Source organism: Tamandua tetradactyla, chromosome 1 (assembly GCF_023851605.1).
Source record: "Tamandua tetradactyla isolate mTamTet1 chromosome 1, mTamTet1.pri, whole genome shotgun sequence".
Taxonomy (NCBI): domain Eukaryota; kingdom Metazoa; phylum Chordata; class Mammalia; order Pilosa; family Myrmecophagidae; genus Tamandua; species Tamandua tetradactyla.
This window is the reverse complement of record NC_135327.1, coordinates 182,525,786-182,669,214: the sequence shown is the minus strand read 5'-3', so window position 1 is coordinate 182,669,214 and position 143,429 is coordinate 182,525,786. Positions and strand designations below refer to the sequence as shown.

The following is a 143,429-nucleotide window of genomic DNA, read 5'->3' as shown; positions in this document are numbered from 1 at the left end:
TTTTTCTCTGTGGTTTTGTCTGTTAGATTTTTGGATGTCTTATCCTCTAGCTAGCTGATTCTTTCTCATGCCTGTTCAAATCTACTTTTGTATGCTTTATTAGTTTGCTAATGCTGCTGGGAAGCAATATACCAGAAATGGAACAACTTTTAAAAAGGGAATTTAATAAGTTGCAAGTTTACAGTTTTAAGGCTATAAATATGTCCTAACTAAGGCATCCAGAGAAAGATACCTTGTCTCAAGGATGGATGATCTGGGAAGACATGTGGTTGGCATCTGCTGGTCCTTGTTCCTGGTTTCATTGCTTCCAACTTCTGATGCCAGTGGTTTCCTATCTAAGCATCTGTGGGCTTCACTTAGCTGCTCTGGGACAAAACTCTAGATTTCATCTCTTAGCTTAGCATCTGCTGGAGCTGGAGATTTCTTCTCTTCAGGTTCTGGCTATTTCTGTGAGCTCTTTTTCTTAACACCCAGGCTACTTCTGTCTCAATCTCCAAATATCTACATCGGCTCTTCCAAATGTCTGTATCGGCATCTGCTCTGCTCTGAATTTTTTTCAATATGTTTTCTATTTTAAAGGACCCCAGGAAACTAATCAAGACCCACCCTGAATGGGCAGAGTCATATCCTTCTAATCAAAAGGGTATATACACAATTGGGCAAGCCACATTTTCAGAGAGGTAAACACATCAAAAAGTCACACCTATGACTGGAAGTGCCATCTCCATGGAGATAATCTAATCAAGGGGGTTTCCACCTTACAGTATTGAATCAGGATTAAAGGTCATGGTTTTGCTGGGGTACATGACACTTTGAAATTGGCACATTCCACCCTCTGGGGACCCCCTAAGGACATATTCTTTACATACAGAAAGCACATTCACTCCATCACAATATCACAAAAGCCTTAAACTGTGTCAGTAACAATATATGCATATATATATATATACTGTACCACATCAAAAATAGGACAAAATTTCATCAAAGTCAGCTACAGGCATGGTCTGTCCTAAGGCAAAAAAAAATTCTCCATTGGGTCTGGACCTGTGACACTCAGAAAAAATTATCTGCTGCTAGTATACAAAAGAGGGGCAGTCATAGGGAGAAATTGCCATAGTGAAAAATCAAAAAGTAAGCAGGGGTCACTTGACCCAAACATTTCCAAAAACCTGCAGGGCAAACTCCATTAGAGTTTGAAGTCTGAGTGTCATTTATCCTCAGAGCTTTACAAAGAGGCAGTCCTGCCCTTTCCAAGGGCCTGTGCAGTGACCTAGCTCTCAAATGCTGAGGAGAATTTTCTAACACTGGGGAATATTGTGGGAACCACCTTGCTCTCCATTCCACCTTCTTCAAGCATCTAGATGGTTACTGGGATCTCTGCCATCTGTGGGGCATATGCCCTACCCTCCAGAACAACAGGTGGCAGCCAGGCTTCTCCCAATACCCAAGGAATGTGCTCCAACCTCTTGGTGGCTGGAGCCCTATAACTCTTCCAGAATATCTAGGCAGAAGGCTCACCCTCTGCCTTCGAGGCAAATTCAGCCTCTCCACATGTATGTGTGGGTCTGCCCTCCTGGCCTGAGATTTCCTGGCCCCAGATCTTAGCTTCCATGGCTCTGCCTCTGTAGTTGTTTTTCTTTCAATCTGTCCCTTTTCTGTCCCTTTTAGTCCAGATTTGCAGTGGGTTCATTCATACAGATCTTGCAAAAAAAAAAAAAAATTACTGATTTTCCATGTAGAAAACAAGGAGCAAAACTGTCAGACAATAGAACTTTCCACAAATCCATGCTGGATAACTCCATCTCTAATCCTGGCTTTTTCTGAAATGTCTGACTGGTTCCATGTTTGGTTAAATCTTTATGTGGGGCACTATACTCTGAGGTCTCACTTTCTGGAAACCCAGAATTTTCCAGACCATTAATTTTGAGGATGAAGTGAATCCCAGAGTCCCCTACTCTGCCATCTTGTTTCAAGATCTCTCCCTTCATTTACTTTTCAACAGAAATAATTTTTCTTGGCCAAAATGTGTAATTTTTCTCAGACTAGGCCCACCTTTGGTTTATGATGTGCCAAGTTCTAGCTCTCACTACTTGCCTTCTCATCTCCAGCACTGAAAGCACCAGTGGCTGAATTAAAATATTTATTTAATTTAAATCAGCAATATTCAACACAATTGTTAATATTAAAAACTAATTTTTAAAAACAATTTTTATGTCTGAAATAAAAATTGACTTTTAATCTGGTGTGGTTTCTCATTCTAGCAAGATAATTATTAATGTACAGCTGTGTTCATAGAAAATACATGTCCCTAAAAGTAGGGAACTGAAAACCAGACAAGAAAGCACATGAGCTGGTTTTTATGACTCCCCAACAAGATTAGGTCTTATTTTGTGAATTATGGGCTATTTTCATGTTTGTGTGTGATAGGCACTGTGGCCTTAAAACAACACAAGATGGAGAATTAGGGCCATTTAAATCCTGAACTTTGAGGGGGTTTAATCTCAATGAAAACCTTAAGTAGAAAAAGTTACACTCAAACAGGGAGGTAACAAGGAAACTCATATCTCTACCTGAATGAAAGAAGTTTCTCATGATAATGTAAAACCCTAAGCAAGCCTGGATTTCCATTGATTTCAGACTTGAATTCATACTACCTTCACCCTCAAGAAACCTCCAAGCTGAGGAATTAGCATGAAGATTGCCTTGGGCTGGTGACACCCGTGGAGTTTTTACTAGCAACCAATGTGAAACTGCTCTTGGGGGGTTCAGGGTGGGGGGATGTTCCCATAAGCTATTCTATAAGAGATCCTCATAGGGTCAGGGAAGCATTCAAACAGTGAGTTCCCTATAAAAAATGGGAGAGAAAAAAATGTTGAAATGCAGCTATGGAACAGGCTAGTTGGAAGTTTTAAAAGAGCCAAATATAATTTCTAGAAATGAAAAATCAAAAGCTCAGTGGGCATGTTGGATAACACATTAGAAACAGCTGAAGAGACAGTTAGTTGAACTAGAGGATATATCTGAGGAAAGTATCCCAGAATACATTTATGGAGAGATGGAAAATATAGATGAGAAGGTAGGAGATACCAAATTAGAAGACAAGTAGACAAAGATGTAACATATATGTATAATATGGATTATTAACCACTTTGGCGTCAATGATACTTTCTCAGAATCATGTTTTTAAAAATACATAAATTACAAAGGATAATTATACTGAATTATGTATTTTTAAATGAAGCTAAATGAGTTATAAATTATATATGCTAAAATGCATCCATTTTAAGTGTGTAGTTCAGTGAGTTTGGGCAATTATGTTAATACCCATGGCTTATGTAATCCAGGCTCTCTTGGAAACCTTCTAAGTTACCCCCTCCTCTGGCCCAAGAAACTGATTTGCTTTGTCACAGTCCATTAGGGCATATTTGTATGCTATTCTTAAAATGCTATATGGGGTGTTGTGGAGTAGTTCAGTGGTAGAATTCTCACCTACCATGCAGGAGACCCAAATTTGATCCCTGCCCATGCACTTCCCAAACAAGCAAAGAAACCAACAAAAATAAACAAAAAAATTCAGCAAATGGTGCTGCAATAATGGGATACTCACATGGAAAAAGAATAAAATGTGACCCTGCCACACAGCATACAAAAAAAAAATGCTATACAGCAATTCATATGAAAAGTACTTTGAATTTTTGTATGTTAGTTTTGGATCCAACTTCCTTATTGAATTCCCTTACTGTTTTCATGAGTTTTATAGATAATCATTTCATCTGCAAATAACGTTAATTTTAGCTCTTGCTTTCCAAATGGTGTACAAATTTTTGTTTCCTAACTGCCTTGGCTAATACCCTCAGAGCAATATTAAATAATAGTGATCATAGTCAATATCCTTACTTCTCCGACTTTAATGGAAATCATTCTGTTTTCCTCATTCATTGTGAAGCTAGTTTTGTGATGTGTTTATTGTGTGCACCAATCTGTTTCTATCAAATTAAGAACAGTTTAATGTTATCAAATATTTTTTCAGCATCGGTGGAAGTGATCATTTAATTTTTCTGTTTTGATTTTTTAGCATATTATACAGTAAAAGATGTGTTAAATCAAATAATCTTTAGATTTCTGTAATAAACTTCCCTTAGTTATCATGTTTTATACTATTGTGTTTTGGAATGTATTTGCAAAACTTTCACATTAAAGCTTCACATCAATTTTAAAATGTATTTGATCTGAATTTTTCTCATTTGAATGGTGGTTTATTGGATTTTAATATTAGTGTCATGCTAACTTCATTAAAGCAATCTAGGTGTGTTTATTTTCTAAGTTCTCGAGTGGCTTAAATACCATTGGTATGTTTGGTAGAGAAAGCAGGGAAGCAATCACAGTCTACCAGAGTCATGTCAATGAATTGAGGGCAGACTTAAAGAGGCTTTCATTAGCATGGATTGAAATAGATCAAATATGTCTCAATGCATGAGTTAGTTCATAATGGTTCTTTTAAAAAATACTCATTTTTGTCACCTCTGAAGAATACTAGAGAACCAAATCACTGTTTTGAGAAATGATAAATAAAAGGTAAGAATCAAGCATGTATCTTCCCTTTCTTATATAATCTGTAACTCACATTAACTACAGTTGATAAAGGAAAAATTTTCACTATGTAATTATTCCAGATAATAACTGAAAAAGGAATGGAAGGACTAAAATCTCATAATTTTGAAATTACTAATGAATGAATGGATCTAGGATATGGTCATAGCTGCTACTATCACAAAAAAGACAACCAGGCATCATATAACTCCTGGTATACTGCACTGCCAATGACATATTCTTGCCTCAAACTCCAACTTGATCTGATCATCCTCTAAATCTAACTTCCAGTTACCTACAGAGGAACAAGGCAACATGTTAAATGACACTGTGGAGCGTAAGGAGCAAAATCCAGACATGGAAAACTCTATAGGACAAATACATAATTTCCTCAACAAGAAAATGGCAAGGAAGAAAATGGAGGAAATCTATAGATTGAAAGAAATGTAAGACATATCAACCTATTGTAATTGCAATCTAGGGAATGATTTTTACAACCTGGTTTGAGCACACACACAGGGAGAGAGAAAGAAAAAGGTGGGAAAGAGAGAAAAGAGGGAAAGCATTAATTTGAACACTAGCTGGATTGATATTAAAAAGTTATAATTTTGGTGCCTGCCCATGCAAAAAAATTATAATTTTTAGGTATGATGATGATATGGTTGTGATTTTTTAAGAGTCCTGAGCTTGGGGTATGTGCATATTCAAATACAAGGATAAAAAATTATGCCTGGGATTTGCTTCAAAATAATCTATGGGAGCTGTTTGGAAGTGTATAGGGGCATAGATGAAAAATCGTTTACTATTCTTAGCAGTTAAATCCAGTTAGGGGATACTTGGGGATTTATTATGCTATTCTCTCTATTTGTGTGTGTTTGAAATATCCACAATAAGAACATTAATTTCTTCTCATATTTATTGTAAGAAGTTACAATAAATAAATCTTATAATTTATAATTACATCAATTTATATAAAAGATTGAAAGTGTTCCCCTTTGAAAGAGTCTGAATTTGATGTGTTTTGAGGAGTGGTAACTCCATATAGAGTTCCCATATACCTGTCCCCAGTTTTAACATTTTATATTAGTGTGGTAACTTTGATACAATTGATGAGAGAATATTATTGTAATGTACTATTACCTATAGTCCATAGTTTACATTAGGGTTCACTGTTTGTGTTGTAAAGTTCCATGGTTGTCGTTGTTATTTTTTAATTTTTGTTCTAGGCACATATTTATTACCTCAAATTTTCCCTCCTTAACCACATTCATATATATAATATGTTATATATTATAATATATATTAAATATGATTAATTAGCATATATAGTAAATGTATAAATATTTATAAACATAATTTTATATATAAATATAATTAATTAAAATGTATATAATTAACTAGCTAATTAATTATATTTACAATATTGTTACCATCACCACAATACGTTATCAAAATGTTTCCATCACCCCAAGCAGACATTCTGTGCCAATAACTCCCCATTCCTTAGCCCCACCCAGGCCCCAAGTAACATGTATTCTAGTTTCTGACTCTTCTAATTAATTTAAGAATTATTCATTAAGAATAATGAATTTACTTATTCTAATTACTTCACATCAGTGAGATCATACAATATTTGCCCTTTTGTATCTAGTTTATTTCACTCAACATGATGTCTTCAAGGTTCACCCATGTTGTGGCATGTATCAAAACTTCATTCCTTTTCACAACTGAATAATATTCCATTGTGCATATCTACTACATTTTCTCTTTTAACTTTTTTTATTGTATACTATAACATATATACAAAGCAGAGAAATAAAAAAGCAATAGTTTTCAAAGGACTATTTGTGGAGATTCAGAGAGAGCAGAACGATGTAGCCATGAGATGCAGAGAGTCCATGAGCCAGCAACCTCCGGAGATGAAGAAGGAAAACACCTCCTGGGGAGTTTCATGAGACCGGAGGCCAGGAGAGAAAGCTAGCGGATGACGCCGTATTCGCCATGTGCCCTTCCAGCCAATAGAGAAGCCCTGACTGTGTTCGCCATGTGCCCTCTCACTTCAGAGAGAAACCCTGAACTTCATCAGCCTTCTTGAACCAAGGTATCTTTCCCTGGATGCCTTTGATTGGACATTTCTTTAGACTTGTTTTAATTGGGACATTTTCTCGGCCTTGGAACTGTAAACTAGCAACTCATTAAATTCCCCTTTTAAAAAGCCATTCCATTTCTGGTATATTGCATTCCAGCTGCTAGCAAACTAGAACAGGTTTTGGTACCCTAGAGTGGGGTGCTGCTGCTGAAGTTTGCAAATACCAAACATGTTGGAATCGCTTTTTAAATGGATAAGGGGAAGATTCTTAAAGAGTTGTGAGAAGCTTGATAGAGAAGGCCTAGAATTCTTTGGAGAGACTGTTGGTAGAAATGTGGACTCTAAAGACACTTCTGATAAAGTCTTAGACAGAAGTGAGACATGTGTCATTACAGACTGGAAGGAAGGCGATCCTTGTTTTAAAATGGTAGATAATCTGACAAAATTGACTAGTGGCTTTGGCTGGAAGGCAGATTTTAAAAGCCATGAACTTGGATATTTAGCAGAGGAGATCTCCAAATTAAATGTCCAAAGTGCAGCCTGGTTTCTCCTTGCAGCTTATAGTGAAATGCGACAGGAAAGAGATAAGGTGAAAATGGAACTCTTGAGTACAAAGAAACCAGAAATTGAGGTCCTGGAAAATTCTGGACCCAGAGAATAGTGCTCCATGTGAGAATTTAACCAAATGTGAAAACTGTCAGCCATTTCAGAGAAAGTCAGGATCAGACATGGAGTTGTCCAGGAAGGATTTGTGGAAACTCCTTATGTCTGATGGGCATGATCCAAGGCTACTGCATAGAAAGCCAATGAGAGTGCTGTGGGACCTGTATAAACAGAGCCACTGTCAGTCTGGACTGGAGGGTTCAGAGAAGGGACACATTGGAGGAAAAATAACTTCAGAGGCAAAACCATGGGGGCTGAGGTCTGAAGTCAAGAAGCCTCGGGCCAGGAGAAGGGACCCACCCAAGCCCATGAAGAGGGTGAGTTTGCCCCAAAGGCAGAGGATGGGCCTTCCACCTCATTGCAGTGGAAGAGTCATGCCACCTCAGGCCTTGGAAAGGGTGAAGCCCATTCCTTGGGGTTTGGGGAGAGCCTGGCTGCCATCACATGGAGGGGATGAGTGTGTGTCTCGGAGATGGCAGAGAGCCCGGGTGCAGCCCCAATGCTTGGAGAGGGTGGAGTCGAGAAAAAGGTGGTCTTCCCAAAGTTCCCCAAGGTTGTATTCAGAGAGAGGCAGGCCTCTGTGTAGGCCCTTGGAAAGGGTGGGACTGCCACTTTCTAAAGCCCCAAGGATAAATGATTCTCAGACTTTGAAATTTAATGGACTTTGCCCTGCAGGTTTTCGAAACTGTATGGGTCCGGTGACCCCTGTGTTCCTTCCTCCCTATGGAAATGTGTATATGTATCCTATGAATGTTTCTCCTTTGTATGTTGGCAGCAAATAATTTGTTATGAGTTTTCAAAGGTCCAGAGCAAATGGAGAGAATTTTTCCCTAGGACAGACCATGCCTGTAACTGACTTGATGAGATTTTATACTGTCTCTAATTTTGTACTTCATTGTATTGTTACTGAAAAGTTTAAGGTTTCTGATATTATTTGAAATTAATGTATTTTGTATATGGGAAAAACATGTCTTTTTTAGGGGCCAGAGAGTGGAATGTGCTGGTTTGAAAGGAAGTATGCCCCCTAAGAAAATCCATGTTTTAATATAAATCCCATTTCATAAAGGTAGAATAATCCCTATTCAATACAGTATATTTGAAATTGTAATGAGATCATCTCCCTGGTTGAGTGGTTTAGTCAAGAATGGTTGTTAAACTGGATTAGGGGATGACATGTCTCCACCCGTTTGGGTGGGTCTTGATTGGTTTATTGGAGTACTATAAAAGAGGAAATATTTTGGAGAATTAGAGATTCAGAGAGAGCAGAACGATGTAGCCATGAGATGCAGAGAGTCCACGAGCCAGCAACCTTTGGAGATAAAGAAGGAAAACGCCTTCCGGGGAGCTTCATGAAACTGGAAGCCAGGAGAGAAAGCTAGCAGATGAGGCCATATTCGCCATGTGCCCTTCCAGCTGAGAGAGAAGCCCTGACTGTGTTAGCTATGTGCCCTCTCACTTGAGAGAAACCCTGAACTTCATCAGCCTTCTTGAACCAAGGTATCTTTCCCTGGATGCCTTTGATTGGACATTTCTATAGACTTGTTTTAATTGGGACATTTTCTTGGCCTTAGAACTGTAAACTAGCAATTCATTAAATTCCCCCTTTTAAAAGCCAAACAAACAAAAAACAAACCAAAAAAAAGGACTCTTTGTTTTGTCATGGGCTACCATATGATCCTCTCAAATTTTTCTTTCTTGCTACTCCAGAATATAGGAGGCTAGAGGGCTTGAATACTTTTTTATCATCACAATTGACTTTTTCCCTTCTTTTTTTGTGACCAATAACATATATACAAAAAAGCTATAAATTTCCAAGCACAGCACCACAATTAGTTGTAGAACATATTTCAGACTTTGACATGGGTTACAATTTCACAATTTTAGGTTTTTACTTCTAGCTGCTCTAAAATACTGGAGACTAAAAGAGATATCAATTTAATGATTCAGCATTCATATTCATTTCTTAAGTCCTATCTTCTATGTATAATTCCACTATCAACTTTGATCTTTCCATACCTCTCATTGGGGTTGTTTGGGCTATGGCAATTCTAAATTTTTGATATTGGAAGGGTCTGTCACTAATATGGGGTAGGGAGATGGAACTATCTGATGTTCTGTAGAGGCTGGGGTAGGTTTCAGGACTTGTCTGGACCAGGGACCCATCTAGAGGTCATAGGTTATGGCAAGTTACTCTAGTGCCTGGAACCCCTGTGGAATCTTATAAATTGCCCTAGGTGTTCTTTAGGATTGGCTGGAATGGTCCTGGTTGGGGGTTGGCAGGTTATGATAGGTAGCAAGTTATACCTGAAGCTTGTGTAAGAGCAACCTCCAGAGTAGCCTCTTGACTCTATTTGAACTCTCTCTGATACTTTATTAATTACCCTTCTTTTCCCCTATTTGGTCAGAATGGAATTGTTGATCCCATGATGCCCCATCTGGATTCATCCCTGGTAGTCCTCTCCCAAGTCGCCAGGGAGACTTTCACCCCTGGATGTCATGTCCCACGTAAGGGGGAGGGCAATGATTTCACTTGCAGAGTTGGGCTTAGAGAGACTGAGGCCACATCTGAGCAACAACAGAGGCCCTCCAGAAGTAACTCTTAGGCATTCCTATAGGTAGTCTAAGTTTCTATGCTAACTACATAAGCTTCCCAAGAGTAAGCCTCATGATCAAGGGCATGGCCTATTGATTTGGGTGTCCCTAAAGTTTGACACAGCATGAGGTGATTCCCTGATGGTAGGGTTTAATAGTTCCATATTCTTTCTCCCTTCCCTCAGGGGACTTTGCCCATACTTTTTGTTTACCTGGTTAATATACTCTAGGACGTTTCCAGACATTACAAAAATCCATACAAGATTAAAGGACCTCTTTCTCATTCTGTGCTCTCTGTGTTTCAGTTGTTCAAATGAGCTATACAGATAGGTTGAATTAGATTATGCACTACAGAAAATTTCAGTTCCAGGTCAAATAAACCTTTCTTCCACTGGTCTCAAAGAGTATGTGTGTTTCCAAAATACAGACACTGTCTTCCTTACCCCTATGTTCTGAATTACTTTAACCCCAACCTGTTCAGCTTTGTTCTTATCTCTAAATATTAGGTTATATATATGAAAGAGCCTCTCAAAATTCAGAAATAATGATCATCACTCCAGACTTAATGTGTCTGCTCTAAAGGCTTACAATCTAGGTCCCTGTTTTCTTATAAAGGTGACCATACCATTGTTGTTTTTTTGTTTCTGGCTTATTTTGTTTCACCGAATGTCCCACATGTTCATTCACATCGTTGCATGCCTCACGACATTGTTCCTTTTTGTAGCATCACAGCCTTCATCCATAAGTATACACCATCGTTCACCATTCTACTTCTCCATCAGTGCATCCTTCAGCCACCTGCATTCATCAGGCATCATGTAGAGTGCCCAAAGCCCACAGCCCATCAACATTCTCAAATTTAGATAATTTCATTGTTCCCAAGAGATAGAAAACCAATAAACACACCCTCACCAAATAGGAGATCTAGACCTCCTCTTGACTCTTGTCCCTCACCCTGTTATTTACCTCTGCTGCTGCTGTATATCTACCACATTTTCTTTAGCCATTCATCTGTTCATGAACACTGGACATCTTTTGGCAATTGTGAATAATGCCACTATGAACATCAGTGTGTACATATCTGTCTGAGTACCTGCTTTCAATTTATAGGGTATATACCTAGAAATGAGATTGCCAGATCATGTGGTAAATGTACACTTAACAATTTCAGAAACTGTCAAACTGTTTTCCATAGTACCTGACCATTTTACATTCCACAAACAATGAACAAATGTTCTTATTTCTCCACATCCTCTCCAACATTGATTTTTCATTTTTGTAATAGTGACATGATTTCTCACTGTGGTTTTGGTTTGCATTTCCCCAATTGCAAATGGTGTTGAACATTTTTTCATGTACATGTTGGACATTTGCATATTGTTCTAGTTTGCTAGCTGCCGGAATGCGAAATACCAGAAACAGAATGGCTTTTATCAAGGGGAATTTAATGAGTTGCTAGTTTACAGTTCTAAGGCCAAGAAAATGTCCCAATTAAAACAAGTCTATAGAAATGTCCAATCAAAGGCATCCAGGGAAAGATACCTTGATTTAAGAAGGCCGATGAAGTTCAGGGTTTCTCTCTCAAGTGAGAAGGCACATGGCGAACACAGTCAGGGCTTCTCTCTCAGCTGGAAGGGCACATGGCGAATATGGCCTCATCTGCTAGCTTTCTCTCCTGGCTTCCAGTTTCATGAAGCTCCTCGGGAGGCATTTTCCTTCTTCATCTCCAAAGGTTGCTGGCTCGTGGACTCTCTGCATCTCATGGCTACATCGTTCTGCTCTCTCTGAATCTCTAATTCTCCAAAATATTTCCTCTTTTATAGTACTCCAATAAACCAATCAAGACCCACCCAAACTGGTGGAGACATGTCATCACCTAATCCAATTTAACAACCACACTTGACTAAATCACATCACCCAGGGAGATGATCTCATTACAGTTTCAAACATACAGTATTGAATAGGGATTATTCTATCTTTATGAAATGGGATTTATATTAAAACATGGCTTTTCTTAGGGGGCATACTTCCTTTCAAACCAGCACACACATCTTTGGAGAAATGTGTTTTAAAATTCTCTGCTAATTTCTTTGATTGAGTTGTTTGTCTTTTTGTTGTTCAGATCTGAGATTTCTTTATAAATTATGGATATTAAATTCTTATTTTTGTGGTATCCTAATATTTCACCTTTTTTTAAGTTGTCATTACTTTTTTTATTATTAATTAAAGAAAAAAAGAAATTAACCCAACATTTAGAAATCATTCCATTCTACATATGCAATCAGAAATTCTTAACATCATCACATAGATGCATGATCATCTTTTCTTAGTACATTTGCATCGATTTAGAAGAAGAACTAGCAAAACAACAGAAAAAGATATAGAATGTTAATATAGAGAAAAAAATAAAAATAATAATAGTACAAAAAAAAGACAAACAAACAAACAGACAGACAAAAGAAAAAAAACCTATAGCTCAGTGCAGCTTCATTCAGTGTTTTAACATGATTACTTTACAATTAGGTATTATTATGCTGTCCATTTTTGAGTTTTTGTGTCTAGTCCTGTTGCACAGTCTGTACCCCTTCAGCTCCAATTACCCATTATCTTACCCTGTTTCTAACTCCTGCTGGACTCTGTTACCAATGACATATTCCAAGTTTATTCTCGAATGTCGGTTCACATCAGTGGGGCCATACAGTATTTGTCCTTTAGCTTTTGGCTAGACTCACTCAGCATAATGTTCTCTAGGTCCATCCATGTTATTACATGCTTCATAAGTTTATTCTGTCTTAAAGCTGCATAATATTCCATCGTATGTATATACCACAGTTTGTTTAGCCACTCGTCTGTTGATGGACATTTTGGCTGTTTCCATCTCTTTGCAATTGTAAATAACGCTGCTATAAACATTGGTGTGCAAATGTCCGTTTGTGTCTTTGCCCTTAAGTCCTTTGAGTAGATACCCAGCAATGGCATTGCTGGGTCATATGGCAATTCTATATTCAGTTTTTTGTTCTGGAATGTTTGATAGAATTCACATGTGAAGCCGTCTGGTCCTGGACTTTTCTTTTTAGGAAGTTTTTGAATGACTAATTCAATTTCTTTACTTGTGATTGGTTTGTTGAGGTCATCTATTTCTTCTTTAGTCAAAGTTGGTTGTTCATGTCTTTCCAGGAACCCGTCCATTTCATCTAAATTGTTGTGTTTATTAGCGTAAAGTTGTTCATAGTATCCTGTTATTACCTCCTTTATTTCTGTGAGGTCAGTAGTTATGTCTCCTCTTCCATTTCTGATCTTATTTATTTGCATCCTCTCTCTTCTTCTTTTTGTCAATCTTGCTAAGGGCCCATCAATCTTATTGATTTTCTCTATTGTTTTCATGTTTTCAATTTCATTTATTTCTGCTGTAAGCTTTGTTATTTCTTTCCTTTTGCTTGCTTTGGGATTAGTTTGCTATTCTTTTTCCAGTTCTTCCAAGTGGACAGTTAATTCCTGCATTTTTGCCTTTTCTTCTTTTCTGATATAGGCATTTAGGGCAATAAATTTCCCTCTTAGCACTGCCTTTGTTGCATCCCATAAGTTTTGATATGTTGTGTTTTCGTTTCCATTCGCCTCGAGGTATTTACTAATTTCTCTTGCAATTTCTTCCTTGACCCACTCGTTGTTTAAGAGTGTGTTGTTGAGTGAGGAATACACTGCAAACACTGAAAAGGGAAATAGACACATATACCATAATAGTTGGAGACTTCAATTCACCACTCTCATCAATGGACAGAACATCTACACAGAGGATCAATAAAGAAATAGAGAACCTGAATATTACTATAAATGAACTTGACTTAACAGACATTTATAGGACATTACATCCCACAACAGCAGGATACACCTTTTTTTCAAGTGCTCATGGATCATTCTCAAAGATAGACCATATGCTGGGTCACAAAGCAAGTCTTAACAAATTTAAAAATATTGAAATCATACACAACACTTTCTCGGATCATAAAGGAATGAAGTTGGAAATCAATAATAGGCGGAGTGCCAGAAAATTCATAAATACATGGAGGCTCAACAACACACTCTTAAACAACAAGTGGGTCAAAGAAGAAATTGCAAGAGAAATTAGTAAATACCTAGAGGCAAATGAAAATGAAGACACAACATATCAAAACTTATGGGACGCAGCAAAGGCAGTGCTAAGAGGGAAATTTATTGCCCTAAATGCCTTTATCAGAAAAGAAGAAAAGGCAAAAATGCAGGAATTAACTGTCCACTTGGAAGAACTGGAGAAAGAACAGCAAACTAATCCCAAAGCAAGCAAAAGGAAAGAAATAACAAAGATTAGAGCAGAAATAAATGAAATTGAAAACATGAAAACAATAGAGAAAATCAATAAGACCAGAAGTTGGTTCTATGAGAAAATCAACAAGATTGATGGGCCCTTAGCAAATTGACAAAAAGAAGAAGAGAGAGGATGCAAATAAATAAGATTAGAAATGAAAGAGGAGACATAACTACTGACCTCACAGAAATAAAGGAGGTAATAACAGGATACTATGAACAACTTTACGCTAATAAATACAACAATTTAGAAGAAATGGACAGGTTCCTGGAAAGACATGAACAACCAACTTTGACTCAAGAAGAAATAGATGACCTCAACAAACCAATCACAAGTAAAGAGATTGAATTAGTTATTCAAAAGCTTCCTAAAAAGAAAAGTCCAGGACCAGATGGCTTCACATGTGAATTCTACCAAACGTTCCAGAAAGAATTAGTACCAATTCTCTTCAAACTCTTCAAAAAAATCGAAGTGGAGGGAAAACTACCTAATTCATTCTATGAAGCCAACATCACCCTCATACCAAAACCAGGCAAAGATATTACAAAAAAAGAAAACTACAGACCAATCTCTCTAATGAATACAGATGCAAAAATCCTCAATAAAATTCTAGCAAATCGTATCCAACAACACATTAAAAGAATTATACATCATGACCAAGTAGGATTCATCCCAGGTATGCAAGGATGGTTCAACATAAGAAAATCAATTAATGTAATACACCATATCAACAAATCAAAGCAGAAAAATCACATGATCATCTCAATTGATGCAGAGAAGGCATTTGACAAGATTCAACATCCTTTCCTGCTGAAAACACTTCAAAAGATAGGAATACAAGGGAACTTCCTTAAAATGATAGAGGGAATATATGAAAAACCCACAGCTAATATCATCCTCAATGGGGAAAAATTGAAAACTTTCCCCCTAAGATCAGGAACAAGACAAGGATGTCCACTATCACCACTATTATTCAACATTGTGTTGGAAGTTCTAGCCAGAGCAATTAGACAAGAAAAAGAAATACAAGGCATCAAAATTGGAAAGGAAGAAGTAAAACTATCACTGTTTGCAGACGATATGATACTATATGTAGAAAACCCAGAAAAATCCACAACAAAATTACTAGAGCTAATAAATGAGTACAGCAAAGTAGCAGGCTACAAGATCAACATTCAAAAATCTGTAGCTTTTCTATACACTAGTAATGAACAAGCTGAGGCAGAAATCAAGAAACGAATCCCATTTACAATCGCAACTAAAAGAATAAAATACCTAGGAATAAATTTAACCAAAGAGACAAAAAACCTATATAAAGAAAACTACAAAAAACTGTTAAAAGAAATCACAGAAGACCTAAATAGATGGAAGGGCATACCGTGTTCATGGATTGGAAGACTAAATATAGTTAAGATGTCAATCCTACCTAAATTGATTTACAGATTCAATGCAATACCAATCAAAATCCCAACAACTTATTTTTCAGAAATAGAAAAACCAATAAGCAAATTTATCTGGAAGGGCAGGGTACCCCGAATTGCTAAAAACATCTTGAGGAAAAAAAACGAAGCTGGAGGTCTCGTGCTGCCTGACTTTAAGGCATATTATGAAGCCACAGTGGTCAAAACAGCATGGTATTGGCATAAAGATAGATATATTGACCAATGGAATCGAATAGAGTGCTCAGATATAGACCCTCTCATCTATGGACATTTGATCTTTGATAAGGCAGTCAAGCCAACTCACCTGGGACAGAACAGTCTCTTCAATAAATGGTGCCTAGAGAACTGGATATCCATATGCAAAAGAATGAAAGAAGACCCATCTCTCACACCCTATACAAAAGTTAACTCAAAATGGATCAAAGATCTAAACATTAGGTCTAAGACCATAAAACAGTTAGAGGAAAATGTTGGGAGATATCTTATGGATCTCACAACTGGAGGTGGTTTTATGGACCTTAAACCTAAAGCAAGAACACTGAAGAAGGAAATAAATAAATGGGAGCTCCTCAAAATTAAACACTTTTGTGCATCAGAGAACTTCATCAAGAAAGTAGAAAGACAGCCTACACAATGGGAGACAATATTTGGAAATGACATATCAGATAAAGGTCTAGTATCCAGAATTTATAAAGAGATTATTCAACTCAACAACAAAAAGACAGCCAACCCAATTACAAAATGGGAAAAAGACTTAAACAGACACCTACCAGAAGAAGAAATACGGATGGCCAAGAGGCACATGAAGAGATGCTCAATGTCCCTGGCCATTAGAGAAATGCAAATCAAAACCACAATGAGATATCATCTCACACCCACCAGAATGGCCATTATCAACAAAACAGAAAATGACAAGTGCTGGAGAGGATGCGGAGAAAGAGGCACACTTATTCACTGTTGGTGGGAATGTCAAAGGGTGCAACCACTGTGGAAGGCAGTTTGGCGGTTCCTCAAAAAGCTGAATATAGAATTGCCATACGACCCAGCAATACCATTGCTAGGTATCTACTCAAAGGACTTAAGGGCAAAGACACAAACGGACATTTGCACACCAATGTTTATAGCAGCGTCATTTACAATTGCAAAGAGATGGAAACAGCCAAAATCTCCATCAACAGAAGAGTGGCTAAACAAACTGTGGTATATACATACGATGGAATATCATGCAGCTTTAAGACAAGATAAACTTATGAACCATGTAATAACATGGATGGACCTAGAGAATATTATGCTGAGTGAATCCAGCCAAAAACTAAAGGACAAATACTGTATGGTCCCACTGTTGTGAACGGACATTCGAGAATAAACTTGAAATATGTCATTGGTAACAGAGTTCAGCAGGAGTTAGAAACAGGGTAAGACAATGGGTAATTGAAGCTGAAGGGATACAGACTGTGCAACAGGACTAGATACAAAAACTCAAAAATGGACAGCACAATAATACCTAATTGTAAAGTAATCATGTTAAAATACTGAATGAAGCTGCATCTGAGCTATAGGGTTTTTTTTGTTTTTGTTTGCTTGTTGGTTTGTTTGTTGTTGTTGTTTTTTACTATTACTACTACTTTTATTTCTTTTCTTTATATTAACATTTTATATCTTTTTCTGTTGTGTTGCTAGTTCCTCTAAACCGATGCAAATGTACTAAGAAACAATGATCATGCATCTATGTGATGATGTTAAGAATTACTGAGTGCATATGTAGAATGGTATGATTTCTAAATGTAGTGTTAATTTCTTTTTTTTTCTTTCCATTAATAAAAAAATAAAAAAATAAAAAATAAAAAAAAAAAAAGAGTGTGTTGTTGAGCCTCTACGTATTTGTGAATTTTCGGGCACTCCACCTATTATTGATTTCCAACTTCATTCCTTTATGATCCAAGAAAGTGTTGTGTATGATTTCAATCTTTTTAAATTTGTTGAGACTTGCTTTGTGACACAGCATATGGTCTATCTTTGAGAATCATCCATGAGCACTTGAGAAAAAGGTGTATCCTGCTGTTGTGGGATGTAATGTCCTATAAATGTCTGTTAAGTCTAGCTCATTTATAGTAATATTCAGATTCTCTATTTCTTTATTGATCCTCTGTCTAGATGTTCTGTCCGTTGATGAGAGTGGTGAATTGAAGTCTCCAACTATTATGGTATATGTGTCTATTTCCCTTTTCAGTGTTTGCAGTGTATTCCTTATGTATTTTGGGGCATTCTGGTTCGGTGCATAAATATTTATGATTGTTATGTCTTCTTGTTTAATTGTTCCTTTTATTAGTATATAGTGTCCTTCTTTGTCTCTTTTAACTGTTTTACATTTGAAGTCTAATTTGTTGGATATTAGTATAGCTACTCCTGCTCTTTTCTGGTTGTTATTTACATGAAATATCTTTTCCCAACCTTTCACTTTCAACCTCTGTTTATCTTTGGGTCTAAGATGTGTTTCCTGTCGACAGCATATAGAAGGATCCTGTTTTTTAATCCATTCTGCCAGTCTATGTCTTTTGATTGGGGAATTCAGTCCACTAACATTTAGTGTTATTACTGTTTGAATAATATTTTCCTCTACCATTTTGCCTTTTGTATTATATATATCATATCTGATTTTCCTTCTTTCTACACTCTTCTCCGTACCTCTCTCTTCTGTTTTTCGTATCTGACTCTAGTGCTCCCTTTAGTATTTCTTGCAGAGCTGGTCTCTTGGTCACAAATTCTCTCAGTGACTTTTTGTCTATAAATGTTTTAATTTCTCCTTCATTTTTGAAGGACAATTTTGCTGGATATAAAAGTCTTGGTTGGCAGTTTTTCTCTTTTAGTAATTTAAATATATCATCCCACTGTCTTCTAGCTTCCATGGTTTCTGCTGAGAAATCTACACATAGTCTTATTGGGTTTCCCTTGTATGTGATGGATTGTTTTTCTCTTGTTGCTTTCAAGATCCTCTCTTTCTCTTTGACCTCTGACATTCTAACTAGTAAGTGTCTTGGAGAACGCCTATTTGGGTCTATTCTCTTTGGGGTGCGCTGCACTTCTTGGATCTGTAAATTTAGGTCTTTCATAAGAGTTGGGAAATTTTCAGTGATAATTTCTTCCATTAGTTTTTCTCCTCCTTTTCCCTTCTCTTCTCCTTCTGGGACACCCACAACATGTATATTTGTGCGCTTCATATTGTCATTCAGTTCCCTGATCCCCTGCTCAAGTTTTTCCATTCTTTTCCCTATAGTTTCTGTTTCTTTTTGGCATTCAGATGTTCCATCCTCCAGTTCACTAATTGTAGCTTCTGTCTCTTTAAATCTATCATTGTAGGTATCCATTGTTTTTTCCATCTTTTCTACTTTATCCTTCACTTCCATAAGTTCTGTGATTTGTTTTTTCGGTTTTTCTATTTCTTCTTTTTGTTCAGCCCATGTCTTCTTCATGTCCTCCCTCAATTTATCGATTTCATTTTTGAAGAGGTTTTCCATTTCTGTTCGTATATTCAGCATTAGTTGTCTCAGCTCCTGTATCTCATTTGAACTATTGGTTTGCTCCTTTGACTGGGCCATATTTTCAATTTTCCGAGTGTGATCTGTTATCTTCTGCTGGCATCTGGGCATTTAGTCAGATTTCCCTGGGTGTTGGACCCAACAGGTTGAAAGATTTTTCTGTGAAATCTCTGGGTTCTGTTTTTCTTATCCTGCCCAGTAGATGGCGCTCGTGGCACATGTTTGTCTGTGGGTCCCACCAGTAAAAGGTGCTGTGGGTCCTTTAACTTTGGAAAACTCTCGCTGTGGGGGAGGTTCGCCAGCCAAAGTGGCTTGGAAGAGTGCCAGCCAGCCCAGGGATCCAGATGCGGGGAAGGTCGCTGGCCACCGCAGCCTGGTAGAGCGCCCGTCTGAATCTCCTAGTTGGCCCGGGGCACCAAGTGTGGCGGGAGGGCGCCAGCCGCCGCGGCCCGGGAGAGTGCACCGTTCCCAGCCGGACCAGGAAGTCATGTGTCTGGAAGGCACCCCAGACACCGTTCTCCGTGGCCTGGGGATCTCTGATCCAATTCTCCTAGTTGTTCCAGGGGGCCACACGTGGAGGGGTCACCAGCCACCGCGGCTTGAGGGGACCACCTGTCCACTTCTCCCAGCTGGCCCAGGAAGGAGGAAGGGAGGGACTCCGGCCGTGTGCCGCTCCAGCCCGGGGAAGCCCGCGCCCCTTGGTGATCTCACCGGAGTGGGTTCTCCCAGCCAGTCAGCCATTCCAGGATGGGGTACGCTGTCTTTTTTATCTCTGTCGTGGCTCCGGAAGCTGTTCTGTATCGTTTCTTCTCCCCTAGTAGCTGTTCTGGAGGAGGAACTAAGATCCACGCGTCTTACTAAGCTGCCATCTTCTCCGGAAGTGTGTCATTACTTTTATGATGAAGTCCTTGAATGCACAAAAGTTTCTAATTTTTAAGGTCCATTCATCAATTTTTTTATTTTGTTGTTCATGCTTTGGGTGTAACATCTAAGAAACTATTGCCTAACACAAGGCCCTAAAGATGCTTACCATATTTTCTTTTAAGAGTTGTATAGTCCTAGTACATGTATTTAGGTCTTTGATCCATTTTGAGTTAATTTTTGTATATGGTGTGAGGTAGGGACCCAACTTTTGCCTATGGCTTTCCAGTTTTCCTAAACCATTTAATGAAAGGATGATTCTTTCCCAATTGAGTGGATCTGGAAGCCTTATCAAAAGTCATTTGGCCATTTATGTAAGGGTCTGCTTCTGAACATTCAATTCAATTCCATTGGTCTAAAGTCTGTCCTTCTGCCAGTACTATGCTGTTTTGTCTTCTATGGCTTTGTAGTAAGTTTTCAAATCTCAAAGTGTGAGTCCTCCAACTTCCTTCTTCTTTTGACCGTCTAGGATGCTATTCTCTTCCATATAAAATTGATGGTTAGTTTTTCATTTCTGCAAAGAAGGCTGTTGGAACCTCTATTGGGGTTGCATTGACTCTGTAAATCACTTTTAGAAGAACTGACATCTTGACTATGTTTAGTTTTCCAGTCCCTGAGCATGGAATGTGCTTCCATTTATTTAGCTATTCTTTCCTTTTTTTAGCAATGTTTTGTTGTTTCCCATGTATAAGTCCTTTACATCCTTGGATAAATTCATTTTTACATATTTGCTTCTTTTGGTTACTATTATAATGGGATTTTTTTTCTTTATTTCCTCTTAATATATTGTTCATTAATAGCAAATAGAAACATTAGTGATTTTTGTGTGTTGATATTGTACCCTGCCACCTTGCTGATTTGTTTATTAGTTCTAATAGCTTTGTTGTAGATTTTGGGGATTTTTTATATTTAGGATTATGTTATCTGCAAATAGGGAAAGTTTTCCTTTTCCTTTCCAATTTGGATAGCTTTTATTTCTTTTTCTTGGCTATTGCTCTGGCTAGAACTTCCAGTATAATGTTGAAAAACAGTGTTAACAATGGGCATCTTTGTCCTGTTCCTGATCATAGAGGGAGAGCTTTCAGTCTTTCACCATTGAGTAAGATGTTTGCTGTGGGTTTTCATATATGTTCTTTATCATGTTGAAGAAGTTTCAACCTTCTATTCCTAATTTTCTAAGTTTTTTTTATCAAGAAGTGTAATGGGTTTTATCATACACCTTTTCTGCATCAATTGAGATGATCGTGTGGGTTTTTTCCCTTTGTTTTATTATTATGCTGTATTGCATCAATTGATTGTCTTATGCTGGACTATCCTTGCATGCCTGGGACAAATCCCACTTGATCATGGCCTGTAATTCTTTTAATGTGCTGTTGAATTTGGTTTGTTAGGATTTTGTTGAGGATTTTTGCATTTACACTCACAATGTATATTGATCTGTAATTTTCTTTTCTTTTGGTATCTTTAGTTGGCTCTAGTACTAGGGTGATGTTGGTCTCATAGAATGAGTTTGAAAGAATTTTCTTTTCAATTTTTGAAGAGATTGAGCAGTGTTAGTGTGAAGCCATATGGCCCTGTACTTTTATTTGTTGAGAGTTTTTTATTGATTCAATCTCTTTACTTGTTACTGGACTGTTGAGATCTATTTCTTTTTGAGTCTGTGTGGGTCATTTATGTGTTTCTAGGAATTTTTCTCTTTCATCTGTCTAATTGATTGACATACTGTTGTTCATAGTATCCCTTTATAGTTCTCTTTTTCTGTGGGGACAGTGATAATGTCACACACACCCCTTTCATTTCTGATTTTAGTTATTTGTATCCTCTCTTTTTCTGTTCATCAGTCTATAAGGGTTTGTTGATTTTAGTGATCTTTTTAAAGAGCTAATTTGGGTTTTATTCTACTGTATTTTTCATTCTATATTTTTTTTATCTCTTTGCTAATCTTTATTATTTCCTTCTTTCTGCTCATTTTGGGTTTAGTTTGCTCTTTTTCTAGATCTTCCAGTTTGAGATCTTGTCTCTGATTTGAGATCTTTTTTAATGTAAGTTTTTAGAGCTACACTAGTAGTCTATATTAGCTACACTAAAGTCCCTGCCTTTGTTGCATCCATTAATTTTGGTATGTTGTGTTTTCATTTTCACTTGCTTCAAGTTAGTATATTTGTAACTTCCCTTGTGATTTCTTCTTTGATCTATAGGTTAAGAATGCAGTGTTTAAGTTCCACACTTTTGTGAATTTTTCATTTCTAATATTAATTACTGGCTTCATTCCATTGTGGTCAGAGAAGATATGTTGTATGATTTTGATATTTTTAAATTTATTTAGACTTGTTTTATGTCCTAACATATGGTCCATCCTGGAAAATGATCCACGTGCACTAGAGAAGAATGTGTGCTCTGGTGCTTTGGGTGAAATGTTCTCTATACATCTATTAGGTCTGGTTGATTTATAGTATTGTTACAGTCTTCTGCTTCCTATTGATCTTCTTTCTAAATGCTCTATACATTATTGAAAGCAGTGTATTGAAGTCTCCTACAGTTAATAATGTCTATTTCTCCCTTCAAATCTGTCAATATTTGCTTCATACACTTTGGGGCTCTGCCATTAGGTATATAATTAAAATCTATTTTATGTGATATATGTATAACTACTCTAGCTTTTTTTTTTTTTTAACTATTTGCATGGTATATATATATATATATATATATTTCCCATCCTTTCACTTTCATCCTACCTGTGTCTTTGAATTTAAGGTGAGTCTCTGGTATGTAGCATATAGTTCAGTAATACTTTTTAAAAAATTCCATTCTGTTCATCTCTGCCTTTTGACTTGAGAGCTTAATTTATTGACAATATAAAGTAATAGTAGATAATGCAGAACTTTCTTCTGCCATTTTGCTACATGGCCTTTGTAAGTTTTATACCTTTTTTCCCTTAATCTTTTAACATTTTATTTCTTAAGCCATAGATTTATCATTACTATTTATGCATTTGCCTTTTTGAACCTGTAAAAAGTAGTGTTTCATACCAAAAAAACCAATACAGTAGAATTGACATTTATAGTTATCCATAAGATTACCTGTACTAGAGGTCTTTATTTCTGTCACTTTACTGTCTAATGTCCTTTCCTTATTGTCAGAAGAACTCCCTTTAGCATTGCCTGTAGGGCTGGTAACTCCCTCAGCTTTTGATTATCTGGGAATGCTTTCATCTTGCCCGGATTTTTTGTTTTGTTCCTTTTTTTATTATTATAATTTTCTTTCTTTCTTTTTTAAATTATTTTTCACCCTGATGCTTTGAAAGAAAATTTTGCCAGGTATCAAATTATTGGGAAGTGTTTTCTCCCAGTACTTTAATTATTTACTCATTGACTTCTTGCCTCCATGGACTCTGAAGAGAAATGGACTTAGCTGGGACTCACTTCGCATAACATGTTGCTTTTCTCTTGTAGTTTTCAGAACTCTTTCCTTATCCGTTGTATTTGACAGTTTGACTACCATGCGTCTTTTCAAGTATGTACTGTTTGGGGTTCATTGTGATTCTTGGATGTGCATAACTTACACCTTTTAATACCTTGAGAAATTTACTGCAATTATTTTTTATTTTATTTTATAAATTATTTATTATTTTGAATATTCCTTCTGGTCCTTCTCTCTTTCTTCTCCTTCTGGCATTCCCATAATGCATAATGCACTCCCAATGCATACCACTGATGGCACCCAATTGGTCCCTTAAGCTGTTTTTTTCACTTTTTTTTAGTTCTTTTTCCTTTCTGCTCCTCAGCCTGACTCATTTCAATTGTCTTTGTCTTCGAGTTCACTCATTCATTCTTTCTTTAGCCAGCTCCAATCTGCTAGGGAAGTTCTCATTTTGGTTATTTTGGTCTTCAACTCTAGTAGTTCTGTTTTGTTCCTTTTTAAAATTTTTCTCTTTTTGTTGAGATTCTTACATTGTTCATTCATTGCTGTCCTGATATCCTTTGGTTTTTTTCTCTGTATTTTCCTTCATCTCCTTGATCATATTAAGAATCATTTTTTTAAAAAGACTTTGTCCATTATGTCTGCAGTCTGGTCTTCTTTGTTGATGTTTTTCTGCATTTTTATCCTTCTTCAGATGGGCCCTCATTTCTTGTTTCTTTGTCTGTCTTGTAATCTTTTGTTGCATCTGGGCATTTAAATTTTTTAAAGTGTTAATTCTAGGATTTAGTCCCTTAGTTGTCTGTTTCTCATATTTGTATTAAGCTAGTGTCATGACAGAGCTTTTCTTGTGCCAAGAGTTAATAAAACCAAACTGACAAGGCAAAAAAAAAAAAACTTTCCTGGTCTTTGTAAATTGGGTTTATGTTTGCCAGTGCTCCCCTCTGGATTTTAGTCTTCCCATCAAGAATGTCACCTCAGTGTATATGAAAAAGCTAAGGTCCTCCCTGTCGTTTTTTTTTCTTCAATATGTATTTGCTAGTGGCCTTAGGAGTGCCCCTTTCTAGAAGAATTTGAATGCTCCCTCTACTCCTTATGAAATAGAATTTTCCCCACTTCTGGGTGTTCTATTGTAGGAGTTAAAAGCAGGTATCCTTGTCCCCAGACTGTTTGACTTAATTGTTTTTTGTACTGCTTTAGCTCCCCCAAGCTTCTTTTGTCTGGAGAGCAAATTCTGGGGGAGGCAAGTTGAGTGGCATTCCTAGGTCAGTCTTTCCCAGGGGGATCAAGGTCAGGGATTCACAATGGGAACACTGGCTGACTCCACATAAAGCTGGGGAGGAGGTAGGGGAGGGGTCAGTAAGGGCACCAGAAGCGCCTGCTGTAGCTTTGGAAGCTGCGTTTTCTTGATTCAACACTTGCCCAGTTAAGCAGCCCTTTAACTGCTTTCCACAGTTTTGAGAAAGTATACTGTCCTTAAGATTTCTTTCTCACTTTTGCTTGAGGCAGGTTGGAACAATGGCCATCCTCAGAGCTGGTTGCCCAGTGGTCTGAAGTAGCTGTCAAAAGCGATGACCAGGGATGGAGCCAGAGGCACATTTGGATATTGGGGATCTTGGTCTTTATATCCCACCCTCCTCCGCACGAGGAGGCTGAACCAATTTCTAGATGGTAGGATATTTGCTTTGTTTTCTTTTTCCTAGTTTCAGTATTAATTTTCTGTGTTAGAGCCATTAAAATCAGAGGCTGTTGTCTATTCTATTCTACTTTTAGGAACATCTGAGGCTTTCTCCTGGTATAATTTGAGGCTGTTTTTGTAATGCACAGATGCTTGATAAAGGTAGAGTTTTTGTCTTCAGTTTATGGCGTTCAATATTAGATCTACCTTGCTATATAGTTTTGGTTCCCCTAAACTTTCTTATTTTTGGTGAATGTGCCTTCTCATAGATTGAGAGAAGTGAATTAATTTCTTACTAGTGTCTTTCTCCTACTAGTTATCCTTTAGTTTTTCTTTATCAATATTGATGCTATGTTGTTTTATGCATAGTCATAACTTACATAGTCATTGTGGACTGTAACTTTTGTCATTGTAATTTGCCCTTCTTTGACTTTTTAAATGCTTGGCCCCAAATTCAACTTTGTCTGCTATACAGATCAGGATACATGCTTCCTTTTGATCTGGATTGTCTGCTGTGCTTTTACCTATCCTTGCATTTTCCAACTTCTCTCCCTTAATTTTCTCTATTGTCAACCAATTTCTTGGATCTTCTTCTATCTCATTGGCCATACCTTCTCAGGCTTCATCATCTCTCTGCATCTCCCCTCTCTAAATGTTGAACCAACGCAGGAATCATCCCCTTTGAATTCAAAGGCCCATGGATAGAATTCGGGGGTCTGTAGACGTGGATGGGAAAATTCACAGCTTTATTTCACTGATCTCCAAGAGAAATTTAACATTTCCTTCAAATACTAGTACAGACAACAACTCGGAGTGCTTGTAATAGTAGAACTGGCAGATATTATCATGTCAGAGTACAGTGGTAGCAGATATCTTGAAAGATTGTTTACCATTATCACGACTTCAAAATCATTGTAATTACTAGACCTTGTTATTTAATATGTTAGTAAAGAAGCACGTATAATACAAAATGTGATAGAAAGAATAATGGCCCCCAAAGATATCCATATCCTACTTCCCGGAACATGTGAGTGTGCCACCTTATATGGTAAAGAGGATTTTGCAGATGTGATTAAGTTAAGGATATTGAGATGAGGAGATTAAGTTGCATTAGCTGGGTGGGTCCAATGTAATCACAAGGGTCCTTATAAGAGGGAACAGTAGGGTCGGAATGAAGATAAAGAAACATGATGACAGAAGCTGAGAGAGAAAGATTTTTGAAGATGCTGTGTAACTATGCTGTTAGCTTTGAAGATGGAAGAAAGGGCCACCAGCCGATGGGCAACTTCCAGAAGCCAGAGGAAAAGGTGAGAAAGGAGTATTCCCTAGAGCCTCCAGATAGCATACAGCCCTGATGACACCTGGATTTTAGCCCAGTGAAACTGATTTTGGACTTCCAACTTCTAAATAGTAAGATAATAAATTTGTGTTGTTTTAGGCCACTTAATTTGTGGTGATGTGTTATATCAGCAATAGGAAACTAATATACTATATCACAATTTTAAAATACTTTATAACTATATATCAGTATAATTACTGCTTTTGTAATCTTAAGCGTTTAATTTTATGTATTTAAAAATGGTATTTCCCGGTGCCTGCCCATGCAAACAAAAAAATAAAATGCTATTTTGAGAAGGAATAGGCATCACCACAGTGCTTCGATCCATATTGCTCCCATGGAGATTTCATCTAGTCTCATGGCTTTAAATACAAGCAATCAGCAAGTTATTCCAGAAATGTCTATCTTTGGCCTGGACCTCTCTACTGAACAATTTTTATGTCCACCCATGATTCATGTTGATTCATGTATTCAACATTTCCATTTGAATAGTTAATAGATATCTCAGAATTAAAATGTGCAAAGCTGCACTCCTAATTTCATGTCCACCCCCCTGCAAGGCTACTACCATCACTCCTCACTGGGCTTATTGCAGCAGCAGCCTCTGCCTCCTCCCTTTCACTGTATCCCTTTATAGTCTCATCTCAGCATCCAGAGTGATCCTGTGAAAATACATGTCAAATCATGTCTTCTCCTTCAAGCCTCCCAGTGCTTTCCTTTCCTGGAGTAAAATGTAGAGTCCTTACATTGACCTACACATCCCTGTAGGATCTAGTTCTGCTGCTACACGTCTGATCTCACGTCCTCCCACTCTTCCCTGTCCTCACTCCTCTTCAGCTGTTTCTCAGTCATGGGAAGCAAGTTCTTCACTTAGGGTATTTGTACCTACTGTTCCTCTCCCTGGAATGCTCTTCTGGCGTATGTGCACATGGCTCACTCCCTCACTTCCTTAGATACACACTCAGAACTGCTGCTTTCTTAGTGAGGCCTTCCCTGGCCATCCTTCCTAAAACAATGACCCAATTCTACCCTGTCACTTCCTGTCCTTACCCTGTTTTATTCTCCTCCATCCCCATCATCAACCCTCTTTAAAACCATATGCTTACTTGTTCATATCCAGCTCCATGAGGACAGGATTTGTCCATCACTGTTCTATCCTTAGTGCTTCCATTAGTGCCTGGGCCCATAAGAAGTGCTTCATTAGTATTAGAGGAGAGAGGGAGAGAGAGAAGAAAGCTTCCTGAGTCACTTTATTTTAGAATTGGGTCTCTTGTGTACAGCTTCTTGTTTTACTTTGTGATTCAATATAAAACTTAATAGGGGAGTTTTACCCATTTATATTTATTTTTTGAGAAAAATTTGTTTTAGTTTTGCTGCATGATGGTGTTTTATTTTTTGGGGGGGGGCGAAGCACCAAATTACTTTATTGGAAGGAATGGTACAGATGAAAGACTTGGCGTTGCTATAACTTATAGAAAAGGTAAAGGTAAACCCAACATGCATGTACTGCTGTGGTGACCACAGAAGTCATCCCATGACTGTGGGGAAGACGGCATAAGGCTTAGCTCTCACCTGTGGAGGGCCAGGAGCAATCAATCAGGCCCAAGCAGGGAAAGTCCCCACAACATTGGGGTGGAATGTCTCCAAGAATTAAACAATAACCAATGTTAGGAAACTGAAGGAACAGGATGTGTTTTGGCAACAGCTAACGGCATTCTTCTGCTTCTATGATTCACTTGCTTGCTAGCAACTGCAAAAACCACATGATTTTAGCCTTTATAAGCACACCTTGAAAACCTCTGGGGGCTGCTCTCTGAATCCTCTTTCTTGGAGGTTTCTGAGGCAGTCCCGGCCGGCTAATAAAGACTCCAAGTTGGCTTGCAGTTTTGAATTATGTGGTCTCTCTTTCGGTGCGCCCCACAACATCATTGAGACTGTTTTACAAAGTACGCTTGTGAAGGAGATACTTTGCCAAGCTAGAATCCGGTGCCCCATCTTGAGCAAGTTGGTTACGTAGACACCCAACTTTTTGATGGATTTCACCTGCTTATTCAATTTTGGTACCTGAGGAGTGGGGCGCTGCTGCTGCGATTTGCAGATACCAAACATGTTGGAATGGCTTTTTAAATGGATAAGGGGAAGATTCTGGAAGAGTTGTGAGGAGCTTGATAGAGAAGGCCTAGAATGCTTTGGAGAGACTGTTGGTAGAAATGTGGACTCTAAAGATACTTTTGATTAAGGCCTTAGATAGAAATGAGGCACGTGTTATTACAGACTGGAAGGAATGAAATCCTTGTTTTAAAATGGCAGATAATCTAGCAAAGTTGACTAGTGGCTTTGGCTGGAAGGCTGATTTAAAAAGTCATGAACTTGGGTATTTAGCAGAAGAGATCTCCAAATTAAATGTGGAAAGTGTAGCCTGGTTTCTCCTCACAGCTTATAGTGAAATGCGACAGGAAAGAGATAAGCTGAGAACTGAACTCTTGGGTACAAAGAAACTAGAAATTGATATTCTGGAAAATTCTGTGCTTTCAGGAAGGGAGACCACAGAGAAAAATGCCCCATGTGAGAATTTAACCAAATGTGGAACCAACCAGCCACTTCAGAGAAAGCCAGGCTTGGACATGGAGTCATCCAGGAAGGATTTGTGGAAACTCCTTATGTCTGATGGGCATGACCCAAGGCTACTGCATAGAAAACCAACGAGAGTGCTGTGGGACCTGTATAAACAGAGCCACTGCCAGTCTGGACTGGAGGGTTCAAAGAAGGGACACATTGGAGGAAAAATAACTTCAGAGGCAAAACCATGGAGGCTGGGGTCTGAAGTCAAGAAGCCTGGGGCCAGGAGAGCGGACCCACCCAAGCCCATGGAGAGGGTGAGTTTGCCTCAAAGGCAGAGGATGGGCCTTCCACCTCATTGCAGTTGAAGAGTCATGCCACCTCAGGCCTTGGAGAGGGTGAAGCACATTCCTTGGGGTTTGGGGGTTGGCTGCCACCACATGGAGGGGTTGAGCGTGTGCCCCAGAGATGGCAGAGAGCCCTTGGAAAGGGTGGGACTGCCACTTTCAGAATTCCCAAAGACAGATGATTCTCCGACTTTGAAATCAAATGGACTTTGCCCTGTGGGTTTTCAAAACTGTATGGGTCCAGTGACCCCTGTGTTCCTTCCTCCCTATGGAAACGTGTATATGCATCCTATGACTGTTCCTCCTTTGTATGTTGGCAGCAAATAACTTAAGAGTTTTCAAAAGTCCGAAGCCAGAGGATAATTTTGCCTTAGAACAGACCATGCCTGTAACTAACTTTGATAGGAGTTTGTACATTTCTAACCTTGTATTTCATGTATATTGCTACTGAAATGGTTTAAGGATTTGTGATATTATTATGAAATGAATGTGTTTTGTATATGGGGAAAACATGTCTTTTGTAGGGTCCAGAGGGTGGAATGTGCTGGTTTGAAAGAATGTAAGGACCCTAAAAAAGCCATGTTTTAATCTAAATCCCATTTCATAAAAACAGAATAATCCCTTTTCAATACTGTATGTTTGAAACTGTAATCAGATCATCTCCCTGGAGATGTGATTTAATCAAGAGTGGTTGTTAAGCTGGATTAGGTGACATGTCTCCACCCATTTGGGTGGGTTTTGATAAATTTCTGGAGTCCTATAAAAGAGGAAACATTTTGGAGAATGAAAGCAATTCAGAGAGCAGAGCAGAATGACATGGCCATGAGAAGCAGAGTCCACTGGCCAGCGATCTTTGGAGATGAAGAAGGAAAATGCCTCCTGGGGAGCTTCATGAAACAGGAAGCCAGAAGAAGCTAGCAGATGATGCCATGCTTGCCATGTGCCCTTCCAGATGTGAGAGGAACCCTGACTGTGTTCACCATGTGCCTTGTCACTTGAGAGAGAAACCCTGAACTTCATCAGCCTGCTTGAACCAAGGTATCTTTTCCTGGATGCCTTAGATTGGACATTTCTATAGACTTGTTTAATTGGGACATTTTCTCGGTCTTAGAACTGTAAACTAGCATCCTATTAAATTCCCCTTTTAAAAGCCATTCCATTTCTGGTATATTGCATTCTGGCAGCTAGCAAAATAGAACATTCAGGTAATGTGTCTCAATGAAGTCACACAAATTGGGGTCGTTTTTGTCAGTGACCAGTTTGTGAAGTTCCACTAGTGAATGATTCACCCTTTTTTCCAAGTGTAATGCACATTGCATTCAGTCCACTCTCCCAGTTGTCTCATTCTGGTTTCTTGATATACTGAAGGAAGATTCGTCTACCTCGTTGGTTCTGCAGTTTCTTAAATTTCTCAGCATGTTCCCTTTCCTCATGAGATTGGTGAAGAAATGTTTGGCAAAGCTCTTGAAAGCCACATCATCACAATCAAAGTAGTAAGACATTGACAGGTAGACCTAACAGGTGTAGAGCTCCAGGTTGATGGCAGCCTCTGAGTCCTGGTTGTAGTTCGGGGCACCTGTGACGGGATGTGGTTGTCATGGTGGGAGTATTTTTCAAGGTACTTTCCTGTATTGCATGTATCTGTAGTTTGCTCTTTGTTATTTCTGAATTGTGTGTCATAGGAATATACCACCGTTTATTCATCCACTCTACTGTTGATGGTCATTTGGTCTGTTTTCAGTTTGGTTATTATGAAAGTGCTGTGATGAACATGTCTTTTGGGAAACATATCTATGCAGTTTAGCTGGGTATATACAGAAAAGTGGAATTTTGGGGTTACAGGATATATCAGTTTTCTAAAGCTGCTGGAATGCAATATACCAGAAATGGAACAGCTTTTTAAAAGGGAATTTATTTATTTATTTATTTTTCTATTTAAAGTTTTATTTGAGTTGCAAAGATTACTTCCCTTTCCCCATGTTTTCAGACTTTCCTATTCCCCATTTCAATCTTGACTGTCACAATCAGACAGACAGAAAGTGTGAGGATCTTTTTTTCTTGCATCTATAGTGGAAACCTTAGCAGCAGTAAAAGGGAATTTATTAAGCTGCAAGTTTACAGTCCTAAGGCCATGAAAATGTCCAAACTAAGGCATCCCGGGAAAGTTACCTCAATTCAAGAAAGGCCGATGGGTCCAGAACACCTCTGTCAGCTGGGAAGGCACATGGTGTCTGCTAGCTTTCTCTTATTTCATTATGCTTCCCTGGGGATATTTTCCTTCTGCATCTCCAAAAGTCTCTAGCTGTGTTGGCTCTGTTGGCTCTAAAGCTTTTTCCAAAATGGTTCCCTCTTAAAGGACTCCACTAAGCAAGCCTACTTTGAATGGGTAGAGGGAGACACATCTCCATGGAAACCACCGAAGCAAATGTTACCACCCATAACTGGGTGTGTCCCATCTCCATGGAAACAATAAAAAAGATTATACCCAGCAATATTGAATGAGGGTTAAAGAACATGGCTTTTCTGGGGTACACAACAGATCCAAACTGATGCACAGGATATGTGTAGCTTGAATTTTAGTAAAGTGCTAAATGGTTTTCCAATGTTGATTACCAATTTATGCTCCATTAGCAGTACTTGAGTGTTCCAGTTGCACCACATCCTCACCTACACTTGGTTTTGTCTTTTTCACATTACTCATTTGGTAAGTGTATTGCATTGTGATTTGCATTTTCCTGATGACTAGTGAGGTTAATTTTTAAACTCTTTTATCAGAGTTAATTGCTTCAGTTAGTGTTTTGACATCATGGCTATGTTCAGTAAAAGTTTTCATCTCCTTCTAGGCAGTATTTAAGTGTGCACTTAATATTCATCTTTGAATGAGAGGAATCTGGATCACCTATTCATATGGAATTGATGGTTAGATGAAGTCTGGGCCATATTCCAGACAGCAGAAATTCTTAAGACACAGATTTGTGTCGCTTGTCATCAAGTGCAGGGCTGCTAGTGAGGGACAGTTGCTCCCCTCCTCACCAGCAGGTTGCTTCCTGCAAATAAGGCTAGTCTGTGCATTGTTCATTGTTCAGCTCTATCTCCTCTGCTCATCCCTGCTGCCTAACTGCATCTGGGCAAGCCCACACCTCAGCATCCTCTTCTGGTTTGTTTCCTTTGGTGTGGCATTTACTCTGCAGAATTATGCTTCACTGCATTGGCTTTTTCAGCTCTCTAACCATCTCCCTCACCCGTTTAATATTTACATCATTTGGCATCCCTTCTGCATATTTCATGATTATGGGTTCCAGATGTCTTCTAGTTTCATTAGTGCTAGTGTCTGCATTTTTATTTCTTATTCTCCTTGTTGCTTTTTGGGTAGTATTGGGGAGGAGGAGCAGAGAAAGCTGCATTACTAACTGGAAATCTTCTATAGAGCACTTCAAACCAGCTGACCAGCCAGCATCAGTTTAGACAGCAGCAGACAGGAGACCTAATCAGTAAAACAAAAATGCCAATATACTTATAAACAAATCCATGCAGTTTTCAGTAGAGAACTGTTGAGAGCCAAATAATGCTCTCTCTCTAACATCAACATCCCTTCTCTGGATACTGAAGGTGCCAGCTGTTTAAATGTTACCCATCAGGGTTACAATGTTACTTCTTCAGAGTTAATTGCAATGCCTAGATTTGGGGAGACAGCAGGGAACTATTAAGTTATCTGGAAGAAGGGTGCTCCAGTAGAGACAGGAAGAGGAAGGAATCGCTGGCATAGCCTGGGACCTCCAGGAGTTTCTTTGTTGCTCTCTCGATGACAACAGAATCCCAATATGGCCACAAGGCCCTCCTCACCATGTTACCTCCCCTACCTTTCAAATCTTGTCCCCACTGGTTCCCTCTCCTCAGGTCCAAGTGGAAACGTTATCTGTTCAATTGTCAAGTTATGTGTTTCCCTACCTCAGCCATGGTGAATGCTCTAAGCACTTTTCCCCTTTAATAACACACCCAGAAAGTCCCCTGAGGCTCCTTCCCTATCAGTGACTTTTGGAAATATAATTTGCTCAAAATAAAAGGCACCCATTTCAAGAATGCCTTTTGATAAATGTAGGCTCCCACTTGGCCACTACCAAGATGTGGAATATTTCCAACACCTAGAAGCTCTCATGTCCCTTTGAGGCCAATCTTCCCTCCTCCCAGACCTCCAGCAACGGTAATCTTTCTGTCCCTAAAGCATTACCTGTTCTAGGATTCTATGTAAAGAGAACTGTACAGTCTGTATTGTCTTTTTTTTTATTGTTTAGCATGTTTTAAAGATTTGTTCATGTTGCTGCATGTATCAGTAGTTCATTCCTTTGTAGGGCTCTATCGCAATGTTTATCTGCACTCTAGTTGATGAATATTTCGATTGCTTCCAGTGTTTGCCTATTATGAAAAAAGCTGCTATGAACATTCAAATACAAGTATCTGCTGTGGACATAGATTTTCATTTCTTTTGGGGAGTAGGAGTGGCATTACTGGGTCATATGGTAAGAATGTTTAATTTATGAGAAACTGCCAAACAGCTCTTTTTGAAAGCAGCTCTACTATTTCACAAAACTGACCAGCAAAATATGAGTTCTAGTTGCTCCATATAAATCTTTTTACCTTTAGCAATTCTAGTGGTTGTGCAGTAGTATCTCAGTGTGGTTTCAAGATTAGCATTAGTATTTTCCTAATGACTAATGTGCTTTTTTTTTTTTGTATGCTGTATGGCAAGGTCACATTTCATTCCTTTTCCATTTGAGTACCCCGTTATTGCAGCACCATTTGTTGAATTTTTGTTTTCTGGGGAAGTGCATGGGCCAGAAATGTTTTGCACCTTTTTAAGTCACCTGGCCATTCATATATTTTTGATTTTGTAATTCTGATACATATGGCTCAGAGACCATATTTTGAGAAACTTCGCATTAAAAAACCCATATCCCACAGCATTTTAGTGACTTAAATGGAAAAATCTAAGGAAATCTCCAACTATGAAAAATTTCAGAATACAGGAAAATTGAAAGAATGATGCAGTGGACACCGTATGTCCTCTACCTAAATCTAACAACATTTTGCCACATTTGCTCTTTATATGTAGCATTATAAAATTCTTGAACTGATTGAAAAGGTTGCAGACATCGAGGCATCTCCCTCTTAAATATGCCAGCATGCATCCCCTATTCATAAGGATATTCTTCAGTGTAATTGCAGTTCTACCGGTATTTAATAAAACTAGTAATTTCATACTCAGTTCACATCCTAATTTCCCCAGTTAGTCCACTTGTATCTCATAAACAAAGATGTATTCAATGCTCAAGCATTGTATGGATGATCTTTTTAGTTTCTTTTAACCTGGGATGTTCTTTTCTTATGACTTTTTTTTAAGAGACCAGGCCAGTTGTATTGTAGAATGCCACATATTCCGGATATCTCGTTTCCTGTAAACTGGAACTTAGGCTTTAGACTAATAAGAATTTATAAATTCTTCTGACAGTAATACTTCATTATGATACTAGGAAATTAGTATTTCACCACCCACAGAATTTTTTTCTATTATTATTATTGTTATTTTTTTGCATGGGCAGGCACCGGGAATCGAACCCAGGTCTCTGGCATGGCAGATGAGAACTCCGCCTGCAGAGACACCATGGTCTGCCCTGCCCACTGAATTTTAACACTGATTTCAAGTAATTTTTATCAAGCTTTCTGAAAAAAATATTTTTTAATGTGACTCATATAACCTCTATTTGGATAAGTATGGGCATTTCATCTGTTATTCTCATTTTTCAGGAAGAATATAAAAATGAGACTATATGAAAAGGCATTGGAAATAGCACTATATGAACATTGAGTTACTCCACCTTCATCCATTTGGGTCTTTTTGTTTTGTTCCCTCTGTGGATGTTTCTATTGGTCCCTTCTTGACTTTCCCAGCCCAGAACATATCTGTCATAGTACGTAATGCCAGGAAGAACCTCAGACGTAGAATCTAGATGTAGGCTCAGTCATGACTTTTGGTTCATTACCTGCATCACCTAATTTCCTCCATTGTAGAATGTTGTGTGGTGACGAAGGGATGCCTTTCTTGCCAGTATTGCAGGATGATTTTATGAATCAATTCTATATACTATACTAATGTAGGTCATTAGCTTGGTCTGATCCCCAGATGTACTTACAGAACCTGATGCTTCTGCTGGTACGTAGGGAACATGCACATGCACCTCACAATTCAGTGGTATCTCCTCATGCTGGCCTCAGTGCCCCACCAGCTCATTTCTGACCTCAGTACTACTCTTCTGGAAGACCCCTGCCAGGTCACACCCAATTGACTTCTGTCATCAAAAACCTCTTCTCTTAGACCTCTCCATGACAAAGAGAGAGAGAGATTTTTAGGATTATTCTAATGCAGACTGGGTCCTGTGTCAAGGATAATTTTTTTTTCCAGAAAAGCTTTATTATGGTGAGAGTGCCTTCCAAACAATCAACTCAAACAAAATGAGGAAAGATGGTGTCCACAAGATCCAACTGCAGCTAAAGGAACACAAGCCCATTTCCAAAGTCCAAGATACATTTCACATGCAGTTTATTGCACAATTCATTCAGATTTAGGTCAGAGAAACCTTCCTTGTAATGGAGATAAATATCCCAGAATTATACAACCTGAGCTGCTTGTGAAAAACTGAAGGACAGGGTCACTTGTATGCTTACTCAGATGCCAGAACCAGGACAAAGGAGTCTGATTTCACCAAGAGCTGCAGAGGTGATGAGACCCCAAACGGTCACCTCCCTGGGCTGGCAAAACCACTGCCGACCAGTTATAGGACATACACCAGGCCTATGCGTACCACGTGGCCGCTGACTACAGGTGACAGACCAGGCTACTCAGGTATAAATACTCTGCACTTTCAGAGAAGGATCTGAGGGGCAGAGCCACCCTACCTCCACCCCCCTCAAAGAGCCCACGTGAGGGCTAGACCTTAGAAAGTCTTAGGCTGGACCCTTCTAAGGGGCAGCAGTGCTCCCTGTCAGGTGACCACGTTCCCCCCACCTGCAGCCCAGGGCAGGCCTTCCTGAGGCTTTTCAAGGATAATTTTTAAAATGTAGATTGTTTACTCCAAAGTTTAAATACTAAAAGCATTCAAGTGGAAACATTCATTTCAAGCACCATGCAGCTGAAGTACACCCTGGTATACAGCACTGGAATGATGGTGTACACTTCACTGGCTGTTGACAACCAGCTGGTAGTCAGGCAGCCTATATTCCCTACAAATCATAACTGCAATAACAGCTAATAATATAGATGTTGTGATTCTTCTCAGTCATTTAGGTATTAGACAAAATATTCAATTATGATAGTACACATATAATGCTAGAGAATATTTTTCAATCACGATATGGACTTAGAACTCTAGCTCCAGATTTATCAATAACTGTAATGAGTCAGATCCCACACATTCCTCCCTGTACTTAACAGCTAACTTTTATGAACCCCTCCCCAAGGCACTAAATCCAAGATGCTTGTAATTTTCATTTCTAGAACATACAAGACTACCAGGAACAAAGTGCATACAAAAAAAGTTTCTCAGTAAAGAAAGGGAGAAGGGTAATGAGCCACTAACCCAGATGGGTCTCATACTAAACTTTGTATAAATCTGACTGGATGGAACCAAATATAGCAGAAAATCTTCAGGCATACCTCAGTAAATTGGGAAACTAATGACTGCCCCTTTTAGATGTAAATCTGATGTCCCTTTGTTTCCCTTTCTGAGGTCTACATTCCTCTCATGATAAATTTTCCAACTTTGGGGATCAGAGACAGAAATGGTTCTTGAAGTCGCCTTAGTTAATAATAGACACTAATTTCATTACTGAATGTACTTTTGTTTCTCAGATTATTTTACAAAATTATGTGACACCTACAAACTACTGTTTAACGGTTTCTGCAAAAGCTGTACATCCACTGAAGTTTTAGTCTTATTCTGTTGGTTACACTGTGTTTTTATTTCAGTGTGCTGAAAGAACACACGAAACAAAATCCCAATGTCTTCAGCAGGTCCAGTCCTAGCAGTTGTTAGAGACAACCCTGAAGTAACTGGAATATGGTCAGCAGGGGGCCCCAGGTAGAGCAACAGTTCGTCTAGAATCTTTGCAAGTATATATTTATTTCCTTTGGTGCCTTGCACATTAAGGCACTATTAATGATATAACAGAAGAGAGGAAATGCCCACAGCAAATAGTTGTAGTCACAATTTACTAGACAAGTTACAGTTTAATGATGGTGGTGGTGATTGTTTCTTCATTATTTTTTACAATAAGGGTGTAGCCTTTATACTCCACACACACAAATTAAAACAAGTGCTTATGAAAGAGTCCCTGCCCCCACCCCCTCAAAACATCCTGAACATAGCAATTCTATAGAACAGAAAAATCAAGACGTTTGATTTCAGAATGCCAGTAAAAAAGCAAAATATGTAATACAACAGCTGTTCAACTTTCAACTCTAAAGAGGCACCATTAAACAAAAAAGAAAAGAAAAAAATCCAACACATTAAATTTCTCCAGCACACATTCCAGTATAAATGCTCTGAATTGTAATCAGCTAGTAATTAATAATGGGTACAGGACCTTAGAACAGAAGTTATATTGCTTCCCTGCCCCCCTTCCTCTTATATATTGGAGGGTGGAGGTATTAGGGGATATAAAAGTCAAAGGAAAAAAAGAATTAAAAGGAAAAATTCCCACCAAAGCTGCTGCTGTTTGGACTACAAAGGAAGACAGCATTTTACAAATGTTCAAAAAACCCAAGGCAAGTTACACAATTCATTCACTATCACTCCTACTACAAAGAATAAATCAGAGATCAGCATCTTATTATATAAAACTGTACTTGTGAACAGAGAATCCTTTCAGAATTGTATTACAGACTCACCAGAAACTATGGATGTAGTTTTAGGCTTTATCAAGGAAAACAGGTTCAGTTCAGATCAAGTTAGATACTGTATTATCTAGCCTAGCTGGATCAGTGTCTGGAACTGCTCACTGTGTCACCCTGAACAGCTGTAAACTAAACAATAGTATGTATCTCCATAGGAAGCTTAAAGATTGAGGGTATGCATACAGCTAATTAGATTTCCCCTGCTTCGCGCTCTTCAGAGCTCCTCCTGTCTTCTGATCTGCCATTAGCGCTCTCATAGGACCGCTTCTTATCTTTTCGATCTCTGTCACGAGGTGATCTGTCTCTTGAACTCCTGTCTCTGTCACGTGATGCTAAGTCTTGGTCTCTGAATCTTTCTTTTGAGGATCTGAAAAATATTAATTTGAGGAGCAAAATATGTTGGGAAACCCAAAATCTAAATGAAAGAATAGAATAAATATCAAGCTACTGGTAGCTGAAGATACACCGGCTATAGCCAAGAAAAAGAGGACTCAAATTTTATAACAGAAAAGAGCCCTAACATTTGATAAGGGCACTAAAACAAGGAGATGGGTGAAAACAAATAGCTAAGGGTAAAAAAAAAAAGCATAAACTAAAGTAATTATTTATATGATAATCTCTGATTATCTCAGAGGCAACTATAAAACTTCTCTAATTCCTAAAAATATATTTAATATAAAATAATAAACAATAACTTTTAGAAAAATATATAGGATAGAATGTCAATTCCAGACTGGATAGAAATCAATGACTGAGAACAGGGGCCAGCAAATTGGGTCAGACAGTAAATACTTTAGGTGCTATAGGTCACACAGTCTCCATGGCATTTTCTTTGTTTTTTTTTTTTCAAACAACTGTTTGAAAATATAAAAATCATCCACAGCTCATTAGCTTTACAAAAACAGACCACTGGCAGAATTTGGCCTGTAGGCAATAGTGCAGCAACACCTGACTAAGACAACTACTCTATTTTTAATGATATGGCTTTAAATAACCATTTATTTTAATAATCTGCTTTTCTTCTTCTGAGTTAGCTCACTCAACCAACAGGAAAAAAAAATCAGAATGGGAGACAGAGAAGGATGATCATACTAAAATAAAGCTCAATTAACCATAACTACTTCCTAGTTCTGCCTTCTCTATTCCCAAACCCTACTTCAATAAAATTAAAGATTCAGTCAGAAGGAAAACCAGAGGACATTATGAGATACAAATAAATATAGAATCATCAATACTTTCAGCATCTAAAATGAATCAGTAATATTACATTTATTTGATTCTTTACAAGTGACACAGTACTTTTTACACAATTATCTCACTTAAACCATGTTCAGATTTAGGATCTGAAGTACTGCCAAGAACTTGAATAAATAATACCTTCACCTTCTAAGGCAGGAAAACATACAACTGTACTGTTTCAGAAATATAGTTATGGTAGGTTAAACCAAGATAAATAATGTCACACTTTGAGCAGTCTAGTTAAGTAAATTGTTATTCTAGTTAATTAATAACTTAATTTAAAAATGATGTGTAAAAGAATCAACCAGTGGAAGTCTGGTTACACTAATCCTCGATTATATATAGCTTTTGGAGGGATGAAATATGAAGAGATGATAAGAATAAGAACACTAGAAACTGATTAAGTCCAGAAGGTCAGTTGTTTTTGAGTTAATATGAGATGAGCATCTACCAATGTTTATAAGGGATTATAATACCCGATATATTATGCTAAGCAGTTTCAATATACTATTTCATATTTTACTCAAATTACTTATAATCCTAACAGGTATATTTAATAGATGAAGACAGGTGGGATATTAAATTAGTTGGTCAAGGCCACTGAATCCAAGCAGTCTGATTCTGAAGTCTACAACATACATGTCTGGATAGAGCAGGAGGCAAAAAAATAAAAACGGTCCTCATTAACCAACAGTAACTACTGCCAGGGAAAGTTCACAAAGACAATCTACTTATTATTAGAGACTGGTATTTCACAGGAGGGGCAGTAAAACAAGGAAACATAAAAGCCAAATTGGGACTTTTACCTTGAAAAACCCGAATATGCAGAAATAACTTGACTTAATATGTAATAAAATACAGGTTGTAACAGCAACTACCTGCTAATTTTTGGTAAAAATAATGATGCTTTAAAAGAATAATCTGAATATCAAAAGATGAGAAGTGCTCTTGATTAAAACAAAACTTTTAATAGTTTTACAAAAACAATCCCCATTAAGAACATACTAAAAACTCAGATGTCATGGTTGTCATGTATATGATGGAGAAACATTAGGGACTAAGATAACACAATCTCAGACGATGAGGGGATTTTTACCCTCATCCCTTCATCCCCTTCACCATAAAGACATGTAAGAGTTCACAGATATCAGAAACAATGACAGTGGGCAGGCAATGAGAGAAATAGTCTGGACCTTCCATAACCAAAGCACGATGACTCTGAAATTTAGTGTGCATGTAAGACCTCAAAGAACTTTTCGAAAATGCATTTTTCTGGGTATTCCATTGAGGGTGGCGATCCTTAAAATCTGCAGCTTTAAGAGTGTGAGGCAAGTGGTCTATAAATTACACTTCGAGGAATTCTGTTCCTACAAATTCCCTGCCTGTTTTCTGGTTTTGCTTAAGATATTCACTCTATTTGGAATTTTTCTTTTTCTTTTTTTTTTTTTTACATGGGCAGGCACTGAGAATCAAACCCAGGTCTCCAGCATGGCAGGTGAGAACTCTGCCTGCTGAGACACTGTGGCCTGCCCTATTTGGAATATCTTTAACCTACTTGTTTTTACTTATGCAAATTATATCTACTTTACTCAAATTCTGTCTACTATGAAAACCATTTTTTATTACTCTGGTGTTTCCCTCAATTAAACAAATTGCTCTATCATTTATAATATACAGTGTGGTACTACTACATAATATGTGGTTGTACACCAATATGATTACTGTTAAAGATGTTCTTGTATTCTAACACTCATGATAAATTCCTTAGAGTAACTTGAATGAGTCACTCAAACATGTAACAATTTTATTTTTTATGAGGCCTAGTATAACAGAATGTTCTTACTGACTTAAGCCACCATAAAGACTATTTGGAACAAGGTAAGAATATAAAAAATAAAAAAAAATATTGACTAAGTGCCTAGGAACCAATTAAGTTGTGAGTGATTTCAGGGAATCACTAGTCAAAAAAGCTGTTGAGCTTTCTATGATTCTACTGTGGATCTTATGTGGAGTAATATAAAGATAATTTAAGAATGTTAGACAGTAGGTACTCAAAACAAAAATTACCATTTACCATATATATACTTGAGAATAGCTGTCAAGAAAAAAAAGGAATTTAACCATGGTTTACATTCCATATAAATCATCTGGCTTCAGGGCCATCATGTGACCTGAGAAGTTTTAGAAGCTTGGTCTCTATAGGCTATGAGTACCACACTCCATCATATTCAAATCCTTTCTGTTCTGAATACATATTCAGGTCCTTAAAAATACCTCCCCCTGTGTATGCCCTCTTTGCATCTTTAAGTTCTTTCATTATATTGAGGGAGTCCTGTAGCTTCTTTAAGATTCTGAATCTGCCCTATCAAGCTAACAGTATGTAACAGTGCATACCTATAATGCAGATTAAACAAGAATATACTAGAATGTGTCTGCTCTGAAAAGGTGCACCAGTTCATATAAGTTTGGAAAACAGTAAGTGAAACAAAGATAAACAGTTCTTAATGAAAGGACTTCTCAGAGTCCTTCGTTTGTCTGCTTATACTGAAAAACCTGTAAGGGTACTATTATTTAGAATTACTTGCCCACTGAGCACTTCTTCCCAAGAAACACTAAGCAGAGAAAAGCAGCAACAACCTCTACACATACTGATTCAATTTTCTTACTCTCACTCATGAGTATCTTATTTATTAACTACCCACATAATCAGGGGAAAAAAATGTTATACACACAAATGTGTACATATTACCAGATGCAAATTTCAAACCACTAATATTCCAACTCTAAAATATAAAAAGTAGTTTCACATCCTTTCATCGATACATCAATACCTCCTCTTGGATCGTTCTCTGCTCCTATCTCTAGAACTATGTCGACTTCTCTGGTGGCTGCGACTACGGCTGCGACTGCTAGAGCGGGATCTGTGACGATGACGTTTCTCACGAGATTTGGACCGAGTTCTTCTCTTCCGTTCCCGTGACATGGAGCGAGACCTATGTCTGCGGTGCTCTCTGGACCTGGATCTACAGAAGAGAGATTGATATGGATGAATATCATATCAATATGATATGTCCATATCAATATGGACTTATGCAAATTCTGTTCCAAATCAGCTAAATCTACACTAAAATAAACTGGTATATTAAATAACTATATACTTAAATTTCCACATGGAGATTAAATACTTATTCTTAGAGGTCAAACAGTATACTGTATAAATTTATGTCAGGAATTTTAAGAGAAGTGAAGGAAACAATCTGTACCTTGACTAAATGCCAAGCATTCTAGATACTTGATGAATTTGATTTCATTTAAAATGTCTAAGTTTTTAAGCAAACTTTAGAAATAAAGCATGCCCTGATGGATACAGACTGAAGAGAGGAGAGGCAAGAGAAAGAATATTGTTTAGAAGAAGACAGTAGAAAGATGCTGGAGTAGGGAACTCGATCTTTCCACTGGAACAGACATTATACAGGCAGAAACTGTCTGAAACAACTACTTGAAACTCTGGAGAACAGAAGAACATTGTATAGCACCTAGGGAACAGCAGGAGAAAGCAGCTAATAAATTACAGAAAAATATGGTAAACTGCTATCTCTGCATGATGGCTAGTGGCATCTATGCCCCACTCTTGTGGCAGGCTGCCATGGGGTCTAGCCCCTGGCTAGCTTGCTGGAGAAAAAAGACACAAAAACATCTCTTCAACCAAGACTAGGGGTGGACATGGCAGATCACTGATCATGGCTTTTGATTAGTGACTTTGGGCATGGAGGCGGGAGGTAACTCTGAGATCAGCCATTGTTTCAAACTACTCCAGTGGTGATGGAGACTTAAGGGTGCTGTGTGAGAAAGTTGAAGAGTTCCATTTGCTAGGCAGAACAAGAAAGCTTTGAGGAGCTGTAAAAGAAGCTGTCAGAGCTCTTCCTGACTCCCTCTCAGAGCACTGCAGACCCAGTCTATACTCCTTGTGGGTCTCTGGCCCAGTTCTGCCTGGGAAGTCCTCTTTAGCCTGCCCCTTCTCCCAGAATTTGCCCTCCAGGCCAAAGCAACTTGCGACAATAAAAGGTATATAAGAAAATACAGTGGGCAAAAGAATTGCTGATTTCCAATACCCAGTAGAGGGACGTATGTCTCCTGAGAAACAGAAGAACAACCAAACTCTTGTACACAGGGAAACTCCACAACAACTAAGGAGCAAAGGCCCATAGAATTACCACATGACCCAGCAATCCCACTACTAGGTATATACCCAAAACAATTGAAAGCAGGGACTTGAACAGGTATTTGCACACTGATGTTAATGGTGGCATTTTTCACAATTGCCAAAATGTGGAAGCAATCCAAGTGCGCACCAACCGATCAATGCATAAAATGTATATACAATGGAGTATTATTCAGCTATGAAAAGGAATGAAATCCTGACACATGAGACAACGTGGATGAACTCTGAAGACATTATGCTCTGTGAAATAAAAGAACAAGTATTGTATGATCTCACTGATTTGAAATAATTAGAATAAGCAAACTCAGAGTCAAAATAAAGAATTAAGGTTACCAGGGGACGGGGTGGGATAAGGAATGGGAAGGGTTCCTATGAAATGTACAGAGTTCCTATCTGGAATGAGAGAAACGTTTTGGTAATGGATGGAAGTAACTGCAGCATAACACTGGGAACATTAGGCCCTGATATATGTAGCTGAATATGATTAAAAGGGAAATGTGAGATTGTATGTCTGGTAATATAATGCAAGTTAAAAAAAAAAATTCAGGTAAGTACATACACAGTGACTCCTAGTTAAACAAATGGACTATTTAAACTGTAATTATAAGAATGTGCTTTCCTCAGTGGTAATAAATGTATCACATCAATACAAGGGATTACTAATAGGGTGATAATGTAGGAATCCTGTATTTTACACATAATTATTCAGGAAACCCACAACTTCTCTAATAAAGAAAACTAAAAAGGACAAAAGACGTGAATAGACATTTCTTTACAGAGGATATACATCGCTGACCGTAGGACATGTAGTGCAGTGTCTGGAACCCTGAGAAAACAGTTTCTTAAGGAAATGGGGACATTCAAAACCAGGTCAGACATTAGGGAAGAGGGGACATTCAGAACAGGGGACTTCCTAGGGCCACACAAACATGTCCAAAACAAGACACGTGTGCACAAAGGATTGGGAAGGCCCCTATAGGTGTTGGCCAGGAGTTTTCTTTGAACATATTGTATGGATAAGCTCTGAAAGAAGGCATTCACATAAATCAATCTGCAAAGACTGGTAAAGATGTCTGCTTTTTCCTTTGTTATTTTTTTGTTAGTCCCTGACACTTGAGGAAAGCCACATACAAGTTTAAGGAACAACAGCCTTGGAGTCTAAATTCCAGTTATAATATAAAAATATCAAAATGTTACAAGTTTCAACGAAGGTTACACAAAGAATCAGGATGCAACAGCTCAGATAAATGAGAAGAATAAGGCGTCAGAAACCAACCATTAGAAAGACCAGACCTGGGACATTCCAGACAAAGAACTTAAAAAAAGTTCCTAAATATGGTCAAAGATCTAAAGGAAAATATGGACAGAGAACTAAAGGAAATGAGGAAAGTAACAGATGAACACAAAAGAATATCAATGGACAGATGGAATCTATGAAAAGGAGCCAAACAGCTAAAGACAACGGTAACAAAAATGAAATATTCCCTAGATGGATTCAACAACAGATTGAAAAAAATAGTGTACTTGAAGATGTAACAACTGAAATCATCCAGTCTGAGGGACAGAAAGAATGAAGAGACATGAACAGAGCCTGAGGTACCTGTGAAACACCATTTGTGTACCAATATATGCATTATTGGAGTCCCAGAAGAAGAAAGAAAGGGACAGAGAGAATATCCAAAGAAATAATGGCTGAAAACTTCCCAAATTCAACAAAAGATAGGAATATACATATCCAAGACATTCAATGAACTCCAAACAAGATAAACTCAAATAGATCCCTGTTATAATCAAACTATCAAATAGTAATTCTGAAAGCAGCAAGAGAAAAGTAACATGTGTACAAGGGAACCTCAAAATAAGGTAAGTGCCGATTGCTCATCAGAAACTATGAAAGCAAGAAAGCAGTGGGAAGACATTTAAAGTGCTGAAAGCAAAAAATCGCCAACCAAGAATTCCATATCTGCAAAACTGTCTTTCAACAATGAGGGAGAGATTAAGCTAAGCCCAGATATACAAAACCTGAGGAAGTACATCAAAACTAGACTGTCCCTACAGGAGATGCTAAAGAAGAGTTCTGCAGCTTGGAACAAAAGGACAATAGACAGAGACCAAAGCCATATGAAGAAATAAAGATCTCCACTGAGGGTGATGAGATAGGTAAATATAAATACCAGTACTAGTGTATTTCTGGTTTGTAACACCATTTTTTTTTTAAACCTCTTACAGGATCTAAAAGACAATGCACAAAAGGTAATGATAAGTCAGTAGTTTTGGACAGATAATATATAAGCATGTCATTTGTGACATGAATACGCAATGGGTGTAGGGCTTCTGTTTGGGGAGATGGTAAAGTTTTAGTAATGGAAGGTGGTGAGGGTGCTGCAATATGGTGAATGTCAATAATCCCACTGAATGGTATGGCTGGCTGAGATGGGAAAGTTTGTCTTTTATACGTTCCCATAATTATTAAAAAAAAAAAGTGAGCAGCTGAAGAGACAATGATAAAGGCAATACATGATTCTGGACAGGGTCTAATATAAGAGACAAGAAGGCTCAAAAGGACATTAGTGGCACATATGAAAATAACTGGAATATACAGACTGCAAGCTCTGAATCAATGTTAAATTTCTTGAACTTGGGAAGTGTCCTAAAGGTGGTTACATAAGTGAATATCCTTGTTCTTAGCAAAAATATATGGCAGTGTTAAGTGTTCATGGAGCATGATGTATACAATCTACAATTAAGCATTCAGAAAATGGACTGACAGAGTGATATAGCAAAATGTTAAATTGGTAGTTCTGGGTATCAGAGGGAGGAGCATGTTGGAGTTCTCTTTATGGAGTTTGCATTATTTTTTATGACTGTCCTAAAAGTTCAAAAGTATTTCAAAATAAAAATAATGTAGGAAGAACTCAGTGTAGTTTGTCAGTTATGCCTATGAAGAACTTCCAAGTTTACAGGACACTTATTACATATTATACTAGGTTTGAGTTTACCAATAACAGTTAGAATGCTAATTTTATTCAAATAGCATATCACCTAAAATCTCAACAGGCTAAGATCTCTATGGTGGAATTAATATCACACCATTGTAGAGCTCAAGAAGATCTTAAGATTATTTATCCCTGTTTCCCTGGCCTTGTTTTTTTTTTTTTCTTCTACATGGGCAGGCACTGGGAATCGAACTCGGGTCTTGGGCATGGTAAGCAAGAATTCTGCCACTGAGCCACCACTGTACCACCCTGGCCTTGTTATTTTGATGAGGAAAAAAAGAAAATTCAGTTTGGTGAGTAGGTCCTTACAATCACTGGCAAAATATATACAAATGTAATAATGGTCTCACTCTAAAATTAAGTATAAAACCTTCCCAGCCAAGCTTATTAATAATATGTGATTTTTCCCATACTGTACCAATAAGAATGTCAAGCATTATTCAGTGATTCTAAATATATACTAAAATTGAGAGTTTAGTATTCTAAATTTTGATAAACATCTAACTTTTTAAAAATTCATTTTTCTTATACTTGATTGCTCTAAAGGCATGGACCTAAGAGTTAGGATTCATCTAATTTCAAATACTAAAATCTCCACACTGTGTTTTTCAATTAGACTGTTTGAAATCTTCACAGAAATACAAGAATGCTATCTTTACTATTTAAATTTTTTTAAAACCTCTTTCTGCGCAACACACATATATATCTGACCAACAGTTTATAAGCCAATAAGAAGTTCCATAAGCAAAGGTGATTTTTTGCTTCTCTAATGAAAACAACAATCAACAACTTGGGTTTAGATCTTCTTAGTTTTAAGAATCTATAAATTTTCTTACTGTGGTGCCACAGCTACAACATAAAATATTTACATGTTGGTTTGCATAGAATGTCTCAGCTTTTTGGAAATCACATGTTCTTCAATATGCCGTTCTTAATATAACATAAACTATTTTCTAATTGGTATCCAAAGTTCTTACTTTTTAGGGAAAAGTTCTTGGTAAAAAGAGTTACTCTATAGAGGTTAGAGTACTCAAAGTTTCATAAAAGATATGATCTGAACAAGAGGAAGGGTAGGATTTAGAAAAGAATGAGAAAAGGCATTGTAGATGGGAATGGACTCCTAAAGGAAGGATAAAAGACAGGGATAAGCATGGCAAATAAGAATTGAAAAAGAATGACCAAGTATTCCTGCCTTTTGTGGACAGAAATTACCATAAAAACTATAAAGAAAGCCTTTAAAAAAACCCCACAAGTATTAATATCAAAAGTCAAAAGAAAGAATTTGTCCTTGCTATCTTTTGTTCTTACTCTTTATGGCTTGCAAGGGGCACTTTGAAAGCTTTTTGTAATCATTAAATAAGAAGTACAGGGGGTATGAGGGTAGTTCAGTGGTAGAATTCTCATCTGCCATGTGGGAGACCCAGGTTTGATTCCCAGCCCATGCATTTCCCAAAAACAAACAAAAGAAATAAACAAAAACAAACAAACAAGAAACTCAACAAATGGTGCTGCAATAATGGGATACTCACATGGAAAGAGAATGAAATGTGACCCCACCATACAACAAACAAAGAAAAAAAAAAGGAAGTACAAAGGGGATAGGACAATAATAAACTCATATGAAGTCAAGACTGGGGCATATACTAAAATATTTCAGTTTCTCTTAACAACCCACCATGAATCTGTCATTCTTTAATAAAGTCATCCAACTGATATTTTTAGCTGTTACAATTTCTTAGTATTTGGTTCTGATACCTACCACCCCAAAACAAATAAATCCTGTCACACATTTACACCGAGCTTCCAAAAAAATTTTTTCTTCTGACATGGGCAGGCACTGGGAATCGAACCTTGGTCTCCAGCATGGCAGGTGAGAACTCTGCCTGCTGAGCCACTGTGGTCCGCCTCCGGAAATGTTTTTACAAAATATTTTGAAATATTCTTAGCTTTCTTTATAATACCCAGGACACTATATATAACTTTACTGATAACTAAATTTTAGTTCACAAGTATCTTCTGACCAGTTTCTCTAAAATGACACTGCTTAAACTTGAACTGTATTAATACTCATTAATTTAAAAAAATATTCCATCTATAAAAAGTACCTTTGGAAAACACTGCTTCACTACTTACACCTATCTTTGGTGTACCTTACCTTTTGGGATTCTTGCTATGTGATCGAGACCTAAAAAAGGAATAATATCTACTTTTAGAAAGGCGAGAAAACTGTACTGTCCTGGCAAAATTACGTTCTTCCTTATTTTTTTAATTTTATAAATATAAGGCATGTACTTAAGAACACAAATTTTTCAAAATTCTATAGATATCCCCACATTAGGTTTTCTTTGGCACATGAGTTTCCTTAACTCAGGATTTATACTCTTAAAAAAAGAATATTCTCCCAGGAAACTAAAATAGAGTTCATCACAAGTCACTAATTCTCCAGAAACATATTCTCAACCTGAATAAAATTCCATTTATATATCTGTCATTTTTTACTTTTCTTTCTGGGAACAGAATGATGAGCCTCTCAGATGCATACACTTTGGAAGTACAACCCTATACTATAATCCCTGGACCATCCAACTCAATATTTTATATATTTTTTTACATTATTTATTTATAATTAGCATATTTACAGTCTTAAACTTTCTACTTTGATGTTAAAAACACCCCACATTTTTGTGTGTTTAACTAGAGAAATTGTACATTTACAGAAAAATCATGCATGATATACAGTTACCATATTACCCCTCTATTGTTAACATCTTGCATTAGTGTGGTACATTTTTAATAATGATAATATTAACTATAGTCCATCATTTGCAGTATGGCTCATTGTGTTGTACAGTCCTATGTCAACTCAATCTTACAACATCTATGTTTTAACATGAAATGCAATACTCTTACATAAAGTGCTATGCACACTTTCCAGTACATAGTTAATGTTCAATAAATGGTAACAGTTAATGTTAAGGTTACTAGGAAGCAATAACTTTTTTTTGCCAGTGTGTAGGAACTACATAGCAGGGTTGAAAGCACAGTTTTAGATTCAGCCAAATATGTGTTTTTAACTCTAGCTTTGCCATTCCCCATCTGATTAACTTGAGTAGGTTATACAGCCTCCCCTCAGTTTAGTTAAGTCATTTGTGAAAGAAGGACAGTAATATAAATTTCACAAGGGTATCACAAGGATCAGATGAACTAAAAAGGCAAATTCCTTAGCACAGAGCCTGGCACATAATAAGCATTCAGTAAAGGATGGTAATTCTTATTAGTATTCTTTTTGATACCATAGTTAGAATCCCACCTTATATAATTTTATATAGTTTGCAATTTCATCTTCTGTACTTACACATTTCCACAAGTTCAAAGGCACATAAATAGACAGGTTTGAAAAATACATTTTCAAACATTTCTGAAATAGCACTACATTTTACAATCAATGTGAAATACATCTGCCAGCTGGCAAGCGGAGGAGTAAGATATGATGTACTTTCTCATCACCTACCAATATGTAAACAAACTGGCAAAAACTTTTTCTCATTTGATAGTCATTTCAGTTCAATCAGTTGTATTATATAATCATAGCACTACACGTAATTGAATTTTCACATAAGTCTAGCATTTCTAATGTTCCTTAAAATTCCATTTATATTGTCTTCAATGTCACAATACTTGGTAATATACAAAGTGTACAAAAAGAGCATGGAGATAAAGCTCAGAGGTAAAAATGTATGATAAATGAAGTAAATATGTATATGAGGAATGACAGCACTGAAGATATACACATGCAGTTATATCTCATTCTGTCACTGACAGTACAAAAAGACTACCTGTTACACAAGCCACACAACACAAATGAAATGAGTTTAAATTACTTGAACAGACTGAGCATAACACATTCAAGCTTCAAGAAAGATGATAAAACTATATTGTAAAAGGTTTGAATTACCTGAGGCACAGCATCTGCTAACTCTGAAGAGAAAGTATTTATACTTCAGAGATGTGTAATACAATTAAGGGAATATTAGATATAAGAAAAATGGGAGTTGTGTGTTATATGCTATATATATGTTACTGGAATAAAAATATGTAACAAAACCAGAAAATATGGGACTGCCAACATAGTAGACCCTAATATAGACAGACAATAGACTATAGTTAATAATACAATTATAAAAATGTTCTTTTATGAACTGTAATAAATGAACCACACTAATGCAAGGTGTTAATAATAGGTGGTATATGGGAACTCCGTATTTTATGCATAATTTTTCCATTAAACCTACAACCTCTCAAAACAAAAACAAAAACAAATACAAGTAAATCCTTTGTGGCATGCCTATCCATCCTAAAGATGTTAAAGAAGTTATGACCGTTAGTCACCAAGTACGCTGTCATCATGATGCTGTGCAATTTTAGCTGCCAATGGGTAAAAGCAACTAGGAAGTTCTAAATATGAAGAATTACATGATTTTATTAATTAATGAGTATTAACGTATAAAGAAAAATAATTTTATTCAATAGCTATTCTTAAATTAACAGAATATCTTAGGACTGATAGATCCTAGATACGAGGAAATAAAATCAAAGTTCAACGTAAAATAGTAAGCGAGGGCGGGCCGCGGTGGCTTAGCGGGCAAGAGTGCTTGCCTGCCATGCCGGAGGACCCCGGTTCGATTCCCGGCCCCAGCCCATGTAAAAAAAAAACAAAACAAACAAAACAAAAAATATAATAAAAATAAAGATGTTTCCCTTTCTTCCTTCCTTCTATCCTTCCTTCTATCCTTCCTTCCTTCTCTGTCTTTCTTTAAAAAAAAAAAAAAAAAAATAGTAAGCGAAATAAAAAATTCCTTTTACCACAAGTATAAAATACATCACAAAATAGGGCGGTGCGATGGTGGCTCAGTGGCAGAATTCTCACCTGCCATGCCGGAGACCCGGATTTGGTTCCCGGTGACTGCCCATGCAAAAAATATATCTATATGTCTCTCTCTCTATATATATATATATATCACAAAATAAAAAATAGTTCTATGCTGATTTGGTACAAATCTAGCTCATTATAAGACTAAAAAGGGGCCTTGTTAGAAATCTTACAAGATATAAAGATACGAAGCAATCCTTATTCACTCTTCTACACATATTTTGAAGGAAATGATCTTGAGCTAAATAATCTTTAATTAATTGTTTAAGCTTTGTTTCACATGTTAAACTTTTAAAAAAGTAAACAGAAATTTCCCATGTACTACAACAGACTGATTAATGTGTAAAATTACATCTCTTAACCTTCTTAGAACTGGAATTATTCAGTTTCAAATACCTGGACTACACACACAAAAAAATAAATTAAAAAAAAAAAATACCTAGACTACTGAATTAGTTATGCCATACCTTCTCAGCTTCTCCCTTTCTTCTCTCTCCCTTTCTTCTCTTCGTTTCAGACGTTCCTGGTTTCTTTTCTCCTGCTTCTCAGCTACAACTCTCTGAAAAAACAAAGTCCAAATAACAAATGAGGAGCATATTTATTGGATTCATTCTTAATGACACCTACCCTAAACTTCATCGTATCTCATATTTCCAGTATAGTACAAGTATTAAAATTTGTTTAACAATTCAACTTGAAATTGTGCCAGGAATAATTATTAGGCTTACAAGTCTGTGGTTTCCGAAATCTTTCCTATGTTAAAAAATTAATAAATCATATTTATCCATGATTTAATATTTCAAATCACTTCTAGATTTTCCTCTAAAAGTTTTTCAGCATTTTGTATTTTTTTAAAAAATCACCGTTATAAATCATGACAAATTCCTATACTCTATGATTTTCAATATGGAAATATCTTCTGTCACTTTCAATTACTGTCCTGATTCTGCTTTTAAAAATCCCAATAGAGAGGGCCACGGTGGCTCAGCAGGCAGAATTATTGCCTGATATGTTGAAGACCCGGATTTGATTCCCGGTGTCTGCCCACATTAAAAAAACAAACAAACAAACAATAAGAATAAAATGCTAAAGAGTACGGTTGATAGGTCTTTATCTGCAAAGATTCCCTTCTTGGGGTTTTAACTTAAAGCCCAACAACCATTTGATCTAGTAAAACTCATTTTGCCATTTTTTGAAAACTTACTTGAGATCATTCTAGCAAATTAGGGACTAGGAATTAAAAAACTGAGAAAACAGATACTGAGCTGTATGTATATAACATGGTCTTTCCCAGAAACTTCGGGTATTTATGTGATACCCGAAACTCACAGTTAGAGTTCTGAAGCTATGAAAGTTAGCAGTACCCAATACAGGAACTGTTTAAAAAGTTAAAAAATTGATCAGATATTGAGTACAGATGTGAATGAAGCTGATCTGGATAAGACTACGCTGTTTCAGAAAACTGGGTAAAGGATGATACCATTCATATTTTAAAACTTCAACTTGTGTGTGAGACTAAAGGGTTAGATGTTTATTTGGTGCAAAATTTATACTTTGGGTAGTACATTTCCTAATTGTATGGTCAGTTTAATCGAACGCCATAAGTACATGAATCTTGACTAGGCCACAGAGATCGTGTTGGTTTGTCCAGGTTAGTGTGATGTCCTGATAAATCCCAGAGTAATCTGAACAGTACTTGAAAAATCCCCTTGGGGGAAAGGGGAGAAAGGAGGGAAAATTCAACTTTCTCATTTGGAGAATTTCTGATATTCTCTCAAGCAGTGAGAACAACCAAATCAATAGGCTGAGCCCTCAATCTTGGGGTCTGCCTCTATGAAAACTATCCCTGCAAAGGATAGGATAAGCCTACTTAAAATTAGGCCTAAGAGTCACCGTCAGAGAACCTCTTTTGTTGTTCAGATGTGGCCTCTCTAACTCTAAGCTGTCAGGGCAAGTGAACTCACTGCCCACCCCAATCCCCACCCCCACAATGGGACATGATTCCCAGGGGTGTAAATCTCCTTGGCAATGTTGGATAGAAATCCTGGGGAGGAGGTGAGACCCAGCATCAAGGAACTGAGAAAATCTTCTTGCCCTCTAAGAGGGGGAAGAGAGAAATGAGGCAAAGATTTCAAACAGAGTTGAGAGGTTATCCTGGCAGTTCTTTTTTAAATTGATTTAAAAAATATATACAACAACAAAAACGTTCTTAACATATGATAATTCTGCTCTACATATATAATCAGTAATTCACAATATCATCACATAGTTGTATATTCATCATCATGATCATTTCTTGGAACATTTGCATCTATTCAGAAATAGGAATAAAAAGACAACAGAAAAAATGCATACATACCATACCCCTTACCCCTCGCTTTTATTGATCACTAGCATTTCAATCTACTAAGTTTAACCTTTGTTCCCTCTATTATTTATTTTTATTCCATATGTTTTACTCGTCTGTTGATAAGAGGTAGATAAAAGGAGCATCAGACACAAGGTTTTCACAGTCACACAGTCACATTGTAAAAGCTGCATCATTATACAATCATCTTCAAGAAATACGGCTACTGGAACACAGCTCTACATTTTCAGGCAGTTCGCTCCAGCTTCTCCATTATACCTTGACTAACAAGGTGATATCTATTTAATGCATGAGAATAACCTCCAGGATAATCTCTTGACTCTGTTTGGAATCTCTCAGCCACTGACACGTTACTATAATCTCTTGACTCTGTTTGGAATCTCTCAGCCACTGACACTTTACTGTGTCTCATTTCCTCTTTTGGACGAGGTTTTCTCAATTCCTTGATGCTGAGTCTCAGCTCATTCTAGGATTTCTGTCCCACGTTGCCAGGAAGGTCCATGCCCCTGGGAGTCATGTCCCATGCAGAGAGGGGGAGGCCTGTGAGTTTGCTTGTTGTATTGGCTGGAGAAAGAGGCCACATCTGAGCAACAAAAGAGGTTTTCTTGGGGGTGACTCTTAAGCCTAATTTTAAGTAGTCTTGAGCTATCCTTTGTGGGGTTAAGTTTGATACGAACAAACCCCAAGATTGGCAGTTATTCTTATGCATTATATAGATATTCCCTTTTTTAGCTTATGATGTACAAAGTTTCAGTGGCTGAGAGATTTCAAGCAGAGCTGAAAGGTTATCCTGGAGGTCATTCTTTTGGATTATATAGATATCCCCTTTTAAGGTTATGGTATACTGGAGTGGCTAGAGAGAAGTATCTGAAACAGTAGAGCTGCATTCTAGTAGCCTTGTTTCTTGAAGATGATTGCATAATGATATAGCTTTTACAATGTGACTGTAACAACCTTGTGTCTGATACTCCTTTTATCTAGGGTATGGACAGATGAGTAAAGAAATATGGATAAAAAATAAACAAATAATGGGGGAACAAAGGTTAAAATAAACTGAGTAGATGGAAATACTAATCGTCAATGAGAGGGAGGGTTATGAGGTATGATATATATGAATTTTTCTTTTTTATTTCTTTTGCTGGAGTGATGCAAATGTTCAAAAAAATGATCATGGTGATGAATACACAACTATGTGATGATACTGTGAGACACTGTACACCATGTATGGTATGTTTGTATGCTAAGTTTTTACATTAAAAATGTTAAAATCAGAACTCACTATTAATTGCAAATATGGGGAAGAACCTAGATGTTTCTGCTTGCATGTTATTTTAAATGTCAAATTATGTGGGTTTATTCCAGTGATGATATTGCATTAAAATGACAATTTATGCAGTGTTTCCCAATTTTAAACCAGTCTTCAATTTAAACTCATGACAAAAGTCCAGACTAACAGGATTTTTAACAACTAGTTCAGAATAATTAAATGTAAATTGATTATACTTACTTACTCTGCCTTATGTTATCTCTTCAAAACTGCTATCACACTTTTTTGTTTATCCCCACAAAAGAACTCAGTAGATAAGTAAGAACTTAAGTGTGGCCTTTCTCACAAAGGTCTATATAAATATTTAAATGACAGTGATTTTTCTTTTTTCAACCTAAGCCCTTCATGAAATGAGGGCAGGAATATAAAATAAACTAGACATTTATGAGCTTGCTATTTAAAGAAAAACTTAAAATATTTCAAGTAACTATGTGATTCAATATCTCAAATATATAGGATAGTAACATAAACTTTATTGAAAAGATAACAATGGGAATTTTAGGGGACTTTGTATGAAAGAATTACTTTGAAATCCAGTTTGACAGATCCTAATTCAATATCATTAATCAACATAAAATGTAACCTCCCAAAACAAGATTGTATTTAAACTCATGACAAAAGTCCAGACTAATAGGATTTTTAACAACTAGTTCAGAATAATTAAATGTAAATTGATTATACTTACTTACTCTGCCTTATGTTATCTCTTCAAAACTGCTATCACACTTTTTTGTTTATCCCCACAAAAGAACTCAGTAGATAAGTAAGAACTTATCTACTTATTGTATTTAAAAGTATGCTTTTCAGTCATTCATTGAATAGCTGGCATGTCCATCTGTAACCCCACAGCATTCACTATATAGTGTTGAAAGGTAATAAATATAACTAAGTCAAGGATACTGAATAAAAACAAAATTAATATAGACAGAAAGAATAAGTAACTAAATAGGATAGTGAGGGTTATAAATTTACCACTATACCTTTAGTTCTTCAAGCTTCTCTCTTATTTCAATAAATCCCAGGTGCAGTTTACCCCCAAAATGATCAGCCAGTCGTCTGTCATTATCATGTAGACCTAAATAGGCAGAGCAGACTTCACAGACTCGAAGTTTCTGCTGCTGGAAACTGGAAGCTGGCATAGAATTCCGATAAACTTCCTAGACAAAAGTGGAAAGTGAGAAAATCACTGAGCACATAAACTTCATTAAAATATAATACAACTAAGCCAAATACACTATGCTTATATCAAAACTGTTTTCTAACGCATATACAAAAGCCTGGCTTTTTTGTCATGAAAATTAAAGATTTCCTTTAACCCCCATCCTCTATTCTTAGAACTTTTACACTGGAAGGGGAAGATCATCACAGTCTCAAATACCTTTTGCTGAGAAAGTACCAAAATTCTAATATGATACAGAACACAGCTTTCTGTAAAGGCTTCCTCAGGGCTTTTAAAGTGTTCAGTTCCTTGTAGGTTTTGTTAAAAATGAGACATAATAGCCCCAATATTATACATTAGTGAAGGATAAAATTACCCATGCTTAATTACCCATTACAGAAGGAATGCCCTTCTTCTGTATATAAATGATAAGAGACAAATGGGTGTGTTACTCAATATTCAATCATTTTATTTATGTTAACTTCATTAATAAAATACAAATTCATGGTTATGCCTACTTTCCCTTTTCCTTTGTAACAGATTCCTGGTTTTTAAGACAACAACATGCCCAACCCAAAACACTACATTTCCAAGTTTCCATGTAGCTTCAGCTAAGGGGATTAAGTGGAAATTACAGGATATATTTGTTTTATCTTCTCTTTTTTTCCTCCTTTTATTTATTTATTTTTTATTTATTTTTTGTATATAATTTACCAAGGTGTAACTCTAACGTGGGAGAGAGAGGCTGGGATAAGCCAGGACCTGGCATCAAGAGATTGAGGAAGTATTCTTGACCAAAAGGGGAAAGAGAGAAACGAGGAAAAAAATAAAGTTGCAGTGACTAAAATATTTCAAACAGAGTCAAAGAGGTTATCCTGGAGGTTATTCTTATGTATTATATAGATATCCCTTTTCAGTTTATGGTGTATTGGAGTGGCTAGAGGGAAGTACCTGAAATTGCTGAGCTGTGTTCCAGCAGCCTAGATTATTGAAGACGATTATATAAACGTTTATAATGTAACTGTGTGATTGTGAAAAACTGTCTGATGCTCCTTATATCCAGGGTATGGACAGATGAGTAAAAAATATGGATATAAATAAATAAATAATAGGGGAGAAAAAGGGTAGGGTACAATCAATTGGGTGGATGGAAACACTAATAGTCAATGAGAGGGAGTGGTAAGGTATACGGTATGTATGAGTTTTTTCTTTTTCTGAAGTGATGCAAATGTTCTAAAAAATAACCATGGTGATGAATACACAACTATGTGATGATATTGTGAGTCACTGACAGTATAACATTATAGAAAGTATGTGTGTGAAGATTTTTCTCAATTAAAAAAAGAGTCAAAAGACTTAGAAAAAAATCACCAATATAACCTTGGGTCAATGCTTGATGAGAAAGAGAATATAGCCATAGTCTCAAAGTGTCAATACCAAGATATTTATTAATTTCAAAAGGGAAATACAGTACTTCACAGTGGAAAAATAACCAACATTACCAGAAATGGGATAAACCAATATCATGTGCCTTATGATAAGATACAACATCACTTCTGTGGCATTCCTGCTAAAACTCTAAGGGGAAACATCAGATAAATCAAAACTAAATGACATTCTTGAGATAATTGGCCTGTAATATTTTCCAAAGCAGTCAAGGTCATGTCAGACATGACAAAGACTAAGGAATGGTTCCAAATTAAAGGAGACTATGGGAAACATAACTAAAAGCAGCAAGTAACCTTAGACTGGATACTGAATTAAGAAAATATTTTTTCTTTTACTATAAAAAACATAATTGGGACAATTGGTAAAATCTGAATAAAGTCTTTAGATTAATAGTATTATTTCAGTATTATCCTTTTTGATAATTACATTATTGTTACATAACAGAATATTCTTGGTTTTAGGAAATATACATTGAATTATTTATAGAGACATCATATCTGCAGCTTACTGTCAAGTGGAACAAACACCCACATACACAGAAGATAGAATAATAAACCAAATGTAAAATTCTGGACAGTCTGGGTAAAGGATATGGATGAAGTCTTTATAATTTTTAATTTTCCTGAAAACATTTCAACGTAAAAACCATGCACACAGACACATGAAGATGAGTCAACTAAATTTTTGCTTTTTGTTCTTCTTTCCCTTGCAAGAAAGGTAAGGCTTAAGACTTAGCTTTGTTACTGATAACCTACAAATTGATAAGCATAAAGATGAAACTACACAGTAAGGATGGATTAATGTAAAGCCAGAAGTATCCTGTATCCTAGATGATATCATAGAGCTGCTGAATGGCCCTGGACTCCCTGGTCATGATTATTCATTAAATGAGAAAAGTAAAACTTTTAAAACTAAGCCAGTATAAGATAGATACACCGTAATGGGCAGCTCAAGATCAAGGGCTTGGACTACTGACTTGGGAGTCCCTAATGTTTGAGGCAGTTATCAGGGATTTCCTGGGTGGCAAGGTTTAATAGGTCCATATTTTTAATCCCATCCCTCAAGGGAGTTTGCCAATAGTTTTTAATTATCTGCTCAACATACTCTGGGATGTATATGGGTATTACATTAAGCTATACAGAATTACAAGCCCTTGTTCCCATTCAAGGCTTCATGTGTTTAGGCTGTTTCAATGATCTATCCAGACAGGCTGAGTTAGATTATGTGCTACAAAAAATTTAGGTTTGGGACAAAATAAAGCTCTAGCCCCTTTGATCTCATACAGTAGGTGAAGTTCTAAGATACAGACAATGTCCTTTTTACCCGTGTATTCTGATTTACCTTAGCTCAACCTGATTGGTTTCATTCTAATCTCTAACTGGAGCCTGATCTCTTCTTCAGTTCAACAGTTGTTGTATGTGGCAATGTGGACCTTCAGAACTACAGCATTCCTACTGTGAGTCTTAGGTGTCACACAGGTACCCAAAATTCCAGGAAAATACCAGATTATACATATATAGTATAGCATCCCCAAATCTGGAAATAACAATTACAGCTCCAGACTAATGTTATAAAAGCTTACAATCTAGGCCCCAATTTTCTTTGAAGGATTTTCTAGAAGAAACTACACAATATTTGTATCACATAACATCCCCCAGGTTCAGTCACTTCATTACATGCTGGCCAGATGATTTTTGATAAGGGTGTCAAGTCTACTCAGTGGGAAAAGAATAAAAAGAAATGGTGCTAGTTTCCTAATATAACTTATGTGGACAGCTTAATTGTACACCATAAGTACATGGAACTGTGAGTAGGGCATGAGATTTTGTAGGTTTGTCCAGAGTGATGCCTAGATAAATCCCAGAAGGATTTGAACAGTGAATAAAAGAGTATTTGCAAAGTCCCCTTGGGGGAATGGTGAGAAAGGGGGAAAATTCAACTTCCCCAAGTGGAGAATTCTTGATATTCTCACAAGCAGTGGGAACAACCAAAGCATAGGCTGAGCCCCCAATCTTGAGGTTTGTTCATATGAAACTTACACCCGCAAAGGATAGGCTAAGGCTACTTAAACTTAGGCCTAAGAGTTACCCCCAAGAGAACCTCTTCTGTTGCTCAAATGTGGCCTCTCTCTCTCAGCCAACACAAGTAAACTCACTGTCCTCCTCCTCTCTACATGGGAGATGATTCCCAGGGGTGTGGACCTTCCTGGCAACGTGGGACAGAAATCCGAGAATAAGCTGGGACTCAAGGGATTTAGACAACCTTCTCAATCAAAAGGGGGAAGAGAGAAATGAGACAAAATAAAGTGTCAATGGCTGAGAGATTCCAAACAGAATCGAGAGGTTATCCTGGAGGTTATTCTTAAGCATTAAATAGATATCACCTTTTTAGTTAAGGTGGAACAGAGGCTAGAGGGAACTGCCTGAAAGAGCTGTGTTTCAGTAGCCATGTTTCTTAAAGATGAGCATATGATGATAAAGCTTTCACAGTGTGACTGTGTGATTGTGAGGGCCTTGTGTCTGATGCTTCTTTTGTCTACTTTAATGGGGATTGAAGATGGATAAATAAAAGCGGAACAAATGTTAAAATACATTTAGTAGATTGAAATGGTGGTGGTCAGTGGTGGGGAGGGTTGGGGGTATGGTATTTATGAATTTTTTTGTTTTCTTTTTATTTCTTTTTCTGAATTAATGCAGATGTTCTAGGAAATGATCATGATTACGCATATACAACTATGTGATGAAAAATTTAATTAATTAATTAAAAAAAAAAGAAATGGTGCTAGGAAAACTAGCTCTCTACATGCAAAAGAATGAAGGTAGACCCCTACCTCATACTATATGCAAAAAGCAACTCAAAATGGATCAAAGACATAAATGTAAGAGCCAGAAATATAAAAATTCCTAGAAGAAAACACAGGGAAACATCTTCAGGACCTTGTTTTAGGCAATGGTTTCTGAGACTTTACATCAAAAACAGGAGCAACAAAACAAAAATTAGATAAATATGACTTCAGCAAAATTAAAACGTTCTGTGTATAGGATCTTATCAGGAAAGTAAAACAACAACCTACAGAATGGAGAAAATATTTGGAAACTACATATCTGATAAGAGTTTAATACGTACAATATATAAAGATATTTTACAACTTTAATAGTGACAACCATTCTTTCACCATTGATGCTGTGGCTGGCACCGCCCTCAATGACCACTCTGTCAAACTCGTTTTCTGGTATGACAAATGCAGTAGGTAGTGGATCTTATGGGCCACATGAATTCCAAGCAGTGAGAGTCCTCTGAGCCACCAGCCCCAGCAAGAGCACAAGAGGAAGAGAGAAGTACTGAGCTGCCGGGGAGACCTCACCCCAACACAATCAGGCAACAATGAGAATCTCCCTCTCTGACATAGTTTTCATTCCAGGTACCCTAAAGAAGAGGAGGGGATTAAAGAGCAAAGAAGCAGAAAATTCACAAATACATGAAGGTTAAACAACAAACTCTTGGGCAGGCAATGGTGGCTCAGTGGTAGAGTTCTCGTCTGCCATGCCCAAGACCTGGGTACACTTCGCAGTGTTTGCCTATGTTAAAAACAAAAACAAACAAAAAAAAACACCCAACAAACTCTTTAACAATTGGTGAGTCAAAGATGAAATTGCAAGATAAATCAGTAAATATCTAGCGATGAATGAAAATGAGAACACAACATATAAAAATGTATGGACCACTAAAGCACCCATGGATCCCTAAAAAGTACTTTTTAATGATGAACTTTAATGGAAGAACTTGGCAGATTCTATTCTAACCAAATGATCAAAGCTAACATTACTAATAATGGGATAAATTGATAATGTCTGCTTCTTGATATGATATACTGGTATGAATACAGCATCATTTCTGTGGTATTCTGACAAAAATGTATCTCCTGAATCTAATCAAGAGAAATAAACCCAAATGAAAGACCATTTCACACAATAAATGGGTTGTACTCATCAAAAATATCAAGTCATCATAAAAAAGAAAAGACTGAACTGTTTCAGATTGAAGGAGGCAGCCAAATGCAACATGTGATTCCACACTGAGATGCTGGAACAGAAAGGAACTTTATTGGGGAATCAGCTAAATTTGTATGAGGTCTGCAGATTAGATGACATTATTATATCAGTGAAATCTGATTTTGATGGACATAAACTGTACTATTATATGTCTCCTTGTTTTAAGGAAATACAAACTAAAATATTTAGGGGAAAAAAGAGCTGCTACAGAGTTTTACATGTGGAAAGGACAATAGACAATAGGTCGAAGCTGCATAAACCAATAAGGATCTTTGGTGAGGGTCAGGACATAGACAAATATATATGCAGTACTATAGTATTTTTGTTTTCTAACTCAACTTTTTACTTTCTACAGCATCTAAAAGACATATGTACAACGTGTAATGATCAATCAGTGGTGCTGGACTCAATGTATAAACATGTAATTTATGACAAGTACTACAAGAAGATGGGGGAATGGGATATAGGAACAAAGTTTGTGTATATTATTGAAGTTAAGTTGTTATCAAAGCAATGATATTGGCATGTGATATATATATATATATATATATATAAATATATATACATATAAAAAAATATGTATGGGATGCAGCAAAGGCAGTGCTGACAAGAAATTTATTGCCCAAAACGCCTATATGAACTTGTTCAGAAGGCTCAGACTTTTGAGGTGACTTAGCTGGGCCCTCGTGTGCATGAGCTAATAAAACCCACTTCCCAAAACTGTGGATCCTTAGTCTCAGCCTGTTCTAACTTCGCGGAACGTTCCTGGAGGCCTGCGGCCTCGTTCCTGGTTTTCGCGCTACATTTCTGGGGACTCGTCCAGGATTTGAGGCAGGTGTACTGTCACCTCCCTCGCCCATGGCAGTGGTGGCACCCTGACTTGAGACCCGATGGAATCCAGGGCCGGCGGCGGGGCATTTCCCCGTCTCTCGGATTCCTGAACTCCCTGGATGGGGGGCCTGTCACCGCCAGAGGGGCAATGGATCTGGGACAGTTTCTGGAACCAGGTTTCTGGGAGCACCGCCTGCCTGTCTGTAATCCCAACAGCTGTCAAAGCCGTGAGGAGCATCCTATAAATTCACCACTCTCAGGTCAAAAGGGCCACTGCAGACCACCCCTGGGGGTGAACCCCTGATCCCGAACATCTGAGATGCACTGTCCTCCGGGAGCCACTGTGCCCTTCTCCATCGCAGCTGAGACGAGCTGACCAGCTGGCGACTGAGGCCAGAGTGACCATCATTGCCCTGCTCTAGCTCACCGGAAGCAGCTAGTCAACGCACGGCTGAAGCCTGAGGAGACCTCCGAGCCCTGCCTCAGTCACCCCAGAAGCTGACTGATCTACGCAGGGCCAAAAAGTAGAAAATCAACACATTGGACATCCCGGCCTGCTGGGTCTGTGGACTGTCTTTTCTTGTTCTTTGTATTTGTCTTTCATTTAGCAGTTTCAGCCCTCCTGGAAATAGGTCCCCTGGAGTTCTTCCTGAAAACCAACTTTACTCTAATTTGATGGAATCCCTCTCACCTGGGTAACTTCCCCCTTCCTAGCTACTGCTCAGTGTGTTTGTCTACACTAATATTGTAAAAAGGTTTTTAGGATAGAAAGTAAGTCACTGTTTATAAGAGTTAAGTGCTTGATGTTTAACCCCTTGCTTGCAGACACAAGTCTATGAGGAAATGCAGATTTGGGATTTCAGGATCTGGAACTACAATAGAAGCTGAGTATGCAGATAAAACCCAATGAGGTGTGAAAAAAAAACACTTGCTTAAGGGAAATTAACATCCTAGCCTTAGAAGTATTTACTTCCTGGAACTTGTTTTTGCCTTGTATAGCTTTTGCATGCAAACAACCTATATCGTCTTTCTTGCTAGTAAATAATTTTGTACTTGGTTGAAAATATGCCCCAGTATACTATAATCCCACCTCACCAGGTTCAATAATGCTGTTTTTGTTACTCTAGGATGGCAAAACCTGAGAAAGCCTCCTGGGAGCTGGTGCTAACTTTATCTCTTGCCCAAAAGTTATGAGCTAAGCCTTCACTGAAGAAAAAGAAAAAAAAACATGGGCTCCCAAAAGCATGTAACCAAAGCTATTGCCCCATGAGCAGGTGAAAAAACCCCAAAGCAGGTACTGGGCATAGAGGCCAGGAGGCATAGGCTGTCAAAGAGACAGATCAGACCCTCTCAGGGGTTGTTACTGCTCCCTCACTTGCACACCTCGTACCACCCTGCTTGGCCCTGGAAGATGGCTGGTTAGCCAAAGACGGGTAAGATACCTCAGGGGAGGAACAACCTAAGACAGGCACCGTCCAAAAGGGGCCATCAGGAGAAAACTTGAGGCCAACAGAGGGAGAACACAGACCTTTACCCACCCCCCCCCCCAACTTCACAGGGGCCTAAACCCTGCATGCCTACATTGTTTCCCATGCCCAGCTGAGATCGGAACATACCGACACTTGCAGTTAAGTAAATAAAATGAAATATAAGTGATGCTATAACCCCTCCTTAAAAGTCGGGGTAAGCATCAAAGGGGGGAAATGTAGCAGGCAGGCCTTTCCGTCTTTCTGGTTTAGCTGTGCTCTCTATTAAAAAATCCCCAAACCCCCTCCCTCAGCCTTCAGGAACTGGTAAAGATGCACATAGGCAAAAGAAGACATTCCTGGGGTGGGGACCTCTCAACAGTTCTCAACTTAAATCAGCCAATTGTGTACCTTGTCTTTACCATGTCAAAAAGTCTATAAAAGCTAAGGTTGCCTTTTGTTCGGGGCTCAGACTTTTGAGGTGATTTAGCTGTGCCCTCGTGCACACGAGCTAATAAAACCTACTTCCCGAAACTGCGGAAAAAAAACAAACTTGTTCAGAAGATCAAAAGTAGTAAAGACAATGTAAAATTTAACAAGCCAAAAAAGTGATCAGACAGCCTCTAGAGAGATGAGTGAAGCTGATCTGAATAGGACTAAGATAAATTAGAACACTGGGTAAAGGATACACAGTCCATATTTTCAAAGTTCAACCACTGTGCAAGAACAAAGGGAGAGATGTTTATCTGGTGCAAAATTAATATTCAGGGTAGCACATTATTTGGTCAGTTTATTTGAACACAATTACATGGAATCTTGAATAGGACATGAGCTCTCGGTGTTTTTTTTTTAATTGTTTTTTATTGATATGTATTATATATCTACCTACATGTAATCATCCAAAGTGTACAATCAATGGTTCACAATATCATCATACAGCTGTGCATTCTTCATCACAATTGAATTTTTCTATTTTATGAAAAGTAACATAAAAAAGCAGTAAATTTCTAAGCACACTGCATCAGTTAGTTGTAGAACCAATTTCAGAGTTTGGTATGGGTTACAATTTCACAATTTTAGATTTTTACTTACAACTGCTCTAAGATACTAGAGACTAAAAGAAATACCTATATAATGATTCAACAATCATACGCATTTGTTAAACCCCATCTTCTCTGTTATAACTCCATCATCAACTTTGATCTTTCTCCTACTCCTCAGAAGTAATTGGGCTGTGCCCATCCTAACTTTTTCATGTTGGAAGGGGCTGTTGATAATAAGAGATAAGGGGATGGAACTAGTTAATATTCTAGAGAAGCTGACCCCTCTACATTGCAGGATTTATCTGGTCCAGGGACCATCTGGAAGTTGTAGGTTTCTGGAAAGTTATCCTAATGCATGGACCTTTACAGAAGCTTATATAATGCCTCAGGTGTTCTTTAGGATTGGCAGGAATGGTTTTGGTTGGGATTTGGCAAGTTACAGTAGGTAGCAATGTCTAACCGAAGCTTTTGTAAGAGTGACGTCCAGAGTAGTTGCTCGATTCTTCTTGAGCTCTCTCAGCCACTGATAGCTGATTTGTTACACTTCTTTTCCCCCTTTTGGTCAGGATGGCATTGTTGATTCCATGGTGCCAGGGCCAGGCTCATCCCTGGGAGTCATCTCCCATGCCGCCAGGCAGTCTTTCATTCCTGGATGTTATGTTCCACGTAGGGAGGAAGGCAATGATTTCACTTGCAGAGTTGGGCTCAGAGAGAGGCCACATCTAAGCAAAACAAGATGTCCTATGGAATTTACTTTTATGCATACCTATAGGTAGGCTAAGCTTCTCCAGTACCGACATAAGCTTTACAAGAGCAAGCTTCAAGATCCAGGGTTAATTACCAAACTTTGCCAACCTGCAAGCAAAATTAATCCTGTTAACCCTAAAAAACACTTAGGGCTTGTGCCGGTTTGAAAGGAAGCATGCCCCCTAGAAAAGTTATGTTTTAATCAAAATATCATTTGTAAAGGTAGAATAATCTCTATTCAATATTGTATGTTTGAAACTGTAATCAGATCATCTCCCTGGGTGATGTGATTTAGTCAAGAGTGGTTGTTAAACGGGGTTAAGGGACAACATGTCTCCACCTATTTGGGTGGGTCTTGATTGGTTTATTGGAGTCCTATAAAAGAGGAAATATTTTGGAGAATGAGCTGTTCAGAGAGAGCAACACTACGAAGCAGGAAATCCACCAGCCAGCGACCTTTGGAGATGAAGAAGGAAAACGCCTCCTGGGGAGCTTCATGAAACCGGAAGCCAGGAGAGAAAGCTAGCAGATTACACCATGTTCGCCACGTGCCCTTCCAGATGAGAGAGAAGCCCTGACTGTGTTCACCATGTGCCCTTCCACTTGAGAGAGAAACCGTGAACTTCAGTGGCCTTCTAGAACCAAGGTATCTTTCTCTGGATGGATGCTTTTGACTGGACATTTCTACAGACTTGTTATAATTGGACATTTTCTCGGCCTTAGAACTGTAAACTAGCAACTCATTAAATTCCCCCCTTTAAAGGCCACTCCGTTTCTGGTATATTGCATTCTGGCAGCTAGCAAACTAGAACAGGGCTCTACCTGACATTCTACAAAAGTTTCACATACTGAAATTATCTTCTAGAACCCTACAATCTCCAGATGGGTTCCCAGGCCCACAAGAACTGACAGGGGCGAGCCTAAGAACAACAATGAGTTCCATCTCTCTATCCCTTATTATCGACACCCCTTTCCAACATGAAAAAGTTAGAATGGGCAGAGCCCAAATACCCCTAAAGATTGGGTGAAAGATCAAAGGAGAAGGAAGAGCTGTAACAGAGAAGATAGGATTTAATAAATGAGTATGGCTGCTAAATCATACGGATATTTGTTTTAGTCTTCAGTGTCTTAGAGTGGCTAGAAGGAAAACCCTAAAATTGTGGAACCCATATTAAACTCTGAAATCTGTTCTGTAACTGCCTGTTACAATGAAATTTGCATTTTATTGCTTTTTTCTATATATGATATATTTCATAATAAAAATTACTTTCTGTGAAACGTATCTCACAAGCATCAAGTTGTGCTGGTTTGAAAGTGTTGTGTACCCCAGTAAAGCCCATATTCTTTAATGCTTATTCAACACTGCTGGGTGGAATCTGTTTGATTAAGCTGTTTCCATGAAGATGTGACCCACCTGGACCTTTTGATTAGGTGGTTTCTATGGAGCTGCATCTCTACCCATTCTAGGTGGGCCACTTACTTTAAGAGGGAACCATTTTGGAGAAAGCTACAGAGCCCACAGAGCAGGAGACCTTCGGAGATGCAAAAAGAAAGAAAACACCCCTGGAGAAGCTGTTTGAAATGAGAAACCAAGGACCTCAGCAGATGTCAGCATATACCTTCCCAGCTGGCACTGGCCTTTCTTGAATCAAAGTATCTTTCCTTGGATGCCTTAGTTTGGACATTATTATGGCCTTAGAACTATAAACTCACAATTTAATACATTCCCTTTTTAAAAGCCATTCCATTTCTGATAAATTGCATTCTGGCAGATTTAGCAGACCAATTCACATTTTGGTACCAAAGAAGTGGGGTGCTGCTGCAGTCTGCAAATACCAAACATGTTGGAACAGATTTTTAAATGGATAAGGGGAAGATTCTGGGGAAGATTCTGGAAGAGCTGTGAGGATTTTGCTAAGAGAAGGCCTGAATTGCTCTGAAGAAACTGCTGGTAGAAATGCAGACTTTAAAGACACCTCCAATGAGGCTTTAGACAGCAATAATGAACGTGTTGTTCCAAACTTGATGGAAGGCATTCTTTGTGGATGGAAGGCAGAATTTGAGAGTGATGAACTTGGATATTTAGCAGAATAAATTTTCAAACTAACTGTGGAAAATGAAGTTTGGCTGATCCCTGCAGCTTATAGTAAAATGCAAGAGTTAAGAGAGAAGCTGAGAAGTGAACTCTTGCGTACAAAGAAAGCAAATTGGTGGTCTGGAAAATTCTGAACTTCTAGGAAGTGAGACCCCTTCCTAGGTCTCATGTGAGGATTTAATCAAACATGGAACCAAAAGCCATTACTGGACAAGCAAGGACTTAAGATGGAGTTATCCAGAAAGGATTTGTAGAAAGTCCTTTTGTTTGACGGGCATGATTCCAGTGAATGGCATAGAAAACCAGTAAATGTTGTGAGATCTGTATAAACAGAACCACTGCTGGACTGGACTAAAAGAGACAGAAAAGCGAAAAACTGAAGGAAAAATAACTTAAATTGCAGAACCATGGAAAGTAAGGTGTGAAGCCAAGAAACCCTGGGCCAGGAGGGTGGACCCATACAAGCACATGAGGAAGGTAAGTTTGCCCCAAAGGCAGAGGGTGGGAGTTTCAATATCCCAGTCTTGGAGAGGGTAGAGCACATTCCCTGAGGATTGGGGAAAGCCTTGCTGCCACCCCATCATTCTGCTGAGGTTGAGGGTGTGCCTGGGAGATGAGAACCCAAGTGTTCTCCTGATTCTTGGAAAGGATAGAGCTGAGAAAAAGGTAGTCTCCCCAATGTCCTTCAAGGTTACAATTCTCACTCCAGGGTTTGGAGAGAACCAGGCAGCTGTGTAGGCCCTTATAAAGGATGAATCTGTCTCTTTCTAAAGCCCTGAGAATAAATGAGTCTTGAAAATGAATGGAGTATGCCCTGTAGGCCTTAAGAACTATTTGGGTCCAGTGACCCCTGTGTTCCTTCCAATTACTCCCTATGGAAATGAAAACATGTATTCTATGACTGTCCCTCCTTTGTAGGTTGGCAGCAGATAAGTTGTTCTGAGTTTTCCAGGTCTATAGTCAGAGGAAGATTTTGCCTTAGGACAGACCATGCCTGTAGATTTTGTGACTTTGTATTGTATTTGTATTGTTACTGAAATAGTTTAAAGTGTTTGTGATATTGTAATGGAATGAATGTATTTTGTATATAAAAAGAACATGTCTTTTTTGGGGTCCAGGGGGTGGAATGTGGTTTGAAACTGCAGTGTACCCCAGAAAAGCCATGTTCTTTAACATTCATTCAATATTGGTGGGTGGATCTTTTTTATTAAGTTGTTTCCATGGAGATGTGTCTCCACCCACTCAAGGTAGGTCACTTACTAGAATCCTTTAAGAGGGAACCATTTTGGAGAAAACTACAGAGTCCCCACTGTCTGAGATCTTTGGTGATGCAGAAAGAAAATGCCCCCGGAGAAGTTGTTTGAAATGAGAAACCAAAGACCCCAGCAGATGCCAGCCATGTACTTTTCCAGCTGACATCGGCCTTTCTTGAACCAAGGTATCTTTCTTTCCTTGGATGCCTTAGTTTTGGACATTGCTATGGCCTTAGAACTATAAACTTGCAACTTAGTAAATTTCCTTTTTAAAAGATGCTCTGTTTCTGGTATAATTGCACTTTGGCAGTTTTAGTAAACTAATATACAAGTTAAATCTTATATTTCAAAAGAAGATAATACTCTTACGAAATGTAGTATTTTTTAAATCTCACAGCTTCATCACAACAGCGGCATTATATGGATATTGTGAGGAACAGTAAGTATAAGTGGATCTTCATCCACTGAAGATCAACACTAACATTAAGGGATGGTAAAAGTGGGATAATGAAAGAGGTAGCAAAATGGATTTCCTCTACTCTGCTTTCCCCCAGAAGTCTGAATAACAGCGGCTGGTAGCAGGACATAAAGGGAAGAAAAAGAGCAGTTACCCTGTGATGGTAAGTTCATGTGTCAACTTGGCCAAGTCAAAAAAAGCAAGCACTGGCCTGACTGTAACTGGGAGGATGTTTTGTGGCTTTAAATCATTGATAATTTGACTGTTCATCTATGGCTGATGACACCTAAAATCAACTGAGGAGACTACCTTCAACAATGAGACAAATTTTGTCATATCAGTTGAAGGTCTTAAAAGGAGAGGTGAGCAATTTCAGCAATTAGAAGGGAGAATTTCCATCTCTACTTCAGCCAGCCAGCATCTCCTCTGGAATTCAACAACAACCTTCATTGGAGTTTCCAGTATGCCATAAGGAATTTGGACTTGCCCATCCCCACAATGCATTAGACAATTCCTATAAAGAAGTCTTGCAATATTTAAATAATATGTATTAATCTCCTGTTGGTTATGTTCCCTAGAGTACCTTGACTAATACAGATTTTGGTACCAGGAGAGTGGGGTGCTGCTATTGCAAATAGCAAAAAGTGTAGAAACAACTTTGGACTTGGGTAATGGGTAGAAGCTGGAAGAATCATGAGGTACTGGACAGAAAAAGCCTAGTTTGCTTTGAAAAGACTGCTGGTAGAAATACAGTTGCTAAAGGTACTTCCAATGAGACCTTAGAAGGAAAAGATGAATGTATTATTTAAAACTGCAGGAAAGGTATTCTTTGTTTTAAAGTGGCAGAAAACTTGGCAAAATTGAGTCCTGATGTCAGATGGAAGGCAGAACTTGAGAGTGATGAATCTGGCTATTAGGTGAGATTTTCAAGCACCACCAGATTTCTTCTTGTAAAATGTGAGAAGAAAGAGACAAGCTAAGAACTGAACTCCTGGGCACAAACTCATAGTCTGGAAAACTCTGAGTTTCCAGAAAGCAAGTCCCCAGAGAATAGTGTTCTATGTAAGGGTTTAACAGAACACGAAACCATTCAGCCATTTCTGTAGAAGTTAGGATTGGAAATGGAGTTATCCATGAAGGATCTGTGGAAAGTTCTTTTATCTGATGATTTGGACCCCTGTGAACTAAATACAAAACCAACAAGTTTTCTTTGTGTAATTTTTGTGAACGGAGTATCAGTGCTGGCCTGGACTGACAGAGAAGGGACAAATTGCAGAAAAGGGACAGAGGAGGGAAAAATTGCAGGAAAAATCACTTCGAGTGCAGAACCATGGAAGCTTAGGCCTGGACCAAAGACACCTCTGGCCCAGAGAGCAGGTCCACCCACATGTGTGGAGAGGGTGAGTTTGTCCTAGTGCTTGAAGAGGGCAGAGCTTCCACCCCACTGTTTAGGAAGAATGATTCAACTCCAGTGTTCAGAGAAGGTGGAGCCTGTGTCCTGGGGATGGGGAGAGTCAGGCCACTACTCTGATGCGTGAAGAGGGTAGAACCTTCAACCCAATATTCAGGGAGAACATGGCTACTGCCTAAATACTTGGAAGGAGTGAGAATGCCACTTCATCAAGCCTGGAGGAGAAAACATTGTTCCACAGATGACTCTCAGATCTTGAAATCGAATGGAATTTGCCCTGTGGGGTTTCAGAGTTGTCTGGCATCCGGACCCTTGTTTTCCTTCCAATTTCTCACTATGGGAATGGCAGTGTTTATCCTATGCCTGTCCCTCCATTGTTATTCAGAAGCAGATAACCTTCTCCTTAAGTTTCACTGGTCTACAGATGGAGGGGAATTGCGCCCCAGGAAAAACCACAGACATAAATGATTTCGGTGCCACTTTGTATTAAGCACCATTTCTAAAATGACTTAAGATTTTTGGGATATTATGATGGAATTAATGTATTTTGCAAATAGAAAGACCACGTCTTTTTGGGGTCCAGTGGGAGTGGAGAATGAGATGATTTCAATCTGTATGTACCCCAGAAAATCATGTTCAAAAATCTAATCCACTTCTGTGGATGTGGTGAACCCATTTTAAATAAGACTTTTTTTTTTTTTTTTTTTTATACATAGGCTTGCACCAGGAATTGAACCCAGGTCCTCTGGCATGGCAGGCAAGCATTCCTGCCTGCTGAGCCACCGTGGCCCTAAATAAGACCTTTTGATGAAGTTACCTCAGTTAAGGTATAGCCCAGCACAATCGGGATGGGTCTTGATCCTATTATTGGAGTCATTTAAAAGCAGTATGAAATTCAGACAGAGAGAAAGCCATGGAAGTAAAAAGTAAATTTCAACAGAACTCTGAAGAGAACAGAAAGGCCAGGGTAGGTTGCCATGGGCACTGTCATGCAACAGAGGAGAAAGTCGAAGGATTACCAGCAGCCAGCCCCAGAACACAAGTCTTTGGGGAGAAAGCATCATCTTGATGTTTTGATTTGGACTTTCTTTTTTAGCCTCAAAATCATAAGCTAATACATTTCCATTTTTTAAGCCCAGCCACTGTATGGTATTTGCTTGAGCAAACTAGGAAACTAAAACACACCCCAAAGTAATTTGAGTTGAAGGGCTTTCCCTCCTTGATTTGCCCATGCCACAACAGACCCATGCCCTCTTAACAGTCAAAATACACTGGTGAGAGGATAAATAATGAAAAACAAAAAAGGAAGGGAGTGCCAGGTTTGAAAGAAAGCAATGTATAATAAAATTACAAGCTGAGATAATTTCAGGAGCCATGTAGGCTTCCATAAAGTAAGCCAAGCATGACACAGGAATACAGGAGACTAAGGCAAAGGGGAGAGTACAAACCATTCCAAATGCATTCAGTTTTCTAAAAAATATCAGATAGGGTACACAGGTGATTCAGTGGTAGAATGCTCACCTGCCATGCAGAAGACCCTGGTTTGATTCCCAGTCCATGCACCCAAAAAATAAAAAACAGCAGATAGGTCAAACAAAATAGGACTTTGCTATTAATAAAAATTTAAAAAATAATAATGAAAATTTAAAAAATAGGATTTTGCCTGTAGCAGATTAGATTTTGACCTTTGCTATGGTAGAAAAACAAGAGGAAGTTCCCAAGGTGCTAGCAAATTGTACTGAGGTGGGAAGGGAGAATGCCACAGCTGCATGACAGTACAATGGGAGATAATATATCATAATGACCATGTATATGCTGTGTATGCATACATGTATCTGTGTTTGACTGTCTGTTGTGAGTGTATGACTAGCTAATTTAGTTAATATCACCTACTAGTTATAAATTTCAACTGATCAATGGTCTCCAAATTCCAAAAAAAAACACAAATTTTATAACACAATCATTAGTATGACAAGAACCATTTAAATATTTTTAAATTGTTTTAAAACCCCTTTAATAATAATTTTTCAGTAACCCTGAGTTAAATATATGTTCAAGAAATACAGATACTAAGACTTATCTATTAGCATTCAAAATGTGATTACCTCTGCTTCTCTTTTCTTTGCCCTTGCTTTCTCTACTTCATCCATTACTTTCTGGGATTCTTCCACATTCCCTTCGGCTCCTAGTTGTTCCACCTTGGCTAACAATTTACCAATTTCTTCATTTAACTCATGAACACGCTCTGCCTATAGAGAAACACAAAAGAAGACCTTAAATAAAAACAGAATTATCAAGCTCAAGTATTTCAGAAATCCTCAGGAAAGACTTACATTTTCTAAACAATATGAGAATAAATAATTCTTTCTGAACATATCCCGAATGAACTGATGAGACATCATCAGGATATTCTGAGTCAGACTTGCTTTCATCTCAATGGGATCAGGTACTGACCCCAATATAACTGTTACTTTCCAGCATCTGCTTAGACAGTGTATGAAGTATCCTTCTTCCATGATCTGGTTCTCAGTACCTATCCAAACCATATCCTGCTGTTTCTCCAGCTCAAACATAATCTGTAGTTATATTTAGTTTCCCAAACTTATGCTGTCATTTTCTGCCTGTGACTTTACATGTATACTTTTCCTTGCCATACTGTACCTTTTTTGCCTGCCTGATGACTGTCTATTCATTCAACAAGATCCAGTTCGATTCTTCTCTGTGAAGCGTTCTGCAACAATCACCACACCCCACCGCCACTTACATACATAAGGAGAGATGGTCATAGCCTCGTTGGTCCCACATTCTATCTTTTATGACAATTATTTGTATATGTAGCACGTTACTTTAGTGACGGCTATCTATATTAACCACCTCTGTATCTAAAAAGCCCTACAAATAGCGTAGGCTGAATAAATATGAGTTAAAGATATGAATTGGCGGATACACTTTAAAGCAATTATATAGCTTTGCAGTCCAATAGTTTTAAAACAATCACTAGTTGTATAACTTTGCCAGGTTAGTTCATTTATTTATTTTTATTGATAAACCAAAACAACACACAAACATGAATGAACATTCTTAATATGATCATTCCATTCTTGGTACATAATCAATAACTCACAATATCATCACATAGTTGTATATTCATCACCATGATCATCTCTTAGAACATTTGCATCAATTCAGAAAAAGAAATAAAAAGAAAAAAACTCATACATCCCATAATACCCCATAACCCTCCCTCTCACTGACTGCTTGTACTTCCATCTATCCAATACATTTTAGCCTTTGTTTCCACTATTTTTTTCTAAACCCCTTACCCCCTTTCATTGATCACTAGCATTTCAATCTACTAAATTTATTTTAACATTTGTTCCCCCTATTATTTATTTTTAATCCATATGTTTTACTCATCTGTCCATACTGTAGATAAAAGCAGCATCAGACACAGGGTTTTCACAATCACACAAGTCACACTGTGAAAGCTGTATCATTATACATTCATCTTCAAGAAACATGGCTACTGGAACACAGCTCTACAGTTTCAGGCACTTCCCTCTAGCCTCTCCAATACATCTTAAACTAAAATGGGGATATCTATATAATGTGTACGAATAACCTCCAGGATAACCTCTTGACTCTGTGTGAAACCTCTCAGCCACTGATACTTTGTCTCACTTCTCTCTTCCTTCTTTCCGTCGAGGTTTTCTCAATTCCTAGATGCTGAGTCCCTGCTCATTCTAGGATTTCTGTCCCACGCTGCCTGGGAGGTTTAATCCTTGGGAGTCATGTCCCACATACAGAGGGGGAGGGCAGTGAGTTTGCTTGCCGGGTTGGCTGAGAGAGAGAGAGGCCACATCTGAGGAACAAAAGAGGTTCTGTGGGTTTGACTCTTAGGCCTAATTTTAAGTAGGTTTAGCCAGTCCTTTGCAGGGTAAGTTTCATATGAATAAACCCGAAGGTTGAAGGCTCAGCCTATTGATTTGTTGTCCCCAGTGCCTGTGAGAATATCAGGAATTCTCCAAATGCGATGTTGAATTTTCCCCCTTTCTCTTGGTCAAGTTACTTAACCTGAATCCAGTTCTTAAGCTGAGAAGTAGGGATAATACCTTTCCCAAAGGGTTGCTATGAAAATGAAAACCAATACACTGCTGATTTTCAGGAAACTAGCACGGCACCACCCTCTCCCTTAGTCCATATCTTCCCACTCAGATTAATTATTGCCTTGGAATTTGATACACCACTCTTCATTATTACCAATCCTGGATACCTAGCTAATTTCCACTGTTTTAAGGTCACATGAAACATAGTGTGGCCACATTATATTCAGTCTATATGGCCAATTATTTAGGAAAGAAGTTTTAAATTTGATATGGACATCAGCCCCAGTAAACTACTTCTCAAATATCCTTCAATCGAAGATGTTTCTTCCTCAAAGGTACTCCAACTCTATCATCACTACCCAACCTCTTTACCAAAGCAATGATACTTTTCCTTAGACAACTGTCACTGAATGATTGCATTAATGTTCCAAACTCTTCTTCCTTCCCTGTCTCACATCTTTTGCTGTGTAATTGTGTGTCTTCTATTCTGACTCTGAACTTGGCCACACAGCCTGCTTTGGCTATGGGATGATGGCAAACATGACACAAGGAAAGGCTTAAAAAGCGTTGTATGAATGAGCATGATTGCTTGTGTACCTCTGCTGCCAAATGAGACCCTGACCAGGCTGGCCTTTTTGCATGGCTTAATAGCCTCATACTGCCTAATCCTGTTCATGTAACATTCCTGAAATAACATGATTATTGAGATGGGAAAAAGACTAATGGTTGCCAAGGATGAGGGATGAGAGAAGGGATGGAATGGCTATCAATATATAACATAAGGGAATCTTATAGTCATGGTACAGCTAAGTATGTTAATTGTAGTGGTAGTTATGTAAGTTACATGTGATAAAATTGCACAGAGCTATACATATACACAAATGAGTGCCTGTATTACTAGTGAAATCTGAATAAGCCATAAGGATTGAACCAATGTGAATTTCTTGGCTTTGACAATGTACTACAGTTGTGTGAGATGTTAATATTAGGAGGACTAAAGGAAGGGTACACAGGACTTCCTTGTACATTTTTTTTCCTGTACATGTTTTTATAATCTATGTGAATGGATAATTATATCAGAACAAAAAAGCTAAAGTAAAACAAAAAAATAATGTATCAAAACTAACTTTGTAATAATAAAATGAAATTCTTACCTTTGCTGCCACTTCAGCACTAATCTCTTCTTGAGTTTCTGCTAATCTTTTCTTAGCCACTTCTGTTCTGCGATCACAATCTGCAATAAATGACTGCAGATGATCCATGGCCTAAGAAGTTTAATTAGAAGACATTACTGTGAGAAAAGCAATTTTTTTCACAAACATCCTTACTCATAAATTATACTTTTTGTTTTTTAAAATGTAAGTAAAAAATTTAAAACAGGTTTAATTCTAGACCTCAAATGTTATTTGTCATCTATCAAACTGGCAAAGAGTAAACATATATAGTAATTGCCATGAAAGGTAAGGGAACAGGCAACTATCACTTTCACACCCTATGGAAGGGAACACAAATTGCTTTATAAAAGGATAATGTGGCTACTGCAATCAATCAAAAGCCTAAACTGTCCCCTGACTTAGTATTTCTACATCTAAAAATTTATCTTAAAGTAATCAGAGATATATGGAGGAATTAATACTCAAAGATATTCTTCACAGATGCTCTTCATAGTAGCAGAAAAGTGGAAATACCTTAAGTGAAAATTTTGATTTGTAGTCATTAAGAAAGTTTTCAGTAGAGTATTTAATGATTTAGGAAACAGTCATGACTCATTTGTAGGAGCATAAGACACGTGTTTTTCACAATCACACAGTCACACTGTGAAAGCTACACCATTATACAATCATCATCAAGAAACATGGCTACTGGAACACAGCTCTACATTTTCAGGCAGTTCCCTCCAGCCTCTCCATTTCCTCTTGGATAACAAGGTGATATCAACTTAATGTATAAGAATAACCTCCAGGATAACCTCTCGACTGTTTGGAATTTCTCAGCCATTGACACTTTGTCTCATTTCACTCTTGCCCCTTTTGGTCGAGAAGGTTTTCTCAGTCCCTTGATGCTAAGTCTCAGCTCATTCCAGGGTTTTTCTCAATCCCTTGATGCTGGGTCTCAGCTCATTATAGGGTTTCTCTCAATCCCTTGATGCTGAGTCCCAGCTCATTCTCGGATTTCTGTCCCACGTTGCCAGGAAGGTCCACATCCCTGGGAATCATGTCCCACATAGACAGGGGGAGGGTGGTGAGTTTGCTTGTTGTGTTGGCTGGAGAGAGAGACCACATCTGAACACAAGAGGTTCTGGAGGTTATTCTTATGCATTATATAGATATCCTCATTTTAGTTTATGGTATATTAAAGTGGCTAGAGGCAAGTGCCTGAAACTGTAGAGCTGTGTTCCAGTAGCCACGTTTCTTGAAGATGATGTATAATGATAGCTTATACAATGTGACTATGATTATGAAAAGCTTGTGCCTGACATTTCTTTTATCTACAATATGGACAGATGTGTAAAAAATATGGATAAGAAATAAACAAATAATAGGGGGAACAAAGGTTAAAATTAATTGAGTAGACTGAAATACTAGTGGTCAATGAAAGGGAGTGGTAAGGGGTATGATGTATAGTTTTTCTTTTTTCTTTCTTTTGCTGGAGAGATGCAAACGTTCAAAAAAATGATCATGGTGATGAATACACAACTATGTAATGATACTGTGAGTCATGGATTATTATCATGTCAAGAATTATAGTATATCAAGCATGGTGGTATGTCGGTTCATTGTTTATAATAAAAATTTTTTTTTTTAAAAAAGGGCCTTTTTATACTAGAAATTAGTTGCACATGTTGACTAATATGGGTAATTTCTTAATCATTACTATCTTACCAGAGTAAGTATATGATTAATCTTCAAAAGAATATATGAATTATATGACTTCAAAAATTGTCTCATAATGGAGAGACTGGAGGGAACCGCCTGAAAGTATAGAGCTGTGTTCCAGTAGCCATGTTTCTTGACGATGACTGAATAATGATACAGTTTTCACAATGTGACTGTGTGACTGAGAAAGCCTTGTGTCTGATGCTCCTTTTTTATCTACCTTGTCAACAGACGAGTAGAACATACGGAATAAAAATAAATAATAGGGGGAACAATGTTAAAACAAATTTAGTTTGAAATGCTAGTGATCAATGAAAGGGAGGGGTAAGGGGTATGGTATATATAATTTTTTTTTCTGTTGTCTTTTTATTTCTTTTTCTGAATAGATGCAAATGTTCCAAGAAATGATCATGATGAAACGCACCTATGTGATAACATTGTGTACTACTGATTATATATGTAGAATGGAATGATCAAAAGAGGAATGTTTGTGTTTGTTACATGTTTTTTGGTATTTAAAAAAATTTTCAAAAAAATTGTCTCCAAGTCTCATCTCATAGTTTAAAAAACTCTAGTCACCCCAACCAAAACCATTCCAGCCAATCCTAAAGAACACCTAGGGCAATATGTAAGATTCTACAAAGGTTCCATGCGCTAGGATAACTTTCCAGAAACATACAATCTCCAGATGGGTCCCTGAATCAGATTAACTCCTGAAACTGGAGGGGCCAGCCTCTCCAGAACATCAGCTAGATCCATCTCCCTCACTCATATTATCGACAGCTCCTTCCAACAGAAAAAGTTACAATAGGCATAGCACAAATACCTCTAAAAAGAGTGGGGAAAAAGACCAAAGGTGATGGTGAAATTATAGAGAAGGTAGGGCTTAAATGAGTATGATTGCTGAATCATTATACTGAAATTTCTTTTAGTCTCCAGTATCTTAGAGCAGCTAGAAGTAAAAACCTAAAATTGTAGAACTGAAATTCACAGCAAACTCTGAAATCTGTTCTAAAACTAACTGTTACAAGGTGCTCTGAAATGAATTGCCTTTTTATATGTTATTTTTCACAAAAAAAAGTATAAAAAAAAGGTAAATCTAACATGTTTTTATGATGTAGAAAATATTAGCAGTGGATATGTCACAAGGCAGAATTTAAAGTGAGAGGTAATGTTTTTTCATTTTAATGTTTTTACTATCTCAGCTCTAGAAGGTTGAGATAAAAATCCTCCACATTCCTCAAACGTCCTTTGCAAAGCCCCTCTCTTACTTTATTTTTATTGTTCTTTCCTGCTTTACCTTCAGTTTCCATTTCCCTGCCCCTCTTTCCTCGTAAGTTTGGCTACAGAAGGGACGTCATAAAACGTTATTTTATATGTGTGTTTGTGATTTAAGCTTAACATTGATGCTGTTCCACAGTTCCTTATAGTTTCTTAATTTTTAATCCAAAACTAAGCATTTAAAAACTGGTCCAAGTTTTAAAAAACACAAAAAACAAAATTTCGGTCAAGAACATACATGATCTTAATTTAGTAGTAACCGTCACATAACCACAAAGAGGATAGTTTGCTAATCATTTTATCCTAATAAGAGATATTATTGAAGTTTTACATCAAAAGATAAAAATCTACTACATTAAAGTAAATTACATACATCAAGTTCAAAGAAAAAATCTTGTTCTTTGGATGCAATTTCATAATCCGCTCTTAAAGCCAGGTCATGGACTTTCAGACATTCTCCCAGATCCATTCTCTGCAGGTGGGGAGGGAAAGACATATAACATTGAAACAGAAATACATTTTTCAAGAATGCATTTACAATCACAGTTCTCTTCAGAGCACATATTAAGTCATGCAGATGTTTATAAATTTTCAGATTAGAAAATTTCATGAGTAAGAATAAAATTTGAGGCAACATAAAATATCACATCAATTCTGTCTACCAGTAGATGGAAGAAACAGTGATCATTTTTATAATTAAGAACAAAGGGACAAGGAAAAGTCAGACTCCGAGGAGATTCTAGTTCTGTATCACAACATATTTTCACTTAGCGGAAAAGACAATGTTAATTTAAAATTTAAAATGAAACTAAAAGAATGTGTAAATCAGGCTGCTGAATTATGGTCAATATTCTGAACATTCTAATTTTCAAAAAAGGTGGAATCCTAAACAACAGACTGTTAACTTGAAAACGATCCAAGATAAATCCCCTTTAAACTACTGAAAAGAAAATGTATTAAGACCTAGTATAAATTCACAAAGAAAAAGTATATAATCCCATCTCAGATGAGCGAATACTAGTGAAATCAAAGTCTTTCTGAACCTAGGATCCTTCTATTTAGAATTTCCAATTACGCATTATTTACCAAGCCAGAGGCTTTTCTCACACCTGAGACAAAAACTCTAAAAATCTGTTCATCCATTTCTTTTTATGTATCTGGGAAACTTATAAAACTTTACACGAGATCCTCTGGGTGTAGAAATGGGCTAAATGCAAAGATATTTATAGATGTTAATGGGTGATCAAACAAAAGGAATTTTTCTAATTGGACACATATGACCCCACTCCCGAATGTATCAGGAATTTCTGGAGGGCTGATGGAAAGGTAGTGTAAACAAATCTGAAAAGGTACAGTAAATATTCCTATTGTTTTTGTTACACCAAGTATACACAAAATTTTAAAAAGTACAATAAAACACTGAAAAGCATTAAGTCACCTACCCCCCTTCAACTAATAACTGAGTACCCACTTGTGATAAACACTATGCTAGGTGTTAATAATAATAAACAAGCATTGTGCCTATTTAAGTTTAAGGTGATCCAATAAATAGTAATGCTGCATGGATGGTTACTTGGAATGGAGTGATCAGAGAAGACCTTTCTGAAGAGAAGAAACTTAAATTGAACCTAAAAACTGAGAAGAAGCAAACCATCCTTTGGAAAATCCAGAAAGAATGTTTAAGGTTTTGCAGAAGACTCAAAAGAAGATCTTTAAAATAAATATGCTGGTGTTAATCAGAAGTTTTTAATGACAGGGAACAGGACTAGAGTATCTATACCATAAATGTCTGAGTATGTCTGAGCCATAGCTTTGCACTCAGTGTTTAGAAATGGCTTACCTATTTAACGTTTTTTGGTCAACAACCTGGAATGTGTGCTATAAAGGACTTGAACATCAATTCTGTACCATACAAAGCTAAAAAGGATAGTGAATTCACTGGACCAAGATTCAAAAGGACCAACAGAACAGGTAAAATTTAACAAGAAATAAATTATGAAGTCCTATACTTATACCTAAGAAAACAAATTTACAAATAACTGGGTATCAGCTGAGAATCAGATAAATTTTGAAAGACTTAGAAATTTTAGTCATTACTGCAGGGTGCTGGAAAGAGATGGTAATTAATATTTTAAAATTTCAACTTATGTGTGAGACTAATTCAAAAAATGTTTATTTGGTACAAAATTTATATTTTGACTAGTGCACCTCCTAATATAACTTATGTAGATAGTTGGTTGACCAACATAAGTACATGGAACCTTGGGTAGGACATTAGATTTTACTGGTTTGTCCAGAGTGATGCCCCGATGAACCCCAGAGTGATATGATCAGTGAGTGGAGAAGTATTTGCAAAGTCCCCTTCAGATAATGGTGAGAAGGGGGGAAAATTCAACCTCCTCAAGTTGAATTATTGATATTCTCACAAGCAGTGGGGACAACCAAAGCTGTAGGCTGAGCCCCCAGTCTTGGGGTTTGTTCACTTGAATCTTAGCCCCACAAAGGATAGGTCAAACCTACTTAAAATTAGGCCTAAAAGTCACCCCCAAAAGAACCTCTTTTGTTGCTCAGATGTGGCCTCTGTCTCCAGCCAACACAACAAGCAAACTCACCACTCTCCCCGTCTACGTGGGACATGACTCCCAGGGTTGTGGACCTTCCTGGCAATGTGGGACAGAAATCCAAGAATGAGCTGAGACTCAGCATCAAGGGATTGAGAAAAACTTCTCGACAAAAAGGGGGAAGAGTGAAATGAGACAAAATAAAGTGTCGATGGCTGAGAGATTCCAAACAGAGTCGAGAGGTTATCCTGGAGGTTATTCTTACGCATTAAACAGATATCACCTTGCTAGTCAAGGTGTAATGACAAGGCTGGAGGGAACTGCCTGAAAATGTAGAGCTGTGTTTCAGTAGCCATGTTTCTTGATGATGACTGAATAATGATACAGCTTTCACAATGTTACTGCGTGATTGTGAAAACCTTGTCTCTGATGATCCTTTTATCTACCTTGTCAACAGACGAGTAGAACATATGGAATAAAAATAAATAACAGGGGGAACAAATGTTAAAATAAATTCAGTTTGAAATGCTAGTGATCAATGAAAGGGAGGGGTAAGGGGTATGGTATGTAAATTTTTTTTTTCTTTTTCTGTCTTTTTATTTCTTTTCCCGCATTGATGCAAATGTTTAAGAAATGATCATGATGATGAATATGCAATTATGTGATGATATTGTGAATTACTGACTATATATGTAGAACAAAATGAGCATATATTACTGATGTTTGCATTTTTCTTGTAATTTTTTAATTAATAAAAATTATTAAAAAATTTTAAAAAATGTAAAAAAAATTTTAGTCAAAACTAAGGGTGACATGACTGAGACAAAATTTATGCTATCTAAACTAACTAAAAGAGGGTATAGTATGATATGAGCAAAGTGAGAAATCCCTACCAAGGCTGGTTTGAAAACCAAACCCTTCCACTCCAAAAAAAACAGGAAAAAAAAAGCCAAAAAGGATATGAATAAATTAGACAAAGTGTCTCAAAACCTAGTCATACAAAAAGCCAAAGAACAGAGGCAATTAGATGGAGAAGAAAAGAATCAAGGAGTACATGAACCCAGCATTCAATCAACTGAAGAACTTTTCATTAAGAAGCAGACTAGACTACTAGAATGAGCTGAGAATTAATTGAGAGAACCTTCTCAACCAAAGGGGGAAGAGTGAAATGAGACTAAGTGTCAATGGCTGAGAGATTCCAAACAGAGTCGAGAGGTTATCCTGGAGGTTATTCTTATGCATTAAGTAGATATCACCTTGTTGTTCAAGATGTAGCGGAGAGACTAGAGGGAACTGCCTGAAAATGTAGAGCTGTGTTTCTTGATGTTTCTTGATGATGACTGAACAATGATATAGCTTTCACAATGAGACTCTGTGAATGTGAAAATCTTGTATCTGATGCTCCTTTTAGCTACTATATCAACAGAAGAGTAAAACATATGGAATAAAAATAAATAATAGGGGAACAAATGTTAAAATAAATTTAGTTTGAAATGCTAGAGGTAAATGAAAGGGGTATGGTATGTATAATCTTTTTTTTATCTATTATCGTTTTATTTCTTTTTCTGTTGTCTTTTATTTCTTTTTCTAAATCAATGCAAATGTTCTAAGAAATGATGAATATGCAACTATGTGATGATATTAAGAATTACTGATTGTAGGACTTCCAGGTCAAGATGGTGGCTTAACAACGTGTGCATTTTAGGTCGTTCTCCAGAACAATTACTAAATAACCAGGAACAGTACAGAATAGCTCCCGGAGTCACGATAGTGACGAAACACACAGTGTACCCCAGTCTGGACCAGCTGGACCAGCTGCGAGCACCCCCGAGAACCATGAGTTCCCAAAGCTGTGGCGGCCAGCACCCCTCCCCCACAGGCCACTTGCCAGAGGGGAAAGAAAAGGACTTTACCAGCAGCAGGGACTGGGCACAATCAAACGCCAAATGTGGAACTAATTAACAAATTCTGACTACTAAAAACAGGCCCCCAACTTAGGTGAACATGATCAAAGCGGAGGTTGCTCATTTTTGCCCCAGCGCCAAGGAGGCAGGACTGACAGAAAAAGGTGAAAAAAGAAGAAGGAACCAGAGGTTTTTGTGGCTGTGTATCTACAAAGGCTTGACTGCCTCTGGATACAGCGGCAGGACTTTTCAAGCTGCAACTGCCCCAGGCACAGGCAGAAGTGAGCTCTTTTGGGGGCTTATCTGGAGCCTGTGCCTTCCCCAGGGGAGGGGTGAAGCCCCACCCAGGTGGAATTCCTCCATCAAGGAATTCAGACACCAGGGCTTGGTAAAATATGAAGCCATTAAAACCAGCCTACAACCTCTTCTCTGTCTCCACCACGTCCCCAGCAGGAAGAGTCTGCCAAAGTTAAAGGTACTGCATCATCTTATGCTGGTGGGACCTGCAGTCAGACAAGCACCACATACTGGGCAGGATAAGAAAAACAGAGTCCAGAGACTTCACAGGAAAGTCTTTGAACCTGCTGCGTGGGTCTCACCCTCAGGGAAAACCGACACAGGTGACTCTTTCCTCCTGATAGGAGGCCAGTTTGGTCTGGGAAAATCTGGCTGGGGTCTATAATATCTAAGTAGACCCTCCTAAGTGTGTGGAGGGGAAAGGTACCACACAAGCAGGGCAAGAAACAAAAAAACAAAAACTGAAAACTTCTCCTCTGTTAAACAAAACTTAAGCTAAAGGTCCAGATAAAGCTGAACGGAATGTCAAAGAACAGATAGACAACAAATTCATCCAGCAAGAAAACCCTAGATAAAAGAAGTGAAAGGAATCTCCAGAATAAACTAACTAAGGTAATTAAACGCCTAGACGCCAGCAAAAAATAACAAATCACACTAGGAAAATGAAGATATGGCCCAGTCAAAGGAACAAACCAACAATTCAAATGACATACAGGAGCTGAAACAATTAATTCAGAATATACGAACAGGCATGGAAAACCTCATCAAAAACGAAATCAATGAATTCAGAGAGGATATGAAGAAGGCAAGGAAAGAAGAAAAAGAAGAAACTGAAAGTCTGAAAAAACAAATCACAGAACTTATGGGAATAAAAGACACAGTAGAAAACATGAAAAACCAATGGAAACCTACAATGGTAGATTTCGAGAGACAGAACATAGGATTTCTGAACTGGAGAACGGAACATCTGAAATCCGACAAGAAACAGAAACTATAGGGAAAAAAATGGAAAAATATGAGCAGGGACTCAGGGAAATGAAAGACAATATGAGGCTCATGAATATACGTGTTGTGGGTATCCCAGAAGGAGAAGAGAAGGGAAAAGAAGGAGAAAAACTAATGGAGGAAATTATCACTGAAAATTTCCCAATTCTTATGAAAGACTTAAAATTACAGATCCAAGAAGTGCAGAGTACCCCAAAGAGAATAGATCCAAACAGACATACTCCAAGACATTTAATAATCAGAATGTCAGAGGTCAAAGAGAAAGAGAGGATCTTGAAAGCAGCAAGAGAAAAGCAATCCATCACATACAAGGGAAGCCCAATAAGACTATGCGCAGATCTCTCAGCAGAAACCATGGAGGTGAGAAGACAGTGGGATAATATATTTAAATTATTAAAAGAGAAAAACTGCCAACCAAGAATTCTATATCCAGCAAAATTGTCCTTCAAAAATGAGGGAGAAATTAAAACATCTTCAGACAAAAAATCACTGAGAGAATTTGTGACCAAGAGACCAGCTCTGCAAGAAATACTAAAGGGAACACTAGAGACAGATACAAAGACAGAAGAGAGAGGTGTGGAGAAGAGTGTAGAAAGGAAGACTATGAGTAAAGGTAAAAAGAAGGAAAATTAGACATGACATATAAAATCCAGAAGGCAAAATAGTAGAAGAAAGTACTACCCATGCAGTAATAACACTGAATGTTAATGGATTAAACTCTTCAATCAAAAGACATAGTCTGGCAGAATGGATTAAAAAACAGGACCCATCTATATGCTGTCTCTACTCAAAGGACATGAGGTCAAGGACACAAATGGACATTTACACACCAATGTTTATAGCGGCATTATTAACAATTACCAAGAGATGGAAACAGCCAAAATGTCCATCAACAGAGAGTTGACTGAACAAACTGTGACATTTACAGAAGATGGAATATTATGCAGCTGTAAGGCAGAATAAAGTTATGAAGTGTGTAACAACATGAATGGACCTTAAGGACATTATGCTGAGTGAGATTAGCCAGAAACAAAAGGGCAAATACTATATGGTCTCACTGATATGAACTGACATTAGTGAATAAACTTGGAATATTTCCTTGGTAACAGAGACCATCAGGAGATAGAAATAGGGTAAGATATTGGGTAATTGGACCTGAAGGGATACAGATTGTGCGACAGGACTGAATATAAAAACTCAGAAATGGACAGCACAATATTACCTAACTGTAATACAATTATGTTAAAACACTGAATGAAGCTGCATATGAGAATGATAGAGGGAGGAGGGCTGGGGCATAAATGAAATCACAAAGAAAGATAGACGATAAAGATTGAGATGGTGTAATCTAGGAATGCTTAGAGTGTATAATGATAGTGACTAAATGTACAAATTTAAAAAATGTTTTTGCATGAGGAAGAACAAAAGAATGTCATTACTGCAGTGTGCTGAAAATAGATGGTACTTAATATTTTAAAATTTCAACTAATGTGTGAGACTATAGCAAAAAATGTTTATTTGGTACAAATCTACAGTTTGACTAGTGCATCTCCTAATATAACTTATGTAGATAGTTGATTGAACACCTTAAGTACATGGAACTTTGTATAGGACATGAGATTTTGTTGGTTTGTCCAGGTGATGCCCTGATGAATCCCACAGTGATTTGATCAGTGAGTGGAAAAGTATTTGCAAAGTCCCCTTCTGGGAATGGTGAGAACAGGGGAAAACTTTAACTTCCCCAAGTTGAATTCTTGATATTCTCACAAGCAGTGTGGACAACCAAAGCTATAGGCTTAGCCCCCAGTCTTGGGGTTTGTTCATATGAAACTTAACCCCACAGGGGATATGTCAAGCCTACTTAAAATTAAGCCTAAGAATCACCCCCAAGAGAACCTCTTTTGTTGCTCAGATGTGGCCACTCTCTCCAGCCAACACAGCAAGCAGACTCACCACCCTCCCCCTGTCTGCGTGAGACATGACTACCAGGGGTGTGGATCTTCCTGGCAGCGTGGGACAGAAATCCCAGAATGAGCTGAGACTCAACATCAAGGGATTGAGAAAACCTTCTGGACCAAAACGGGAAAGAGTGAAATGAGACAAAGTGTCAATGGCTGAGAGATTCCAGAGTCGAGAGGTTATACTGGAGGTTATTCTTATACATAAGTAGATATCACCTTGCTATCCAAGATGTAATGGAGAGGCTGGAGGGAAATGCCTGAAAATGTAGAGCTGTGTTCCAGTAGCCATGTTTCTTGATGATGATTGTATAATGATATAGCTTTCACAATGTGACTGTGTGATTGTGAAAACCTTGTATCTGATGCTCCTTTTATCTACCTTGTCAACAGATGAGAGGAACATATGGAATAAAAATAAATAATGGGGGGAACAAATGTTAAAATAGATTCAGTTTGAAATGCTAGTGATCAATGAAAGGGATCAGTAAGGGTATGGCCTGTAAAATTTTTTTTTTCTGTTTGTTATATTTTTCTGTTGTCTTTTTATTTCTTTCTCTGAATTGATGCTAATGTTCTGAGAAATGATCATGATGATGAATATGCAACTATGTGATGATATTGTGAATAGCTGAGTGTATGTGTTGGGAATGTTTGTTTCTTGTAATTTTTTTTAATTAATAAAAAATTTTTAAAAAAATTACTGATTGTATATGTAGAATGGAATATCTTAATGTTTTGTTTGTTAATTTTTTTAATTAATAAAAAAAGTTAAAAAAAAAAAAGCAGCAGCAGAAATAGATGTAGTCTTATTATGTCTCCAAGGGACATAAATATGAATAATATATAGATGTTCCAGAGCCAAATTTTAACTCTCTAAATATAAGAAAATATTTTCTAATACTGAGAACTTTTCAAAAAAGGAATAAGCTTCCATAGGAGTTAGTGAGCTCTCAGTGGAGGGGTTCAAATATAGTTTTGACAACCATTTATCTAAGACATTGTAGAAAAAATTCAACCATCAAATAACTTTTATTCTTTCTATCAACTTAGAGATTTATAATTATTATTATTATTTTTATTATTATTTTTTTTACATGGGCAGGCACCGGGAATCGAACCCGGGTACTCGGGCATGGCAGGCAAGCATTCTTACCTGCTGAGCCACCGTCCACCCTATGATTATTTTTAAAAACTATGTTTCTCTGCACACCAGTATTATACAGTTTCTAATTACATAAAGAAATTAATGGGAACATAAATAGTCAGTGCCCCCAAGTTACCCTTTAGCAATTAAGAAGGAATATTCATTACTGCTATAAAAGTTATCAGTACTCTATGGTTCTAAAATACATTTGTTACTGAGCATGCTGAGATTTTTTCAGGCCCCAATGCTTATAGCTAAAACCCTCTCCCCCATTCATTAGTCTATGGTTTTACATACTAAGGCATTTTCCAATGACAACAGACAGCATCTGAAATTTTCTGTGGACATGCAAAAATTCAAAGATTATGAGACGCATTTATTAAGTAAAAGCAAAGGAAAAAATATGAATACTCTTTAAAAAAAACAAATACAGGAAAATAATTTAAAAAGTTGATGGCAAAACAATGTTCTCACCGTCTTTATGATGTAATTCTGTTTCTCAATCTGTTGATTCCTTAACATTAGTCATTCCAACAACTCCCTTTACATTTACATGTATTTATTTCCACAAACCATGTTACACATATCACAAAATGCAAGATTTTATAGTTGGAAAGGCCTTTGATCTAGCAGTGATTCTCAATTTGAACACAGGGAGCTTGTAAATACTGATGGGAGCTTTTTAAAAAATAGGTCCTCATTCATACCTGCCAAAGACTGACTGAACTATAAAAGCCTGCCAGGTTTTTAATGTAAAGTGCTGAGTACTACTGATCTAGTTTTACCTCCATTCTACAGAAAGTGAAATACTGGAAGACTGACTTGCTAAGGTTACCTATTAGGCAATCTAATGAAACTGCTTCTCAGTCTAACATCTCTTTCATTTTACCAGGCTGGTTCCAATTACTTAAATACTAACTCGTCATTTCATATTTTTAAATAGCAATTACCCCCATAACATTTAAAACAGCTCTGCACACAGCAGCCATTCAAAGTAGCTATTATCTCCCCTGATTAACTACGTTTCCAGTCTCTTCCCAACAAGGACTTAAAAGTACCATATAACTCTTGATTCACCATGCTTAACCTAAATATCTCTGTTGCCTACCCATACTCACCTGCCTTTGGCAGGAATTCCAGGCTTCCTTTTCCAATCTAACTTTAAATTTACATCATACAACCAATCAAAAGAAAAATAACTATCTGGGTCAAGAACAAAATGAATAAAGTGAAGGACACATAATGCCACGGCAGTAAGGACTGAAGTTTTTTGGTAAGAGTAGAGAAGCAGGGAGGTGTACCTTAGGGAATGTGTATGAGAAGGAGAAAGATTAACTCACCAGAATGTTAATTCCATAAGGACAAGGATTTTTTTGTGTTTTATTCACTATGTAACTATTTATTCAATGATCTGAACAACAAAAAGAGAGAAAGGAAGACCAGCTGGCACATAGAAAGCACATTCCTTCTTACTTACCAAAGGGTAACTTGGGGGCACTGACTATTTATGTTCCCATTAATTTCCTTATGTGGAACCTATGTCTAGAAGTGTAAGGCTCCCTGGTAACGTGGGACATGACTCTCAGAGATCAGCCTGGCACCATGTGACAGACAATGCCTACCTGACCAAAAGAGGTAAAAGAAATGTAACAAAATAAGGCATTAGTGGCTAGGAGATTTCAAATAGATTCAAGAGGTTATTTTGGAGGTTTTTCTTATACAAGCTTCAGCTAGATATTCTAACTGTCATGGTATGCCAAGCCCCAACCAAGAGTATTTCTGTAAACTCTAAAGAATACCAAGGGTTCTATCTGAGACTCTATAAAAAGTTTTACTAAGTTTATTTTTTTGAAAACTAAAACCTTCAGTTAGTTCCAAGGGCTGATGAGCCCTGAAACCTAGAGTTACCAGTCTCTCCAAGAGCAACAACCACTTGCCTCCCATACCCCAACACAATGATAACCCTTTATAATATGAAAAAGTTAGAATGGTCATTGCCCAAATATCCCTAAAGATTGGAAGAAAAATCAAAGGAGACGGAGGAGTTTTAACAGACAAGATATGATTTAACAAATGAGTATGACTACTGAATGATTATATTGATATTTCTTTTTAGTCTCCAGTGTCTTAAAACAGCTAGAAGGAAAAACCTGAATTTGTGGAAGTGTAACCCATACCATACTTTTAATTTCTGCTGTAACTTGTTAAAACGTACTTTGAAACTTATTGTATATATGTTATATTTCACACTAAAAAAATGTTAAAAAAAAATAAAGCAAGGATTGAAGCATTGCATAGCCATTACAAATGATGTTCCTGATATATAAGTGGGTAAAAGAGAAGGTGATGAGAAAAAATAAATGTAATAAGATGTCATTTTTGGAAAATAAAAGCTGTTGTGACATAAGACTGTTAGAACACTTTGGCTGAATTATATATGAGTATGTGCTATTTTTATCATAAAAATCAATGATGCCACCCTCAATTTGGAGAAAATTTTCTAAGTACTGGCATATGGAAGCTCAAAAATCAACAAATAAAATACACTAAGGTAAAAAAATAAAAATTACACTAAAGTAAATTAAAAGGCTGATTATACATTTCAGAGTACTGTCAAGTGTAAACTAATGGCATTAACATGTTAATATCTGTATCAGTGATAGAATCTAGGCACAATAATGCCTCCAAGTAACTGCAAATACAACTTGCTTTGCTATATGCTATTTGTTCAGCTCTAGAACCTGAGAGCAATTCCTACTATAAAAGAATTTATGTTCTCAATGAAAAAACAAGACATTAAACTAAAGGAAGGGTTGTAAAGGTACAAAAAGAAAGTGATACAAGGGTCTTGTTGCCATGGTATATGTCAGAAACTAAACCAAAAAACTATTAATAAGGCAATGGTGGCTCAGTGGCAGAATTTTCACCTGCCATGCCCAAGACCTGGGTTTGATTCCCAGAACCTTTCCATGCCCCTCCAAACTCCTAAAAAAACTATTAATAGATGACTGGGTAAATAATTTAGGGGACAGACATAGCAAAGGATATTATATAGGCATTAAATAGCAGTAGGCCACTGATATTGGAAATATTTCCAAGATGTTAAGTGAAAAAAATCCCAACAATATAATGCCATTATGCATTTGTTTTGTTTTTAAATATATGCACGCATGTGCGTGCTCATAAATGCAAAAACAGGCAAGTGAAAGATACACACCAAATACCAGGGTTTAGGCATGGGAAGAAGAACAATGCATAATGGGAAATGTTTGTTTTACACTTTATATTTCTGTACCTGAAGAATATCTTGCTTAGGCAATAAAGAAAATAAGACAGACTAGATACTGGACCAAGTCAGAAGACCTCCCTTTATTTCTCATTACCCAATTTGACCCTGTGAAATTAATATAATCTCTCTGACCTCCTTCCTCAACTACTTCCAGACTGCTGAGTGATTCAAATAAGATGTTTATGAAAGCACTTTGAAGACAGGTTGTCAACTCACTTATTTTTGCATCCTGGTTGCACTGGATGTAAACTCAATGAGGAAGGGACATGGTCTCTTCCTTGGTCATTGTCATACCCCTAATACCAATAACAAAGCTTGCCATATTAATAGGTGCTCAATATTATTCTATATAATATTACACAATATTATGTAATTTTGTAGGTCAGTAGGTGTTCTAGTTTGCTAGCTGCTGGAATGCAATATACCAGAAACAGCTGGCTTTTAAAAGGAGGAACTTAATAAGTTGCTAGTTTATAGTTCTAAAAGATACCTTGGTTCAAGAAGGCTGATGATGATGAAGTTCAGGGTTTCTCTCTCAAGTGAGAAGACACATGGTGAACACAGTCAGGGCTTCTCTCTCAGCTGGAAGGGCACATGGCAAACACGGCATCATCTCCTAGCTTTCTCTCCTGGCTTCTGGTTTCATGAAGCTCCCCGGGAGGCATTTTTCTTCTTCATCTCCGAAAGCTGCTAGCTCGTGGACTCTCTGCTTCATGGTGCTGCAGCATTCTCTGCTCTCTCCGAATCTCTCATTCTCCAAAATGTTTCCTCTTTTATAGGACTCCAGTAAACCAATCAATACCCACCCAAATGGGTGGAGACACGTCGTCATCTAATCCAGTTTAACGACCACTCTTGATTAAATCACATCTTCAGGGAGATGATCTGATTACAGTTTCAAACATACAGTACTGAATAGGGATTACTCTGCCTTTATGAAATGGGATTTAGATTAAAACATGGCTTTTCTGGGGGACATACATCCTTTCAAACCAGCACATTCCACCCTCTGGACCCTAAAAAAGATGTTTTCCCCATATACAAAATATATTCATTCCATAATACTATCAGAGAACATTAAACCATTTCAGTAACATTACAAATACAATACAAGGTTAAAACCAGTACAAAATCTCAAAGTTAATTACAAGCATGGTCTGTCCTAAGGCAAAATTATCCTCAGGATCTGGACCTATAAAAGCTCTAAACAAGTTATTTGCTGCCAACATACAAAGGAGAACATTCATAGGATACATATACCTATTTCTATAGGGTGGAAGGAACACAGGGGTCACCGGACCCAAGCAGTTTTGAAAACCTGCAGGGCAAAGTCCATTTCAGTCTGAGAGTCATTTATCTTCAGGGCTTCTGAAGGCAGCAGTCCCATCCCTTCTGAATGCCTATGCAGAGGCCTGCCTCTCTCTGAATGTAACCTTGGGGGACACTGCAGAGACCGCTGTTTCTTGGCTCAACCCTCTCCAAGCATTGGGGCTGCACCCGGACTCTCTGCCATCTCCAGGGCACATGCTCAACCCCTCCATGTGGTGGCAGCCAGGCTCTCCCCAAACCCCAAGGAATGTACTTCACCCTCTCCAAGGCCTGAGGCAGCATGACTCTTCAAGTGCAACGAGGTGGGAGGCCCATTCTCTGCCTTTGGGGCAAACACACTCTCACCATGGGCTTGGGTGGGTCCGCTCTCCTGGCCCCAGGCTTCTTGACTTCAGACCTTAGCCTCCATGGTTTTGCCTCTGAAGTTATTTTTCCTCCAATGTGTCCCTTCTCTGAAGCCCCCAGCCCAGACTGGCAGTGGCTCTGTTTATACAGGTCCCATAGCACTCTCGATGGCTTTCTATGCAGTAGCCTTGGATCATGCCCATTAGACATAAGGAGTTTCCACAAATCCTTCCTGGATAACTCCATGTCCAAGCCTGGCTTTCTCTGAAGTGGCTGGCCGGTTCCACATCTGGTTAAATCCTCACATGGAGCACTATCTCTGAGGTATCCCTTCCTGGAAGCCCAGAATTTTCCAGAATATCAACTTTTGGTTTCTTTGTACCCAAGAGTTCAGTTCTCAGCTGATCTCTTTCCTGTCACATTTCACTATAAGCTGCGAGGAGAAACCAGGCTGCACTTTCCACATTTAATTTGGAGATCTCTTCTGCTAAATATCCAAGTTCATGGCTTTTAAAATCAGCCTTCCAGCCAAAGCCAAATTGACTAGTAGTCAATTTTGCCAAATTATCTGCCATTTTAAAACAAGGCTTGTTTTCCTTCCAGTATATTAATAACACATACCTCATTTCTGTTTAAGGCTTTATTAGAAGTGTCTTTAGAGTCCACATTTCTACCAACTGTCTCTTCAAAGCATTTTAGGCCTTCTCTATCAAGTTCCTCACAACTTCTCCAGATTCTTCCCCTTATCCATTTAAAAAGCCGTTCCAACATGTTTGGTATTTACAAACTGCAGTAGCACCACACTCTCTGGTACCAAAATCTATTCTAGTTTGCCATGTCCGGAACGCAACATACCAGAAACAGTATGGCTTTTTAAAGGAGGAATTTAATAAGTGGCTAGCTTACAGTTCTAAAAGATACCTTGGTTCAAGAAGGATGATGAAGTTCAGGGTTTCTCTCGCAAGTGAGAAGGCACCTGGTGAACAGTCAGGGTTTCTCTCTCAGCTGGAAAGGCACATGGTGAACATGGCATCATTTGCTAGCTTTCTCTCCTGGCTTCTGGTTTCATGAAGCTCCCCGGTAGGCGTTTTCCTTCTTCATCTCCGAAAGTTGCTGGCTTGCGGACTCTCTGCTTCCTGGTGCTGCAGCATTCTCTGCTTTCTCCAAATCTCCCATTCTCCAAAATGTTTCCTCTTTTATAGGACTCCAGTAAACCAATCGAGACCCCCCAAAATGGGTGGAGACACGTCATCATCTAATCCAGCTTAACAACCACTCTTGATTAAATCACATCTCCAGGGAGATGAACTGATTACAGTCTCAAACATACAGTACTGAATAGGGATTATTCTGCCTTTATGAAATGGGATTTAGATTAAAACATGGCTTTTCTAGGGCACATACATCCTTTCAAACCAGCACAGTAGGTACTGTTGAATGAAGGGCAAATTTATTTGTATTGTTAGTTTAGAGATTTCTAATGCTTTCATTTTCAAAGGATATCAGGAAAGAAAGACTATCTCTACCAAGCATTACTGTATGGAGAGGTTTCCAGGAAAGGTGAAATCATCAAAGGAAGATGGTTGTGAAGATTTTGAATATGAGGCAACAAATGCAGAATTTACTCCACAGGCAAAGAACAATGTTTAACTATTTAGACAGAAATATGACATGATGAAATCTATGTTTTAGACGCATTAATGCTACCAAATAAACAAGAAGAAAGAGACCAAGGGCAGGATAGGTTATTACAATATTCCAGGAATAAGGCCATAAGGGTCAAATGAGAAGAGGTCAAATGATGGAGACAACATAGTGCTAAAAAATAATAAAAGCTGGGAAGAATCTCTGAAATTGTCAATTCCATTACCTTCTACAAATATAGAAATCAAGGCTTAGACAAGTCAAATGAATTGCCTAAGACCATAAACTAGTGGCAGCAGAGCAAAAACCTGAAACTAAGCCTATAAAATACCTCAGTATTCTTTCAGTTACACCACACTGACTCTCAATCGACAGGCTTTAACTAAACAGAAAGGAAGTGTGGAGATGAAAATAGTCATCAATCATTTCAAGACTTCAAGTATCTCAAACATGAAAAAAAAATGATGCCATCAAGAGAATCAATTAATCAAATGGGAGAGTTGATTTACAAAAGAAAATGTTTCATTTTGGACATGTGGAATTTGAAGTAACAGCAAGAAATTTAACTAACAGTGTCCAGTATGGTTCAGATGTAAGACTACATTAACTACAGGTTTTCCTTACCCACCTAGGAAGTTTTTACAAGTAGAAGTTTTACACATTCCTCCTTGGCTTACAACTCAAGCATTTTTCTAGGAGAACTCATTAACAAAATAATATAAGATTTCAGTGGTTGAAAGACTTCAAACAGAGTCAGGAGGTTATCCTAGAGGTTACACTGAGGCATTATATAGATATCCCTTTTTAGTTTATGGTATACTGGAGTGACTAGAGGGAAGAACCTGAAACTGTTGAACTGTGTTTCAGTAGCCTTGATTCCTGAAGACTGCATAACTATACAGCTTTTACAATGTGACTGTGAAAACCTTGTATCTGATGCTTCTTTTATCCAGGGTATGGACAGATGAGTTAAAAAAAAAAAAAGGATAAAAAATAAATAACGGGGGGGGTAAAGGGTAAAAATAAGATAGATTAAAATACTATAGGTCAATGAGAGGAAGGGATAAGAGGTATGGGATGTATGAGTTCTTTTTATTTATTTTTTTTTGGAGTGATGTATATATTCTAAAAACGATTATGGTGATGAATATACAACTATGTGATGATACTGTGAGCCACTGGTTGTACACTATGGCTGGACTGTATGTGTGTGAGGCTTATCAATAAAAATATATTTTTTGAAGTATATAAGAACATGGTATCTGACCTCCCTAGATCAATTTATTAACAATGAAGATACTAATAAGTGTTTCTAGGATCAAAGTAAGCTATCATAGGAAATTTAATGGGGGAGGCCAGTAAGGAAGAGTGCTTTGAGATAAATGGTATAAATTTCCATAAAATTTGTCTTAATAATGTTATCAAGAACTTTCATCATACTTAGATTCTGAAATAAACCACCATTCCTTGGTAATTTTATTTAACTACAACACTCATTTTAAAAAACACTCCTTTGGAACAACAGCTTTACTTCCATCTAATCGGGCTTTAATTCTTCTATTTATTTATGTTGCTTAGTTTGCTTAAAATAATAATTCTTCCCATTTGTCTGTATTATATTGTCTTACACTATTTTGAGAGTCTCAAAGAAAAAATATAAGACCAAAAATGCGACACATTATAACAATTTGAATACAGAAGAAAGACAGCAAGGAATTTAGGAATAGACAGTAATATTGGTAAAGTACTAAAAGGAATATATACCAGCATAAGATAAAGTAAAGTAAAACCATCACAGTAGGACAGAGAGCACAAGAAATAAATGTATCTGGCCTAGTATTTGAATCTTTCCATATACTGCTCCAATCCTGATGCTATTTTCTAAAATGTAACTCATCTACACTTTGATCCTCACCTCACTTTCTTCCTTTCTCATATTTGTAAAATCTCCCTTCCATCATGTTCAATGCTTGCTTCAAGACCCAGCTTAAGAACAACTGGAAGCCTAGTATAATATGGAAAAAGTTTTGAAACGACAAGACCTGGATATGAGTTTCAGTTTACACACCTACATTTTTTAAAATGCAAAAAATTCTACTTTGCTAAGTTCAATTTTGATGCTCAAAACTATTAAGTCTTAAACATGAGTATTGTGTGAAATGGAATGGGACACATGCTGTAAAAGTAGAAAGTAGTTCCTGCTTTCTGACTCACTACTTACTTAACTACTCATCATACTCTTATGTTTTAACTCCCAAGCCCATTTTTCCCTGACCAAATACAGAAAAACACAGAATCCTTTGACCTTTTCTTAGTTTTTATTTAAAGAATATAGCAGGAAATACTTCCAGGTCAAGATGGCGGCTTAACAATGTGAGCATTTCAGTTCATCCTCCAGAACTACTACTAAATAAGCAGAAACAGTACAGAACAGCTCCTGGGCCCACGTCAGTGACCGGACATGCAGCGTACCTCAGTCTGGACCAGCTGGGAGCCTCCCTAGAACCATGAGTTTCCAAAGCTGCGGCAGCTGGCGCTCCTTCCCCACGGGCTGATTCCCAGAGGGGTAAGAAAAGGGACTTTACCAGCAGCAGGGACTGAGCACAATCAAACGCCAATTGTGGAATTAACAAATTCTGACTACTAAAAATAGGCTCCCAGTTCAGGTGAACCTGGTCAAAGGAGAGGTTGCTCATATTTGCCCTGGTGCCAAGGGGGCAGGGCTGACAGAAAAAGAAATTAAAAAAAGAAGAAGAAGGAAACAGGTTTTTGTGGCTGTGTTTCTACAAAGGCTTGACTGCCTTTGGATACAGCGACAGGATTTCTCAGGCTGCAACTACCCCAGGCATAGGCGGAAGCGAGCTCGTTTGGGGGCTTGTCTGGAGCCTGTGCCTTCCCCAGGAGAGGGGTGAAGCCCAACTCAGGTGGAATCCCTCCCTCAAGGAATTCAGACCCCAGGGCTTGGTAATTTGAAGCCATTAAAATGAGCCTACAGGCTCTTCTACGTCTCCACCACACCCCCAGCAGGGAGAGTCTTGCCAAAGCTAAAGGTACCGCATCATCTTAAGCTGCTGGGACCTACAGGCAGACAAGTGCCACATAACGGGCAGGATAAGAAAAATGGAGTCCAGAGACTTCACAGGAAAGTCTTTCAACCTGAGGGTCTCACCCTCAGGGAAAACCGATGCAGGTGACTCTTTCCTCCTGATAGGAGGCCAGTTTGGTCTGGGAAAATCCAGCTGGGATCTATAATACCTAAGTAGACCCTCCTAAGGGTGGGGGGAAAAAGGTACCATACAAGCAGGGCAAGAAACAAGAAAACTGAAAAATTCTCCTTTGTTAAACAAAACTTAAGCTAGAGACACAGATAAAGCTGAACTAAATGTCAAATAACAGACAGACAACAAACTCATCCAGCAAGAAAACCCTAGGTAAAAGAAGTGCAAGCAATCTCCAGAATAAACTAATTAAGGTAATTAAATGCCTAGACGCCAGCAAAAAATAACAAATCGCACTAGGAAAATTAAAGATATGGCCCAGTCAAAGGAACAAACCAACAATTCAAATGAGATACAGGAGCTGAAACATTTAATTCAGAACATACAAACAGACATGGAAAACCTCATCAAAACCAATTACATTGGGTAACTAGAGCTGAAGAGATATAGACTGTAACAAGATGTAGACTGTAACAAGACTGAATATTAAAACTCAGAAATGGACAGCACAATACTACCTAACTGTAATACAATTATGTTAAAACACTGAATGAAGCCGCATGTGAGAATGATAGAGAGAGGAGGGCTGGGGGCATAATGAAATCACAAAGAAAGATAGATGATAAAGACTGAGATGTATAATCTAGGAATGTCTAGAGTGTACAATGATAGTGACTAAATGTACAAATTTAAAAAATGTTTTCACATGAGGAAGAACCAAGGAATGTCATTACTACAGGGTGCTGAAAATAGATGGTAATTAATAATTTAAAATTTCAACTTATGTGTGTGACTAAAGCAAAAATGTTTATTTGGTACAAATTTATACTGACTAGTGCATCTCCTAATATGACTTATGTAGATAGTTGGTTGAACTCCTTAAGTACATGGAACTTTGGGTAGGACATGAGATCTTGTTGGTTTGTCCAGGTGATGCCCTGATGAAACCCAGATTGATTTGATAAGTGAGTGGAAAAGTATTCCACTGTTTCCTTAGGGGAATGGTGAGAACGGGGAAAACTCAACTTCCCCAAGTTGAATTCTTGATATTCTCACAAGCAGTGCGGACAACTAAAGCTATAGGCTGAGCCCCCAGTCTCAGGGTTTGGTCATATGAAACTTAACCCCACAAAGGATAGGTCAAGCCTACTTAAAATTAGGCTTAAGAGTCACCCCCAAGAGAACCTCTTTTGGTGCTCAGATGTGGCCTCTTTCTCCAGCCAACACATCAAGCAAACTCACCACCCTACCGGTCTATGTGGGACATGACTCTCAGGGGTGTGGATCTTCCTGGCAATGTGGGACAGAGATCCTAGAGTGAGCTGAGACTCAGCATTAAGGGATTGAGAAAACCTTCTTGACCAAAACGGGCAAGAGTGAAATGAGACTAAGTGTCAATGACTGAGAGATTCCAAACAGAGTCGAGATGTTATCCTGGAGGTTATTCTTATGCATTAAGTAGATATCACCTTGTTATCCAAGATGTAATGGAGAGGCTGGAGGGAAATGCCTGAAAATGTAGAGCGATGTTCCAGTAGCCATGTTTCTTGATGATGATTGAATAGTGATATAGCTTTCACAATGTGACTGTATGATTATGAAAACCTTATGTCTGATGCTCCTTTTACCTACCTTGTCAACAGATGAGTAGAACATATGGAATAAAAATAAATAATAGGGGGAACAAATGTTAAAATAAATTTAGTTTGAAATGCTAGTGATCAATGAAAGGGAAAGGTAAGGGGTATGGTATGTAAAATTTTTTTTCTGTTTTCGTTTTATTTTTCTGTTGTCTTTTTATTTCTTTTTCTGAATTGATGGCAAATGTTCTGGGAAATGATCATGATGATGAATATGCAACTATGTGATGATACTGTGAATTGCTGAGTGTATTTGTAGAGCAGAATGAGCATGTGTTGGGAATGTTTGTGTTCTTTCTTGTAATTTTTTTTAATTAATAAAAAATTTTAAAAAAAAAGAATAGGGCAGGAAATGCTTTAAAAAAATCTATTTCTGACCCTAGATATGCAAATAACATAGATAAAATTAAAACAAGGTCAAGAGTTTTGTCCACAAGACTTGTCCACAAAGACTGTGTTATCTAACTTGAGAAAACAGAACACACACATAAACGAGAAATAACAAATGCCCAACCAAAAGTATAGAGAGCTATACTGGAGCTTAAGAGGCCAAACTGCTTCAAATTAAGGCAAGTGTGCTACAAAACAGGCAGGATTAAAATCTGCAGGATTAAAATCTGTAGAGAGGAGAAAGGTTATTTCAAGAAGTGAAAAAAGCATAATAAAAAATGAGAAGCGTGCTGGGGGGAGGAAATAGTGAGACAACAATGAATAAAAATTAGTTTGGTCAAAAGATTGTGGGCCAAAAATTGAGGAAATTCTGAATGTCATTTTTCCTCTCCTAAGAACCAATACCTAAATCAGCTATTCTAGCTATTTAAGCAGTTGTGTTATGTGGAACCCTACTGAAGAGCACATAATTGGTCTTACCCTTTTTTTCCCCTTCCTGTATTTCTGTTATATCAGTATTTTCCTATGTTTAGAGAACATAAGGTGCTGGAGAGTTCATTTTCTCTTAAGCTGAAGTAAGGTGTACTGCTTTCAACTGTGCTCACTTTGGGGCATGGGAAGTAGGGAGTGTCTGACAATAGAAAGGTAATATATAGCATGATTTATTGGTGAATACTTAGCAGGAAAACCAGGTGGTGCACTTTTTATTATCAGATGGGAATCCAGTATTCTGGTATTCTTTTATATACCTGTTTATGCTGCACTTGCCAGCAGAAAAACAATGTGCAAATATTTCTTAAACGCATTTAAAATGGAGGGCATTCTGCTTCTTTTTATTTTTTGAGTGGCAAAACAAATCTGAACATCTCAAGTTTGGACTTAGACATCTATATTTAAATCAAGATTTTTTTTTAGTCCTATCCCTTGGCATGTTGTTTATTTGCTTTTTACATAAATGTTTATGACTACTTTTGAGCTAAACTTGGTCTTGGTTTTGTAATATAAATTTTATTAAACTCCATACACACATTTTCATTCTTACACTGCTAAAACATGTTTTGTGTACACTAAATTTTAAAAATTAAAGATTTCAAAATGGAAAAAAAAAAACAGAATTTGGGCCAGGCTGACTGGATTAAGGACTTAAATTTTTGATTATATAAAACAGGAAACCAATAAAATATTTTGTGGAGGAGATACATATGGCAAGTTTATTCCCACCAGGAATAACTGGCTTCCTCTCAACATCCTGATCTCTTCAAATGTCATTTCATCAAAAAGGGTTTCCCCAAACACCCTGCTTGTCCTCCAAACCCACCCACTTTAAATTCTCTGACCATACTTTTGTGTCGTAGCACTTAACCACTATCTGAAATCATATTTCTTTTCATACTTGGTTGTTTGCGTCCTACATTAAATGGAAGCTCCCTCCATTAAAGCAGAGACCTACATCCACGTTCATATTCACAGTATATCTGGCACACAGTGGTTACCCAACAAGTACTTAAGTAAATGAATAAATGACTGAATGAATCCTGATCTTAGCTATCAACACCATTCCCAAACAGATGAAAAAATAAGGCATATATTGAAGGGAATTTGTTAACTTTTACACTAAAAATTTTTTTTTCCACAGCTATACAATCTCATTGGCTTTTGTTTGTGATACTAATTTGAGAAAAAACAGCTCTAAAACCATGTATTATGAATTTTCTTTACTTTCTCCTTTTGGCCCTCATTAATTTCCTTCTTTCATCACTTTCTACTTTTCTCTGCTTAATTCTAACCTTACTTAAATTTCATCACTCAAAACAGTATTATATTCTGGACCACATAAGTTCTGAAATGCAGAAGAATAAGCATCTCCAGAATATCAACTAGTTCCATTCCCTTATCACATATTATCGACAGCCCCTTCCAACATGAAAAAGTTTGAATGGGCATAGTCCAAATACTCCTAAAGAGTGGAAGAAAAGACCAAAGGTGATGCTGGAGTTATACAGAGAAGGGTTTAACAACAAGTATGAATGCTGAATCATTATAATGATATTTATTTTAGTCTGCAGTATCTAAGAGCAGCTATAAATAAAAACCTAAAATTGTGGAATAGTCACCTGTGGCAAACTCTGAAACCTGTTCTACAACTAACTGTTGCAATGTGCTTTGAAATTTTTTGTTAATTTTGTATATATGTTATTTTTCACAAATAAGTACATAAAAAAAATTTTCTTCTAGCCTCTAGTGTTCAGGAAAAACCTGAACTAAGGGAATGGTAATCCCTAACAAACTGAAATCTGTTCCATAATACTTGCTGAAGTATATTTTGAAAATCACTGCTTTTTCTTTTTTTTTTGTATATATATTTATCAATAAAAATGTTTTAAAAAACACTGTTATGGTAAATATAATAAAGGGGGGGAACACAGGAGCCCATCTTAACTTGGATATTTTACAAATAAATTACCCAAATACATCAAAATACATGCCTATATTTTTTGACCATGTAGACCAAAAAAGTTTAGGGAATGATATATATTCAGTGTTCTAAACCTATACACGAGAGTAAAATACATAATATCTCAAAAAGTTCCTTTAATGAGTAAGAATCAAACTAGAAAAGATTTTACTAGATTATTTGTCTTGCTACCTTATTATCAAGTTAGAACTTATCATATTAAAAAAAAATTAGTTCTAGTTATAAAGAATCCATGAAGGGGAAGGAACACATTGTATTTTAGAACTTCACCTACTCTATGAGATCAAAGGAAGTTTATTTTCTGGAATCTAAGTTTTCCGTGGCACATACTCTAACTCAACCTGTTTGGATACATCATTTAAACTACCCAAACACAGAGAGTTCAGAATGGGAACAAGGGCTTGTAATTTTGCATAGTTAATGTAATTCCAAGATACATCCTGTCATGGTCAGGTTCATGTGTCAACTTGGCCAAGTGGTGGTACTTGTCTGATTGGGTAAGTGCTTGTCTGTCTGTTGCAATGAGGATATTTCAAAGAATTAAATCATGATCATGTCAGATGCATCCACAGCTGATTCCATTTGTAGTCACCCAAGGGGAGTGTTTTCTGCAATGAGTAATGCTTAATCTGATCACTGGAAGCCTTTTAAGGAGGATTCAGAAGAGACAGGCTCTTACTGCCTTGGCCAGTAAGCCTCTCCTGTGGAGTTTGTCCAGACCCTCCATCAGACTCATCAGCTTCACAGCCTGCCCTGAGGATTTTGGACTCTGCGTTCCCACGGTCACATGAGACACTTTTATAAATTTTATATTTGTGAGTGTTCCCTGTTGATTCTGTTTCTCTAGAGAACCCTAACTAATACACCATGGTTTTCAACTAAACTGACCATACAAGTTAAATTAGGTAATGTATTACTCAAAATATAAATTTTGCACTAAATAAACACATCTCCCTTTGGTGTCACATAGAAGGTGAAGCTCTAAAATATGGACCATATCATCCTTTACCCTGCATTCTGATTTACCTTTGTCCTATCCAGATCAGCTTCCTTCATATCTCTACTCAGGGTCAGATCCCTTTTTCAACTTTTTAAACAGTTTCTGTATGGGGTAGTATTGACTTTCATTGCTTCAGAGCTCTTAGTTGTCACATAAATACCCAAAGTTTCTAAGAGTGACCAGTTCTATATACACAGCTCAGTATCTCAGGATTTAGAAATAACAGTTGCACCTCCTGAATATATGACTGCTGTGAGCACTTACAATGTAGGACCCTTTACAATGAGCCTTGTGCTGATTTGAAAGGATGTACGTACCCTAGAAAAGCCATGTTTTAATTCTAATCTCATTTTGTAAAGGCAGCCATTTCTTCTAATCCCTATTCAGCATTGTATGCCTGAAACCGTAATTAGATCATCTCCCTTGAGACGTGATTTAATCAAGAGTGGCTGCTAAACTGAATTAGGTAGAGCTCCACCCATTTGGGTGGGTCTTGATGAGTTTCTGGAGTCCTATAAAAGAGGAAACATTTTGGAGAAACAGATTCAGAAAGAGCAGAGAATGCTGCAGCACCATGAAGCAGAGAGTCCACGAGCCAGCAACCTTTGGAGATGAAGAAGGAAAACGCCTCCCAGGGAGCTTCATGAAACGGAAAGCCAAGAGAGAGAGTTAGCAGATGATGCCATGTTCGCCATGTGCCCTTCCAGCTGAGAGAGAAGCCCTGACTTTGTTTGCCATGTGTCTTCTCACTTGAGAGAGAAACCCTGAACTTCATTGGTCTTCCTGAACCAAGGTATCTTTCCCTGGATGGATGCCTTTGGACATTTCTATAGACTTGTTTTAATTGGGACATTTTCTCGGCCTTAGAACTGTAAACTAGCAACTTATTAAATTCCCCTTTTTAAAATACGTTTCTGTTATATCGCATTCTGACAGCTAGCAAACTAGAATAGATTCTGGTACCAGAAGTGGGTTGCTGTTGCAGTTTGCAAATACCAAACACGATGGAACGGCTTTTTAAATGGATAAGAGGAAGACTCTGGGAGAGTTGTGAGAAGCTTGAGAGAGAAGGCCTAGAATGCTTTGAAGAGACTGTGGGTAGAAATGTGGACTCTAAAGACACTTCTGATAAAGCCTTGGACAGAAATGCAGCATGTGTTACTATAGACTGGAAGGAAGACGAGCCTTGTTTTCAAATTGCAGATAATCTGGCAAAGTTGACTAGTGGCTTTGGATGGAAGGCAGATTTTAAAAACCACCAACTTGGATATTTAGCAGAAGAGATTGAGAGAGAGCAGAGGAGAACGACATAGGCATGAGAAGCAGAGTCTACCAGTCAGTGACCTTTAGAGATGAAGAAGGAAAATGCCTCCCGGGGAGCTTCATGAAACAGGAAGCCAGGAGAAGAAGCCAGCAGATGATGCTCTGCTTGCCATGTGCCCTTCCAGATGATAGAGGAACCCTGACCGTGTTCACCATATGCCCTTCCAGCTGAGAGAAAAACTGTGACTGTGTTCACCATGTGTCTTCTCACTAGAGAGAGAATCCGTGAACTTCATCGACCTTCTTGAACCAAAGTATCTTTTTCTGGATGCCTTGAATTGGACATTTCTATAGACTTGTTTTAATTGAGACATTTTCTCGACCTTATGACTGTACAACTAGCAAATTATTAAATCCCCCCTTTTAGAAGCCATTTTGTTTCTGGTATATTGCATTCCAGCAGCTAACAAACCAGAGCACATCTCAAAGTATGTTGCGCAAATAATTAAAAAGTATTGGTAAAGTCTCTTGAAGGATGGGAGAAAAATTATGGAACTACTTAACTTTATCACCAAGGAAATCCCTGATACTGATCAAACATTTGGAAGTTCCAAGTCAATAGGCCAAGCCCCTGATCTTGAGGCTTGTTCTTGCAAAGCTTACTTATATAGAGGAGATGCTTAGCCTAAGAGTTACTTACAAAGGACCTCTTTTGTTGCTGAGATGGCACCTCTAAGCCCAACTACGCAAGTGAAATCATTACCCTCCCCGCTATGTGGGACATGACACCCAGTGTGAAAGTCTCCCTGGTAACCTGAGAGATGACTTCCAGGGATGAGCCTGGCCCTGGCACCATAGCATCAATAATGCCTTCCTGAGCAAAAGGGGAACAAGAAATGTAACAAAGTAAGGTATCCATGGCTCCTGAATCTCAAATATAGTCGAAAAGCTACTCTTAGGCAAGCTTCAGCAACAAATTGCTACTTTTCATGCTTTGCCAAACCCCAACCAAAATCATTCCTGCCAACCCTGAAGAACACCTAGGGCTTTATGTGACATTCTACAAAGGTGCCAGGCACTATGATTACTTTCCAGAAACCTACAAACTCCAGATGGACTCCTAGGGCAGGTAAGTCCTGAAACCCACAGGGGCCAGCCTCTCCAGAACATTAAGTAGTCCCATTCCCCTGTCCCATATTATCAACACCCCTTTCCAACATGAAAAATTTAGAATGGGTATAACCCAAATACATTAAAGAGTAGAAGAAAGAGCAAAGGAGAAGGTGGAATTATAACAGAGAAGATAGGATTTAGCAAATGAGTATGACTGCCGAATCATTATACTGATATGTCTTTTAGTCTCCAGTGTCTTGGAACAGCTAGAATTTAAAATCTAAAACTGTGGAACTGTAACTTATATCAAACTCTGAAATTTGTTCTATAACTAATTGCTGTGGTATGCTTTGAAATTTACTTTTTTGTATGTATGTTATTTTTCACAATTTAAAAAAAGAATCTATGACTTCCTTTGATGTTTGTGATTAACTACTTGTACAATAAATATTTGATTCAGCTTTTCATGTATTTTTGTTCTATTTTGTGCTCACTGATCTGTCTTTCAAATGATGCATTTGTAGCCCATCCTCCCTTTTTTCAATGAATATTCTCAGAGAACACACAAGTTTCTTCAGACATGTTAAAATGCAGTTTACCAAGCTATATTTCTCTAACAATGATCTGAAGGATTCAAGGAATACTGAGAGGATAATTCCTGGCTCTTAGTTAATAGGCATGAACTGAGAATCATGACGCTGAAAAAACAAATGTGTCAGTGGAATATATTTACCAAATACCAGATAATAAAACAAAACCTCCCTCAACAATGACTTCCATACCTCCTTCTGTTTTGTATGGGAACAATATGTCTTTGCTAATACCTATATACATGCTTGTATATTGTATACTGTATATACAAACAATATTTGTTAAAGAAATAGACATTTTTACAATCAACTGAGAAGAATAAAATTCAAACAGTAAACCTGCATAAAATAAGAAATAATACACTTCTAAAGCCAAATGTGGTAAGACCTAAGTTTTATCTGGCATTTTGCCCACTGGGAAGTGCTGTGAAATAAATTTAAAAATTATAAAATAAATGAAGCCAGTAATCTGGGCTAATCACAGAAACACTTTTAAATAATACCAAACTAGCCCCAAATGAACTATTTCTGGTTTGTGCTTAAAAAATCAACAGACTAATTATTTTCACATTTGTATATGTAACCACTGCTGTCATACTCGATAAACAACTCAACAAAACCAAGATGCTCTCAGCCTCTTTATCTGTTAAAGGTAACACCTTTGCTATTAACAATTATTAATATTTGAAATGTTAAAATTTTGAAACCTACTTATTTATTTAGCTTTTTTTTTTTTTTTTTTTTTTTGCATGGGCAGACACTGGGAATTGAATGCAAGTCTCTGGCATGGCAGGCAAGAACTCTGCCTGCTGAGCCACTGTGGCCCACCTTAGCATTTTACTTTTGAGTGGATCAATTATTCATTCACCACAAGAAAGAGGTACATTGTTCCAGATACTAGATTTAGCACTGAACAAAACAAGGTCCCTGCCCTACTGAAACTTACATTCAAATGGCTAGTTGAGAAAATTCTGTACAGGTCTACTTTTTATCACTTATCTGCTTCTCCATATTTTCATAGCTCTTTACAGTGCCAAGTTTTAATATTAATATTACCAAGTTTTAATATTCAGGTTTATATGTTCCCAATAATCTTGTTCTGATACCAGGCCTTAAGAAAGAGTCAGAGGAGCAATAAAGAGAGTTCAATTAGTAAAAACTGTACTTTGGATAAAACCCAGAACTTACTGGGACACCATAAAACCAACTCAGAATTTTTAACTGACTAATAAATTCTGCCATTCAATCCGTTCAAAAAAGCAGACAAACTTTTGCTTTAATAATGACTCTGAAAATTTCAGAGTCCTTAACCTTGTCCTCCAGTATTTCTCAAGATCAATTCTTTTCAAATCCAACCCCACCCCTTTTTATTTTTTGAGCAAAGCTTTTTTAAGGCAAAATTTCATGGAAAATCTCTATACTTAAAGTATTTAAATTTTTAGTTGAAAATTTGGGAAATTGGCTTGTCCTCATGTCTGGGGTGCTTGAGATATCTTCAGGGAGCTAGAATGGTCTAAAAGTTACTGCCCTAGGTATTTGTGTTATCTTAAAAACTAACAAGAAAAAAACACATTTTAAAGTATTTAGATATAAGTAAATCTGAGATTCCTGCATGCCATACAATACTTTCTGATTCAATGATTGTGAGACATCTAACAAAGAGTATCTCTGAGCCTTAATTACTCCCACTACAAAATGACGACCTCGGACGACCTCGGACTAGAAGACATAAGCATCTGTAAACACTAAAATTATATTCTAGGATGAGGGCTACAATAAATTCAGTAGTACCATTTATGAATTTTGGGCTGGCACTTTTAAAAAGTATTTTCATGCCTGCAGATCTTAATTTCAAACTTCTGTTTCTAAGTTTGGTTTTAACACTTTCTGTGAATTATCATCACATACCTGTTTTCCAGATCACTAGGAACTAAATGGAAAGATATTAAGCACTTTAATATCCTTATTTTCCTCAGAAAAGAAATGTACCAGGAGTAAAGTGTGGAGAAAAAAGTGACTACCCTGCTTAGGTTTGTGTTTTGCCTAACCTACAAAACACAAAAGGGGAAGCTGTCTACTGTCTGTATGACAACAGAACAGAGAAAAAAAGGAGTGTGCCAACATGGGGAAGAGTGGGACTCGATTAAGAAAATATTCCACATGAAGAGGAATATAATAACCCAGGGTTTTGAAGTACATTAACTTCCAAAACTATAAGAAATATTTATGTGTCCTATAAAAATTATAATCTGAAATTATATATAATTATTTTGATTCTCTGTTCTACATTTTACCACTTCTGATTTAGTAGCTTAAGGATTATTAGTTCTACCAGATTAATGAAAGTTAAAAAGTCACAGGACATTTTTATTAACTGAACTCCAAAAAAATTCCACACTAATTGTCAGTTACGACTATCTTTTAGAAACTGCATTCTCTATCTCCAAGAGATGATATAAAGTCTAACCTCTTTTTAACGAAAAAGCCAGGAAATACATCTATATGTATTCTTTTACTGAACAATCTAAAATATGGGTAAGTCATATATTCTCCTAAAAGTGACAGACCTGAGAAACAAGATCAGCAAAACTAAAGGGCAACTCTATACAACAATGAAAAAGCATCATAAAATCAAAAGTTATGATTTAGTTCTTTTCATTCTTCATCTAAAAGAACATATAAAGTAATAGATATCTTAAACATAAAGAAATGTGAAAAGCATTTAGTCTACAAAGATTAGGTGCTCAAGTCACCAGCTTTGTTACTACAAGCTATTTCGTACATAAAACAAACTTATATAAATAGCCTTTTTTAGCAATGAGGGTCATAAGGAAATCAAACTCTGGATGATCGTTAAGTTCCCATGGGCAACACTCTATAACAAGCCTTGAGTCTCACAAAGTTCTATCGCAAGTCATCAAACTCTGCTTTCTGAAGAAGTTCTAAATTCTGAAAGAGGTTCACAACTATTTGATCCCACCCTTATATGTGATCTTATGATGTTGACAAAAAACCCTTATATGTGACAATGTCTTATGATGTTGACAAAAGGGAATGATTGCTCCTCAATTTCCCTGGCAAGTGCCTTTAAAAGCACTTTCCTTAACTGTATTTCACATAATCTAAGACACACCAATAATTTTAAGCCTCACCATTATTTTCTGTACCATAAGAAAACTGCTACCAGCTCAGACTTTTGAGGTGACTTAGCTGGGCCCTCGTGCACACGAGCTAATAAAACCTACCTCCCGAGAAAAAAAAAAAAAGAAAACTGCTACCAGTTAAATTAAGACATAATACTTTTCTATTAATTTTAAGATGCATATTTCAGAGATGTTCAAATGTGAAAAAAATTTAAAAATTTACAAAAAAAGTCTAAAATCAACCATACACCCTTTTAATTTAAGTGATTAAGTTAATTTAAGTGATTAAGTATTTTCTGCAGAGTAGAAAACATGGCAGACAAGACTAAATAGAAAATTGGAGTTTGATCTCAGTTTGACTTTAAATCAACAGAGCTGAGTGATTTTGAATAAGTTAATAACACTGAGCCTAATTACATATCTGTAAACTATCTAATGAACTTTGCCCTGCAAGTTTTCGAAACTGTATGGGTTCAGTGACCCGTGTTCTTTCCTCCCTATGGAAATGGGTATATGTATCCTAAGAATGTTCCTCCTTTGTATGTTGGCAGCAAATAATTTGTTTTGAGTTTTTATAGGTCCAGAGCCGAGGAGAACCTTGCCTTAGAACAGACCATGCCTGTAACTAACTTTGATAGGAGTGTGTACTGTTTCTAATCTTGTATTTCGTTTGTATTGCTACTGAAATGGTTTAAGGATTTCTGATATTGTTACGAAATTAATATATTTTGTATATGGGGAAAACATATCTTTTTAGGGTCCAGAGGGTGGAATGTGCTGGTTTGAAAGGATGTATGGACCCTAGAAAAGCCATGTTTTAATCAAAATCCCATTTCATAAGGGCAGAATAATCCCTATTCAATATTGTATGTTTGAAACTATAATCACTATAATGGAGATGTGATTTAATCAAGAATGGTTGTTAAGATGGATTAGGTGATGACATGTCTCCACCCATTTGGGTGGGTCTTGATAAGTTTCTGGAGTCCTATAAAAGAGGAAACATTTTGGAGAATGAAGGAGATTCGGAGAGAAAAGAGAATGCTGCAGCACCACGAAGCAGAGCATCCATGAAGCAGAGCATCCACGAGCCAGCGACCTTTGGAAATGAAGAAGGAAAAGGCCTCCTGGGGAGCTTCATGAAACCGGAAGCCAGGAGAGAAAGCTAGCAGATGACACTGTGTTCGCCATGTACCCTTCCAGCTGAGAGAGAAGCCCTGACTGTGTTCACCATGTGCCTTCTCACTTGAGAGAGAAACCCTGAACTTCATCGGCCTTCCTGAACCAAGATATCTTTCCCTGGATGCCTTTGATTGGACATATCTATAGACTTGTTTTAATTGGGACATTTTCTAGGCCTTAGAACTGTAAATTAGAAACTTATTAAATTCCCCTTTTTAAAAGCCAAAAAAAAAAAAAAAGTCTAAAATCAACCATACACCCTTTTAAGTGATTAAGTGATTATGTATTTTCTGCAGAGTAGAAAACATGGCAGACAAGACTAAATATCAGAAAATTGGAGTTTGGTCTCAGTTTGACTTTAAATCAACAGGGCTGAGTGATTTTGAATAAGTTAACGCTGAGCCTAATTACATATCTGTAAACTGTGGCTAAAACATTTTCACAGAACTATTTTAAGAGTAAGATGAGAATGAACACAGAAGGTATATTATGAAATGTAAAGCACAACTGTGTTGTCAGATTTTTATTACTAACACCAGACTTTGAAAAAAAGCAACTCTGAATCAAGACAGTAAGTCAGAGTCCCAGTGGCTCAGCAGGCAGGAATGCTTGCCTGCGATGCCAGAGGACCCAGGTTTGATTCCCAGTGCCTGCCCATGTAAAAAAAAAAAAAAAAAAAAAACAGTAAGTCAAAGTCTCATTATGAAAAATTATTAAAAAATCCATGGAAGTGCAAAACACAAACCATGAACCCTAAGTTAAACGACAGACAATACAGTTAACACAATTTATAAAAATGTGCTTTCACCAATGTAGTTTAGTAGGGTGTTACAGAAATCTGTACGTACGTATACTTGTTCTGTAGACCTATAAGTTCTCTAATTAAAAAAGATAAAAAAACCATAAAACACTAAATTCTGCCATTTTATTCATTGATTTATACCCCACCTTGTTCCCAAAGTTATTTAAAGTAGTAATGTACTTATTAATGTAAAATAACTTTGTTAAATTTTGTACAATCATAAATGTGATAAATCAAAACACTACAGATAATTATGTATTTTATAAAATGATTTTTATTAGTAATGCCAGACTTGAATAAATAAAACTTTTTTGGAGGGTATGCTGTACGGTAGGGGTCACATTTTTTGAAATGTGAAAATTTTGAAAAATATTTAAAAACTAAATTCTGCCACTTAGTTTATACATTATATAAATTAAGTATAACATATACTGTGTGGTAGGGGTCACATTTCATTCTTTTCCATGTGAATATGCCATTATCACATAGCACCATTTGTTGAATATTTTTTTTTTTGAGAGCATGAGCCAAATAATCTCTTGATCAAAATAATAAATCAAAGTCTTGTTCTAGCTGGTTTGAAAAATATTTAAAAACTAAATTCTGCCACTTAATTTATACATTATCTTGTTCCTAAAGCTATTTGAAGTGGTAATTTGTTATATTTGGTACACTCATATATATGGTAAATCAAAGTATACTACAGATAATGAAATATTTTATAGATTTCAAATTTATTACAGCACAGTAGAAAATATTTAAACTATAGAAACTCTAAAGAGTAGATAAGAGATTTTATTATCTACCATAGCCATAATTCATAATTTATTTGTGATAGTCATAATAATTGGAGTTCTTATCTTATGGGATTGTGCTAAAAAAAATTAGGTGTCTTTTTCCTTTTAAGATAATACAGTATTTTCAACTGTCTTCCTACTAGAAAGAGAGGTATTTCCTATTTGTACATGCCTTTATACCTACCTATTTCAGGTATATCCTTATTTTACTCTTCTTATCAAAGAAGAAACCACTCATCTAAACATTTAGACATCTTTAGCAATGTGAACTCATCACTTCTGAAAAGAGAGGTCAGAAATCTTTTATTTCAGTCATTTCTGGCAAATGAGAAATGAAGTCTGCTCCAAATTTAGCCCCTATTAACTCCAACCACTATCAGATGCAGCCAGCTGAAGGGCATCTACTTATAATGAGTAGTCATTTCAACCAAATCCAAAGTCAGGGAATCTCATCCTTTGTTTCACTTTTTTAAAGAGCTTTATCATCATGTGATCTATCTTCCAAATTAAACTGACACTCTAGAATTAACCAAATCTCTGAAGACATGGTATCTAAATCAAGTGACCTTTACATTATTAGGAGACAGCAATAAGTGAATTTTAAGTGACAACACTACTTGCAAATTAAGCTTTGTGAACATAAGTACTTACTAACATTTTCCCTCGCAATTCCACATATGGCACAAATATTAACAAACATACATACCATTTTGGTTAAAAGTCTACTCTGCCTAACAGAGCAAAAGAAACTGCTTTAAAAATCAATTACATTATTTCTAAACCACACGTCCAAGTGCTATATAGATCATACTGCCTCTGCATTCCAATTAGGAAATGTTTTTAAGTGCTCTGAAGAAAGGAAAAAAACATAAAGCAAAATATCAATTGCTTTTTTGTATGTAAACCCATTACTGCAGATTTACATCAGCAACCTGAACGAAGACAGTTAAAAACACACACACACACACACACACACACACACACACACACACACACAAACTCTGTAATAACTTCACAAGGGATTAGATTTTATCAAATAGTTATATTTTGGTAGTATACCAGTAGCAACATTAGATTTAATGATACATACCGTTCCAGAGAGGACATCATGGGGACAGCAGTTCAGAAGGTGACTCTTACATACTCTGTCATCACTGAATTTGATTCGTTGACGAGTAGTATCTCCTGTAATATAGAAAAGTTAATAACATTCAGTGTTAGACTACCAGGCAGTATTTATCTTTTGAGAATCTACTATAGCTAGCCTTTTATGTGTGGCTACATACACACACATTTATAAATCAATTCAGAAAGGATTAGTTTTTAAAATAACATCCTACAGAAAAACTATTTTAGACAACATGCGTTGCATTATGTCCCCTACATATGTAATTTCAAAAAATCAAAGTGGGAAAGCAATGTATTCTGTTAAACAGAGTACTTAAGAAAAGCATGGGATTTTAGTGAAGGAATGGACCTTAAAGATTATCAAGTCCAATCCTTCCTACTACAGTTGAAGAAACTGAGGCCCAAGAGGTTAAACAACTCACAGCAGACCCTCTAGGAGTTTCTATTTATTGGTATACAACAATCCCTTCTTGACACTACACACTGATTTATTTTGTAATTATTTACATTAATTGGAAACATAAGTAAGCTTGCAAACATTGCATACACACTGCGAATCCCCACTGAACCCCAGACGCCATTTCTTCCATTACTTTTTTTCCAGCTGAAGTGTCTCCCTTTTGCTGCTGGGAGGAGTTAGAGAAGGTAGAATAACGTGTTTTAGAGCTCACAAACCTGGCAGAAAGACCTACACACCAGTCAAACAAAGGTACATTGGCCTAAATGAAACATTAACTTTAATGCCTCCAAAGGTCTCATACCCCCAAGTTTTATGTCATCTGTACTATATAATACCCAAACAGGGTATACATTTAAAATTCATTCTGTCTTCATATTGAAACACAAAACACCTCTTACACAACAGAAGCATCCAATCTGCTTATCAAATATAGCTATCTGATCAAAACTCTAAACAATCTAAGAACAGAAAGGTAATCAGTTCCAATTACAAAATATAGATGTTACAATTTTTTTGCTTAGAATTTCTTTGGAAAAACAAAAGGAAAAACTCAGAAGGGTGTTTTCTCTGTGTATGAAAATGATAAGCCCTAAGAAATGTGTATTTTTCAGCCTTAAATTGTAGTAACCTTGATATCGTCATTGATGAATGAAAACCTACTGGTGAATTACTGAAGCAAGAACAACTCTTGGTACCAATATAAATTGTAAATACCTCTATACTTAACATGATGCCTGGAGCACTCTAAAAACTTTCAAGGAAGTGCCTCGATTTAAATTAATTTTTGTATTTTCACAAGTAAATAAAAAAAAAAGGTTAAAACTTTACCCCTTCACATGGTCTTATTTTGAAGAACTTTCTAAATACCTCCATTTTTAAGTGGGGTAAGATTTTGTTCAAATTGTTTTAACTTGGTTAAAAAGACTTAAAGAACATTGTACTTTGCAACCAGGGTATATAAAATCTATTTGTAGCTAAAATGATGGCTTCAGGGCAGTTCAACAATAGGTTTTCTAGAGGCTAATTAGTCTCTAGTTAAAGTAGGTTATTTTTGACACCACAATTTGGAATTGTGTTCACGCCTGCTACTATAATAAAGGTTATTTTGATGGTCTTTCTTTTCTTTTAAACACAATTGCTTTTGTTCCACATTCATTAATACATCTGAAAAGTTAGTGATAACTCACGGCTCGGCGAATGCGGGGCCTTTCTGACACTCCCTTGCAGATTGAAGTAGGCAGGCATAGATACATTGAACCTTTACAAATAAAACAAGGGGCCAGATTGTTCAGTTTGTATAGAATAGACCCTGCCAGCAATTTCAATACAGCATCTAGAAGTACATGTAAATATTCTTGTATAAGAAAACAAAAATGAACAAAATCAGAGTGTTTTATTTTTTAAAACACTGATTTAACAAGAGTAACTTCAGAGAACAGTATGACTGACCATAAGTCAAAGTCCAAGAAGGGAGCTCTGGAAAATGGTCCTTGGGCCAAGTGGGGTGAAAAAAAAAAGAGTATATCTCACCAAAACTTTGGTGAGGGCCTTACGCTCATGTTAAAATGATACTATGATTAGCTCACACCAGAATGGCAATGCTGTAATTGAAGGCTTTTTGTTTCCTAGCATAAAAGAAAAAAGTTTCCAAATCTGTACCCTAGTTATGCTAAGGAATTTAAATGTACATAAATTTTTTAAGTAGAGGGAAAAAACACCAGCTTCCTTACCTAGAAGTATCCCTGATAGAGAAGTATCTAAGCTTTTTGGGAATACAACAGCTTTGTTTCAGTTCTTTGCTAAACTAATTGCTCAAATTGCTAAACTAATTGCTCAAAAGTATTATAAACCAGGCTTTACAATTAAATCAAGACCATGGAAATACTAATCAAACATTTCATCAACTACAGTGATTTTTTACTTAAGAAGTTAGAACAGTTAAGTCTAATATTAAGATATATGTGTCCTAAAGACAAAACAATTCTAAATATAATATTCCTGGTGAGCTTTTTTTTAAAAAGAACCAGTTTATTTATATGCAAAAAAAAAGCATTTAAAAATAACTACTGAAGGCATATGAATGGGTGCTTTATAAACAAATAACTGTGGCAAACAATAAATACAGCTATCAAAATTAGCCTGTAAGTTGTAGAAATACCTACAAAACAATGAAATAATAAAACTCCTGAGTTACAGAAATACCCTGAGAGGAATTAGCAACTATCTGTCTATTATTTTTTAAAGCTTTACTTAAGGAACTTTAAGGATAACATTTTTAAAACTATTTGGCTACATTACCATACAGTATTTAATAAAATTTTGGCTTAAGCCATGAAAGTATATAATTTAGCTAAAAAAAAAACCCTGCAAAATAAAATTACTAGTAATTTCAGTTTCTGTTAAGATATCTGGCCCAAACCATGTTTTTTTTAAAAGAAACTAGGTAAAATGCACCCATTAAAAAAAACAAAAACAAAACAAAAAGACTGCAAATAATATGGAACAAAATATGAACCAAATCTTACAGTACAAGGAATTACTTTATGAATTTGATGTATTCTATCTTTGGGTTTTCTGGGTAAACGTTCAAATAAAAAAAAAATTGCCCTGTTACACTAAGGCTGAATCCAAACCACAGAATCAAATCTATTATTGAACATATCCTCTGTGCTAAGCAATGGAGTTACAAAAAGACATATGAGACAAGGTCTCTACTCTCAAGATTTTGCTAGAAGTAAGACATTTAAATGAACTAACAATAACACAAGGCAGCATGATTCCAAGTGCCAAATGGGTGTTGCAAATAAGCAGCACTTCAGAAATTGTAAGACCAGAATGACCAGCAATGAATGGAGAGATCAGAAAAGATTTCGTGCAATAAGGAGAAGCCAAAATTGAAGGAAAGATAGGTTTAAACCAAAGGAAAGGAAAAAAGAGAGCATTCCAAACTGGAGTGAGTAGTAACTTCAACAAAGCTTATAGAGGTAGGAAGGTTTGGGGAACTATATGCAGACCATAACTGACTTTGATAAACGGCTTCATGTAAAGGAATGGCAAAAGCGGGGCCAGAATAATCCTTTGGGGGTAAAATCTAATTTCTTAAAACTTTTTTTTTCATTTTTTTTAATCTAGATTTTTAGCATGTAGACAAAGTGTAACAAAAAAAAAGTTTTAAAATGATGGGGCAGAATCAAACTGAGTTATCTGAGTCAACAAAAAGAACACATAGCTCTTCCCATAAGATTATGGAGGTCTCTTCCCCCATAACCGCCACAATAATTCATTAGGCTTTGTACATGAATATAACGTCAAATTTTCAGAATTAGATTCTTGATTTAGAACTTGGCAGACAAAGTGTTTTTCATTTCAGTGGAAGGAGTAAAATTTCTATTACTATTTCCTACCAAGCAACTATCTTTCAAGTAATAACTTTCTTACCTCCCTCTTTTCTTCAACCCTTTCATGAGTCCCATGAATTACAATCTTTAGTGGAGTCACCGGTGTATAAGAAAATCTGTAATGTTTATTATTCCTCTCTTGGTCTTTCAGCAATCTAACAGAGCTTAAGGTGTTACTGAGGCGGTCCATTTTACTTGGAATATGGGCAAACCACTTTGAAAAAGATTCCTGTCTAAACTATACTCAAATACTGCTATTCTCAAAATTTCCCTCAATCTGCTGGAAGGAAAAAAAAATACCTCTCTGTAATTCCCAATAGTGCCATTGTGAAAACTGACAGAGACTTAGATTTTAGTACTAACACTTAAAACAGTCCACATGGTATCTGACATTAAGTGGTACATGCCATTTTCCAAATACCCACCCCCTCCCACTCCAATGCTACCCTCCCCCTCCCATACAAACAATAAACCAAATCAACTTTCATAGATTTAGATGCTATTTTAAAAACATCAAAATTTTACTTTACCCATTCTCTCCGATGCTCCCTGTATTTTTTTAAGCTGTGAGTGGATGACCATGCTATGTGATCAACAACTGTGAAGGCTAAGCAAAAGTGAACCGAGTTTAGTATTGTAATTTCAAAAGAATCTTAAAAGTTTGCAATATTTCACATTTTAATGGTATGCAGAATCCTTATTTTACTGCATATTATCAGACATTAATGGCAAGCAATTTATAAAAACAACTAATTAGTATTTCTTTTGTACAGCATTCATTTACAGCTTAGCGTAGGGAAAAGAAAGAGAAAGGAGAAAACTCAATAGCACAAGACAAATCTAATGCTCAAGAAATGGGGGCAGAAGAGTTCAGGAAGCTTCCCCACAGGCACACTTTGTTAGAGATCATATGTCACAATTGACTTGGAAAAGGTACAGCCCCTCCATCTGACATAAGAGCCACACCCTTCCAGTGAAGGAAGACCTAGGGCTATATAGACAGGCACAAAACTGAAATGTTAAATCTTAAAGTTTCCTTGTTCCCTGTACTCTTAAATGTAGAGAAATTTTTCTACCCTCTTATTACCATTTCTTCCAATATAAATAAAGACCCAGGGTTAATTTCTAGTCTAGCACAGGACAGGAAGAAAACTTAAGAAGGGGTCAACTAAATCCTATCTAGAACCAAGGTGAAAGAAGATGATTATTGCTGCACAGGCACTATTATAGCAAGGAACAAGAACACTTTAACACCCTCTTCAAACTTTCTCATTAGCTTTTCACTTCTTCCACCTACCTTTGTTGTTCCTTTAGAATTTAGCTTAAAAATCATTTACATGAACCTTTTTGTAAATAACCTTTTAAAAAACTCAATACTCTTTCACTCCATGTTCCCTTAAGAAATATACTGTTTAATGCACTGTATATTTGCATTTATTTGATAACTTACTTTTCAATCTTAAACAGTTCAAAGTATAATGCTCACTTTACAAAAGGACTCATCCCATGTCTTGACCTAATATGATTATAGATGTTTTGGCAAATTAACATGACTTGACGTATGTTAAACTTTTTAGAAATATATTTACTACACAAGGAAAGAAAGAGTACTAAGCCAAAGATGGCAGTAGGAAAAAACAGTTATGAAGACGTCCTTTCCAAATGTATTAAAGTCATTTCTTTCCAACAGAACGTATAAAAATCATACTGGAGTAGAAGTAGCTTTCCTTTCCTCCAGTAAAATGCAACAATAAACATAATATGCAGTTCAAAAAGGCTATCCGCCTACCCCTTTGGCTTATATGGCTCGATAAGTTTATAATTACAAACAGGTACAAATATCACCCCCACCATAATCCCATGACAAGTCCAGAAATTTTAAAAACACAATGTCTTTGTAGAAATTTCCAGAGTAAGTTCATTCTTCTGGATACAATAAAAGATTAATCATGTTAAGAATTTTTTTTTTCAAATCCATCAGCCCACTTGTTCATGAAAATCATGGAACAATATTATAAAAAATGGGACTGGAAAACAGCTTTGGTAGAAGAAAATGCATATATAGGGTGTTTAAGAGCTAACAGAATGGTGTTGATGGAAATGTGAGAAGAGAAATATCAAAGTAGCTGTATTCTAAGAGCTCTATTCCACCCCCTCTCTTCTCTCCTCATATAAGCAGTATCATGACCACAAGCAGGAGTCAATGCCATCACACATTTCTGAGGGTATATGCTTTAGGAAATCAAGGTATTTCTCTTTTTAGACTTGAGATACATTAGAAAAGAATGAATAACAATTACTCAAGAATTAAGTTCTAAAAGTGGGCTATATATAATTTGTTTTATGATATATGTAATGGAGCAAAGTCAGTCAGTAAAAAGTTGCTTGCAGCCTGCTAAATTTTGTAGTTTGATACTTACTTGCAGAGCTGCAATTCTGATACAGTAACAACCGCATTCTGGAAATCTGGTGCCTTCTATCATCCAGAACTTTTTATATACAAAATTAGAAGTAACGAGAGCTATCTCTGGCTATGAAGAAATAGCTGAAAAGAATCAAAGGAAAGTGATTGACTGATTTATCTATTAAAAAAAAGACAAATTCTCATTGGTTGGGTGATAGCTATAAAAGCCAAGCAAAGCTTCCCCAAATCTAAAACCAACAGGCAAAGGAAACAAATGAAAAGGGAAAAGAAATGAGAAAGTATATCAAAGGACTGAGGTGATAGAGAAACGACCCAATAATAAAGGAAGAAAGTTAAAATGAAAAACAAAGATTACCATGAAGGAGACGTGAGCCTTAAAACTACTAAAACACAGGAGAAATACTGTTGTCACATTGAACGCACACCATATTCACAAGAACCACCTCTGGGGAAAACAATGAGACTGTGACTTTTATTTGTAATGCTTTTTTAAAATTTTGAGGGAAATAAAATAACATTTGTTCATTCATATAGGTGTTTGTTCTTGTACTTTAACATTCCTTCAAAATGAGACACCTATAATTAGTACAACAATGTTATCTGTCTTTTAACAATAAACATAAAAGTTAATGTGTTAATCTTTACTTTCACTAGACTTTAAGTGGATTAAAGTCCTATCCACTATTTTATTAAAGTCAAAATATGATAGGGGCAGACATGTCCATAATCTCTAAGAAAAGGAAAGGAAGAAATAACTAATTCAACTCAGCAACCTGGGACACTCAAGAATACAAGATTCTATTTCTATCAACAATTACTGTATCCTAGAGCAACAAATATATACCACACCAGGGACGGGGAGGCATTCCCCCTAACTCCATGTGGCAAATCATAACGGAATTCCCCAAAATGCTTACATATGGTTTCTAGAATCTAAGGTTAGATTGTTTTCCTAGCAAGCACACCTTACTCCGTTCACAATGCAGAATCATAGTCCTTTCTTCCCAAAATTTATCTCCAAAGCGTTATTTTTGATAATTTTTCACACAGCAAGGCACACGTTGTAGAACAGGTTTGTGAAATCTTGTAGAACTGTTTACTTTCACAGACCAAAACACTTCAGAAGAGGCAAGAAACTGAGCTATACAAGGTAATTTATTCAGTTTCTCTACATCACAGGCTTGTATTTCTGGCCAGTCATGTCTCCTTGAGGGCTTGGGTATAGAGCATACCATAGTTTCCCTTTCAAATGACTATCTATACAGTATTTTCCGAAATATGGGATTTGTACAAAAGATGATTTTAGGTGGTATATAATTTCATCAATATGACATTTTAAACATCACTGAATCACTCAGCAAGAAAGTTATTTATCATGATTAAATCACAAAAAGTTTCATTCTGTGCTAGCATGTATTTAACACATTTAACAACTTATAATTTTTAACCTAGGGAACCCTAAGTAGCAAAAGGGTCTAGTTATATCTTTATAGCACCACTTCGCTTTCACTGCATTTATTTTTACAGTGCTAAACCCTCATTTTTAAATTAATTTTTAAGAAATGAGACGATATAAAGAAAAAATATTAAAGAAATAGAAAACTAGGGTAAAAAATCAGTGAAGTGGTTATATGTGTGACTAACACTGGGAAAATATTTATCTAGAATATGGTTCTCCAATTTTTAATGTACACCAGGATCATCTGGAAGGATTTTTTTTAAATACAGACTCTGCTGGCCCCACCCCCAAATTTCTTACTCAGTAGGTCTGGGGAGGGCCCAAGAATTTGCATTTCTAACAAGTTACCAGGTTTTACTAAAGATGCTGGTCTGGTGACCACACTCTGAGAATCACTGATCTAAAAGGATCAACAATCTTTTTCTTAAAGAGTCAGATAATAAATTTTAGATTGTTTTAGACAGCCATGCCCCTCTGTTGCAACTACTCAACTCTGCTTGCTTTAGTCATAGACCATCCATACAAAATTGTCCTGACTGTGTTCCAGTCAAATTTTATTTACAAAAAGCAGGTGGGTCATGATGCCAAGCTCTTAACTAGAAGATAACCATATATAACCGAAATGAGTATATTTATATAAATATTTTGCAACCTAACAGGAGGAAGAATTCAGAAACAGAACAGCTAGGTATACTGTAGATACCACCTAATAAAATATTCAATTATCACCTATCAAAAGGCAAAAGTTTGAAAAGTTTAATTTTAAAAGAGAAAACTGACATCTGCAGAGAACTGAGCTCTTGAGAGGATCAAAATAAAATCTACCAAGAATTCAGGAGACATGAGAAAAGATTCAGGAAGGATAGCAGGTTAAATTCTTTTCAGGTGTGTCAAATATGTCAAACATCATTGCCCATGGTTCAATTAAATGAAGACATATGGGTTATTATATAATGAATGTTAAAAAAAAGTTTTTAAAGTCATTAGTTATATTCAGTTAAAACAAAAAATAAAGCTGCAGACAATTTCAGAGTTTTACAAACTACTTTTCTCTATACTCTCAATTATCTTCCAAAATTGCTGAACTGATCTATTTGGGACTTTTCCTTTCAAATTCTATTCTAGTGGCTACTAATACATGAGGACTTAAACCAAAAAAGATTAAAATGACTTTTCTATAGGTACTAAAGCTACAAGATTCCTGTCAGAAATATACGCTTTCTCTAACCCCATTACCTCTTTTCCAGCAAAACGCTCCAACTTCCTGTATCATTTTAGTCTACAATTTTTTCATAGACTGATGAAGTTAGGTACAATTATCCATGCTCTCTTAAGAACTATAGTAACGACTCGGGTCTTAAAAACGTATTCCCTTTTAAGAAGTACCTTCTGGAATTTCATTCTTCAGAGTACCTGCCTCATTTTCCAGTCTTTGTCACAGGTGCTCACTCTCAGTTTTAAGCCATCTGCCTATCTCCTCATTCTCACTACTTACTTTGACTCTTAGCAACTAAAAGCTTCAAAATTTGAATGAATCACCTGATACTGAATACTAGCTAACTCACTAAGCTTTACCCTGATTCAGGACATCTACTTGTCTTTGAATTCCTCCTACCCATCTTGAACATGCAGGCTGCTACCATTTATCCTTATATGACATCTACCCAAATCAAAGTCTTTAATGATATACTTGTTGTGTATAAATCTTATGCAGAAATGGACAAGATGACTTTATTTTTTTTCCTGAAGTAAAAGAGCATCTCAGAAGCATAGGCTTATTTGAGGAGAGCTAAACAACTGCAGATAATCCAGGGAAAAATGCAGGGTTATAAGAGGTAATACTTTATTGCTTCCTGGGCTGCTCTGTAGATAGAAATATTCAGAATTCAAAGAGCAAAATGAGGAAAAATTTTGTAAATGACTCATTACGCAGCTACCAAAGCTTTCAGAGTTTTGGATATGGCTGGATTCTGATAAAGTCAAATATTCACCAAAACTAAGAGAAACTGTTTACCCTTATGTGTGTTGAAATGACTTAATAAGGAAAAGAATTTACAAGGTTAAACTCCATTATTCTAAAAATTTGTGCTTATACATTAAGGGCTACGCCTCCTTCACTTAAAATGAACAATCCAAGTGAAATAGAAAAATGGCTTACAACTGACCAAGAAATGAAGATGGTTCATTATGTTAATGAGAGAAAATTAGGAGAAAATGCTCTCAATGTTGATGGTAAGTCAAGGAACAGTGATTATAGTAAAGATGATTTTATAAAGAAGAAAAGCCACTGAAGAAAACACTACTTCAATCTTTGGTTCAGTAATTAATTTTGCAGAAAAGCAGCAATATCACATTGCCCTATAAAATATATAGTTGTATATCACCAAACATATTAGAAATAGATAAATGATTTTCTGAACTGCATTTTCCTGGGAACCCCCTAGGATGAGCATCCTCTAAATTTTGTATCACACAGACTATAACTAAGGCAAAGGATCAACAGAAATATTACATTATGGTCAATATATTAACAAAATACAGTTTAGAAAGAGTACCATCAAAAATAGTTAAATTAGCTGGAAGCTTTAATTTGCCCAAAACATCCCCTAATCTTAATGGACAACGGAAGATGCTATAAAATTATTACATTCTATTAGACTACTTGGTTGTTTATGAGGGCAGACTGCCATTTTGACCTTTCAGAGATATTCTCTGCTCCCATTTAAAGGTTATAAGCAATTAAGAGGTATGTAATCCTCAGGACCACTTTCTATAACTTTTCTAAAGCTTCTAAACTTAAGGTGTAATCTAAACCTGCACCCTTTATTTCGTTTAATTACTATCTCTTGCACTTTACCAAGCCTTTACAGTCTTATCATAACCAAACCTCTTATGCTGAGAAAAGGGCTTTAGCTAAAGGACATCCCTGTAATTAATGCAACCTATCAAAAATGACTGTAGTCTTCAGGTTGCATATATGTCATCAGAGTTTAAAAGAAAAAAAAGATTAGTCTTTTGAGGACAATGGGTAACTCCAACTGATCATAATCAAATCTAAAACTTCCTGAACTTTCCTGTGCTACTTCTCTGCTTCCAAATGGAATGTGTTCAGAGAAAACAAATTATCCCTCTCCCCTCTATTAATGCTATAAGGTATTTATAAAATTTAATGTACCTTAGACTTGAGATAAGATACTACTAACCTTTATCTACTTATGATTGCTCCCTTCTAAAAAACTTAAAATGTATGTATTTTTCAACATATTTCAAGTAGAACATAGGAAAGTATTTCTTTTCCCATTTAACAAATTATAGATTTAACTTGAGGGAAAAAAGGTTAAGTGACTTACCCAAGGTTACAATTAGAGGTACAGCTGGGGCTAGAAACCAGGTCTCCTGAGTCTCAGCCCAGTGCTCTTTTCCTTAGCCCATGATGCCTTATCAGAAAAATCCAAATACAGTCAGACCCCCAGTTACATGGGTACGAGTTACACTGATTCACATATACAAACTTTATATAGTGTGACCAATGTTTCAACTCACGCGGTACCCTGCTTCCATTTATGCTGTATGCCAGGCATCGGCACGATTTTCAGTGGCACACAGGCGGTTGCCACCACCAGGGCCCTAGGCAAAATTGCAAAGAAGGCAAAGTTTGTCTTTGGCCCTCCCACCTCCCTTATACATTCCTCTCCCACCTTCTAATCATCCCCCTGCCCAGCCTCCCAGTGCCATCATGCTGCCCTCTGGTTATTCAAAACGCCCCACTTTCACCACTCACCAAGGTCTGTCCTCTCTTGAAGTACCCAGTGATCCAAAATTACCTCTCCATTTCCCTGCCACCAAAATTCCTATTCCTGAAGGCTTCAGTGAAGTTTAGATAATTTAAATTATTAAGTAATCCAAAATAAGGTATATTTAACTAATAAACTTAAATCTCCAAGAAGTTACAAAGGAATGAATTAAAAACTCTTTATTGCTGGGAGAGGTAGGGAGAAAGATATCTTTCACTGAGGAGAGTGGAGAAGAAAGGGAAGCAAGGTTTTCCCAGTGCCCTGGATCAATGACAGCCTGATAACCTCCTGAACCAGTTCAGATCCCCTAAGATGGGACACAAAGGGTCAAGGAGGTTAGTCTCTGGGATTTAAAAAAAAAAAAGGTCAGGAGCTGCCTTAGATACCTTCCTACCCACCTTTCCCACCTCTCTCCCATCTTCTGGATCCCAATTTCCACCGCTTTGTTCCAAAGACACCAAACAATGTTCTCTGTTAGCTATTATTGTTCCCCATTATATGGTTTCAATTTGTTCAGGTGCCATTCAGGAACATATCCATATTTCCCTATGCCTCGATAACCTGAAGTTGACTGTATGCAAAAAAAAAAAAAAAGGACAATTCTAATCACTTAAAGATCCTGAATCATAAAATGAAATAAGTAAATTTGCTAAATATCTGGAAAGTAGGAAAAGAATGTTCTAACTCATCTTGTATATACATAAAAGAACTAATGTGGATATCTAAAAACGTTCAACTACTTCCCTTCAAAGTAGTATGTTTCTTATTTCTCAAAGAATGTTCTAACTCATCTTGTATATACATAGAAGAACTAATGTGGATATCTAAAACCACATTCAAAAACATTCAATTATTTCCCTTCAAAGTAGTATGTTTCTTACTTCTGGCCCAATACAGCAGTGAAAATCCAGTCATTTCAGTTAAGTGTTATCGTGGATTCATAAACATGAGTTCACGGATAAATCCTCTAAGTCTGGAGGCAAAAAAAATCCAGTAACAGACACATAAAAAAACAAGTTTATTTGTACAAAGCAGAGTGGATTTTAAGAAATCCATGCTTCTGCCATCAATAGACAAAGTAATATATATATATATCTTTAATTTAGCTTTGCAATACTAGATGGGCTACCTAATTTAGAAAACTTATCAGGTAATGGGAATTATCTTGATTCAACTACCCTTCCAGTAAAATCAGGAAAAGTCTATTCATGCAGAAGTTACCAAAACTGGTATCTGTCAAGGATTAAAAGGATCACAAAACATAAGATTTAAATGATTTATTATGTAAATTAGTTATCCTGTCAGCTAAAATACTGGATTAAGCCCCTTCCCTCTACCCTCTTCATACTGGAAAAGGAGCAATGTTAAGACATGCTGCAGTTATAAAGTAACCACTCCTATTTAAACATAAAAAATGATCAATGTAAAACGTATCTCCAGTGGTATGTTTAATTAATGTTAATTTTCAAGGGTTTACACAAAATTAAAACCTATTTCCATTCCAATCTTTCCCTCCTCTCTTCATAACTCCAAATATATTTGCCCTCTATACCTATTTCTTTATATATCCCACAAAAAGTTTCCAATCTGGTTTTTATAAAAACTCAATTGGGAATTCTGAAAAGCCATTCTGAAATATGCTTTGCTAAAAAGATGTGAATTCAGTACATGGTTTTTTCTAGCTATTCACATATTCTGCTGTAAAGCATTCAAGTAAATAAGATTAACTTAAAATTCAACTGAATGTCTTTTCTCTTAAATAAAGAAATTTCAATAACTTGTCAAAATAAAAATTTAAGTGGCTTAGAAACGAACTGCCTGAACAAGCACATATAAAAATGAGCAAGGGTTTTTGTTTTCAAGAGAAAATACTAAACTAAACCTTTCCCCCATACTAGCATGAATTTTAGTTGCATTTTAAACAGTATATTACTAATTATCAAAAAGCAACAGCATTACATCTACTTAGAAATTCTCTTTATGACAAAAGGATAACCCTAGCAATTAGTGGTTTTCTAGACAGATTTTAATCTAAGTGACTAAAAGAAAAAGATCTTTGTTTCCCTCAATTCTACTTCACTGGGCAACAAATTTTCAAAATGGTTTCATTTGGGACACATGCAAAATTTGTCAATTATTTACTGAACAAAGCCTCTATTAAATTGTTTAACAAAATGGAGGTCTCTCCGAAAAACAGACATAACATTTTTCTTTCCACAAAATGGGGCCAAGCACACCCACTTCAAGAAATCATGGTTTGGGTCAGATCTTTTCCCAAGAATGATTGTTTCCATGGGGGATATAGAGTGCATCTACCAGACTGGGGTAACAGAGGTTCCCTCCCGACTCAAGGAAGAGGGGGGATACTCTTTGGATACTGAGAAGGACGGCGGCAAGGGATCACCTCAAAACTCTTGATTACGGAATTAGTTCAGGGGGCGGAGGCTTCAGCAATCCGCAGGTACCTTAGCAGCGTAAATACCGGTAGCAATACTACGGAAGAGAGACGTGGGCTCTCCCGTCCCAGCCAAGTCAACATCAAATGCACAAACTGCTTTCTACCTCCAGGCCCCGCCTTATCCCACTGGCAGCAATTCCCGCCAATCCGCACGGTCACAGCCCCCCCAAACCCGCCTGCCAAACCCTGATTGGATGGGACGGGAGTCGGGACCTCGTGTTACCAATCTGGGAGCCCCTTACTCAGCCACACACACAAGCCCAGGTGCACCCTCGGACCCCCATCCCATTTCCTTCCCCATCCCCTCCCCCATCCCCAGGGCTCTGACAGAGACTTACCATCCCGGGAGGTGCCCATCAACTGGTCCAGCATTGCGCGCATCTGGGCCTGCGCCGACATGGCGGCGGCGTAGCGGGCAGACAGGCGGGGGTGGGGCACAGACCAGGCCCTTTCGGGCACCGGGGAAAGGGGAAGGGGTGGGGGAAGGTGAGATGTTGTCTTGGTGCTGCCGCCGCCTCGAGGCGTGCGGAAAGAGAGCCGAGGGTTGCAGAAGAGTCCGGGCTGCGCTCCTCGCGACGACGTATACGTGGAAGGCAGCAGCCCCCAAAAGCTACCCTTCTTCCCTCACTCTCCTTTCGGTTCCTGGGACAGAAGCGATAACGGGATAAGCAATATATCGCCTCCAACACCGCCACCCGCCACAAGCCGTCAACCCCCCCCCTCCAAGCTCTGACGCCGCTGGCCGCCACGGTCGCCGCGACGTGTGCGCGCACGTACCTAGCGCTTATTCGTTTCCCGCGGAGGCTCCACCAACTGGCGTTCAACTGGATTTGCTTCGCCCGCCCCGATTGGGAGGTGTCGTACCCTAACGGCTGTCAGGCGCGTGCACGCAGACTTCTCCTGCCTTCTTTCCATTCAGATATCGCGAGATTCTGGTTTTCAGTCGCTTCTCCAACCAGATCTGCCTTAAAGCGAAAAAGCTTACTCTTCCGGCTGCAGGTCAGCTGGAGCTTTATGATACGCTGGGCTGGTGAACCGGACCCAAATTAGCAAAATGTGCCCGAGAATTAACCCAAGTTGAAAGTAAGTAGAAAACATGCCCGTTAGACTGAGGTTAACAATCTTAGCAGCAAATGTGGGAGTATCTGTCATTATGAACATTCACTGACAAACTGGATTTTCAGAGACCCACCCTTTTTCTCACTGCTGCCAAAGAAAATCCTGGAGATCTGACATCTAGGTCATTTTCCTTCATCTATACATAGAGGGCTTTAAGCCCCCCCAAAACTGGGATATTCTAAGTTCGGCAAATAACATCTGAAGTTAATGCAACAGAATGAAACAATTTAACCCATTAGTATAAATCATTATTATTTATGAGATAGCAGGAACTGTTAGTCTAAATTTGAAACTGGGAAATAGTAAGGAGATGAGCATGTAGAGAATTTTTCTTCTTGCTTGAAAAGATAAATTTGAAGAATCAGGCCTTTCTAGTGTATGAGCAGCACTGACGACGTGAAAGAAGCTAGTGGGTACATTAGCTTGCCATCACCCTGGATTCAAAACCTTACTCTGGGGTGGATCATGGTGGCTCAGCAGGTAAGAATGCTTGCCTGCCAAGCCCAAGGACCCGGGTTCGATTCCTGGTGCCTGCCCATGTTAAAAAGAAAAAAAAAAAAAAGAAAAAAGACAAAACCTTACTCTGCTGATTAACTGGGACCTTCAACAATTTATTAACGTAGGGCATTGTTGTGAGGAATAAATGAGCTAATAGAAAATGCTTCACTCCTAGCTTTTCCCTGGTGGGTTTTGTGATTTATGTATTTTGCAAAATATTAATAAATTAAAATGAGACATTGGAACTTTCTAGATACTCTGAAAGGAAACAATGGTAAAAAATTTTTTCATTAAAATTTGTATATGCATTACCACCAGGAAACCCGTTACTGTGTGGAACATTAGGAACATCCAAATCAATAAACCAAGGATCTTGAGGCTTGCTCTTGGAAAGCTTATGTATGTAGCAGAGAAGCTTAGCCTATCTATAGGTAGGCCTAAGACTTACTTCCAGAGGACCTCTTATGTTGTTCAGATGTGGCCTCCTTCAGCCCAACTCTGCAAGTGAAATCATTACTCTCCCCTCTATGTGGGACATGACATCCAGGGGTGAAAATCTGCTTGGCAGCGTCGGAGATGACTCCCAGGGATGAGTCTGGCCCTGGCACCATGGGATTAACAATGCCATCCTGACCAAAAGGGGGAAAAGAAGTATAACAAATAAGGTATCAGTGGTTGAGAGTCCAAACAGAGTCAAGAAGCTACTCTGGAGGTCACTGTTACACCAACTTCAGCTAGACATTGCTACCTATCATAACTTGCCGAACCCCAACCAAACCCTTTCCAGCCAATCCTAAAGAATACCTAGGGCGATATATAAGATTCTACAAAAGTTCCATGCACTAGAGTAACTTTCCAGAAACCTACAACCTCCAAAGGGGTCCCTGGACCTGTTAAATCCTGAAATGTAGACGGGCCAGCCTCTCCAGAAAATCAGCTAGTTCCATCTCCCTATAGGACTATATAAGGGGATTCCAATAAAGGATAAGGTAGGAAAAGAAGAGTAGAGAAAATTATATTGTATTCTAAGCCTCTCATATCTCTTTATGTGTTAATTTAATTAATACATACCAATATGATTCCATTTATGTGAAAAGCTAGAACAGACCAAGCTGATCTATGGTGATAGGGAACACGTCATTGGTTACCTGGGAACAGATATAGGTAGGGAAGGATTGACTGCAAAGGGGCACAAGAGAACTTTTGAGGGTGATGGAGCTTTACTAGAACAGTGACTGCACAGGTTTATTCATTATCAAAATTCATAGAAGTGTGTACTTAAAATGGGTGTATTGTCTGTAAATTATACCTCAATAAAATGTTTTTAAAAGTTTTAAAAATCTAGAAAATGAATGCCATTCAATGTAACACATTCAGTTTGTGAAGAGGGATGAGAAGGCAATAGCTGAAGACATTTGGGATAGAGGCAGAGTTAATTGTTTTTAGATGGAAAAACCTTGAGTATAAACAGAAGAATCTAGTGAGAGGAAGAGGTTGAAGATAAAGAAGTTAAAGAGACAGCAAAATGAAGAAGTGAGATAAAGCATGTACCTACCACATCAAAAACTTAGAGTAGTAAGTCAACATAGTGCCAGAAGTTCAGGATTCCCTAGGATCTTCCCAGTATAGAAAGTTTACTACTAATGCTGTTTGTGTTCCAGAATCACATTTCTCCCTTTCCTAACACTGAGTTCAACTAATTCTTGATGGTCAGAGTTTTAATAGGAAATAATAACAAATTATAGAGAAAAATGACCTGAGTGAATTATTTAAACCAAAGAAATAATTCATCCTTCTGAAGATTGCTGGCAGTAGGACCCAGAGAAGCATTAATGATAAAAGAAAAAATGGGATGAGAGTAAGTAAAATGATGAAAAGAGTAAGATTTTCTTTTGAATATGTTAACAGTTTCCTGCCAGAACACATCAAATTTGTGTGTTTTTATAAAACATATATGTATAATATGTTTGTATATACATAGGAAATATTTGAAAAGACGTATACCAAACTATTAGTAATGGCTACCACTTGGTGGTAATGGGGATGAGAGAAGGGTAAGAGAAAAGCAAAGAGGGCTTTTATTTTATATACCTATACCATTTTAACTCCTTTGAACAGTAGACATACTTTTGAAATAAAAAAAAACTAATAAAAAATTTTAAAGTAGATCAAGAATATCAATCAGTCTAGTGTAAGAAGTTCAGTAAATTCACTAAGGGTAAAGATAAAACCTCCAGTTTATTCCTTTAAGAGCCATTCAGACAAAAAAATTACAAAGAAAACACCTAAACATTACAAAAATTTAATAATACATATTGACAGAAACAGTTAAATTCTTGTATGAAGGCAGCATCCAAGGTATGTCCATTTTCATGGCTCCCAGCCCTTCCCTCCAGGCTGACGGGGCAACTTGAGACCCACCAAGCCTGCAGACTCCTCCACTGAACGCTCACCCATGCCATGAAATTCCTGATGAAGGGCCACATGTTTCCGGATGCTTCGCAAGAGGCAGAGATAGGTGGCAGCTTGGAAATGAAGTTCATGTTGGGCTCTGCACAACTTTTCACTGGTAACCTAAAGTAGCAGGATTAGATACACAATTAATACCTAGGTTACAGATATAGCTATATGAAGAATTAATAAAGCAAGCATAATCTAAAGTGAAAGTAAACTGAACAGAGGAAACACAAATATGTATATGTATACATTTAACACATATAAAGAGACCCTGTATGTGCTGGTTTGAAAGGATGTATGTACCCTAGAAAAGCCACGTTTTAATCTAAATCCCCTTTCGTAAAGGCAGCATAACCCCTATTCAATACAGTAGGTTTGAATCTGTAATTAGATCATCTCCCTGGAGATGTAACCCAATCAAGAGTGGGTGTTAAACTGGATTAGGGGAGATGTGTCTCCACTTATTTGGGTGGGTCTTGATTAGTTTACTGGAATCCTATAAAAGAGAATGACAAGAGAGAAAGCTGGAGATTTGGAGAGAGCAGAGAATACTGCAGCACCACGAAGCAGAGAGTCCACAGCCAGCGACCTTTGAAGATGAAGAAGGGAAACGCCTCCTGGGGAACTGCATGAAACAGGAAGCCAGGAGAGAAAGCTAGCAGATGACGCTGTGCTTGCCTTGTACCCTTCCAGCCGAGAGAGAAACTGACTGTGTTCACCATGTGCCTTCTCACTTGAGAGAGAAACCCTGAACTTCATTGGCCTTGAACCAAGGTATCCTTCCCTAGATTGGACATTTCTATAGACTTGTTCTAATTGGGACATTTTCTTGGCCTTAGAACTGTAAACTAGCAACTTACTAAATTCCCCTTTTAAAAGCTATTCCGTTTCTGGTATGTTGCATTCCGGCAGCTAGCAAACTAGAACACTCTATAACTGTTTATGATTAGGAAAGCTGACCTCCAGTTATCAAACAGGAATTTTAAAAGGAGTTGCATTGAGAATAGTGTCCATAAATTTTAATACTGGAAGAAATCATCTAGTTACAACTCCCTCATTTTACAAATGAGCAAATTAAAATCCAGAGAGACTCAGTGGTTGGTTATAGCAGAGGTAGAAACTGTAATCTGCTCATTAATATCACCTAAGGAAGATAATACAGAATTTCCTCCCTTCTGGTTAATGTGGCATTATACCTTTCATTTAAATGAAAATTAAAAACTTATTTCGCCTAATAGTTTTTTCAACAGTATAAAAATGAAAGCTTTGTATGAAATAATACACATATATTCATATTATTTAATTATTCTTGCTCTCACAATTATTCATCTGCAAGATCAGGATTCTGATAACTTACAAAGCTAGAAATTCCATAACTATTTTAAAAGTTCCCAGTGATTCCAAACCTTATTATCATATTTAATTTTCAGATTAAATAAATTATTACCATGTTCCTTACTTGACTAGTTTTGTGTTCTAAGGCTATGAGAAAGGGGCAGGAAAGGTTAGACAGGGATGAGGGCATGGCCTAAAATGACTTAAGGAGCTTGTCCCTGGGCATCATTGCCTATTTAATTCCATTTATTTAACCTTTCTTTCTCCATTTGAATATCTAGGATTAGAATCTGAGAATTAGAATGCATGGTTTAAGATCTTCAGAACATGGGTGAAAGCAGCATTCAGCTGATAAAAGCAGAATTTATCTGCTTTAATCAAATACGCCTTTTTAATAACTAAAAATGCAGGTGTGATCAACACCAATCTCAGGCATCAACAAAGGGCAATATCCATTTCTATTATTGTAAACCAAAATTTATAGGACCTCAGATTCAAAATCAGGAATTCAGTTTTAGTGTAGGGTAGACTACTGATCTTGTGTTTACTGAGCCTGAATCATGAGGAGACAGAGAGGACAGTTAGGAATATATACAGTAAATGAATCACAAGAGATCAAATGAAATCCAAAACTGCATTTTCTCTCAGAAAGAGTTGATTCTTTCCTAACTGAATCCTTTCTCCTGAGAGAAAGGATAGAGAAAATAGTCATTGTTGGTTATTCAGTCAGCTTTTAACCAGAAGGAAATAGAAACCTTTCCCCATATCCTCATCTGCATTCCATAAAGTGGTGTTTCTGGAATTTCTAGCATGAACTTCAGAGCCATTCTCGAGTCTTTCTCAAGGTCAATGTTGCTTCCATATGGCATAACTATAATCATGCCACCTTCTTAAAGTCTTAGAATAGCCTTTCATTACACTTAAGATAAAGTTTAAATTCCTGCCTACGTCATCTTCCTCCACTCACCCACCACACCCTAAGCTCCAGCCATTTAAAATAGTCATCTTTCTCATCTCTGGGCTTTCAGTTGTGCAGCTCCTTTACCTGGATCCTCATCTTACTCAATCCCCATTTGGTTGCTAACTCCAATTTAACCTTCAGGTCCCTGTGTAATTTCCTTCTGAAAGACTTCTAACTATACACCTTCTTTATACTCCCTCAGTATTCATTTATTCTTAGCACTTCATTCCTTGGCTTCTCAGGTGGACTGTAATATTCTTAAAAGACAGGACCCATGAGTATCTTATTCACCATTTTTTAGCCCAAGTTCCTAGCACAGTCACTGAACATTGTACCTTTTTAAACAATACAATAGTTGAATTTTAGGTATAAGATTTTGCATTTTAATTTCCATGGCTCAGGAATTCAACAGTTAGGATGATGATTCTCCCTTTTCTCACCATGCTAAAAGGACAGAAAGTTTCCTTTCCTAAAGCCCAAGCAAACTCTCCAAATTATTTCTGAGACAGGTTGCAAATTATTTTCATGGCATATCCATAACTCTGAAGGCAGCAATGAAGTGTAAGAATCCTGTTTGGCTTCCCCATGTGGAGAATTCCTGATATTCTTACAAGCAGTGGGGACAACCACAGCAATAGGCCGAGCCCTCAATCTTGGAGTTTGTTCATATGAAACTTATCCCCACAAAAGATAGGCTAAGCCTACTTAAAATTAGGCCTAAGAGTCACCCCCCAGAGAACCTCTTTTATTGCTCAGATGTGGCCTCTCTCTCTCAGCCAACACGACAAGCAAACTCACTGCTCTCCTCCTCTCTATGTGGGACATGACTCCCAGGGGTGTAAACCTTCCTAGCAAGGTAGGACAGAAATGCTAGAATGAGCTGGGACTCAGCATCAAGGAATTGAGAAAACCTTCTAGACCAAAAGGGGGAACAGAGAAATGAGACAAAGTGTCAATGCTGAGAGATTTCAGAGTCAAGAGGTTATCCTGGAGGTTATTCGTAAGCATTATAAAAATATTACCTTTTTAGTTAAGGTATATTGGAGAGGCTGGAAGGAAGTGCCTGAAAATGTAGAGCTGTGTTCTAGTAGCCATAGTTTCTTGAAGATGATTATATAATGATATAGCTTTCGCTATGTGACTGTATGATTGTGAAAACCTTGTGTCTGACGCTTTTATCTATGGTATGGACATATAGATTAAAAATAAATAATAGGGGGAACAAATGTTAAAATAAATTTAGTAGATTGAAATGTTGGTGATAAATGACAGGGAATGATAAGGAGTATAGAAAAAAAGTAGGGGAAACAAAGGCTAAAATATATTGGATAGATGGAAATACTAGCAATCATTGAGAGGGGTAAGCGGTATGGCATGTATGAGTTTTTTTTTTATTTCTTTTTCTGAATTGATGCAAATGTTCTAAGAAATGGTCATGATGATGAATATGCAACTATGTGATAACATTATGAGTTTTTGATTATATACCAAGAATGGAACGATCATATTGTAAGAACGTTCATGTTTGTATGTTATGTGTAAATAAATAAATAAAAAGAATCCTGTTTGAGTGCCAGGTACGGTAGGTTCTACTTGTTCTTCTACATGTCCTTGTACAGGTCACTGTCCTTGAATCTCAGTTGTCCCATTTGAAAAATTAAAGTCTTCCACTTGCTCATGCCTCAGGAGGACAAAGATTGTAGATTTCACAAAGAAATTTCCCAAAGATGGTCTCCTACAATGTTTACATTTATCTGCTACAAAAAAAATATTTTTTTTAAGTATCTGGTCAGATAACCAAGTTAATGTTGTAACTAATGATAAAATTATGACCTAGCAGACCTCATTAACAGGTTTCTAGTACAAATCTTACGCTTCAGGAGATATGAGTAAAACGGTTCCTGCTCTTCAAGAAGCTCCAATATTCCTCCACTTATACAGCTGTATTTTCTGCTTCAAAAATTGCTTTTCAGAGACGCTCTACTAGAGGAAGGCCAAAGGGAGTGTTGGGTAAATGTGCCTTTAAGTCCACTGACACTACACTACACACCCCTGTACAACTTTGCCATCCCTCCATTTTCTCCACTTTGCCCCCTGGCTTTCCCCTCCGCACATGCCAACAGCCAATGACATTTTCGGGGATGGTTCCACACCCCTGGAGGAGGGAAAGGAAGTCCCCAGTGATTCTTAGCAGCCGTATCGGTCCTTGGTTGTTCCCCACGCTTAGGCCACAGGCCAGGAGGGCTGGGTATGTTCGGTCGCTAAACAGGGTCCGTGAGTGGGTCTATCTCAAAATGAACAGCGCTAAAACCCTACGTTCCCTTACCCCCCACCCAGACCCATCTCTTCCTCCCGCCAGGGACGCTGAAGTACCCGGGACTCTAGACTTCCGTACCCGATGTGCACGGAAATTCTTCACGAGGTATCGATAGGCTGCGCTGTCACGATAGGGTCGGCCGGTGGCCGCGCTCAAATAGCGCAACTCCCGCAAAAGACCTCGCAAAGTGCTCGACGGGGACCCTAACGCCACCATTTTCTTGTCCTTCCGGGTGCCTAATGACCGGTGGGGCCCTACGCCGCTTCCAACGCCCCCGCCCCAAACTGCCGGCTCCCCCTATCATTGGAAAGCAGCGGAATGAGTCACTTCCCTGATCTGCGGAGCCAGACTAATCGAGCACAGAGCAGCACCCTAAAGAGTTAGATAAAAGCAAACGAAAGCTGAATGTAATTGAGTAGCCAGGTCCTCAAGACACCCTGACAAAAGCCGGGCGAGGAGGGAAAGGGGGGTCCTTTCTTTACTGGATCACTAAGACGTCGCTAGCTAATCCACCCATGAGTCTCAGGGGGAAAGCGAGCCTAGCGAGAATGGGTATGAATTTGATACAGAATACGCTGAGAAGGAATTTTCAAATGATTTCAAGAAGAAATATATAAATTCAATGTATTAACAGACTTCCTCAGAAATCTTCCGGGACCTGATGGCCCAAAGGAAAAGTACGGTGTATCCCGATTCTCGCAAACTGCAACCCAAGGGCTAGCAAAACTACATATACACTCTTCCGCCTCTCAAAATAAAATTAAGCCACAGACCTCCTTGAGGTTGCTTACAAGAAAGAAAGTACATTTATAAGTGAAAAAAACGTCAATCACCCCAGATGGGACTCGAACCCACAATCCCTGGCTTAGGAGGCCAATGCCTTATCCATTAGGCCACTGGGGCTTCCAAGAGCACTGCCCTCTATGAATGTATTCAATTTTCTTACTCTTTGGTGCGTCATCTGCACTCAAGTCTATTATGAAGACCATAGCATGCTGGGAGCTGTAGTTTAGAGAACAAAAGTCTGCGTTCCAACTCCAAAAGATTTACCCACGTAACAACACGAACGCGCCGGTCGCAGAACGGGCACGCGCACGACTTTGCGTTTGTGTTTGCTTGCACGGTAGTCCTCGCGCCTGCGCAAAACTGGGCATGCGACGTCGCGTAGTTGAGCACGCTAGGCACACAGGCCCCAATATCTGAGACCTGCCCTATGAGCTTCCGCTTTGTTGTGTTAGTTAATTTTTTTAAACCGGAAATAGCCAGTCCTTCCGGCGTTGCGGATTTCTCAATTTAACTTCGCCGTAGCTGGCCGTTAGGTGGCGTTCTCAGCCGTCATTTTCTGTTTCCGGTTGCACAGCTGCGGTCATTTCCGGAGATCCTGTGGCGTTATGGAGACTTGTAGCTTACTTTTTGTTAGCGCGGAACTGTGATAAACGTGGGACTGCGGGTAATTAGGAGTTGGTTCGTTCTGAATTGATTAGAAATAAATTAACTTTAAGTAGTTAGGAGTTAGTTCATTTTCTGCTTTCTCCCTAAATGTATAACTTCTACAAATTATTTCTTTTTCTGAGTTTTAACGACCTTACCCCTTGCTTAAAACCAATGCAGTGGCTCTCCATTGCTCCTAAAATAAAATTCAGAATACGTAAATTGACGTACTGGATCCTATCTAAACTGACTGTTACTTACTGCATCTTATCCTAATCTCTTACCATTTGTGCCCCTTTTGCTCTGGGTAGCTGAATTTTCACTTTGTTACCTTCCCATACCTTATATATTCCTGTGCCTGAAACTTAGCCATTTGTAGTAATATGTACCATTTACCCTTTGCCCTTCCACTTACTCGGAAAGTCTAGGTTAGACGCTTCTGTAGCTCTTGTGTTCAGCACGACGAGGTCAAAATAATTCAGGACCCCCTGTATTTACCGTATCACGTATAACATACCACGTTATATTGTAATTTTCTGTCTCCCTATAAAAGTGGGAGATGATCCAACTCTCAAAGCCCTGTGTGCCTAACAGAAGTCTGTTTTTTCAATGGGCTGATTACCTGAAATTTATGTTTTGACACCTTAGTGTGAGGTTCCAGAAAGGGTTGGCAATCTTTTAGCCCCAATGGCTAGGAGAATAAACAGTGGAGTAGGAATGACAAACCCAAATGGCATGTTAATGACATAGTAAAGCAGGATTGATGGGATCTCTAGTGAACTGGTGAGTATTTATCTAAAGTTAGTCTCTACACAACTCCAGCAGTTGTTGCCACTTAGGGAAGCTAATGTGTTCCCCCCTCCCAACCCCAACAAGACAAGCTGGATATCCATTCATTTAAAAAATTGTATTAAAATATCAGTGACTAAAGCTAAGAAGTAGTATAGGTCAAACAGAACACTGCTGTAGAGCACATTCAGACTGTAGGCCTCTAGTTAATGTATAAGGAAGGGGAAAGAAGGAGTGAGATAAAAGGAAGTTGAGAGAAAGTAGTAACAGATAGTATGCCTTCTTGAGGAAAGATGTTGCTTTGGTCACCTGCCTTAGCTTTAGGGAAAGAAGCTCTTAAGTATGATTATAAGCAGAGTAGATTGTTTTAATGACTTAACATGTTAGTGAGATTCTGTCCGAAACCTAGCTTTATAGTCCTTCTCTTTTCAATGCCATCCCTTCAACACAAAAGGTGAGATCTCAGTTACCATATTACTGGAGAAAGGTGTAGATTTTTGCCAGATGCATTCCAAGTACCAACTCCTGAGACACTGGGGTTTCAAAGAGAAAGAAAAAAATATTGCTAGGCGTGAAGCAAGAGATGAGATGGCCTATTAGGCCAAAAATCTGTCCTCCCAAAGTGCAGTAATTATAATTTTATAGTATAAAAATATGGGCAGGCTCTAGGATATTAAGCACAGTGGCCCCAGATGTTGTAATTGGAGGTAATCTAATTATTGGGCATGTGCAGATTGACTACTTGCTTAGTCACAGAATGTGTGTAAGAAAATGGCAGAACTTAATATGATGATGGGTGTGATTTATTTAGTACTAAATGAGGTATGGCTCACTTATAGGTTACAGTCTAAGCTTCTGTGCATGTCAGGCGGATCTGTTTTGGTTAGATCCAACTTTAGGTTATCAAGATAACTTTGGATTTGGGGTGATTTAGTTCTGGGCTGACCCAAGACCCTACATCAATAAACACTAGGGGCTGTTGGCTGTCTTTAGTGATCACAAGACTCCAAAGTAAAAAAAAAAAAAAGATGGGTACAAGCGAGGGTCAGTCACAAGATTATTATAATTACAAGGGCGTAAGATAAAGGCTATATAATCATTACCAGAGATGAAGGCAGCTGGAGTGTGGTTGAGATTCAGTGATTTCCTTCTGTTTACTCAAATATGCCAGAAAGTAAAAAAGAAAATCTGTATAATCATTTAGTAATTACAAGCAACAAACTCTAACTTCCTGGTTACCACCGCACTGTCTAAATTAAGGAACTTAAAAGCACTACATCTTAAACAACTTTGTGAAGTTTATTTGCTTTTTCAGATGTTTACCACTCTTTATGTATTGTCAAACACTGAGTATTTTAAGTAGCACTTCTCCTTAGCCAGACAATTAGAAAAAGCTAATGTTTTCAGAAGAGTCTGTAGTGATAGAATTAAGTTACCTGGGGAGTCTAGTACCTAACTGGTTCTCGTGGTGTTCTAATATAGCTCACCAGGACCTCTAAGACCGACCCAAATCTGCTTTGGTCTTTGTAACTAACTCTGGAACAGTTCTATAGAATAGAACCTGCGGATGCTGTCAGCCTTGTTTAAAGATTGACAATCCAAAGAGATGGAAACAGCCAAAATGTCCATCAACAGACGAGTGGCTAAACAAACTGTGGTATATACATATGATGAAATATTATGCAGCTTTAAGACAGAATAAACTTATGAAGCATGTAATAACATGGATGGACCTAGAGAACATTATGCTGAGTGAGTCTAGCCAAAAACTAAAGGACAAATACTGTATGGTCCCACTGATGTGAACCGACATTCAAGAATAAACTTGGAATATGTCGTTGGTAACAGAGACCAACAGGACTTAGAAACAGGGTAAGATAATGGGTAATTGGAGCTGAAGGGATACAGACTATGCAACAGGACTAGATACAAAAACTCAAAAATGGACAGCACAATAATACCTAATTCTAAAGTAATCATGTTAAAACACTGAATGAAGCTGCATCTGAGCTATAGTTTTTTTTGTTTGTTTGTCTGTTTGTTTGTGTCTTTTTTTTTACTATTATTATTATTTTTATTTTTTCTCTATATTAACATTCTATATCTTTTTCTGTTGTTTTGCTAGTTCTTTTCCTAAATCGATGCAAATGTACTAAGAAATGATGATCATGCATCTATGTGATGATGTTAAGAAATACTGATTGCATATGTAGAATGGAATGATTTCTAAATGTTGTGTTAATTTCTTTTTTTTCTTTAATTAATAATAAAAAAAAAAAAGGAAGGCAAAAAGAAAAACTGCCTCATGGTAGCTAAAGTGGGCTGGAATCCATGTACTAAATAAAGCACAGGCTTTACTCCTAGTGGAATCACTTGGGCTTCTGAGATTACCGGGTGGCGTAGGGGGAATAGAGTGGACTTTGTGAAGACACATCTCAGAAGCAAATCTGGGTGCCAAAATAAAAGGAACATGAACTGGAAATGGCCTGTTGATGGAAGGGAGCCCATCTCTCCCTGGTGCACAGCCAACAGCATTCAACACTGCCCGGCATGACACAGTGCCCCCCTGGACAGCTGTGCTGGGGGCCTGAACTCCAGAGGAGCAGAAGAAGGATGGGCTGTGAGGTGTAGGGTGTGGGTTAGAGCTGGCATCAGACCTAGAGCAACCTTCTGACTACTACTACAAACCACTAGATCCTCGTATTAACCTTAATAAGTTTAAAAAAAAAAGTGGGAGGTGTTAAGTGCTGGACTCTAAAGCAAATAGAACTGAGTTCAAGTCCCGGGATCACTTTCTGACTTGATGACCTTGGGCAAGTGCTGAAGGCCTTCACAACTCTGTCTTCTTGCTGAGATGAGGCGGGCTGCCACGCCGCTCAGACATGCTGAGGTTTGCTGTGCCACCATGCTGCTTCAGCCCATCCACTGTGCCCAAAGCAGACAGAGGTGCCAACACCAAGTGGTTACTAAAAATAAAGTTGTAACATAATTTTAAAAGAAAAAAAAAAAGGTTGACAATCATGACTAACTCTGGAACAGTTCTATGGAATAGAACCTGCGGATGCTGTCAGCCTTGTTTAAAGATGGGCAGTCATTAGGGTGTGGCATTCCTGAAGCAGCTCTCTCAGTTGTCACAGTATTCCCAGTGATTGTGTAAAGGAGATGCAAGGAGGAATCTCCAAGGAGGTCAATGTTTTTCCAAAACACTTGGAAACCTAAATACAGTAGTTACTTCTTACTTCTCCACATCCTCTCCAATACTTGTTTTACATTTTTTGAGAGTAACCATTCCAATGGGTATGAAATGGTAATTCGCCGTGGTTTTAAGCATTTCCCTATGGCCAATGATATTGAGCATCCTTTCATGTGCTTATTGGCCATTTCTTCATTGGAGAAATGTCTATTCAAGTGTTTTGCCGATTTTTAAATTGGGTTATTTGTCTTTTCTGTTGTTGAATAGGAATTGTTGAATAGGAATAAACAACAATAGGAGTTCTTTATATAGTCTGGATATTAAACCCTTATCAGATTTGTGGTTTCCAAATATTTTCTCCCTTTCTGGTGATTGTCTTTTTAATTCCTGATGAAGTCCTTTGAGGCATGAAAGTTTTAATTTTAATGAAGTTTCATTTATCAGTTTTTTCTTTTGTTGTTTGTGCTTTTGGAATAAATAGTCATTTCCTTAGCTCCTATTTACTATGTTTTTATAATAACACTGTGAAGGATATGTTATGTATTTAAGTGAAACCTAATACCAGGCTGTATCTACCTAGCATCATCAATTTAATGAAAATCATTTGGTCAAGTTTACAATTCTGAATTGATTCAAATGAAATAGAAGTAACCTTGGAATTAATTTACTACTCCTAAGGAACTACATTTATCTTATGTATGAGAATCTTAAGCTCAGTGATTTATCCAAATTCATTTTGCCAGTCACTTGACTATCAAACCAGTGCTCTTGATTTTTTTATTTTTTGGGGGGTGCAGAAAGTGACTTAAGATGTCATTATAGTATAAGATGTATATAGGGGAACATCCTTGCCATGGCATCCTGGCAGGCTTGCATCTTCACATAAGCCACATAGACTGTAGTCAAGCACCCATAATATCTATTTCCCCATCTTTCTGGTAGAATACCCTGTGATTCCTTCTGGTACAAAAAAAGATAAGCCTGTTTAGTAGTTACTGTGAAACATTTTTCTCATTGATCTCCCTATTTTCAGTTAACCACAGAATTTTCCGTCTCACCTTAACTTAGGTTACAGCTGCAGACTTCTGGAAAGTCTCCAAAACTGCTTCTCCATACTTGAGCAATCCACCACTTGTGTCATATATCATTTGACCTCTCAGGTTCAGTGTCATTGTGGTGATAGGGACATGGGGACCTGACCCCATGCTAATCTTGCTTTTGATGTCTTTGTGAGTAATAAACTGTCTGATTGCATTTGGAGCCCACTGTGTCTTTATTAACTGAAACTGTGGAATTGTGTGTGGCAAGCCTGTCTAGCTGGGTCTGTAGTTTGAGGCAGGACAC

The 143,429-nt window shown here is 37.4% G+C and overlaps 2 protein-coding genes and 2 non-coding genes across 23 annotated transcripts; all 4 read right to left on the bottom strand.

Annotated features, from left to right (window-relative positions):
• Positions 1-31,504: 31,504 nt before the first annotated feature.
• LOC143653679 (small nucleolar RNA SNORA31) lies at positions 31,505-31,628 on the bottom strand. Its single transcript, XR_013161475.1, has one exon. It is a non-coding gene; the product is annotated as a small nucleolar RNA SNORA31 (small nucleolar RNA).
• Positions 31,629-37,761: 6,133 nt separating this feature from the next.
• LUC7L2 (LUC7 like 2, pre-mRNA splicing factor) lies at positions 37,762-130,216 on the bottom strand. 20 transcript variants are annotated; one of them, XM_077145251.1, is made up of 14 exons: positions 130,051-130,216; positions 128,763-128,950; positions 128,324-128,627; positions 125,277-125,360; positions 115,639-115,709; positions 113,954-114,048; positions 80,144-80,242; positions 76,768-76,878; positions 73,613-73,756; positions 56,525-56,701; positions 52,317-52,408; positions 49,075-49,104; positions 42,533-42,724; positions 37,762-38,829 (listed from the first exon to the last, which is right to left on the bottom strand). In XM_077145251.1, the coding sequence occupies exons 4-14, from the start codon at positions 125,312-125,314 to the stop codon at positions 38,652-38,654; spliced, it is 1,227 nt and encodes a 408-aa protein (XP_077001366.1). In that variant the 5' UTR covers positions 125,315-125,360; positions 128,324-128,627; positions 128,763-128,950; positions 130,051-130,216; the 3' UTR covers positions 37,762-38,651. The 20 variants fall into 20 exon arrangements, with proteins under 20 accessions (XP_077001366.1, XP_077001296.1, XP_077001503.1 ...); XM_077145181.1 differs by lacking the exons at positions 128,763-128,950; positions 130,051-130,216 and adding an exon at positions 126,409-126,500 and having other exon boundaries at positions 128,324-128,748; XM_077145388.1 differs by lacking the exons at positions 125,277-125,360; positions 128,324-128,627; positions 128,763-128,950; positions 130,051-130,216 and adding exons at positions 117,890-117,965; positions 118,380-120,394; positions 125,084-125,270.
• A 1,605-nt stretch (positions 130,217-131,821) lies between these two features.
• On the bottom strand, positions 131,822-136,971 carry FMC1 (formation of mitochondrial complex V assembly factor 1). The gene is made up of 2 exons (XM_077146430.1): positions 136,751-136,971; positions 131,822-132,176 (listed from the first exon to the last, which is right to left on the bottom strand). The coding sequence occupies exons 1-2, from the start codon at positions 136,886-136,888 to the stop codon at positions 131,973-131,975; spliced, it is 342 nt and encodes a 113-aa protein (XP_077002545.1). The 5' UTR covers positions 136,889-136,971; the 3' UTR covers positions 131,822-131,972.
• Positions 136,972-137,502: 531 nt separating this feature from the next.
• On the bottom strand, positions 137,503-137,575 carry TRNAR-CCU (transfer RNA arginine (anticodon CCU)). The gene has a single exon. It is a non-coding gene; the product is annotated as a tRNA-Arg (tRNA).
• Between the last annotated feature and the right edge of the window lie 5,854 nt (positions 137,576-143,429).

Bases quoted from the DNA above. Each gene is read 5' to 3' on its own strand.
- LUC7L2 (XM_077145251.1), bottom strand. From the start codon at position 125,314: ATGCCTGGCATACAGCATAAATGGAAGCAGGGTACCGC. The intron at 114,049-115,638 runs GTGAGTTATCAC...TCTATATTACAG, and splicing joins GGCCCCGCATTCGCCGAGCC to GAGATACTACTCGTCAACGA. The intron at 76,879-80,143 runs GTATGTAATTTA...TAAACTTCTTAG, and splicing joins ATTTTTTCTTTGAACTTGAT to GCCATGGATCATCTGCAGTC.
- FMC1 (XM_077146430.1), bottom strand. From the start codon at position 136,888: ATGGTGGCGTTAGGGTCCCCGTCGAGCACTTTGCGAGGTCTTTTGCGG. The intron at 132,177-136,750 runs GTACGGAAGTCT...CTGCTACTTTAG, and splicing joins AGAATTTCCGTGCACATCGG to GTTACCAGTGAAAAGTTGTG.